Source organism: Lytechinus variegatus, chromosome 12, assembly GCF_018143015.1.
Source record: "Lytechinus variegatus isolate NC3 chromosome 12, Lvar_3.0, whole genome shotgun sequence".
Classification (NCBI taxonomy): domain Eukaryota; kingdom Metazoa; phylum Echinodermata; class Echinoidea; order Temnopleuroida; family Toxopneustidae; genus Lytechinus; species Lytechinus variegatus.
The window spans coordinates 25,376,974-25,521,152 of NC_054751.1; the positions used below are offsets into that span (position 1 = coordinate 25,376,974).

General features: G+C 36.6%; 6 protein-coding genes and 1 long non-coding RNA gene across 8 annotated transcripts in view; 4 read left to right on the forward strand and 3 right to left on the reverse strand.

Annotated features, from left to right (window-relative positions):
• The first annotated feature begins 1,956 nt into the window (after positions 1–1,956).
• Positions 1,957–12,165, forward strand: LOC121424696 (4-hydroxyphenylpyruvate dioxygenase-like protein). The gene is made up of 5 exons (XM_041620444.1): positions 1,957–2,882; positions 3,435–3,622; positions 4,158–4,309; positions 6,559–6,704; positions 7,643–12,165. The coding sequence occupies exons 1-5, from the start codon at positions 2,056–2,058 to the stop codon at positions 7,863–7,865; spliced, it is 1,536 nt and encodes a 511-aa protein (XP_041476378.1). The 5' UTR covers positions 1,957–2,055; the 3' UTR covers positions 7,866–12,165.
• A 5,904-nt stretch (positions 12,166–18,069) lies between these two features.
• On the reverse strand, positions 18,070–29,231 carry LOC121424697 (mucin-2-like). Of its 2 annotated transcripts, none has more exons than XM_041620446.1 (7): positions 28,821–29,231; positions 26,117–26,254; positions 21,959–22,592; positions 21,009–21,111; positions 20,523–20,686; positions 19,168–19,386; positions 18,070–18,353 (listed from the first exon to the last, which is right to left on the reverse strand). In XM_041620446.1, exons 2-7 carry the CDS (start codon positions 26,206–26,208, stop codon positions 18,156–18,158), a joined length of 1,410 nt encoding a protein of 469 aa, XP_041476380.1. In that variant the 5' UTR covers positions 26,209–26,254; positions 28,821–29,231; the 3' UTR covers positions 18,070–18,155. The 2 variants fall into 2 exon arrangements, with proteins under 2 accessions (XP_041476380.1, XP_041476379.1); XM_041620445.1 differs by having other exon boundaries at positions 19,168–19,491; positions 28,821–29,229.
• A 5,519-nt stretch (positions 29,232–34,750) lies between these two features.
• On the forward strand, positions 34,751–90,027 carry LOC121425343 (RRP12-like protein). Its single transcript, XM_041621371.1, has 28 exons — positions 34,751–34,839; positions 44,327–44,509; positions 45,198–45,403; positions 46,879–46,962; positions 47,369–47,445; positions 47,709–47,937; positions 48,299–48,437; positions 48,909–49,036; positions 51,798–51,988; positions 52,420–52,531; positions 53,046–53,210; positions 54,016–54,194; positions 54,662–54,783; positions 55,932–56,159; positions 56,657–56,805; positions 63,254–63,409; positions 64,278–64,436; positions 65,560–65,749; positions 68,318–68,425; positions 69,064–69,221; positions 70,238–70,329; positions 71,155–71,346; positions 72,393–72,589; positions 86,380–86,588; positions 87,186–87,264; positions 87,820–87,905; positions 89,214–89,296; positions 89,906–90,027. Exons 2-28 carry the CDS (start codon positions 44,350–44,352, stop codon positions 89,997–89,999), a joined length of 3,972 nt encoding a protein of 1,323 aa, XP_041477305.1. The 5' UTR covers positions 34,751–34,839; positions 44,327–44,349; the 3' UTR covers positions 90,000–90,027.
• On the forward strand, positions 74,419–79,158 carry LOC121425344. The gene is made up of 4 exons (XR_005971488.1): positions 74,419–74,633; positions 77,036–77,288; positions 77,786–78,088; positions 78,817–79,158. It is a non-coding gene; the product is annotated as an uncharacterized LOC121425344 (long non-coding RNA).
• Positions 90,028–94,959: 4,932 nt separating the features above from the next.
• On the reverse strand, positions 94,960–107,515 carry LOC121425683 (1-aminocyclopropane-1-carboxylate synthase-like protein 1). The gene is made up of 12 exons (XM_041621843.1): positions 107,252–107,515; positions 107,067–107,126; positions 105,004–105,147; positions 103,000–103,066; positions 101,966–102,063; positions 100,055–100,132; positions 99,606–99,706; positions 98,358–98,499; positions 97,319–97,460; positions 96,833–96,972; positions 96,103–96,256; positions 94,960–95,092 (listed from the first exon to the last, which is right to left on the reverse strand). The coding sequence occupies exons 1-12, from the start codon at positions 107,381–107,383 to the stop codon at positions 95,049–95,051; spliced, it is 1,302 nt and encodes a 433-aa protein (XP_041477777.1). The 5' UTR covers positions 107,384–107,515; the 3' UTR covers positions 94,960–95,048.
• A 4,999-nt stretch (positions 107,516–112,514) lies between these two features.
• LOC121424676 (BCL2/adenovirus E1B 19 kDa protein-interacting protein 3-like) lies at positions 112,515–128,334 on the forward strand. The gene is made up of 6 exons (XM_041620418.1): positions 112,515–112,749; positions 114,838–115,063; positions 123,129–123,213; positions 123,880–123,980; positions 126,144–126,287; positions 127,900–128,334. Exons 1-6 carry the CDS (start codon positions 112,707–112,709, stop codon positions 127,940–127,942), a joined length of 642 nt encoding a protein of 213 aa, XP_041476352.1. The 5' UTR covers positions 112,515–112,706; the 3' UTR covers positions 127,943–128,334.
• A 9,070-nt stretch (positions 128,335–137,404) lies between these two features.
• Positions 137,405–144,179, reverse strand: part of LOC121425488 (sideroflexin-2-like) — a 14,101-nt gene continuing 7,326 nt past the window's right edge. The window contains exons 6-10 of the mRNA XM_041621557.1: positions 143,776–143,922; positions 143,355–143,421; positions 142,481–142,580; positions 141,851–141,898; positions 137,405–138,397 (exon numbers count right to left, since the gene is read on the reverse strand). Of these exons, the coding sequence (XP_041477491.1) occupies positions 138,298–138,397; positions 141,851–141,898; positions 142,481–142,580; positions 143,355–143,421; positions 143,776–143,922 (462 nt within the window). The 3' untranslated portion in view covers positions 137,405–138,297. The remainder of the gene's footprint in view (positions 138,398–141,850; positions 141,899–142,480; positions 142,581–143,354; positions 143,422–143,775; positions 143,923–144,179) is intronic.

Here is a 144,179-nt window from a genome sequence, read left to right on the forward strand (position 1 = left end):
AATGTAGGCCTACGTGAAAATTGTCACTTTCTATAATAAGAAAAACACATTTGATGCAGGCAAATAAAAAATAGGAGGCGAGAATGGGGTTTGAAGTTATTGACATATTTGTTTTTAATGTTGTAGGTTATTCGTACCAAAACAATGTTTCACTTGTCTTGATTGCCAAGAACCGGATTAATTTTCTTAAAGCTTGTTCGTATAAAATACTGGCGTACAGATGGGGTAGCTTGAGGTCATTCCCCTTAAAAAAGTAAAGTTCCACGACAAAGCCCCCCCCCCCCAAAAAAAAATGGTGAAAATGAAAGAAACGGAAAACAAATGGAGTAATTACGTTATTTTCTGATCAGAATAAGTGCCGAATTTTTCACAAAATTTGATTTTCGTTTTGAAAAGGTCTATTTTTTTTATTTTTTTAGGGGGGTTCATATGTCGCAACTGAAAGAAACGATAAATCGTAATTGTAAGGGTTAAAGTTCATTGGCGGTCAGAAATTCAGACTGATGGCTATAGGAACGTTATAGAAATAACCGTACGCCATGTAGTCACATTTGTTGATACCAAGCGATTAGGAATTCAATATATATATATATATATATATATATATATATATATATATATATATATATATATATATATATATATATATATTAGGTGTGCATTCATTGTCCAATGTTGATGCGCTTTGTCTATGAGCGAGGAATGAGGTTGACGAGAATGTCCCCATGCGTGACTGAAACACCCTTTTATATCATAAAAGGGTAAGTTCACCATGAAGAAAAGTTAGTTGCAAAAACAGCCAAAAAATAATAATATTGGTGATTTAGTTTGATGAAAATCCATTAAAGATTATGGAAGTTATTAGAATTTTAATTTTTAGATTTGTGACGTCATAAACGAGCAGCTGCCCCTATTATGTTATGTAATATAAAATGCATAAATTTCCATTTTAATGGTTCGTGATTGCTTATTTTTGTTTTCTTGTAAGGAACGGGTGTGAAATGATATGTCTCTTGATATACTGAAGTAAAAACCGTTTTCAATTTCCTGAGAAAAGGACATTTTAAAGATTTTGTACCATACGATATAAAGGAAAGCTGCTCGCATATAAAATGACGTCATATAGCTCAGTCATATAGCTCAGTCGGCAGAGCGGTGGTTCGGATTCCGGTGACCCGTTTGGGTTCGATTCCCAAGTGGTGCGCTAGTGCCCTTTGGTAAGGCATTTATCCTCATTACCAGGTCCCTCGGAGAGGACCTTAAGCCGTTGTTCCCCTGGTTGCTTGCTCACAGGCATTCGTTCTTTCTTAGCAGTCAGGTAAAAGCCTCGGTATAACATGGCAATGGTATATGACTTGAATCAAATTTCAAATAACTTTTTTTTAATTCTTTGTTGGATTTTTTAACAAAGCTTTGTCAATATTATATTTGTTATTTTTCAGCTATTTCTATATTAAACTAATTGTGAGGGTGTACTTCCCTTTAAAGTCATATGCAAGGGAGCTCATTGCAACTGATCACATTTCAACATTTTCACACGATCTATAGGCTACTCTGCCGATAAACCCATGGAAGCTTTAACATCCATAACAATAAGCGTATGTTTTGTTGACACCTCCCCTTTTTTTCTTTTTACTTAGAACATGTACGTTACTTTGAAATTAAAAAATATCCATCTCATTAACTTGCCCGCTTCTCTTACTTTCCGGCCACATCGGATTGTCTGTTAATTTTGGAACATTACATGTAGCACGTCATGTATCATACTTTTTAAATTTGATTTAAAAATAACTTGAAATTTGATAGAGAACATCGTTACATTTCCTTTTCAATAGATTATTTTTTCCTTTACATTCCCCTTCTGTTTTTTTTGTTTATTTTGCTTTTGCTTTTCCTATTTATTTATTTATTTATTATTTTTTTTTGGGGGGGGAATGGGGGATTTCAAAACATAATTGGATGTTATCTAATTGAGATACTTGAGGGAGTTTGTCGGTGAAGAGGCGTAGATGGCGCTAATGATTTACGGTATTACGAAATCTCAGAAATTATTTCATGAAGATGGCAGCCTCCTGTGTCCATCATGTGCAATTAGCTGTGAGAAACGGGTCCCGATATGTGCATAAATTGATATCAAATGTCAATTTTAAGCTATTTGCAGAGAGGAGAGATGTGGACAGCACTGACTGGGTGCTCAGAAGTGGGTCATCTATATTTGTAGTGAGTGAACATCGAGCTGAAGTCTTACGGAACCCGGCATCGCAAGTTCCCCGGAACTCCGGGCGAGATGATTGCTCCGCCAACCCGCTGACGTCACCCACCATGACACCTGCATTTTCTACACGGCTTTCAGAAGTTCATCATCTAGGATACGTATCACCACCTATTTCAACTCATAATCTGCGTTTAGAATTGCCATCTAGTGCTCTTGGAAATATAGATACAGTTTGCAATGTCGCTTTTGAAGTGTGTAATGTTTCTGCAACAGTAGAACTTGCGCAGAAAGGAGGCGCTAAAGTTTTGCTAGAACCAACGTTAATCAAAGACTCAAGTGGATATGTGACTGTTGCTGCAATCAAATCTTGTGTTGGGAATGTGGTACATACAATTCTAAATACAGAACATTATGATGGTGTATTTTTACCTGGATTTAGTAAAGTATCGGATTTGGATTTGTGCAATAATTCCATTTCATCACACAACATTTGCGATGACTCTCCACAAAGTTGTCAGTCAGACATTGATGATCATGTAAAGCCTGAATCAAAGGAAACCGTAACACATTTTGATCATGTTACATTTGCCATTCCAACGGGATCTTCAAATAAAGTTCTAGATTGGTATGAAAAATGTTTTGGGATGAGGAGATTTTGGTTGGATAGGTAAGATCAAGATTTAATGAAAGTTTTGTACAATGTTAGTTTAGCAATCCTTATAAAAGTCAAATGAAGATGACAACAGAGTTTGTTATGAATCGCGATATCATGATTTCAATTGAATTTGTTTTATACTTCACTGATCTGCAAAACATGGCCATCAGCATAGCTAGATGAATGAATAACCGAGAATGTATTTTGAGGAGTAATATATAGGCCTATGAAGTAGAACAGAATTACTAAAAATTTTCAGAGTATTCTCATATGTCCCGAATATTCATCCACAAAAGAAAAATGACTAAGGTACATGTAGAGCTAATGCTGAATTAAAAATGCCGAGCCAATTTTAACTCAAAAATTGAAATTTCCTGCATAAAGTATAGTAAATCAAGGTATCGTAGGGCCCTGTGTAATGTATCAAGGCTGTTTTGTTTACTGTTTTTGTTTACACTTTAATATTTTTAATGTAGTGACATAATAGAGCTACTAGTACTTAGAGATCAAAGTTACAGATGAGTCATTTCAGAGGAACAACTAACATTTTCTTTTCTTCTGTAGAAACGAAGACAAGTTAGAAGGATTCCTGGTTCGAGGGAGCAATGTAGGTCTGCGGATGAAGGCCATGGAATACTGGAGGTGTGCAGAAACTGGTTTGGTTTTCTCTGAGAAGTCTAGCAATGAGAGAAGGAATCACAGACAAGGAACAAACATGATGTTTGTTGTAGCTGAGGCTCTACCAGAACAAGGTATTGCTATGTTATGATTAACAGACAGGATGGTGCTAGATGGGGCATGGCATCAATCCCTCTGATATTTTGAATGAAAGGGAGAGGGAAAATATGAAAAGGGAAGAATGAAAGAATAATGATAATATGGGCATATTTAACCAGGGTAGCCACTTCATTTTGGAAAACTGTTCTACCAGTGGGCCCTTGCTATTATTAGAAGAAAGAAAGAGTTTGGATATTGAATCCATTCCCCATTCTACAACAGACCCATCTAATCCAGACGGAAAGTTGTTTCCAATCAAGAAAAATAATCCAGTTTATGTTACTGTGGAAACTCTAATTATGTAACTTTTATTTGACATTTAGGAATCAAGTGAACTGAATTAAAGTTCAAATATCAGAGTGTTTGGATATTAGAACTATGAAAAAAAGCAATGTCAGTACTTACAGTCTTACTTTCATTGTATAGCTTGGGAATTCTGCTAGTCGAGAGGTTATGCAATATTTGACAATGAAATCAGCAAGTCTTTAAATATTCTTTCCTTGCTTCTAGGACCTAATCAAGTTGAGACGTTCATACAGCAGCATGGTGGGCCTGGCGTTCAACACATTGGTCTCTATGCACCTGATATCGAGTACACAGTGGCCTTACTGAAGGAGCGAGGTTTGGACTTCATGGTTCCTCCAAGCACTTACTACACTGAGGTTAGTATATGACACTGGGGAATGTTTAAGTTAGGTGTTCAAATCTGTTGTTGATTTTTTTTTTTTTTGGGGGGGGGGATATCTACACCAGCCATAGCACCAGACTTGAAATGAGGTGTTGATTTCAGGGTGCCTCCAAGCACTTGCATCACTGAGATGAGCAAATGACACTTCAATTTTGATGTTAAAGGAGAATGAAACCTTTGGAACAATTAGGCTTGTGTCAAAACAGAAAAATCTAAGAATAAGAACAAAGAAAGTTTGAGAAAAATCGGACAAATAATGATAAAGTTATAAGCATTTGAATACGGTATTGCAATCACTAATGCTAAGGAGATCCTCCTATTGGCAATGCGACAAGGATGTTTGATGTCACATGTGAACAACTTTCTGGTGATGGACTATAAAATGCCCCCAAAATGATTCTTTTTGCTTTTTCTTATGGTGATACAAACTCTTCATCCATGATGTATTCTTTAAAAATCTGTATTACATGCCCTCCTATAGAAAGAAAACATGATCTACTGATGGATGTGATAAGAGAGGCAGTTTAAGTGAAAAATATGCTAAAGTAATGGGGAGAGTTGTTCACAAGTGACATCACACATCTTTGTCGCATTGCCAATGTGAGGATCTCCATAGCTTTAGTGATCGCAATATTCAAATGCTGATCACTTTTTCATTATTTGTCTGATTTTTCTCAAACTTTCATTGATCTGTTTCTTTGATTTTTCTGTTTTCAAACAAGCTATCTTGTTCAAAAGGTTTCATTCTCCTTTAACATCTGGTGTTGAGTGATACTTACACCAGTCATAACACCAAACTTGAAAGTAGGCTGGTGTTTAGATTGATGTCACTAGGTGCTGAACAACTGCCAGAAGAGGCATCCATATGAAATACTTCAAGAATAAGAAGGTATCATTAAGCCAATAGATTTAACTAATTTTTTCTATTCCAAATAATTTTGTTATCCTGGAACCTGGCCTTGGCCTTGATGATAATGTGGCCTTGTCCTTGGCCTCGGTTGTCTAGGCCTTTTTCTTATAGTTCCAAAGTCCTTTGGATTGGCCTCAAACAGTCTTTCCTTGGTGTTGGCCTGAACTTTCAGGCCTGGTGCACAACACTGACCATAGCAGGAATAGTAGTAGGCTTAGCCTACTGAATCACGCTCTCAGCATCAACACAATCTTTGCCCAGTTTTAAAGTCAACTCTTTGAACTTCCAAGGACTTGCACATTTTTGTCTCACCTGCATAGCAGAGTGAGACTATAGGCGCCGCTTTCAACATTCAACGGCGGCGGCGGCGGCGTCAACATCAAATCTTAACCTGAGGTTAAGTTTTTGAAATGACACCATAACTTTGAAAGTATATAGACCTAATTCATGAAACTTGGCCATAAGGTTAATCAAGTATTACTGAACATCCTATTAGAGTTTCATGTCACATGACCAAGGTCAAAGGTCATTTAGGGTCAATGAACTTAGACCATGTTGGAGGAATCAACATCAAAATCTTAACCTGAGGTTAAGTTTTTGAAATGACGTCATAACTTATAAAGTATATGGACCTAGTTCATGAAACTTAGACAGACATAAGGTTAATCAAGTATCACTGAATATCCTGCATGAGTTTTATGTCACATGACCAAGGTCAAAGGTCATTTAGGGTCAATGAACTTTGGCCAAATTGGGGGTATCTGTTGAATTCCCATCATAACTTTGAAAGTTTATGGATCTGATTCATGAAACTTGGACATGATAGTAATCAAGCATCACTGAACATTTTGTGCAAGTTTCAGGTCTCATGATTAAGGTCAAAGGTCATTTAGGGTCAATGAACTTTGGCCATGTTGGGTTTTTTTGTTGGATACCATATCTCTGTAAGTTTATTGGTCTAGTTCATAAAAAGTGGACATACAAGAGTAACCATGTATCACTGAACATCTTGTGTGAGTTAGAGTAGTTATCAAAGTCAGCACAGCTGCTATATTGAACTGCATGATGCAGGTGAGACGGCCAGAGGCATTCCACTTGTTCTATAAACATACTTGTATGTATTTCTATTCTTTATGACAAACTGAATTTGTATGAATTAATGTTTACAAAAATGACTAAATCGCTGAAATGGAAGAAAATAAATGTATATAGAGAAGAGGTACATGTATTATTCCAAATGATGAGAGGGTGATTCAATCTACACAGGACATTAAAAGTTTAAACAACACCTTTGAATGAAAATGTGTCTATAGGTTGGAAAGCTGGAGGAGATGAAAGTGGTAGGGAAGGATCCATCCGCCCTCAAGGAACTTGGCATCTTACTTGATGCAGAAGATTTCCAAGACTACATAGATGATGATGCCCAGGATAGATTGGATTTGGAGGACCCTAAAATCAGGTAAACACAGAATTTTTTCGAAAACAATGTAAAGCTGAAGTTCCTCTTGGGATGGATGGAAACTCCAAGGTTCAGTCCACCCCAACAACAATCTAATTTGAATAAAAAGAGCAAACTTTCCATTACTCTGACAATGTTACCAAAATCGGATGTTAAACAGGAAACAATGTCAATTTTAGAGTTTTACCTGTTCACCCCCCCCCCTAAAAAAAACCTGCAGCAAAGTTGAGAGATGATGTTGTCTCACACTCACTATTTTGTAAGTACATGTATTGTATAATATTTATATTTGTGTAGATTTGACAAGGAGGAAGAAGCACAACAAAATGAATCCAACAATGATTCACATACAAGTAATGAGTGAAGAACTTAATATTTCATATATAATGCAAGTATTCACACAACTTTTCTTGTATATCACTTTCAAACATAACCCTTTACAATAAATTCTTCTGAACAATGCATGCAAGTGCTCACACAGCACTTTATTGACATCATTTTCAAGTGTAAATATGTAATCTACTTATCTGAACAATCCCACAGGCATCTTGTGCAAGTGTTCACACAGCTGTTCTTCATTGATATCAATTTCAAGATTAAACCTATGCTAATTTTCTAATCTGAACAACCGAATAGGTATCTTATGGAAGTGTTCACACAGCCCTTCTTCATCAATGTCACTTTAAACTTTGAAACATAAACCTCTATTATTCGTCTAATCTGAACAACCCCACAGGTGTCTTAGGCAAGTGTTCACACAGCCCTTCTATATTGATATAAATTTCAACTTTCAAGCAGAAACCTTTAATAATCTAATATGAACAACCCCACAGGCATCCTATGCAAGTGTTCACACAGCCCTTCTTCATTGATATAAATTTTAACTTTTATTTGAATCACAAATGTTTAATAATCTTCTATTCTGAACAACCCCACAGGTATCTAATGCAAGTGTTCACACGGCCCTTCTTTGATCGAGATACATTCTTCCTGGAGGTGATCCAGAGGCAGGGAGCTTGTGGGTTCGGCGCAGGCAATATAAAAGCTCTCTGGAGATCCGTTGAGGCTTACATGGTGCAGAAAGAGGCTTCGGAGAAGGAGGCCCAGGAGGAGCCTTCCGAGAAGGAGCCAGAAAAATCAAACGAGTACTTACATTACTAGGCTTCAAGGCTCTTTGATCAGATATTATTTTTGGATGATAATATACAATGCATGTGCGAATGAGGATTGATTGGAAATAAATTCCATTTTGATTTTCGGTACTGTTGTTGTGTTTGATCAACAACCTTGCCACTAATGTTAACCGAGACTAGAGCTTGCAATTTTCAAGATTTTATGATGTAGAATTCCTTCAGAGTTTGCTTTACTAAATTATGTAGGTGGTCAAAAATCAATGTGAATTACTGAGCTCATGCTTGTTTGTCATATGATAATTTTCTATGTGATTATTTATTTCCCTTCTGATTGATATGACTGATCAATAATTAATAAAAAAAATTCTTTGGCAGTTGCCTTCATTCGCAATTTTTTAAACCTCTTCCCCATATAAAGGGTATTTGCAATTTTCTCTAATGTTTGCAAGATTTTATGATCACTCATTTTTCAAATACAATTTACTGGAATGAATTAGATGTCATTGATGCAGCTCAGTGTCATATGTATGAAATTGTTTTATTCATAATAAAAAAGTATTTAGTTTAACTCTTTTTACTTAGATCACATCATTAGTTTCAACTCTGATAAAAAAATAATTTATTTGTTGTATATTTCCTGGCTCTTTGGTAGGTTCAGATTTGTCTTCCCACTAAATATGCAAGGTTTATGTAATCTAAATTAAATGAAATGTAATGATTTTTTATTTCACTTGGTCATATTTCCTGAAGATGTTTTTACTATTGATGGATTGAGATTACATTTCATTATGTTGCAAATGGTGCTGTTATGTCTTCACATTTGAAGGAAAAATTCTATCTCCAGTGTTTGCTACGTATTCGATTTTCCCATGAAAATTTGGCATGGTGAAAATTCAACTGAATCAGCTGTGCTCTGAATATGTCCATGTCTAATCTTGGACTTGTATCAAAAGTTTTGATATGGAAACAGAAATAAAATATTTTCTTCTCTCCCTATTTTGAGCCAAGCAAAAGTGGTATTTTTCTGAAATGTCTCTTTCTTGAAAGTTTTGCTGCATCCATAGTCTATATTTATTTCATCATTCATGAATATCCAGTTTCATTTTGCAATATTCAGTCCTCATATGTTACTCTGTAAACTTTACCTTGAATTATTTAACTTATGAAACATATTATGGTAATATTGTAGAAGTGCAATCCGGATGATGGGTGGACAACTTCTCTTAACATATCTTGAGGGTGGCAGTGCCCCACGAGGATTCCACCCTGCTAGCTGCCACTCAGAGGTTTTTTCTCACAACATAGTATTAATCATACTTTCGCTAACCCCGTACTATCCTAACCCCTGTCCCCTTGCTATAATTTTTCCTTATCTCGCAAGCCAAGTTTTCTGCCTAACCCCAGCTATAAAGGAAATGCTTGCTTTTCCCACCAAAAAATCAGTAATCCCTGAACTTTTATGACTTCTGAGTGCAAGGTTCTTTTTTAATCCGATCTTGGATTTCTTAGGAAAAATTGAATAATGCCTTTCCGATCTGTCACAGTGGCACTTCTATGGACAAAGATTCTTAATATTGAAATAGAAATTGAATTGCATCTTCCCATGTTCATATTTTGTACATGTAAATGTAGACCTAGGGCATTTCATAGATTTATATGGTTGAGTTCATTGTCATTCTTTTGTTCCCCACGAGAAATGTTGTGTGTGAATATTGACCAAAGGGGCGTAAAAAACAAAACTTATAAACTGTACAAGTATGTGATTTGTCTTACGAACTGTTCCCCATCTATCAGGTGAGGAGAGAAAAAATGTTATGCAATGTACTTTGAAATATTATGCAGAAATAGCCTGTTTCTTGGAAAACATGGGAGGGCTATCACATTTTGCTTGATACTTCATGAAAGAATATAGTTATTTATGCAGAATATGTTATTTTGCCAACCTTAGTAAGGATGGCCTGAAACAAATTAAAAAAGAAATTGAACTAAAAAAAAAAATTGAATTTTATTGTATATTCAGTTGGTGCAGATGTGTTTGTATGATATTTAAGTAGTTGTGAAGTCCTGATGAAGTTATGGTAGAGATATTTGAATGAGTTGATATGTAAGGAAAGCTAGGAGGAACGAGAGATGGGTTAATGCCACCGCGCACCTTACGATAGGTCTGCGACCCAATTTTAGAATACAATGCCTTAACATATGATGGGAATATCAAGACATGGAATGTCGTGCTGTGCAAGTTCTAAACCCATGTTCTAACCTTTGTTTGAATCCGTTGTGATGTTACCTTCCGTATTAGAATAAAAGCAAATTCAATATCTAATCATGACTATGCCAAAGCATGCACAATCGGCTAGTATTTGAAACCAATTTGGCCTTTACTTCAAAATAAAGGCTTGCAGGTCACCAAAGTCATTATGTTGATGTTCTTACAGTTATTTTTAACCATGAATAAAAAGATTATATTCATTATTTTTTTCTTAGACAAGCAAAATGTGATTTGTTCCAATATCCGATTGTAAACCAGGCGTATGGTGAGTGGAGAAAGAAAAAGAAGGGGTGGAAAAGCAAGTGAGAGGCAGCTACTGTCAACTTTGCATATAATATACAAGTTGACTGCATTGACTTCATAATTGTTAATGGTAGTGATTTTTTTTTATCTTATTGTTAAGAAAGCATGAATGCTTGTAAGCAAGCAGCCAGAGGACTGACGGCTTCAGGTCCTCTCTGTTGGACATTGTAATGAGGATAAATGCCTTGCCAAAAGGGCACTAGCGCACCAAGTGGGAATCGAACCCGGGTCACCGGAATCCAAACCCTCCGCTCTACCGATTGAGCTATAGAACTTGAAATCAGGCATACAATTATTCATTAACTTTTGCGTTAGGGGACCCTGTGCTCGCTGTTGAATATTATTTGATTTCAGCAAAATACACATCTTCCTTCCATGCTTACACAAGTACATTAATAACAGCCTAGTTATTGGAGTGTTCTAGCATTCTTAATGGGGGGGGGGGCATGGGAACAGATTTATTGCCCCCCCCCCCCATATAATTTTGCTTACCTTTTTTGGTTACCATTTTTTATAGTGACAGCTTTTTTAGAAAATGGTGCTGACCTTTCAATTCTTTGTTCCCCTTTTTTAATTTGTCCGATAAACTGTGCCCTCTTCACAAAGTTTTACTCGAGTATGCCACTGATTGAGCGGAATGGGTTAAAAGGTGAGGAAATTAAAAAAAGAAGAAAAAAATCTGTCATGTTCCGTCATCAACAAAGATAAATCAAATACATTTCCATGACTTTACATTGCAGAGCCATAGATAAAAGTGAAAGGAAGAGGTACAGTGGCTTGTTATTAAAGAAACATGTAAATTCCAGTGGATGTTTAATTAAAGGAACAAGAATGGTGACAACAAACTGCTTTGCAGTTGATATTGTTTTGAGGGAAAATGGTCTGAATTTGCAGCTTAAAGGCTGTGACTGAGTCTTAAATTGTGCAGCATTCTATTACCAGCTCATACAACAAGTTGTAAATGTGCTAGACTTCTCTCAAGACCCATTTGTTGATTTGAGTTTCAACCGGGTCTGTACCTGGAGACTATCAAAAAAACTTACAGGGACTTAGGATAATTTGTCTCTTCAATGCAGAAAATGTCTTGATTTATATTTTGATTAATAAAGACTGAAAGAAAAATAAAGTGCAATGGGTGATGTGACTTTGCCATCACATTCATATCATTCTAAATATTAGAATACCACCTTTAAACCATAACAATCACATAAACAACCAACAAACACACTCATTGAAAAGGTATTATTATGTGAGTTGTGCAGCTGCTTTTAATATATTTAAAAAATTGACAATGTCAAAGAAGAAAAATAAAATCAGTTATAAAAATCACATTATATCGTATCCAGAGGCTACATGTATATAAAGGTATACAGATACATGTATTGTATGCCAAATTATGACCGATACAATTAATGTTACACTCAAAGGAGGGAATAGTCACATGAATTGGTCATGACATCAGTTAATCATATACAATTTCTACGATTGATCGAAGAGTGCATAGTTTGCAATTGTTTAGCAAATGGTGCATCATTTATGATCACTTTGACAATAAAAATAAAGATACTTTTTGTAAGATTAAGCAATGTTTAAAATACTGGACTAAATAAATGTTTGGACCAACCAAATATATACAATGTTTACTTACATGTACACTAGATGAATTTCAGCATAGAATTCTATGATTATCTGGCAATCAGACCAAAAAAGGCTCTAAACATTATCTTTCTTCTTTTTCAAGAAAAACAAAATTCCCCCCTCCCCCCCAAAAAGAGAACAATTTGCATTGACGTATTGCATTTTGTTCAGTCACTGCACAATTTGGTACTTAAATGTACTAAATGTAACAATTTATGATGTGTTACATGTTTCTTTATTACATTTCAATTCTTATAACTGTATTTTTTTCATGGATTTTGTCTACTGTTTTGTTGGAAATGAGAAAAAAATAAAACTGAAATGATTTCTGATGCATTTGTATACATGCACGCTTTGAATCACAATTTTGTTTTATATTATCAAGAAACTTGTTACTGTTCCTTTTCTCTCAAGTATAAACAAACAAAGAGCCATGCTTCTGGGAAAAAACAATTTTTTGAGAGAAACTTAAAAAGACAGAAGGGTGAAAATTTCAATTATTTTCCAAAGGTTTTTTTTTAAAGAGTAAATAAAGATCAACATCCATGCGATACTTGATATACATGTAATATGGGTGATCATCAAAGATATACAAATTTTTGTCCAAATCATATACAATACATGCAAATACAACATTTTACTGGTTCGTCGTGCCATGTAATATGCCAAAATAAAAAATCTTTGATAAATTTCGGGTGGAGCTAGTTTAATGTACTATATAATCATCATGCATGAGGAATCAATCCTGTGCCCTAGTCTCATAAGAGTTGTGATTGACCCAATCAATTTTCAACAACGAAAATCAATCATCCAGCATGCAAAGATGCCATTTCATAGGCCCAGATTCTGAAGTCACGGTTTAGTTTAGACCAGGGTCTCATTCTGTGCTAAAAGCCCAAAAATCCAAAATTTTGTTCATGTTGTATAAATCTCTTATGCTTACTATAATTCTGTTTCCTGTTGCTTTCATAATGAAGAAAAATACTTCAGTTATCATTCCCAGACAATTATGAACAATTTTAGAGTGTCAGATGAGTTAAAAAATTGGACTGTTAGGGATCTGTACCCTAATTGGCTCTCCATAGTTAAACTGCAACTTTAAACCAGGGTTTAATTTAAACTTGAGTTCAGTTTTAAATGCTCCTCTTTTTTAAATACAAAGGGACCATGTACAGATGGCTTTCTAATTGAGAGCTTTTGAGGACCGATTGGATCAATCGCAGTTCTTTGACCGATCAGGATGGACTTTTCTGTTAAATACGAAGAGTGCAAACACCTCCAAAATCAAGACCTGGGGCCCATAACACAAAGCTTAGCAATGATCATAGAACATTTTTCTACGATTGATTGCATTGACTACATTGTACAATCAATCGTAAAAATCATCAAGCATACGATCGATTGCTAGCCTTTGTGTTACGGGACCCTGGGGCCCATATTTGTGAATGAGCGATCAATCAGAACTATAAAAGCCAGCAACACAAAACAGCTAGAATTCATAATGGCCGGATAAGTGTTTGTAGATAATGTATCATCATGCATGCATCGCATCACTTTTACTCTTCTTTGTTTCAAAAGAGAAATTAAAGGCACTTAATATAAAGAATTATGACATGGATGGCCTTCCACTAATGAGATTGATAGGAACGATCACCTCTTTGTAAGATATACAAGTCATGTACTTCGAATAACATGCATAAAGCAAGTCCTAGAGTAATAACTACACAGAAAATGTTTTATCAAAGAAAAGTGTACACATTAATACCATGTATACATGTAGACATTCAAATAACCATTTTTCACCCTAAAATCGATGAAACAAGCAAACAATAAGTTTCCTTCTGTGTAACATTCAGATATTAAAGAATACAAGTGGATAGGAGTAACATGTTTGACCAAGAAGTTATATCAATATGGTTCTCTGAAAGAGAATCATTGTTTCAAAACAGTTTCAGTAACACATATGAAAAGTCAGTGTAGGAGAAATAACTGAACAGAAAATGTTTACCTAGACTTGTGAATAAATATAGTTAATTGCTCTTAATTCCAATGAAGCACAAAGCAAAAGTGGCTGCATAATATCCTTAACTACTCTCTGCATTAAAATAAATAAAATGAGAAAAAATATCAGCTATCAGCCATTGAATATAGAAGGTTGATTTAATATAGGGAGAATATTTATGATTGCATTACATAGCAGTGATAGCACAAAGAAATGAGTTGCTTTTTACATTTTGCAGTATACAAAATCTGCTATTTTATTTTGCCATGTGAGGACGGATAAAAAAATGAAACAAGTCTTATCAGAAAAAATTACCTGAGCTACTACAAAGCAATTTACAAAAAAAAATCCCCTCCCTTTTTCAATTTCATTGGGCCTTATTACTATGAAAAAGAAGTTCTTGATAAAGGTTAGTAATAATCCCTGTGTGACCTAAACTGAAAAAGGGTGGGATGAAAATCACATTCAGCTATTTATGTACAGGAAACTATTAAATCAAACATGAACATCTGTCATGTGAAAGTTTTACAGGGGGATCTCAACGAGTGTCGATTGCTTCCAAAATTGCTGCTGTGACCAATGCTGACCTAACACTATCAAATCAAGTTTGTCAAATACTAATATAGACCAATATTAACCCCATAAAAAGTGAAAGCCGTCATCAGAAAACTAGAAGTACATGTATCTCCGAATGTCTTCACTAACAAACACTCTCCAATGAGAGATATCCCTTGATCTGGAATCCGTTTCACAAAGAGTTGCAACTGTTGTAACTTCGCCACTATGGCAACTACCATGGCAACCTTGATTATGATTGGCTGCTGAGCCCTGTTGCCATGGTAGTTGCCATAATGGCAAAGATACAACAGTTGCAACTCTTTGTAAAACAGGGCCCTGGTTTACTAACACTCTCTTCTGTGAATAATTGTGCCACTTGGAAATATATATTTGATAATGCATTGTCAAAATATGAAACGGACATGCAACATACTAAAAACTAGAACTCTTCAAGTATACAGACAGAAACAGAAAAACACATTAAAAGGAACAAGAAGAAAACAATATGACACACTAATTGATTAATATGGCATAAACAAGGATTGATAAAGATTAAATCTTGTCTTTATAAAAAAGCTTTTTTAAGAAGAAAATCTACATATATATTGTATCAGTATATCTAAAACAAAATAAACATTGAACATAGCGAAAGTAAAACAAAATGCAACAAGTGATCAATGAAAATATACATGAATTCGTAACCATTTCCACAATAGAAAACTGTTCCCAGTAAATAATAAATGAAAGACACTAATATTCTATACTTTGCAAGTACAGAAAAAAGGGTGTATAATTATTACCGTTACGTGAAAACAAGACAAATCTAAAAAATAGTACTGCATGTATATACTACAAAAGTGAAAGACTATATGTTGTGAATAGTTTTATACTACTGATTATAGGTTATTTATCCAAAAACATTAAAGCACAGTTAGTGACTATTTTCAAAGGCCATAGATACATGTATTTTGCACACATGGATAAAACTGTTTCACAGATTTTTCATTGATTATTTGCACAAGAAAATGGCACTACCATTAATAACTCACACTTTAACAAAAGTTATTGGAAAGCCCCTAATATTAGGCATTTCATCTCCAAAACTAGAAAGGAACAAAATGAAGCAAACCCCATATTTAAGGGCCTTTTTAAATATATGACATACTCCTCTGCTATTAAATAATGCAATCTTTCTTGCATTCTTAATTTCTGCTTTCTGAACATGTGACCAATATCAGAGGAAAGCTATTTTGTAGCAAATTACGCACAAATTTACAAACAACCTAAAATACAGCAGTGAAAATAAGCTTCTTAAATCATCATTATCTTAACTGCAATGGTCAATAGCTTAACAATACAATTGAGCAGATTATTAACTTTTAACTAGTAACTTTTCAACTAGAACCCTAAAAGTCATCCAAAATACATCAGCAGAAACACAAAAATATTCAGCCCATTTTTTTTTATAAATTTTATTGCATCATTCATTTAATGGCTAAAATAAATGAATGAAAATGGTAACTAATTTCCTCAAATTGGCAACATAATTGACACCTCAGAATTCACAAACTTTAACTTGTCAATTATACACACCAACTGGCAAAAACTACAACAAACTGACAAAAGCTAATCGTTATTACCAATGACGGACCATCTTTCGAATTGGAGTCTGTTTCATTGGTCAGTTTCCTCAAATTGGCAATGCGATTGTCAACTCGGAATTGTGTGCTTCACATACCAAGTCACAAGCCGTAATTTGTCCATGATACAGACACACTAGCAAAAACTACTACAAACTGACAAAAGCTATAATGATGAACCCTCTGTCAGTTTGAATCCAATTTTGAAGGGGTGACTGAAGCATTAGGCATCAATCATTCCAAATTTACTTTGAATAATACACCAAATCTAAAAAAAAATATGAATATTACCGATTAAAGGGGAAAAAAGCTGATAAAATAAGGCTACAAATAATTCACTCTGAGAAAGTGGATATCCCACACTACACCTATGGCCACTTAAAACTTGCATTTAAAATGAAGCACATTAGTATGTTTTACAGTGTAGCCAATGCATCCAGCCTTTGAAGACAGCACACAAAATATATTGGCATCCTCCTTACATAAAAATACACCTAAATCTCATTCACATAAAGGAATGATAAAGAATTAATGTAAAATTTACATTATCAGAAAAAGGAAAAACAGGGAAATTATTGTAATTATTCATTTGTTACAAAAAGAAAAGATTTCTCTTCATTTAGGCAGACCAACATTACATGATTTATAGTTTTTAAAGCCTGACAAAATTCTAGGGTATATCCTGATACTTTTGAGTCATTTGTCATGGTCAAAAGTCTTAATTTCTAAGAAAATCTTCCTGTCGGTGTCTACAAGAAAAATTGACATTTCTTAAGTGCTCACAGAGATGCCAAGTTCAAAGACCAGCTATGCGTGAGATTTTCTGTGAATCTGAGTGAGATCACAGACATTGTGTACAATGTATATGGGGACAGGCTGTGATAGTTGCGTGAGACAGAGATTTGAGGGGATGAACAAGAGTCCAAAATGCTTGAGTTTCACGCATAATGCGTGAGACTTGGTAGCTATGTGCTCATACCTGTAGTTTCTTAACACCTTCCAGCAATTTTGTCACTTCTTACTTACATGAGGACACATAAAGATAAATGATTGGCAGCACAGCCTTTCTGAATGTTGTTGGGTTTGTTACCATGACAACAGATCCCTATCAACAGTTTTTGTACTCAAGAAGTGAATAAGTATACACATCTTATACCATTACCAGTATTGATTTTAAAGTGATTGTTTAACATTGGTTTGACTTTTAAGAAATCTGAGCTAGGAGGTCACACTTGTCACCTGTGTCTGTGATATGTTACAAAAATGAAGCCCAGAAAAAATTTTGTGTTCGAAAATCATTATTTAGTGCTTCAAAAATTGAAATATAAAGTGACCGGAAACACCATCTTAATTTCATCCCATACACTTATGTGTACTATTTAGGTGTCTATAAGACACCTATTTACAAAATCGTTGTTTTCCTTGTAGTTTTAGCTTTTTATTCTCAATAATGGTTGTTTGCAGGGTTTATTAGTTCTAATACATGCACTTGTACACATGTTTCATCTTGGTTTGAGAATTTTTTAAATCGGCTGCTCACAAAGTTAAACAATACCTTTAAATCTCTTTGTGCTGGGCTTTAGGGACTTTTCACTAGGGATGATTGTTACCGGTAAAAATTGATTTTAGAGAGATGAAACCAATTATGCATGTTCTGATTGGTCTAAAGCTTTCAAATTGAAATATCAATTTCAGATTTTTTTTAAAAGCCACCTCTTTGTGAGGAAACAGAAGAAACCTTGTTTCTGGAATTTCCTGAACAGAGGAAATATAAAGCTATGGATAACTCCCCCCCTCCGATAACTCCCCCCCTCCCCCCCCCCCCACCTGCAGCATGGAATTCTACAGTTATCACCCCCCTACCTCCCACAAGTTATTTGCACAAATTCCAACTGGTCGAGTCCTGTCCTATGTCATGAACACTTCTTCGTTACTGACCTCGTCAGCTCCCATGCGTTTGTAATGGAAGCTGTCAAAGGCCAGAAGCTCTCCAGGTCGGGCTGCGGCACTACTTCTCCGTCTGCAAATGATGACCGTGACGATAATACCCCCGATGAGACCGACTGCGAAGGCTGATACGATGCCTATGATGAGTATCTTGTTACTCTGCATGGGACGAAGGGGAAATCATCAAAATGTTCAACCATTACTAAATTTCTATTCAATGAAATTATGGCTGCTATGTAAATTGACATGTTCACACTCTATCGCCGTGTTCACAATATCCCTCGAGTTCCATGTGTGGTCATTACCAAGATCCCATCCTTTTGTACAATTGAGGATCCAAGCTTGTATCAATTGTTCCCTTTCCGGAGGCCAACTGAATCTCAGAGAGGAGATGCATACATGTAGAATGTGCTGATCACCGGTCACTGTTCATGTATGCATACATTCTATGAAAATATCTGGGCCAAGGCAATGGCACCCATGATTGCCATTCCTCCAATTTTGTCAAGCAACCCTTCAACCGATAACCCTTTCAACACATACTTCGCACCAATGAACGCTCCGTGCCACACGAACTTCGCATTTCACATTCCAGCAAACAATTACTTAGTAGTTGTTTCCCTCCCTGGAAATAATCAAGCACAGAGGGGTTCATGGCCCAGTGCACAAAGAGTTAAGAGGACAGATGGAAATCTCTATGTCAACATTTCTATTTGATGATTGAAGGGGAATGCAATTTGCAGGATTGAGACCGGTGGAATATATTTATTCATTTCATTTATCCCTTCATGTGTAAAAATAATAAAACTGTAATGTGTATAATAAAATTAGGCATTATAACATAAGGTGTGGTCCCCTAAGGGATCCAAGTGGATATGAAATGTATGTGATCACAATAATATGGAAGAAAACCCACCTTGAAAATACAAACTGTAATTACAGAAGTTATTACTGCCAAAGAACTGCAACTTACATGTTTGGCTGGTTGGGAAGTGTCACCAGTAGTTCTTAAAGCACCAGTGGAAGGGGAACCGGTACTTCCTGACGTTCCAGAAGAGGATGCTGGGATACTCGAAGTCGGTGTTGATGAAGCTGTGTTTGGACTGGTTGCTACAGACGAAGATGAACCGGTAGCCACTGATGGATTCAAAGTCGTGGATGTCGGAGCAGCTGTGGATGAACTGGTATAAACCTGGGAGGAAATTGGAGTGATTGTTGAAGGGGCTGGCGTTGTGGTCGATGGGGTCGGAGTGTTGCAGTTTGTGGAAGCACAACATAGCACAGTTAAATTTGTATCCTGAGTGAGCAAACAACACGAACAAGTTTAAAATCCTAACAAATTTATCATACGAGTTGATACAACAAAATGAACAGAGATACTTGAGACAATTAAAACAGATTAAATTGGCATAATTGCATCTAATATAATCCTTTTTTCATGCCTTGAAGTTTTTGTTGGCAAAGTGCCAAAAGGATTGAGCATAGATTTATTGTAAAGTAATTCATACATTAAAGTCCTGACTTCTAATCATGGGCTTTCGAGTGGGGAGATGGAACAATAAATTATCCCCCCCCCCCGAACAATAAGTGTGACACAAGAATTTACACCACTGGTACTAATGGAATTCTTTTCTGAATAATAACAGTAGTGCACCTCGGACAAGATTATTTCAAGATAGATGGTGCTACACAGATGCCTATAATAATAATGATAACAATAAAAATAACAGGCATTTATAGTGTCATCTATCTAGAAATAATCTATTCCAAGGCGCATTGTTACCCCAGCTTTAGCTCGAGCTGCCTCTCTGCACTCAGCGCATTAAAGGAATTAATCCTGCCAGATAACCATTCACCTCACCTGGGTTGAGTGCAGCACAATGAGGGTAAACTTCTTGCTGAAGGAAAACACGCCACGGCTGGGATTCGAACCCACGTCCCTTTATAAAGACGAGAGTTGCAACCACTAGACTACAGCGCCCCCACAAATACTATTATTGTCATCATTAAATGGTGTTCTGATTTCTTTTTTCCTCACTCATGAGTTCTTTTTTTTCTTGAGATGCAGTGAACTAAAGATTAGCTCTTTGGACTAATGATATTGGCAATCATCCACAATTCAATATAAACAAATATAACATATACAAAATAATAATAAAAAGGCCTTTGTTAACTACCTATCTACATCATGTTATGGAGAAGAAGCCTTTTCACCTCTAATAAAAGTCTGAAAATTGTACGAAGTTTGTAATCTTCAAAAACTTCATTTAACCCGAGACCTTGATCTGTCTTTATTCCCTTCCTCTTCTTTATTTCTATTTCACATACCTTTTGCAGGAAAGAACCCTCTCGCAATGCACCATCCTTTTCACAGTATTTCTGAAGAGTCTCATTGCCACAGTAGTACGCTGTGACATTATCACCTTGCAGGGCATCCTTAATGGTCAAACACACGTTGGATGATTCTCCACACTGTGTCTCATTAACTGCATCTGTAATGGTATTGTAAGAGCAATTTTGTGAATGTCTTTGGACTCCTAAAACTGAGGAGCGAAACAAACACAGGATGAAAAGTGAAGAAGGAAGAATAAGGACTATCGACAAGAGAGGTAGGGGATGCGACCAACTCTTCAATACCCCTTCAATCAATTCAGAGAGGAAAAAATAGCACCTTTGGGAAATCCCAGCATTGTGATTGATTTGGGGACCTAGACTTGACTTGCAATTGAATGCAAGTTACTGGCAATGCTCTAATGGTCTTTGTGAAACCACCCCGAGGATTTTTCTGACATGAAGGGTGCTGATCATCCATACCTGCAGTGCCAACAAAACAACTGTCCACTGTCGAGTAACCCACATTCTCTCTGTTGATAAATGCATCTATGGTGTTGGAAGAAGAACCCACGAAGCAGTGTGTCTGCAAAAGTAAAATCAGAAAGGAAAAACATAAACATAATCAGTTGTTTGCTCTCAACTCTAAAGGATGTTACAAGGTTATGTTTGAAGGATTAAATTTTTTATGATCAAATTAGCAGCCAAACAGCCAAATCTTGCTCAGACATGGAATTGGAGGGGCATGCCATTTTTACAAGAGAATTCTGACCCAGCAAGAATTTAATCTGAATTTTAAAAAAACCCATAAAACTACCATAAATCTGGAAATTTCATCAAAATAGGATGTAAAATTTTAAGTTCTGATTCTGTTAGCTTACATGTAGTGCTTAATTTCACTAAACATTTACAAGCACATCCTAGTCAGTATGCAATTGAGGGAACCAATTACTGTAGCCCCACTCATATTTCATTACATGAACTGAAACTGAAATATAATATATCTTGTATTTTTCTCATTAAACAGTTTGAAACAAGGTTTGATTACTCTCAGAACATGTAAAGTTGCCATTGTTGATGCTTCATAAATATGCTTCCTTAATGTCAAATCTGGAAAATGAAATATCCTTTATTTTATAAAATGAAATAAAAAAAGGAATAGTGAGTGACATCATCAAATCTCTCAGTTGCAAGTCACTTGCAAATCACTATGTTGTGCATAAAACTGTTTGGTGATTTTTTTAATTTAAATCAAATCTTATCTTGATGAAATTATGAGCATTATGCCTGTAACGTTCTCCTATTTTCTCCTATTTTTTTTTATTCAAATCCACTTTCAGTTGGGGGGCGAGACTTGACCCTTAACACAAAATTACTTGCCTATACAATACTTTGTGTTATCGGACCATTTCCCAAACCATTACATGACATACCTGATTGTCTGATCCAGCACTGCCATTGAAACCAATATCTTTACAAGCTGAATCGGGGGTGGGGCACAAGAAGGAAGCAGTTTCTATGGAACCATTGGTCTTTGTTACAACAACACAACCCATTAGGCTGTCATTTCCATTGGAATTTGTGGTTACTGGAAGTGTAGCTGCTGGATGCACAGTTGTTGATTCGTTTGTCACCCCATCTGTTGCAACAGGACTTCCTCCAGGATTTGCCGAGGCTGTTGTTTGATTCGGGTTTGCTGATCCTGGAGATGCGCCTGTTGCTGGTTGAGTAGGACTTGGCTCAGTTACTGATGGTGGAACAGAACTTGTCAAGTTTGATCCCTTAGATGGTGAAGTTGTGGTCACGTTGTTGGATGTTTGGTTACCAGAAGAAGTTGTTTGGCCACCAGGCACAGAGGGAGCATTACCATTGGTAGTTGTGTTCAGTGGTGGCGATGTTACTTGCTTCATAGTTGAAGGTGTTGCTGTGCTATTTGTTGTTGGTGGTGGTTGAGGTGTTAGAGATGAACATTGCTGTAAGGTCACATACTTGGTACTAGCCACACTCAGTTCTCCATTCACTATATCTAAGCTACCCGCATAGCAAGAGTATTCACCTTCCACTAACCTGTTTAAATTTCACCAAGAAAAATGAATATACATAAATAAAAAACATGAAATTAAATTGTTGGTCCAACAGATTAGGACAATTACAGGTTGCTTTATTTACACCCCCCCCCCCACTCTCCATTACTGATCTTCAAAATTAAGAGTAATGAAGATGTAACAATAGAATATTGAATGAAAGTACATGTAGAAATATTGATACCGGTACATGTATACATTATGTGGAATGAAAATATCAGGCGCCCAACACAGTCTACAGTTTAAATATGATTGTAACTTGTTTTCATTTTTGTATTGTTTCTTGATCTCAAGCGTGTCTTCATAAATGTAGAAATCAAATAAAATCAATTATAGAATCATAAAAAACTGTTGATGCACTGTCACTGACTACCTGTAATTTCATTGCGCAGATTTAAGGACTAAAAAATATAATGGCCCTGATTATAATACGCAATCACAACTCAAAATAATTGTCTTTTCCTAAATACTATACAAGTACAAGTGTGTGAGAGGTAAACAATAGAAAGACATTGTATATTTAAAGTATATCCAATTTCAAAAATAAATACTAACAATGATAATAATACCAGTAATACAAAATAATTCATTTCTTTTACATTATCAATGTCTTGAACTTGAATACAGCCATGATGAAACAACAATACAAATGAAAATAAAAAAAGAAATAAGCAACCAAATCATGCAACATTATTATTGTAAATGACAAAGATTTACTTTGCTGTGAAAAAAATTGAACACTTGGCCTGCTCAAATGACACGTACAGAGAGAGCGAAACCAGAGAAGTGCCCTTGTTTTGAAAGTTTTCAAATGCTGTGATAATTAATCCACCACTTAAAGGAAACCAAAACCCAAGAAGAGAAGTAATCTTATTGGAAAGAGTAAAATGAGAGGAACAATTAAAAAAAAAGTTCATCAAAATCAGTTAAGAAATAAGCAAGTTATGGGAATTTGAAAACTCTTGTTGTACTTTCTATGGGCATCCTCAAATTGGCAAACGTGCTTCAAAAAGGCTGATTTTGTGGACAAATCTCCATTTGTTATGTACACAAATTTTCAGATTTTCCTCATTATCTTTCAAATTGCATCTTGCCTCCTGAGCACAACATATGTCATGGGAAAATATAATCCACACCATATATGTCAAGGTCAGGAGGAGATAATGTGAAATATGTAAAATAAAGGGGGAAATCTGAAAATATGTGTACAAAACAAATGGAGAGTTGTCCACAAAATCAGCCATTTTGAAGCACGTTTGCCAATTTCAGGATCCACATAGTAAGTACAACATGACTTTTTAATCGTCCATAATTTGCTTATTTCATAACCGATTTTGATGAAACTTTTTTTTAATTGTTCCTCTCATTTACTCTTTCCAATAAGATTGCTTCTCTTCTTGGGTTTTGGTTTCCTTTAACATACTGCATAGTCCATCACTCCATTTTCCAAGCACGTTTTACCCCCGGGGGGGCCACTTCCATTCACGAGTGGATACCATGCGCGACCATGGGGTCTCGAAAAGCACCCTTAACACGTAATATCCATATTCTGAAAATGCACCCCTTAACAAGTATTGGCGTGTGAAACCCTACCCTTAAAGTAGACAACCGAAGAATCAAAAGTATTTTATAATGACTTTTTTGGTCATCATTGTAAAGGGGAAGTATTACTAATCAGATATATAACTTCACCTTTTAAAATAGTGATTAGAGTTTGCAGAAATCAGCTCTCAAAAATTACTTATTTTCATGGCATATTTCTGCCTTCGTCCGTCCTCTGGCGAGCTCCAGCTGAGTGACGTCACACCACGAGCAGTGAGCAGCTGAGCTGACAGCAGCCCATTGAAGACGATCTTTCCAATCAGCGTTTTTTGCTCTTAGAATAGTTTATTCCTCTCAAGATTGGTCTTATTACATAGATAAAAGTTTGAATTTTCTGAACAGTAAAATGAAATGCACATTTAACATATTTTGGTAACCGATATTTAGCTTAGAAAAAATTATTTGTTTTCAAGAAATATACGTGAATAAACAAAGCATATTTTCACTTAGAAATCATGCTTGCACCACATTGATATTATTATCAATATAAAGCATAGACATTCGTCTTCACAACTGAATAAAAATTATGAAATTTAATTACTTAGCAAGTTCAGGAACCACAAAAAAACACGGCAATATATGATCGCGAAATGATTGGAATTGCACTTGGATTGCCGAAGCATTGCGAGGCAACTGCAGCGAACGCACTTTGTTCATATATCGTTATGAACACAGTCCATATAATAGCATGGTCTGTGGACAAATCTGTACGCACGCGGTTTTTTTTATGAGTGCGGGGATCCTGGTTCGAAACTCTTTGATTTTTTTTGGTTCTGGATTTTTTTTTTTTAATTATGTTCCTTCCCCATTCCTATCAGCTCTTTTTTCTCTTTTTATTTTCATGTGAGATTCTATTCAGTCCTGTATTTATTAAATCTTACTTCTTAATTGCTGCTTTTGATTTTCAAGTTCTTGATTAGATTCTCTACTTATATTATTTGGGCAGCGACTCACTCACTCACTGACTGGAGTGGAGCAACACAATGACGACTGCAGTGGACAAAATTGGTCTTTACAGTCCACAATTCAATAAAAACGGGCAAAGGAACACAGTTCTGAATCACGTTTGGTCTGAAGTTGTCTAAAACAGAAATTGAATATCACATTACATGAAGAAAACGGTAAATTCGGAAGATATTGAACAGGTCAGTAAGGTGATTCAGTGCATGATGCACAGAGAGATGATGAGCACGTCGATTGTGTGACGTCATAATTCTCGACCGTTTTCGGCTGCGTGATTGTCGGTCTGGGGGGCTGAGAAGGGTGTCTAATAATTTCATTTCTTGCATTTCCACGACATCTATAAGACTTTTTAGTGACATATTTGTGTATAAAAAGACAATACCTTTCCATCCATATATAATTTGTCTATAATCATCACTTTCGTGAAATTTTCTTCGTGTGTCTCCTTTAACAAGTTTTGGAAACAAGACGATACTCTTGGCAAATATTCCCTGAAATGAACCCCTAAACAAGTACAAGAATGTTTTATTGTTACGGGTCCTTCGGTCGTCGGCTTTACCTTATTTGGTTTAGTACGACCCCACCTTCTACACCTCCCGCAAATCGGACTCTAAACACGAAGTGTTGGGGCAAAAAGGACATCCTTTATAAAACATTTTAATTTTGTTTTATCATCCCCGCAAATTCGACCCTAAACACGTAATTTTCCTAGCGAAAAGGATACCCTTTTTTCATTATTTTTGTGTTTTTGACACCCTTATCACGTTACGTACGTAACGTGCCCTATCGTGAAAAAGACATCCTTTTTACATGTTTTTTTGGTCGCGCATGGTATCCACTCGTCAATGTAAGTGGCCCCCCCCGGGTTTCACCAATACATGGTGGTGTAACAGCTAGAGCAGGGTAATACATTGGATGGGTGCCTAGTTTATGCATACTCACCAAGGCCCATTCATTATACAGCAAACATGGAGAACAATGGAACACAGAGTCATCGTGACTCGGCATTGTTGAGCTGACATCATCAACAGCATGTTGAAATATTTGTCTATCACCTCTGAATGCAGCTCAGTACTACTTCTGAAAAGTTATAAACATAAAGAATTAATAACAGATCTAGATTTCAGAGTTTGAAGTCCTAGTAGTAACAGCACTATACCAGAACACACTTGAAAAAAAAATCTACTTGGCTTTAGACCAAGTTCCATGATACCCATCCCAGAGATCTAGGTCTAGTCCATACTCATCAATCACTCAATTGTTAATACAATTTGAGAAAGAGAGAGAAAAAGAAAAGGAAAAACAATCTTATTGAACCACATGTAAATACATTATATACAGTGCATATTAAAAAAAACGGGACAGTTTTGAAGTCTTATCAAAATTTTGTTTCAAATTATGATATCTATATTTTTTTGTTAATAGATGCTCTGAAATCTTATCTTTCAAATACCATTAAAATGGATAAGTTTTGTTCATGCTTGAGCAAACACAGATAATTTTTTTCAGTGGTTCAAAGAAAGGCTTGCACCAGAGAATGAGAAACATCATCAGATTTCTTGCTACATGTAATCAGCACACTTTCTTTTGACCTTTTCAGTATCTATGCCATAATTTTCTAATTATGCTGTCAAAAGCCATGTACAAAGCTATTCATTCACTTGAATTGTTTTGATGTTATTTTATTAATACGTTATTTTTCGCATTTAAAATTTCTTTGTAAGTAAAAACTAAAAAAATGTCAACTCAAAAAAGGGGATTCACATTATCAATGGTAATGGGACAGTTTGTAATTTACATGTAATCAAATCCTATTATTGCATACTGCAAAGTCTATGATGCCTTTGAAAGACATTAATCCTTCCGTTAGAATTAATATTGTCCTGTCAAGCACACAATTTAACTTGTTCAAGGAATCAATGTCCCTTTTACAGTAAAATTCATGTCATTCAAAGGCACCATAACCGCCGTTGCACATAATAAAAGGATATGACTTAATAATACAAGCTTTCCCGATTTATTATCGAAATCTCCTTGCTTGAGTAGACAATTTTTTCTTACCTCCTTATATCAAATGGTAATTAAAGAAAACATATTAAATTAAAAAACTTGTGAGTCTTGCCTGATTTCACGGTCAATAAAATGTGCAATATAATCTTTTGACCCCTAGATGACCTTTGACCCTCATCATTCACAGAGATACACATGCAATATTACCCAAGTATCATATGTACCAAATATGAATACAATTGGTGCAAAAGTAAAGAAATGAGAGCAAGTTGAAAAAAAACTTCAAAAAAGAATAGACATGACCATATATCATTTGACCTTTTGACCCCTAGATGAACATTGGCCTAATCATCCTCATGGACCAATATGTGGTATCACCCAAGAATCACATTTACCAAGTATAAAACATAATTGATACAAAAATAACAAAATGTGAGCAAGTTGAACAAAAACTAGCTTCAAGCCTGATGATCAATATTTTCTTATTTTCTGCCACTTGGCGCAAGCCTTTTTTTTAACCTGTGACAAAAAACGTTCCAAGTTCGCTCAAGCATGAACAAAACTCATTTTATATGGCATTTGAAAGAAAGACCTCAGAGAATCTATTAACATCAAAATATATATTTCATGATTTGAAACAAAATCTTGATACACTTTTCAAGACTGTCCCGTTTTTTTTATATGCACTGTATAACCTAAATATGTATGTATTTGGGAGTTGAGACTGAATAGTCTTTTGGAACTATAGACTAAAGCATCAATATTAGGAAAATTTGAATTTATCTTCGGAAAAGGGAACTTACGGTAGACAAAATAGATCAAGAAAAGTACATTCTTGAATATTATCAGGAAGTTTATTCCATTGTTGAAGGACTAAATATATTGAAATTCATTTTTCCCATATGACATTGTAATGATTTACACTAAGGGGGATGCAAACATCTTTCTATTACAGTGAACGTATTGGGTAACACTCATTGAGAAGCTGCTGAAAGTCTGAAACTATTTTATAAACCCTCACTTTATGCTGACATTTAAAACAATCGCAAGGATTTTGAAGATCAATATATTTATCACCGGTGGAACCCAATGACAATGTAAGTTGCGAAGTATAGGAAAAACTAATTTTAGGCAAGTTTGTTTCAAGAGCTTTAGTTTATAAAGCATTGTGTAATTCTAAAATTTAGTACCCTGTAGCTTAGTTTCTTATTCATTCTTGTACCGTTTGTCTTGTAAAAGATTCAGCAATTCAAGCTCTGTGACATGCTGTGAATGGATTCTTTAATAAACTTTTGTCATTACCAGTACCATAATTACATGAATTAGGTTATAATTTTTTTAACTTATTTTCTTAATATTAAGCTGGATCTGATCTAACGTAAGGCCTAGACCCAATTCAGTAATGATCACAATACAACTGCAAAACAGATGATCTACACATGCCAGGTCCCAACACTAATACCTTGGTCACATTTGATCTACGGCGCGGCCGTACGGCGAGTCGACAACAGCCGTTTTATTAATTTCAATAGCAAATGTGACAATGGACGTTCCACTCCACTCTCCGTATTAAATTTCGATTTTAAATAATTTCCATTGTTTTTTGTTACTCAATTTCCGACCGGGGATGACTTACCATAAATCCAACCTCAGCTCACACAAGGCACAGTCTACAGTACAATAAATGTACAAAATTAATTATCCACTGCCACTGCACCCCACTGCACTGATCGGTGAGACAGAGTGAGCGGTCCAGATGATCTCTTCTTCTGAACTGAAGTCTTCTGTACTCGTTGACGTTAGGCTAGCTTTTTTGGCTGCAATCACTGCCTCCTTTAATCGTGGAGATTATTGCTGTATAAAAAACCAAAGTACTTCGACACAGAAAATTCAACTCAAGAAATGAGTCTGCAAACACAGAACGTTTGTCGGGATCCGCTTGACTTGAGTTTCCACTAAAAGGCACTATTCAGTACTACAGCTACGTACAAAATACAACATACTACTGGATGGACGTGACGATCGAGGTCGGGGGCCGGGGATTCCCCCATGTAGCACCGTGTGCGAGAACCATAGGCAAGAACGCGCCAGCGCCACGGATGGTGGATGCATTATATCCGGGGTCATCATCATGTTACGAGGAGAGGTAATCCTGTTGACCTCGATCTCTTAAACAGATAGATAGATAGATAGATATATAGATAGAGGCCCGAATTCACAAAGGTGGACTAAAGTTATACCGGGGTTAAATTTAGTCGGGGGTTAGCTAATACCGGGGTATAAAGTTAGTCCACCGCGCTATTCACAAACGGTGGACTTACTAATCCATGGACTAACTTTATACCCGGATGCTAAAGTTAGTCCACGGCTGAGTTATACCCGGGGTATAACTTTAGTCCATGGATTAAAATGACGTCAAATGACGCGTTTTATACCCCGGGTATAACTTTAGTCCACCTTTGTGAATTCGGGCCAGAGGGTTTATTAATAAATCATCATTTTGCGGCATATAGCCGAATTGCGATGACACAGAGGCATATGGTTATTTTATAATACAAAAAAGAATAAGTCCAAAGGAAAATACTCACATATCACAAATCATAAAAAGGTACAATGTAGATCATAAAAAGAAGGAAGGAAAGAGAGAGAGAGAGAGTGAGAAAGAAAGAAAGAAAATAAGGAAGAAAGAATTAAAGAAAGAAAAAAGAAAGCTTAGAACGATCCTCGGAAAGATGCGGGAGAACGATGATTCAAAAGAAAGAAAGAAGAAATAAAATTGAAAGAAGAAAACAATTGAAAGAAAATCCAATCAATTTGGCTTTAGCCAATTCACCGGTTTGGTAAGAAGTTATTTTACAGATATATAGGCCACGTATTTGGAAAATCAGGGCGTTGTGGCGTGCGCCTGTAATCCAAGCTGTGGGGAAGTTACAAATTGATGCAGAGGGTCGAGGTTCGAGCCCTGGTCACGTCTTTCGGATGGTGACGTTAAAGGTCGGTCCCAGACGTAAATAATCATATCTGATTGATACACGTCTGACAAAACTCAAATACACACACACACACACACAGGGTGAGAGGGCGACCGGAGGCAAACTGCTTACTTTTAGGTATCACAGGCCTAATTCATATAGTCGTGTGTTAAATTGGCACTTTAAACAAAATCATAAAAAATAAGGAGGAAATTCGGGGGTCGAATGTTTACTACAAGTGGATAGGATATATATCTGGCAATCCATATCTGACCAGAAAAGGGTCCCTCGACCGGCTCATTTTAAAAATAAATTGGCATGTTTGAAGACATCTTCGGGGGGAGCAGATTCATCACCTTATAGGTGTCACCGCGTAAAACATTCCCCATAGACTTGTGTGTTAAAATGGCACTTTTGAAAAATTCATAAAAAATAAATGTGAAATTAGAGGGTGGAATGTTTACTACCATTGGATAGGATATATATCTGACATTCCATATCTGACCAGGAAAGGGTACCGTAGCCAACTCATTTTAAAAATAAATCGCCATTTATGAAGATATATATGAATGGATCAAATTCATCAACTGAAACAGTAAAATAGCCCTAATTAGTCCGCCAGTCAAAAAATAGTTCCAAGTCACTTATTTATCGTCCCAATTTGGGCGCAGGAAGTTCAGTAGTTACCATTTCTAGAATCAGTGTTAGATTTTTAATCATTGTCATATATTTTTGTCAATCATCAACATCCCAGGACCAAAATCCAGTTGAAACCAATTAGAGCAAAACCAAGTGAAACCAGTTGGCCAACTGGTTTCAATAGGGAAATTGGAACAACTGGTTCCAATTGAAAACCAGTTGCCAACTGGTTCCAGTTAAAACCAATTGGGCAACTGGAACCAGTTGGCTATTGGTTACAATTGGTTTTCAATTGGTTCCAGTTGTTCCAATTTCCCTATTAAAACCAGTTGAATCCAATTGGAGGGAACTGGTTTTCAACTGGAACCAATTGGTTTCCAACTGGATCCAATTGGAACTTCCAGTTGGAATGAACTTAATCAGTTACAAATTAATTAGCATTTGCACTAACTATTGCTCATGCCAACACAGAAGCAGTGTTATTTGTCTATTAATACCAATGTAAAGGGCATTAATAAAATACAGACTTTCATATGTATATATTCATATTGGAGTTCTTCAAATATATGTATTTTTATTTGATGTAATTTGGTAACAGTTAGTGGTGTACTAATTATCTTTGAATCTGTTTTAATTAAAATCTATAACATTTATAAACATGGTTTTCACTGCTAAGTATTGGAAACACTTATCTGAAAAAAGTGTGGAACTTCAAATTGAAAAAAATTGAATAGATACATTGTAAATTATGATGAATCTCATAAAATATCAATCTGTGCACACTGGCAGAAAATATGCAAATTAACTGGTTTCAATTGGATCCAGTTGGGTAACTGGAAAATTTCCAATTGGAAACCAATTGGAAATCATTTCCAGTTACCCACTACTGGATCGATCCAGTTAGGATTTCCAGTTACCCAACTGGTTCCATTTTTATTTCCAGTTACCCAACTGGTTCCAATTAGAATTCAGTTACCTATCTTTCCAGTTAGAATTCATCTCCAGTTAACCAATTGGTTCCATTTAGGATTTCCAGTTACCCAACTGGTTCAATTTTTAGAAATCATATGCAGTTGGAAGTCATTTCCAGTTACCCAACTGGTTCCAGTTAGAAATCATTTCCAGTTGGAAGTCATATCCATTTACCCAACTGGTTCCAGTTAGGATTTCCAGTTGCCCAACTGGTTCCAGTTAGGATTTCCAATTTCCCAACTGGTTTCAACACTGGTTTCAACACTCGCGCTACGCGCACATATGGGACATCAAAATCCAGTGTTCAAGTCAATAGAGTTTTCATTGGTCGTTTTAAGCGAGATATGTATATACACATCCTGCAATTTTCATGAATAAAACTCACTTCACTCGAAAGCTCGTGAACTTGTAAGCTAGTGAACAGTTTTTGCGAGAGTGATCACGAATTTCCTTGTTGACCAGAGTAGATTGCGAGACAAATGAATACCCTCTAGCGATGGTTTCAATTGGTTTCAACTGGAAATTGTTAAATTCCAGTTAAAACCAATTGAAACCAGTTGAAACCAATTGAAACCAGTTGGAAATCCAACTGGTTTCAATTGGATTTTGGTCCTGGGATCAAATTTAAAAAAATTCGAATGGGTTGGGTCGAACGAATATCTTTAGCCCTACTGATGTAATTAGGCTCATGGCACCCTCAAACAGCAAAATAGCCCTAATCCTTTCGCCAGTCAAAATATAGTCCAAAATTGGTGATATTTCTTCCCAATTTGGGAAAAGGAAGTTCATTAATTACCAAAAATAGAATCAGTGTTAGATGGACATTCATATGCATACACTTTGTCAATCAGCAATCAAAATTTAAAAAAAAATAGCAATGTGTTAATTGGCTCGAATGAATATCTCTGCTTTCCCAATGTTAATAGGCCCGTGCAGCCTGTAAATCATTCTCTTTGCAAGGTATGTTTGAATAAGTATTACACCGTGATAAGAGGCTATATACACTCGGCAAAAAAGTTCTTGGACACTTATAAAAGTTAAAATATTCCATATAGATATTTGATTGAAGTCAAATTATTGTATGACATTATGACCAGACAATATTCCTCTTCCAGTATGACATGACATTTTTATGCGAACATGCTTTAAACAATAGCAATATGTCAGTAAAAGAAAGTTGCAAGGAAACGATCAGTCATTCTTTCAGTTGTGAAGTTGAACACTTTTGGGATCAGGAAAATCGGTCAATCAAAGAATTAAACCAGGAGACACTCTTCAAGATGTCCGGCATTATCTCCTGGAAAAATGGGACAAAATCACCCCAGAGCAAATTCGCTTGTGACTTGTGACTTGTGACAAGCATTCGACGTCGGCATGGTCGGTGTGCTGCACTAATTCAGAGCCAGGGTGTACAAACGACATATTGAATTTTCTTTTGCTTATGCCAAGATACTGAAATTTGACATTTTTTTTCATCGAATAGCTTTGACTTAAATTCCAGTGGAAATGTGGAATAGTGATGCATCCAAGGTGGATAACATTCTCTTCGCTTGACTTTAAAGGACAAGTCCACCCCAACAAAAACTTGATTTGAATAAAAAGAGAAAAATTCAACAGGCATAACACTGAAAATTTCATCAAAATCGGATGTAAAATAAGAAAGTTATGGCATTTTAAAGTTTCGCTTATTTTCAACAAAATTATACTGCACATCTCAGTCGGTATGCCAATGAGGAAACTGATGACATCACTCACTCACTATTTCTTTTGTATTTTATTATATGAAATATGAAATATTATTATTTTCTCGTCATTGTCATGTGAAATGAAGTTTCATTCCTCCCTGAACACATGGAATTCCATTATTTTAACATTTTGTGATTCAGGCAAGGAGGTCCTAATTATCAAATTCGTAAAAATTGAAATATTGTATAATTCAAACAATAAAAAATAAAAGAAATAGTGAGTGAGTGACGTCATCGACTCTCTCATTTGGATGTAACTGGCTCGTTCATATAACTATTTTGTTGAAAATAAGCGAAACTTTGAAATGTCATAACTTTGTTATTTTACATCCGATTTTGATGAAATTTTCAGCATTGTGCTTGTCTGATTTTTCTCTCTTTATTTAAATCAACATTTTTCTGAGGTGGACTTGACCTTTAAGTTTGCTTAATATCGTTTAATGAATATTTATGCCATATAAACTTTAACAACTGAAAGAATGTTGATCGTTTTCTTGCAATTTTCTTTTACTGACATTGTTATCGTTTAGTGCCTGTAACCAGCCATGCACTGCACTGATCCATTTCTTGCAATTTACTTTTAAATATACGGACATTGCTATTGTTTAAAGCATTTAATCACCCACGTATGACTGTTCACATGAAAATGTCATGTCATACTGGAAGGGGAATATTGTCTGGTCGTGTTGACATACAATGCCTTTAATCAAATATCTATATGGAATATTTCAACTTTTATTAGTGTCCAAGAACTTTTTTGCCGAGTGTATTATTTTTAAAAGATTTCATGATATTTTCCTGCAATTGGTCCATCACTCATTCATCCTCCTTGAGCTAGAACCCTCCATCTGAAATATTATTTTTATTATCATTATTATTATCACTATTACTGTTATCATATTGTTATTTTTATTATTAATACTATTATTATTATTATTGTTGTTGTTGTTGCTGTTATTGTAATAATTATTATTATTATCATCATCACCATCATCATCATCATCATTATGATTATCATCATTATCATATATTTTTCGTCACCATCGTCATCATTAATTTAGTGTTATTGGTAATTTTATTAGTTTTAATTTTCCCGAATTTTAATCTTGTTCAAATGTTAAATATCTTGATAATATACGAATTATAATTATAGTTGTGCCCCTCCCAATCTACCCCCCCCCCCCCCTCCATGAAAAAAATGCAATTCGAAAAAAAATAAACTTAGCGACACCATAGTTTTAAAGAGCCGCCGGAAAACACGTGTGCATATATTACACGGCTGCGACGACGATACAGGAAAGCTGTTATTTAGGAGATTTATTTAAAGGTAATAAGCAATTTTTCTCTTGATATTGCATTAACATGTTTTAGGAAACCATTCTCTGTAAAACTTGTGAAAATCTTATGAGAAAAACGTCTATAAATTTGAAATCTTAACGCTCTTTTTTAGTGTTCCACACATGCGCTCGTCTTCTCGAGCAAGCTTGTACAATGTTGCCGCGCTCAGCTCATGCTCGCGCCCGTACCTCGGGCGAAGTTCGTGCAGGCTCCACCTGACTACCGCTACACTAGTCACTACGCTGGGGGGGGGGGGGGCGGGGGCACTTCCATTGACGAGTGGATACCATGCGCGACCATGGGGTCTCGAAAAGCCTGGGGGGGGGCACTCGACCAAAAAAAAGTGGTGGGGGTGTGTTGCGGGCGAGACAAATAATGGGGGCCTGGCTTGGAGTTCGAGCGGGCTTTTAATTGTAAACAAATTTTTACTAAAATTTTTTTCATATCATTTGGGTGTGGAAAGTGGAAACACTGTTCCAAGGACCCCCATTTTCACAAACATTTGTAGTTCCGAAGCCCGGTCCTTGGAACGGGCTTCGGAACTACAATGTTTGTGAAAATGGGGGTCCTTGCCCGGGGGGGCACTCGACCCAAAAAGTGGTGGGGGTGTGCCGTGGGCGAGACAAAAAACGGGGGCCTTGGAGCGGGCTTATTGTAAAAAGGAGGGTCCTCGGAACGGGCTTCGGAACGACAAATGTTTGTGAAAACGGGGGTCCTTGGAACGGATCGCCAGCCTGTGAGTGCGTATGCATCCCTATCATTGTTGTTGTTCGTTGTGGGTCGTTTCCACACCCAAATGATGATATGATCTCCTCTGTATTCTCTCACTCTCAGTGTGTTTGTCACAACACAAGGTTGATGAGCTGCAGCTGCTAGGTACCAGGGTAGGAATTATTTTTTTTTAGGGGCTACTTTTTTTTTACATTTGGTAGGGTTACCAAAAGGTCGGCCGATCCAATGAGCAAAAAGCCTATGGGCAAATGAAAAGCCAATTGCAAGTGCGTAAATCGTGCGCATTGCCACCCATCGTCTGTTCTCGATGGCAAAAATGAGCATTGAAATGCTTTTCCTCAGCAAATTAGTTCATCTTAGTTACAAATTTTAGGCTCGTTGTTGTCTATATTAAATTTGACTAATGTGGGATGAAGTGTCTTACCTTCATGTGGTATCGAAAGTGACGTTTGGTGGTTAAATCCACGAGAAATCCACGATTATCGTCGCGTGTATTCGCTATGGAGAAAAATGCGTGCGATCGCATGCATTATTGCAAGCTCGAGATGGCGCTGTTGAACATGGTCTAGAAATTCATAAAAAATAAACGAAAATCCTTTGAGTAGGCTCACAATAAAATCATAAAAAATATGGTTTATGACTAAAATGGTAGTTCTCTTGCCCACACATATCATACTTGTTGTTGCGTAAGAAATCCTTTTTTCATTACAAAAATATAGCAATAAATGTTTTAAAAATTATATTTTACACATGGAATATTTTGGAAACATCTATATTAGAAGAAAAATGCTTTTTTTGAATGAATTCAAATTAAAATGAAGTTTATACATGCCTGCACTTTTTCCTACTACTCAAAAAACTAAATGGGCCGTCAATCAACGTTGGTTACCTCGGCAAGTAGGCGTGGTCTATCGTGAAGTTCGTTGGTGACTTGTAGACTTCACTCAGCCGCCGAATTTAATTCATTCTCCGCGCACGTCCAACTGCAACTTGTGCACTTATCATCACTGCTAGTGTTTGCCGCACTGAGGACAGATGAAACAATTCAGATAGAGTTGCGCGTGTACAATGAGTGAAACAGCGCGATCGTTTCATGATCGAATGAATTAGTGTGCCTGTCGAGATAAAATTCATCTGCCATGTTATTTTCTTCCATGTTTTATACAACTGCAATTGATTTGTTATATTATTTTCTTTGATATTTTCCTGTATATGTATGTATGAATGTTATTTGAAGTGAATTTATTATGCTGGTGTCCTTGCCATTGAGGACATATGAAGATGAAACAATACTGATAGAGTTGTGGGTATACAAAGAGTGGAACAGCGCGATTGTTTTATGGTCGAATGAACAGTGTGCCTGTCGAGATAGAATTTAGCTGTCATGTTATTTTCTCTGATGTTTTATACAACTGCAATTCATTTTTTATATTATTTTCTGTGCTGTTTTCCTGTTTATGTTTGAATTTTATTTTAAGTGAATTAATGATATAAAGATTAATCGAAAACAAAGCAAATAATTATCGGTTTCATTGTATTCGTGATGAACAAGTTAAGGTATAAAAAATGATGCTTGTTTTTTTTATTTAAAGGACTTTAAGTTAATTGGAATTGAAAAGGACGTTTAGTGTTTCCTATTAAGTGCACTTTTTTTTCTTTTTTTTTCATTTCACATTCTCGGGATGCGAACCTCCACTATTAATAAACAAAAATATTTAAAAAATAAAGACTCGCAAAAATTTTAGTACTATAGTGCAACGGTGATTTGTTGATTTTTTTGTTTCATTTACTCAGAGGTACGACAGACAAATACCCAGTGTAGATCAAAATTTTGCTAATGGGGGGTGGCTACAATTTTTCTCCCCGATCGGCGCCGTTAAAAAACCGATTTTTTTTTCTTTAACAAAACAGCATGATATACCTTTCTTTTTATTTTTCGCACCGCCAGTAGGAGGGGTGCCGCCGCCCATAATTGGGTCCGGCACCTGGATCTGCCTATGGAATGGATGAGGAATAAGGAAAGGGGAGAAAAATAAAGGTGCCCCCTCCCGTAATATATCAAATATTTGTTAGTGGATTTTGTCGTTCATTCTCAAGTGAGGACTTATTTTTCAACTTTTGATGATTTTTTTCCTAGCAAATTTCACCTATTAAAGGGTCTAGTATACTAGGTCTTGTTTATTTTTTGTATTGAATGCCTCAACTTTTGAAAATCCTGGATCAGCCCCTGTCAAGGTGTATATAGATGAAAATAAACTTGAATAGGGCTCCATCACATTAATGATTTTCAAAATTAGCCATTTCCTATTTTCCCCGTTTAACATGCACTGTGAGGTGAATAATTCAAATGCTTTCACAATCGCTACCAAAGAAGGGATCAGGGGGCCGGTCACCCCCCACCCCGTTGGCCAAAAAATTAAGAAAGGAAGAAGAAACAGAAGGAAAAGAGAGGGGAAAAGGAAGAGGGGAATGGGAGGGAGAAAAGTGAATAAAATTAGGGAGGGGATAGACTTTGATGATTTAAAAAAAAAAACATGCAAAATTGACATTTTCGCTCGCGCTTCGCACTCGCATTGCTCATTTTCGATGAGTACATATTGCTCAATAGCTGATATATATCAGATGCCCCCGGCCCACCGTTGCTACGCCAATGGCCCCAGACTGAATATATTTTTACATCAACTTACTCTAAAAACAAGTGTTTATGTTTTATTTTGTATCATTCATTTTTTAAGTATAAGGTAAAATTATAAGTCTCGGAGTGTCAGTTAATGCTGCAAAAGAAGTATAAAGCCTACTCTTTTGCAGCACTATCCAGCTACCGCGGCGAGGACGCCCTCCGAGAAGGTAGCCATATCAAAACTATTAAAAAATTCCCCTTAGATTACTGGTGGATCCAAGGGGCATAATTATCGAGAGCCAAAATTGTAATTTGTTAATAGGCCCTATTTTTTGCTTGTCAATTTTTAGGGACGAAAGGACTTTCCATTTTTGGTAAAAACATTTTTTAAGGCATATCAAATTTGTATCGGGAAAATGTGCCCTCCATAGGCCTTATCCCCCTAAATTTCAAGTGGGGACCATTGGCAGCGGAAAGCAAAATTTTGGGAGGGGGGGGGCACCAAACTTTAGTGACAAGCCCTATCCCCCCAAAAAAAGTTTATCAGCACAAATTTTAGGGGAAACCACATGATTTTTTTAGGGGGGTCCACTGGAATTTAGGGGGCACGCACGAAAAAAAAATTGACAAGCAAAAAAGAAAAGGTTATCAACAAAAAAATTAGGGGGGCGATCGTCCCCCACCTCAAAATTAGAGGGGGGGGCACGACCCCCCCCCCCCCCGCTGCCTATGGGGGGACGTTACTTTTTTTGGGCAAATTTTTTTTTCGCCCCCCCCCCCTTTGATAACCTTTTTTTGTCAAAAATTTTGGTGCCCCCCCTAAATTTTTTTGACTGCCGTAGATAATAATGCTCCCCCCTTTGGAAAATCCTGGACCCTCCCTTGTCTAGATATAGATGTTTAAAGAATTAATAATTTTGAAAGTCAGAGTGCCCTCGCCCCCCATGCTTTAGTTATCATAGCATAAAACTTATGCCATGTCTAATCCTTATATCAGCGAGATGTCAGAGCATACTATCCGTCACCAAACGACTGCATTTGAGCCGTTTATTTCTTCTTTTCTCTTCTTTTTATTTTTGGGTTGTTTTTTAATCATTGTTTATTTGGATAAGCTCGGATCCGAGACTAACTGGGACGATGAACGTACTTTCGTTATTTGGGTAACAATAGGCCGAGGCGAGAAAGGACACGCCCACAATCCCTCGTTCAGTGCCGAGCTTTGTGCATGCGTGTCGACGAAATTTCAACTACAAATTTGTACACAAAAACTGTCACAATTCGGACCTAATTTAGCCTCAGATTAACAGATAATTAGATCTCTTTGATATACCAAAAGTCATTCACTTGGGGTTTTTGAGTATGCTGATTCAGGTGAGGTACTTTTCAATGCTTTTTAACATAGATTTAAAAACTTAGATTTTCCTTTTGGTAACCCTACATTTGGGCTACCACTGAATATCTTGGGGCTATTTTCAAATTCATGGGGCTACTTTTTTTATTGCATATCAGCAATTACCTTTTGACATTACGAGACTCACTGTGACGCCTAACAGGTCAGAACATTTTTTTAGCTCCCGGTGGTGGGGGGAATGCCCTACAGGCCTTATGATAATCAACAGTGACCCCACCAGTCGCCTTCAGCTTCACACACTTTAGATTTGAGCCAATCAAGGCCCCAAGACTTTATTGGCTTATTCAAACATTTAAGAAATCAGATTTAAATGTTTAAAGGACAAGTCCACCCCAACAAAAACTTGATTTGAATAAAAAGAGAAAAATTCAACAAGCATAACACTGAAAATTTCATCAAAATCGGAAGTAAAATAAGAAAGTTATGGCATTTTAAAGTTTCGCTTATTTTCAACAAAATAGTTATATGAACGGGCCAGTTACATCCAAATGAGAGAGTTGATGACATCTCTCACTATTTCTTTTGTATTTTATTATATGAAATATTTTTATTTTCTCGTCATTGTCATGTGAAATGAAGTTTCATTCCTCCCCGAACACGTGGAATTCCATTATTTTAACATTTTGTGCTTCAGGCAAGGAGGTCCTAATCATCAAATTCGTAAAAATTGAAATATTGTATAATTCAAACAATAAAAAACAAAAGAAATAGTGAGTGAGTGACATCATCGACTCTCTCATTTGGATTTAACTGTTTCGTTCATAACTATTTTGTTGAAAATAAGCGAAACTTTGAAATGTCATAACTTTCTTATTTTACATCAGATTTTGATGAAATTTTCAGCATTGTGCTTGTCTGATTTTTCTCTATTGATTCAAATCAACATTTTTCTGAGGTGGACTTGACCTTTAAGTGTGTTTTGACACCCTCACTCCACATCCCCTTTACAACCACACACACATGGTCTTATTTATTTTTCATCTTTAATGAACAATGAACCCCCCCAAAAAAACAAACAATATCTAAATAAAATTAATGAATAAAACAAACATAAAGGAGAGATGGAAAAAGAGAGAATTCAGATCAAATAATAAATTTAGAAAAAAAATAAAGTTTTTTTTTTCATGGTTAGAATCACGGGTGTGGGTGAGTGTTTGTGTGGGATTGTGACTATGAGGTGCTCTTAGATTGCATATAAATTATGTTAAAGAAATGAAATCAATATCTTACTCTGTCTATTCAAATTCCAACACATAGCCACAGGCTATGTACATATATTGTAGGTTCATGTACCTTAAGTTTTTCGCAAGTGATTTTGAAAATGCAGATCTCCACAAATAATGCCTTTCATTCTTGGAGAGTCTAAATTTGGTGAAAATGTATTCATAAATAACTTGAATATTAATCACAATGAAGAAATCATAAAGTGTTTTGACAGTTTTCAAAAATTAACATGAAATCTAAACTCTATCTGAAACAGAAAATCGCCATCACTTAGGCCATTACTGATAGAATTCTCACCCAGAGCTCTGGCAGAGAACATGAGCTCTAACTGGCTACCTAACAGCATGCAAGTACCACACTCAAGCGCACGGCGTCCTATTTTTTTTTTTAGATTGAGCCTTGTTTGATGATTTATTGTCTGATATTTACCCCTCTTCAAGATAGAAATTAAAAAAGTTATAATTCACAACTATAAGCGAAGTGATTTTGGATTATTAAGGCTCTGTTTTGACAAGCAAAGACAGCGACTGTGAGGGAAAAAGACTCGCACATCGCATGTACTGTGAACACTTTCCTGAGCAATTAGAATAACTATATCACAGAATCGTGATATCCCAAATGGGAAATGTGTGCATTAGATATTGCACATGGTGAAGTATGGAAAAACCATGGTATTGAAAAAGAGACGCACTTGGCAATTTGAAACTGTGCTTATTGTAAATTGAAAGTTACTTGATTTTAGCTTTCCAGATATTTAAATTTATACATGTACGATATGGCTTCGCTGCTTATCCGTCTCACACTCCGACTCGACGATGTCGATAAGCAGAGCTGTCACAATCACCAGCTGATCGCTTACACCGCCTAGTACACATACCGTACGATGCATGTGGTCTCGTTACCAGCTGTGCAGTCTAATCGTGCATGCGTACAAGCCATGCGGCAAGTGCGTCAACAATTCTAAAAAGCCTGTGCTAAAGACTATGCGTACTCCGCATCCCACATTGCATTGCGTGTTTATTTACAATCGCGAAGCTTCCGGTGTTGCGGAAGGCTCGGATATTGCATGGACCGTTCAACTTGAAGCTGACAAGGGCGATATAAAAGATGCGCTTGCTCCTCCGCCGGAGAACGTAATTGTGTGAAGTATTTTTTACATTGTCGATGGTATTTTATTGGGGCTATTCTAAAATAAATAGTCGCCCCAAAGCATTGGGTTTTGAGAATTTTTAGGGGCGATTTGGGCTGTCATGGGGGCGAAATCGCCCGTCGCCCCCGTGTAATTCCGACGCTGCTAGGTACTATTTGCTTAGAAGTTAGATACTGGTGCTAGAAGTTGGCATTGGTGCTTTTGATGAAGCGAGCCAAAGAAGATGCTTATTATAGCATCCCTATGGAACGGGCATGCGTGTATATGATGCAGCTAGCCCGGTGGGACAGTGCGCTCGCGCAGAGGCGATGGTCGGACAGTGCTCTGCGGGCTTGCAGCTGCTTTTCACCAAAATTGCAGCTCATCTAGCAGATCAATGTGACTGGAACGGCGGAATGAAAAATATGTGAAGCTTCAGAACGGATTTCTTCTTTTTTCTCGATAAGAGGAAAATGCTATGCTTTGGAGCGGCTTTCTTTGTTCTTTTTCTCAATAAGACAAAAATGTTATGCCTTGCTACGGAAATTCAAGTGTTAAAATGGGGGTCCCCTCCGCGGCACATACCCACTATGCATTATATACTGAGTCCCCCCCCCCCCCCCCCCCCCCCGGGGGAAAAGCACCCTAAACACGTATTTTCCATATTCTGAAAATGCACCCCTTAACAAGTATTGGCGGATAAAACCCTACCCTTAACAATATTGGAAACAAAACGATACTCTTGGCAAGTAGTCTTTGAAATGAACCCCTAAACAAGTAGGCCCTACAGCGATATTTTATTGTTATGTCACGGGTCTGTCGGTCGTCGGTAATTCAGTTTTATATTTACACATTATTTAGTTTGGTTCGACCTGACACCTCGCGCAAATTGGACTCTAAACACGTAATGTTTGGGGCAAAAGGGATATCCTTCATAAAACAATTTTATTTTGTTGAGTATCATCCCCGCAAATTTGACCCTAACACGTAGCTTTCTTAGCGAAATAGATACCCTTTTCTAATCATTTTTGTGTCTTTGACACCCTTATCACATTACGTACGTAACGTACCCTATCTTGAAAAATACATCCTTTTTACGTGTTTTTTGGGTCGCGCATGGTATCTACTCGTCATTTCATTCTTCAGTTTTTCGGTTGTTTCCAACTAAATCAAAACAATTTTGAGGTAATATGGAAAATAGATTGCCATTTCATGTATTTAAAGATTAAAAATGTGAAATTTTAGCCACTTTTTCCTTTTTTGGGGGGGTTACATCGGCAAATTGCGCAAGATAGTAGCGCATGCACACATAGAATGTAAGATGAGACGGCATGGTACTTCAAACGAGGTACCTGGCGATAAATTATCTGTATTTGGCACTGATTTTGCATCAGTTTCCCTTTTTTTTTACTGCTTTGACATTGAGAGATAGTTGTGATTATTTGATATTTTATTATATTATTTCCAAAACAACCACTTGCCTGATCGGGCAATTGACTTTGAGAAATGCTTGCCCGCACGTCATTTTCACTTGCCCTGGGCAAGCGAGTTTGTCGCGCCCTGCATCTGTGTCAACAAGTCTCGCTTAGGCATGATGTATGGCAACCATTTCAAGGCTCTGTGATGTAAAAGTAGATCTATATAAATTTGTAAAAATATGTAAAAACATCACATAGTCCTCAAGGCTAGATGTGACCAACTTTCTTGATGATCTCGAATGACTCATGTCAGCTGTTAATTTCTCTGGTTAAATATGTCTGTGTGAAACTTGGAATGTAGCAAAGAAAAAAACCTGCTCAGTCTGTTCTTAGAACTTTTTGAGTGCGAGTTGAGGCAAGAAATGAATCTGTGACTGATGCCCCAGCATAAACACTCTCCTCCTTGCTCACAGATTATCACCTTTCTGTATTCTATGCTCATCATGGTATATCGATAAAGATAACATTCTGATACTCTTAGTCTGATACCACTTGTTGCAGTTTGAATCAGGTTGCACTTCTCTAATCTTTCCTTGGGTTAATCAAAGCTGCCAACTAATATGTTTTAACGATATAAGTACATGTATGTTTTTTTCATAATGAAAAGTGACAAAATGTGATTTTTTATTGCAAAACATGTTTTTGTTAAATTTGATTGGCATGCTCCATATGTGTAATTTATCAAATTTTGTACCAAAATGTTTTTTTTTCCTTCAAAACATGATTTTTTATTATGGATCAGTATGTTTTGGGGTCAACAGAGGTTGGCAGCTCCGGTTCATGCATGTGAGGCAGATTGCAAAAGACGGGTACCCCGAATCAAAATTGAGCTTAAAATGAGCCTCCCTCTCTCTCTACTTTTTGCTTTTGTTTGTTTGACAGTGTTTTGATAAGGAGATGTCAAGATGAAAGGACCTGGAAGAATCAAGAACAAGGGAGCAAAGGGAAAGAGATGGAAAAAGGGCCAGAGCTGCGTGACTAACCCACAGAAGAAAGGACACAGAGAGGCAGCAAAACAGAACAGGTTTCTGCCTTCTAATTTCAGGAAAGCTCCCAGACATTCAGGTAAGTACATGTACGTGTAGCAGTTGATGTGAAAGAGACATGCTTCTTTTCGTTAAAACAATTATGGTAGAGAAAATTTGGCCATCTCTTAATGAAAGGTTCTGAATGCTCATTGGTCAGAAACCATAGGAGGAAATTTTCGAGAATTTTTTTTTTTGTGAAAGCCATCCTACATGTAAGTATAAAGCAGATAAGAATATAGAGTGCGTGTATGTTATTGAGTTTTTTTCAGACGTGTTTCAATCAGATATATTGTATTTACGTCTGGGACCGACCTTTAACATTGCCTGAAAGACGTGACCAGGGCTTGAACCTCTGCATCAATTTGTAACTTTCCCTTGAAGCTTGGATTACAGAGGCATGCCACAGCCCCAAGATACTACGTCAATGATACTTAGTTCCTAATGCCTTTTTCTGTCACTGAATTAAAAAAAAGAATTCCATGAAATCTTTGTTTTGAATAAGAAATGCCTTTATTATGGCTAGGGTGATATGTACAGGGAATGATGCCTTGCCTCATTTATGACTTGTGTAGGTTTGCTATGGTATTGTACAGTTAACCAGGGTCGGTGTTTTGTTCGTTATATTCTGTCTCCATGCAAGTTTATAGGTTTTTAATAAGTTCTAAGTTACATTGTGATTTGTTCCTTTCATTTAGCTCTCTTTGATTGGTGTTTATTTTATACAGAAAGTGGATTGACACAGAAAGCCCTCGCTGAGCACAATGTGGTGCAAGGGGACAGTGATGTCATGATGGGGGGCGTGGCCTCGGACAGTGTCTCCGTCGGTGGGGAGACGTATGGTACTTTCTTGAGCGGGGTGACCGACTGTTCTCAACCGGCATTTAATCGGGTTAAGAGGTATTGGGAGTCAAGTTCCGCGAGTCATAAAGAGGTTTGTAAATACAGTTTCGCTTGATTACTATTTACCATTAAATTTAGTTTTTGTTCATACAGTTTCTTATAGTGGGTGTCTAATTATAAGCTGACAGCTTAATGGAATTCAGTTAATCTATCATATTGAATATTTGCTTCCTTTTTCCACTCACTCTACATCTGTTTTCAAAATTTTTCAGGATGCTAATTAAAAGGCTGATATAACTTTTGACAGAATGAGAGGTCTACTGTACAATTTCTCTTCCTACTAGTGTGTTGTAAAAAATACCTTTACCTTGTAGTCAAACTTGAAGCCATTAAGTATCTAAAATTTTAGAGCTAAAAAATACAGAACTTTTCATTCATTATTTAGGTGCACCAGGTTCTGATTGGAAAAAAGCTGCCAGGACCTAGCATGTTTCACAGACTTAAGTGTGACTTTAAAGTCCTGCTTAAATGCTGACGTGCATGTGGTATGTAACGCCCAGTCTGACTGCTTGATAGGCGGTAGTGCGAGTCCCGCGTGCTTGATCTGACCAATACAACTGGGAATGTATGTGCGATTTGAAGTCACACTTGACTCTTTGTGAAACACCATCCTGGTTTGTAAACATAGCATCAATGACCCATCACTATCTGTTTTCACTTGTTAAAGGACAAGTTCACCCCAATAAGAAGTTGATTTGAATAAAAAGAGAAAAATCCAACAAGCATAACACTGAAAATTTCATCAAAATCGGATGTAAAATAAGAAAGTTATGTCATTTTAAAGTTTTGCTTAATTTCACAAAACAGTTATATGCACATCCTGGCTGGTATACAATCCATATTAAACTCTTAGTGCTCTGTGTTATATCATTCATGTACATTACATGTTGTATTTACTCTGTATTCTATATAGGCTGAATATTTTTATATACTATTATGTTCACATCTATTATGCTTGTATATCTTTTGTAAATATGTTTTTATGTTTGTACTCTCATACCCCGAGAGGGGGTCGATAGAGTCAATAAATCTTATCTTATCTTATGCAAATGATGAGACTATGACGTCATCCATTCCCTATTTCTTTTGGATTTTTATATATGTAATATTCTAATATTCTCCTCATTGTCAAGTGATACAGCGATTATTTCCTCCCTGAACATGTGTAATTAGCATTGTTTAATACTATATTGTTCAGTCAGGTTGGTCCTTATTGTCAAATCTATAAAAAAATGAAATATTGTATAATTCAAACAATAAAAAACAAAAGAAATAGTGAGTGATGGACATCATCAACTGACTCACCTAGTTGTGCATATCACTGTTTTGTGAAAAATAAGCGAAAATTTGAAAGGTCATAACTCTCTTATTTTACATCTGATTTTGATGAAATTTTCAGCACTATGTTAATTTGATTTTTCTCTATTTATTCGAGTCAGCATTTTTCTGGGGTGGACTTGACCTTTTAGAATAACAATATACTGTCCACTAACCTTCCTATTTCAGATTTGTGCCGTTTTGGCTGCCGTGACTGAAGTGATACGGGAAAAAGGTGGCAAGGAAACAGAGACAGAATATTTTGCTGCTTTGGTAAGTTTTGTGAATGTATGTATTAGAATCATTGCAATTGTTACTTAACTGGGTCTGGAGTAAAGACTTCACACAATACCCATGCTTTATTACAGAGTTTAGTTTTCAACAAATTCGGCGAAATATTCCTTCACATTCATTAAATTTGGGGGTAAAGTCGTTACATTTGTGTATAATTCAAGATTATGCATTATGCATTTATTGCATTTGCAGGTATACATGTAGTATTATTTCATTTGTGGATGTTCTTACATGTACAGATGTGGAAAGTGTTTTACAGTTGTTGGCGTTATTATATTTGTTGGTGCTTTGTTATTTGCGGGTGTAAAATGGTCCAACTTGCTTTTATTTTGCTTGCAATATTGTACGGTGAAGTAAAAAATTTATTTTGTTAATTTTTTTTAAGATGACCACACTGGATACAGTAGATGATGATGAAGCTGTATCTGCTGTGCTTTTCCTGTTGTCTCTTATCATCAAAAGGTAGGAAGTATGGCCCGACTTATTTATGTTGTGCATTCCTATACATATTCTATATTCACCTTTACATGTTATATATACCTGTATTTGATTGTTTAATTTCTTGATACCAATTCCGAACTAGTTTTGTGCTGATAATGTATTTCTTTGGTCAGTGGAGTTTATTGCTGAAGAACCCAACAAGTGTACTTTCTTTGCAAGAATGTCTTACCCGTTTGATGAAATTAAAATTTATTGAAATGATCTACTCCTTTCCTTTATCTCAGAGTACCATCGTCGATACTAAAGCTGAAGTTTTCTGTTTGCTGTCAGACACTGCTTAAGATCCTAGCCCAGCAATCATCGTCTCCTGTCGCGGCCACATCGGTCGTTCGGTCCACCCTCTCCTGTCTCAGCACCATCCTGCGAGTCCAGGACCCGATTGTTTGGTCGGACTCCTCTACGCTTCAAGTATATCATGGCATTCTGAACTATGCCATCCATTCAAAGCCAAAGGTGAGGGAGGTGAAATGTGTAACATCTTACCCTTTTTGACGATTTGAATAACTACAATAAACAAAAATGATAGGTCTTCTATACTGCATATCACTATATCTATAATCTCTTTGTCTTTCCAAAGGGACTTTGAATATTGCTACCTTGGCTGTAGCCCAACAAGCCTTTTACAGCAAACTAGCATTTCAAGGAATCAATCTGTGCAAACTGACATTTCAATCTTGACTACTTTCCATGGAGATTGCAGGCCCTAGAAAGTAACTATTGCTCAAAACAGTGTGAGGAATTCTCATGATGGCCTCAACTTGTTTAGAAGTCGTCATGCCAAGAGCCACGGTTCTAATCTTTATTTCCCACTCAGGTACGCAAAGCTGCTCACCATGCCGTGTGCTCTATTCTGAAAGGAAGTAAATTCATGACCTTGCCCGACCCTCCTTCCCATCATCCTGCAGCTGTGACAACATCAAAGTTCTGTGTGCAGCAGATAGAGCAACATGGAGGTGAGTTTACTCAAGTTACTTTTGAAACTTGCAGAATCAGGGGGGTGTTTTACAAGGATTTAAGTATGACTTAGAGTCGCACTTGAATACTGAAATGCGTACGGTATTAAAGGCTTAACCGCATGGGTCAGATCGTTTCATGAGGATGCACACTACTGCGTATCTATCAATAAGATGGCGCGTTGGATATCATGTACGCGTCGGCATTTAAGTGCGACTTAAGTCATACTTAGATATTTGTGATCTTCTTGAAAATACAATTCAAAAGAATGCATAAATAATGAAGACATCAAAGTTGGTGCTTATCTCATTAAATGTTAACCCACCATGTCACTTTAGTTCAAATGCCCCTCTTCTGATCATGCGCAGAATGGAACTACAAAGTGGCCTCTTCAAACACCACTTGCAAACTTTTGATCGTTCAAATGTCCACTGTTCAAATTTGTTCTTGTTTTACTCGTCCTGACCCAGGTACTGGAGAGGCAGGAACAACGTGTCATGTGCTGACCCTTCTCAAAGACATTCTTGTGACCTTTCCAAGGAATCAACTCAAGACGACATGTGAAACCATATTAAAGGTCATGACCCTGAGCAATGTGGTGAGTTAAGAAATGAGTTTTATATCTGCGGCCCATTGCAGATAGAGTTGCGATGAAACGCAACTCAAAAATCTTCCGCAACTTCATTTTCAGCCAATGAAGGGCCCATATTCGGGACTTGCGATTGATAGTTTGACTTACGTTTAAATGCAACTCTTTCTGCAACAGGCCCCTGGACAGTTAATTATAATCAATTGTTAACTCTTAACATGCCACGCACACTACTAACCCAATGCCACAGTGCTAATCCGATGCTAATCCCCTGTGCCAGCCACAAAACCCCCCTGTGCCACATTGATTTTGGGATCACGAGTCGTATTCACTCCTTTCAATAGTCATGATTACAATTGCTTGTAACTCTCTAACGATTAGTTTATCCACAAAATATTGTGTAGTAAAGTTGTAGGAAATTTCATACCCCTTATAATGGTGTCCTCATTATACGGATTGGTTATTATCTTTACCGCTAAAATATGAGTTGTATCAAGTAGTTCCATTTTGTGGAGTGTTTTGTATGAATTAAAAAAACTAGGTCTCTTCCCTCTCAGAGGCGGAGCCATATCTTGTAAAAAATGAAGAAATACTCGAAAAAGTCGAATGTAAACCGCGTGATTAAGTTGATCTGTCAGAAAGCAGAGTTCGCACTGCACACAATAGTGCTAATTACGGCGTGCATGCGATGCGCAATGCAATGAAAAACGGCGTAACAATGATTGTAATTCCAAATGTGCGCAGTCATGCACGAAGCAGGCGAGGGTAGGAAACAATGCAAGCACAAAGCAATCAATAGTAGGCGTGTGAGCACGAGTGTGGCATGTTATAGTAGGATACGTAGCGTGCACGAAGCACTCAATGAGTTAATATTGCAGGTAATTTCCATTACTCATTTGCATTACTATTACAGTGTCTTTGTATTGGTTTTTAATGAGTTTGAAGTGTCACTGAAGAACCTTTTATTGCATGATGTGGATTTGTTGTGGTTTGGGAGTGGAGTTGGTAGATAGGAGTAGTTTTCTTTTATTGTAATCCACGGTGTGATGCGTTTGTTTGCTGAATTAATGGGGATAGGTATTTTGCAAGTAATTTCCCCTTCTTTCTTCCAGTTTTCATTGTGAGCACACATTTTGTTTTGTGATACCAGTCCCCTTGATTGGGGAAGTTTTGCTATTATAACAATATAATTGATATAAGCTTTCTATTACATATAGTGATAGAGATTAATGCAAGATTCATTCTAATAAACACTTTATAAATTCTTCAATTGGATTAGAAAAAAAAAAATATTTTCAATGACATACTCACTATGTAGCCAAACCCTGCTAGTCTTTCTTCAGTCCTAAATGCTCATTTAAATTCATGCTCCATCGAGCTAAAATCTGTGTCAGATGATATATTTTTTCTCTCTTTATATTCAATGCACATCAGTGGCGGACCATGACCCGGAGGAGACAAAGCATTGTAGGGGCAATGTATTGTTTGTGAACAATGCTGTGCCCCTTTGTCACCACTAGTCTCGGAAAATGCAAACACATATTAAATAAGTCTGTAGATTTGTTAAATGATTATGAACCAGGTAAAATCATTTACCATCTTTATTACTCTTTGGAGAAACAATAGATTATGCCTGGTGAATTTGATCAAAACAAACAAATCTCGATAATTCAGAATGGTTCCATACAAAATTTAAGGTTCACCTTTAAACAAGGTTTTCCATTCACAACGATTACAATGATTCAAACATATGACCTGTGGAGTTTGTTGCAATTTCTTTGTATAGCAAGGAAAATATGAAATACAATTTTTGAAGTATGATCCAATCCTCGATAATAAAAAAGAATTAAAGAGTCACATTCGCGATAAATACATACAGGTTAGCAGTCTGTAGATGATTCAATACTGTAAAAAAAAATCAACAATACTGTAATTATCTTTGAGCTGTCAGCATGACGTCGATCTTGTCAAGCAAATAGTGGGCTAAGACGTCTTCACGCATGTCAAGGGGTGGTCGAATTATCTCACTCGCAGATCCGAGGAAGATTTCCTCCAGTCATTCATCATGCAGATGGAACTGGTTCCACAAATGGCGGCCTAGTATCACAGGCTTACCAAGGAATGAGAGTTTATCTCGTCGAAATTAAAGTATAAAATCCCTGCAGAACAGCGTTGGCGTGGTCCTTAAAGTGACTTGAAGCTGACGGCTAGTAAGTGGGAAGACATTAGATTCTGACCAGAAATCTCCATAGCCTTTTTACCTTACTTCCCACTACACCACGCCCAGGTCTCACTTGCCCTGCACACACACGTACGGCCTTTCCTGTACACGGCTTTTTAGCATTCTGCATACGTGGCGCGATAAACGCTCACCCTGACGTAGCGACACCGAATAATTGTACGCTTGGACGCATCGCATTCCAATACTAGTGTAGGACACTAGTACTGGAATGCGATTTAACGCGTGCAGTGGCGAACTTTGACACCCTCCACTGCTTTGTCTTCTCCAGGTCACAGTCCGCCACTGATGCACATTGTCTCACTTTTTTCACTCCAACCTTTTTAATCTAGCTTGTGACATCATTATCGATGAAAGCACTGCATGGCATGTTAACCATGCAGCTGGGCCCTGCTAGTCTCCCTCCAGTCCTAAATGCTCATTTAAATTCATGCTCCATTGAGCTAAAATCTGTGTCAGATGATATATTTTTTTCTCTTTATAGTCGATGTATATTCTCTCACTTTTTTCACTCCATCCATTTTCATCAAGCTTGTGACATCAGTATCGATGAAGGCGCTGCACGGAATGTTCACCATGCAGCCGAGCCCTGCTAGTCTCCCTTCAGACCTGAATGCTCAGCTGATCAATGCCCTGTATGATTACCAGCCGGGTGAGAGCGATTCCCAAGCCATGCAGGCGTGGCTGGCCGTCATGCAACAGGCTCATCTAAATCTATTCAGGTAGGTAACCTATCTAGGGCATGTCCACCCCAAACAAGTTATGATTTTGAAATTCTGCCCATATTCCACATTTATATGCATATCACTGCGATATGAAAATCAGAGAGTCAATGTCACGTGCTGTTTTGTATTTTATGGTAAGAATTTTAACACTTTCAACCTTTACAGATTTGTCATTAAAGAAGCATATATGTATAGCCTGGGGTAGTTAGTGTTAAGTATGCCCTTACAACAATCATGTATACATGGCTTTAAAAATTCAATTTTCTTGAAAAGATGTTTCAATAAACCTCTTATTTGTGACCATGTTCCAGATTCAGGATCAGAGGTTGTGTGAGATGAAACTCATGAATGTCCACAACGAAGGAATTATTTTAAGCATTCCAACCTCAACAATTTTCACATTTTCTTTCTATTTGATTTGTTGACAGACTGGATGAAAAGCTTTGCGTCAGTCATTTACCCCGTCTCTTTTCATCAGCCATGGTGTGTTTCCTGTCGGACAGGGCTGATGTTGAAGTGTCTGCTACAGGGGTACTCAAGGTTTGTCTTTTGTTATTATACCGTAATCAACATGCTTCACAACTTCAATTTAAATTCGTTATTTTAGTAGTATTTCCAGAAATGGATTGAATTGTAATATTTTACTCTTCCTTTTCCTCATCATCTTCTTTACCTCTGCTCCTTATCTTCTCTTTCTGTTCCTATTCTTTTTCCCCTACCCCTACTTTCTCCTTTTCATCTTCTCCTTCCTTTCCCTTTCGTCTTTATCTTCCTCTTCTTTCCTTTCCTTTTTTCCCATCTTCTTTCTCCTCTTCCTTTTCATCTTTCCCCCCCTTCCTCTCCCTCTTCCTCCTCTTCCTTTTCCTCTCCCCCTTCCTCTCCTCTCTCTCTTTGTCCTCCTCTTTTTCCCTTCTTTTTCCCCTTTCCCCTCCACCTCTTTTTCCTCCTCTTTTTCTTTCTTATATTTTCATCTTCCCCTCTATCTGTTCCCATTCCTGTCCCTCCTGTTCCCACCATGTTCGCTATCTTTCATCTCACCTCTTGACTCCACCAGACACTGCTCATAGAATGTGTGAAGCCAGCCAGGGACAACATCACCAAGAACCAGGGTGCCAGTGCTTCTATCAGGAAGATGTTTCAAGCAGTGGAGGCAGGACTCTCCTACAAGTTCCACTCGTCGTGGGGCCTGGTCATGAAAATTTTGGCAGCCTTCTTCGAGGTGAGCTGATGTGATCAGATCATTCACTTACAGAGAGTGCACAATGCCGCTGCCCGAATTCTCAGTAAAGCTTCTAAATATACACAAATAACACCTGTTCTAAAAGAATTTCACTGTTGCCATTGGTGGAGCAAATAATTCACAATTTGGTTGCTTACATAAAAAATTTTGATGATCTTATCTTGGAATATGTACCTACTAGAAATCTAACAACATCTTTGGGAACCAGGTTGTTGACAACTCGTAGAGTCCAATGCTTATGTGGTGAAAAGCTTTGGCTAATAGCGCTCCCACTTAGTGTGATGCACATTCTTCAACAATACACAATGCCAAGTCTAATGAGTCATTCCAAACCAACCTTATTTATTTTCATCACATTTCAAATTAGCCTCCCCCTTCTCTCTATAAAGGCAGGTTTAGTATAGCAGTTTTCCTGCGAAGAGATAAAAAGCACACCTGGTACGTGTATTATAAAGCTGTTCATAAGTTTACGAACGACTGGTGATCCTTGTTGTTAATGATGTACACCAAATTTTCATTGATGTTGATTTAGCACGTAAGAAAGGATGGCCAGTCGTCCGTAAAGATGCTAGTAATCTATGAACAGCTTTAGGAAACACCTACTTAGTACAGTACATGATATAGGACTTTATGAATAGACAGTCTGTTGTTTTTGTACTGGCACAGGTGTAGCTCGAGATTTAGAATTAAGTTCTTATTCTTGAAAAGCTTGACTGTACTTATTGATAATAAACCATATTTTTCATAAATCTGAATTAAATTATTTTTTTGTATGAATTTTCAGGCATTTGGTGGGGAGGGTCACAGTTTCATGTCCAAGTGTCTCCAGACCATGTGTGACCTCCGTGGGTCACAGCATTTTGCCTACAAGCAGGAGCTGGACAAGGCAATGGGAGCAGCCATCTTGGCTATGGGGCCTAGGCTTGTGCTCCAGGCTGTCCCACTACAAATCACAGGAGATGAGTAAGTCATGTGTTTAAAATCAAACTTTCTTGAAAGTGCCTCATTATAATTGTGTTTATTAGATAATAAATTCCCAAAGAATGCTAAAAAAATATCTAGGGAGAATTTCATGAAAGGATCTGTTAAATGGTTTTATCTGACAAAATCTGTTTTATCGGACAGTTACAATAGGAACTGTGCTTGTCAACCAATCAAAATAAAGGAAAGTTGTCGTATCCGACAACTTTTGTTCAGACAACAAAAGTTTATGAAACGGTCGTCATGTCGCAAATGTTGTCAGTGCTGACAAGATGACATTATCTGACAATGTTAAATGCCAGTTTTTAAATGATTTCAAAATTAGTTTGTACGGAATCATATAATCTGACCTCCCTAGTATCATTATGTATGAATAAAAAGTATGTGTCAAAGGATTCAGGAAGAAATTGTGTAATCTACTTTTATTTTCTGCTTGTGTTTCACAACAGAGACAACTATGAATTTCCAAGGAGCTGGTTGATTCCTGTGATACGAGACAACGTAGCGAACACCCAGCTAAGTTTCTTTACCAAGTATTTCCTCCCACTAGCAGCAAAACTCAGAACAAGATGTAAGAACTCCTTGATATATCAAGCTTGTAAGACCCGATCAACCAAACTAATACTTGGTTGCAATAAGACATAGTCCTTTGAATTTTGCAGTGATATAGATATACATAGTACACATTCAACACCAAAGCTAGGATATTAATTTTTGCACAAAATATATATTTTATATTTGTAGTAAACATAAATGCCAGTTATGAAAACAAAATCTCATTGTTCAAACAAAATCCAATAAAATGACCACCCAAGTGTTTGTATCGATCGTACATGTATGTGCCTTATGATTTTATAGAAAATGTGTTATTTCTAAGAAGTTGGCAAAGATGGCATTGCATTCCAGTCAGTTGTAGGGCCTTTTTCAAGCAATGTGCTTGACTGTGAAAGCAATCTTCAGTGTAATAGATTTTCAACAAAGATTTCATGATTCACTGGAAGTAGAACTACGCTGATATGATGACAGTGCACCTTGATTGCAAAGAATTGTGAAATCATTATTTGCTGCTACTACTTTTTGTTTAGCTTTAAACCATCAAGGGATAGATTGTGAGGTGTTCTCTTCAAAGTGTTCGATGAAACCAGTCATGTTGGTGTTGGAAGCACAATTTCGATTGCATTTCCTAGATCCAAAACCTATTCTGAGTTTACAGAAATAATCCAGATAACTATATCGGTAGCACAATACCTAGAGAGTGAACAAACTTCATTTTATGTCTGGTGCTGTGCTCATGTAAAAGTTGACAAGACACCAACACCAAACTTCAACACTGAACTTGGAATTATCCATTGTGTGTGCTCTAGGATAATTGGTTTCGATTTGAGTACAAAAACAAGGATTCACTATAATATGTTTCAGATCATATGTTAAGTTTTTCATCTCCATATCATCTCAATATCAAGTTGATTTTTTGATGAATTATCAACTTTCCAAAGTAATATTTCCTGCACACAGATAATGAATGTATGGGATTATACTGTAATAGTTGGCCAAACTGTTTCAGCTGTTATTTATTATACATTGATTTAAGGGCTTTTTAAGAACCAACCTTTGCAGATGACCATTTTCATTAAATGTTTCCTTTATGGTATTGGAAAGAAATTGATTGCTCACAATGCTAATTTCCATCTTTCCAACTACTTTCATTTATCATTAAAGCTCTTGAATTGACGGACCAAGGTAAGAAGGTTGAAGGGAAAACCTATGATGTCCTCCAGTCTCAGATCTGGTCCTTGCTGCCTGGATTCTGCAAGAACCCAACAGATCTAGCAGTAGCCTTCAAAGGCATCGCCAAGATCTTGGGAACTGCCCTCAATGAAAGACCAGACCTACGACTGGACGTGTGTTCGGCCATCAGGAATCTGATAACGAAGAACTTAGATCATGGTGAGACACTATGTAGATGGTTGGGATAATAATCCGCCTCTTGCTAATGTGGGCTTTGTACAATGTTCATATCTTTGTTGCTAATATTGATCTAATGTTCACATTCTCATTGTTTTGTAGTTTATGTAGGTGTGGGACAATTAATAAATGTTCCTGTAGTTCTATTCAGGTAAAATGTTATGCAAACATTGTAACATCATCATCACTATGAGCTCTTCTCACAGCAGCCGTTTATTAATAATATGTGAGACTGACTTGGGTAACAATAATCTGGAGGTGCTTGTAGACTACGTATCCTTCACCTTATATATAACCAGAATATTGATAACCTGACGTTCTCTAGGAGAGAGGATAAGCACAAAGGTAACCAGAAAACAGGAGAGACTACATTTGTTGATGAGATCATACGGTTCAGTAAAGCCATAAATTCTTATTTAGAAATCAGATATATTACTAATTCCTGAAATAAATCTTGAAAACTTCTGAATTTTCTGCAGAGTTGAATCGAGCGGAGTTGGCTCGCTTTGATAAGAACTACCTACCTATCCTCTTCAACCTGTACACCAGTGGAAACGCAAGACAGGATACATCTCTCTTTGCAGTCTTAGAGACGGTCAAGGTCTATCTCCAGATTGCAGATGCTAAGGTGGGTTTAATATTCCTCTTGTCAAAGCAGAATGTAATTACATGATAGCATCAAACCCCTTTATGTAGGAACTGCCCAACTTTATCTGTCTCTGATTTCTGGTACTAACCAGTCTGTAATGCTATCAAGAGATTATGATCAGAATGCTCAGTAGTGAGCATATTATTTACTAACAAGCTATACTTACCTATACCATCTCATCAAATTGCTATTCGTTACCCTAACTCGAATAGCCACCGGTAAAAAACTCCCCGAAAGAGGCTAACTGCATTCAGGTAGCCTGGGAAACCCGTCACGGAACGAGACCCATAAAACCCGGTCTCCGCATATAAGCCTCCTCTTTCGTAGCCAAGGAGGGGCGAAGTCTGCAGGGGAGGACGGGTGGGGAGTTATAGGTAAGTATAGCTTGTTAGTAAATAATATGCTCACTACTGAGCATTCTGATTTACTACACTGCGCTATACTTACCTATACCATCTCATCAAATTGCTAGAATAGCACGGAAAAAACTGGAGGAGGGGCAGAAATGAGACCCTTTCCAGACATGATAGCATAACAATAAAGAAACTGATAGACTATAAAATGGAGTAGTCTCCCAACTGGAGAAGCTACCCTAGGAATAATGGGTAAAAATAACATCAACTTCATTCATGAAATATATCAACTGGAAATAGTTTAGGAACGATTAGGACAGGACAGAACCGCCGAGGCAAAACCTGTGTCTCGGCTTATAACATCGGATAAGTAATAAGAAACAAAGGTATTGGAATTGGTCCAATAGGCTGCCTGGAGGATCTCCTCTATAGAGGTACCCTGAAAAAGCGCCCAAGATGTTGCTATGCCCCTTGTATCGTGGGCTCTAATGGACCCTGATAATATGGCGTCCCCTCCACCTGACTTGATCCCCTGAACTAACCATCGGGAAATTGTAATTGGACTAACAGGGCCGTGAGGTTCTATTGAACTAATGAACAGTTGGTGGGAAGTGCGAATACATTTAGTCCTATCAATGTACCACTTCAAAGCACGTACAGGACACCATAACCTATCTTCGGAAACTGACGAGAGATTGTTAATGGCTGGAAGAACAATTTCACAAGGTTTAGAGCTTTTTTTTTATTCTTAGCTAGGAAACCTGGTCTAGGGATCAGGCGGACTCTGCCCTTCTCCCAACGGATATGACCCGGCCTTACCGTGAGTGCATGAAGCAAACTACGTCTTTGACCTGAAGCTATAGCCAACAAGAAGGCTGTTTTAATGGACAGATCAAGGAGGGAGCATTTATGCATGGGTTCAAAGGGGGATTTCGCCAGGGCCCGAAGGACCCGCGGAAGGTCCCATTTGGGGGAGAGTCTTCGGCGAGGAGGATTCTGTAAGAAAAAGGATCTTGTTAACCTGGCAAGGACAACTGAATTTGAGATAGTTTCCCCATTAGAGAAGCCTGAATGAATGGCTGCTATGGCTGACCTGTAACCCCTTATGGAGGAGACAGATAAACCTTCGTCAAATAATAGAAGTAAGAAATCTGCTATCTTACCTAAAGAGGCAGAGGTTGGATCAATCTGTAAACTGTCACACCACCGGAAGTATCTCTGGAGTCTAGAATCATAAGTGTTCCTGGTGGAGGATCGCAGGAATCTAGAGGCCATGTCTGCAGCTCTCTCCGAAAGGCCCGCTTTAGTTGCTGATTTCCTGAGATGGGCCAGAGTGTTAGGCAAAGTCTTTCCGGGTTCGGGTAATAAGTGTCCGTCCCGGGTTGTTTTAGGAGGTCCACCAGTGGGGGTAGTCTTTTGGGAGTCCCCACTAGGAGATCTGTAAGTGTTGTGAACCATGGTCTCCTCGGCCACCAAGGTGCGATGAGGAGAACGTAAGCTTCTTCCTTCCTCACTTTCTCCAGTACTTGAGGTATTATGGGAAAGGGCGGAAAGGCGTAACCCAGGATCCCCTTCCAAGGGATTGTTAGGGAGTCTGTCGCAAAGGCTAAGGGATCTTGATGTTTCGTGCAATAAGTCGGGAGCTGCTTGTTCAGGGCTGATGCAAATAAGTCTATCTGAGGCTGGTCGCCCTGACTGAAGATTCTCTCCACTATGGTGAGATTGAGTTGCCATTCTGATGGGAGATAACTTCCCCGAGAGAGGAAGTCTGCAATGTAATTTTCTTTCCCTGGGATGTGGCAAGCCTTTAGGGTTATGTGATTGTTCTGGCACCATGCTAGAATTTCCAATGTTAGGAAGCAGAGAGTAGATGACCTTGTCCCTCCTTCCCTGTTTATGTAGGAGACCACTGTGCTGTTGTCTGATTTCACCAGAATGCACTGGTTGGCAACTTGGGGGAGGAAGGCAAGTAGAGCCAGTTGAACCGCCTTCATTTCTAGAACATTGATATGCTGTGCTGAATCTCTTTCTTGCCATTGGCCGGAGGCTTTGAATTTCCCCATGTGTGCTCCCCAACCCAGCTTTGAAGCATCGGTCGTTAGGGTGAGGGTTGGTTTTGGGTTCTGAGTTTGCTTCCCTTGGTTCAGAAATCGACATGCTGACCACAGATGAATTGCATGCATCATCGCATCTGTCATGGGAACAAGATGGTCCCTGGGGTGAATTCTGGGCCTGAAGTGTCTCAGGAAGTGCAGTTGGAGTGGCCTCATATGTCGTCTGCACTGCGGGATTAGATCCACTAGGCTTGCTAATAGACCGAGGAAAATTTGCCAAGTTCTGGCTGGCGAGCATGAGTTTGAGTAGAGCTCTGCACCTACTGACTGGATCTTCTTTATTCTGTGAGGGGAAGGGCGAACTATTAAGTTTGGGATGGATATTATCGCCCCTAGAAACTCTGGTGATCTTGTTGGTGTGAACCTCGATTTTTCTTTGTTGATCAGAAAACCTAGATCCGAAGCCAGCTTTCGGACAACGCTTACGTTGTAGGCAAGAGTGGTCCTGGAAGGGCCGAGGAGGAGCCAGTCGTCCAGGTAACAGAAGATAGTAATGCCTCGCCTTCTTAACTCTGCGGCGAGGACTCTCACCAGTCGGGAAAATATCCTTGGGGCAGGCTTTAGGCCGAACGGAAGGGCTATGAACTGATAACAAACGTCTCCTACTTTGAAGCCCAGAAACTTGCAGGCCTCTGGGGCTATAGGAACATGATAATAAGCGTCTTTGAGGTCTATGGTGACTGCCCATTGATTGGGTTTTATCAGAGGTAGGATGGTTGTAAGGGACTCCATTCTGAATGTTTGATCTGGGAGGAGTTTGTTTATCTTCTTTAGGTTGATTATCATGCGAAAACCCCCGGAGCGTTTCTTTACCAGGAAAACGGGGAGAGGATGAGGGACTTGTGGTCTGGGACTTTTATGATAGCTCCTTTGTGGAGTAGAGACTGTATTTCTGATTGGAGAGCCTCTCGGCGTGAAGGATCCCTTGGTATGGGGGTCTGTTGACGAAAATGGGAAGGAAGAATTACTCTTGGGAAATTTGGATTGTATCCCGATCTTAGTATCTCTAGAACAAATTTGTCTTTGGTTATCTTTTCCCAGTTCTGTAAGCAAAGAAAAAGTCTTCCCCTACTGGGACTTGCTGAAGGTGGGGAATGACTAGTGTTTGATTGTCAAAAGTCCTGGTTTTGAGTGGGGACCCTGAATTCGGTGCGCTGAAAGTGGGCCTGGCGGCCCCGTCCTCCACCCCGAGGTTTCCTATGACTTTCCCCGCGGCCCCTTTCAATCCTGGCGTCACCACCAGAGCGAGGGAAGAAGGAGAGGGATGACCCCTTATGTTCATTGTAGGCCTGGGGCTGGGGTCTGGAGCTAGAGCTAGCAAAGGGGGGTCTCTGGGCCTGGCCCTGGGCCGGTCTAGCATTAGCGGTGCCTGGCGGGCTAGGTCTACTAGAAGAGAGCCTATAAAAAGTCTTGTCAGCTGTGGTGCTGGCTGAAATAGACTCATCCAAAACATCTTGAAAATGTCCATGAAACAAGTCCTTACCTTCACAAGGGAGCTTATTGAGTAGTTTTGCTGCCCCTTTCTCAATCTTGAGGGCATCTAAAACTTTGGCTCTTCTTGCCCTCGAGCAAAGTAGAGTTGATCTTGCTGCTTGCTCATACTGGAGATCAGCAATCTTTGTGAGTGATTCTAACAATAAGTTTTTGTCACCGGTAGAGACTCCAAGCCGCTCAGCCTCACTAAGAGCGGTTAACAGGCAGCCCTGGGACATCGCGAGTCTCATACTGCTCCGGGCGGCCGCGTCCAACGATGCTAGCTGATAGTCCGCTGAGCGGTAGCCTGAGCCGCGGAGAGGGTTACGGCCCGATCTAGACTTCCTCGCTCCCGCATCCCCGACACGGAAAGCAACGTCCGGGACCGAAGGTGTGCACAAAAAATCCTCAAAGTCTTGAGTGTCAAATCGATAATCCCTCGACACTTCTTTACTGATCGGTTTAAGCCGAGAGTGTTGCTTATCCAGGCCCCGAAAGCAGGATTTATACGGGGCATCCATCTTGATCGCCGGACTGACTTCGTCCGAACGACTAAGGGACGAGTTTAGGCGGAAGATTGATTTCTCTCGCTCAGTTTCGCTACTAGTACTGTCTTCGGCCCGAAGTTGAGGGCAGTATTTAGTCAAGATCAGGGCTGACTGATGCCTGTTCTCACTAGCCGGAGTATCGCGTTCGTGTATGTCAGAACTCTCTTGTACCCGCAATGGTGATTGTCCTCGTTCGAATACCATATGCTGGGCAGCTTGGAGGGAATGCGCGAGGCTGCTATTAGAATTAGATGGTGAGAAATCGCCCCAATCTCTTCTGCGAGATGTAACAGGTCGGTGGTAATCAAATTCCGAATCAGATTCTCCCACAATGGAAAATCTTTTTCTCAACGGCTAATACGAGGCGAGTTATCATTAGCCCCCACTCTGCGACCGTTACGAGGCGATCTAGACCTCTCTCTACGTCTAGAATGAGTCGAGTCTTCATTAGCCCGTTGTCTCGGGCGGCTTTGTCTATTACTTGCCGGGCTGGCGGTAAGCAAATCCAGAGGGTCGGGGTCTGGAAGGGTCGATGGCGGCGCCCGCTGGGGGAGGGCCGCCTGCAAGGCTTGCAAGATCCAACTACCCGCCTCGGCGGGGTCTGGCAATGAATGGACTGACCTGTCACAATCCCGGGCCAGTCGGCTCTTTTTCTGAATTACAGGGGGTTGTAGTGGGTCAATACTTTGAGTCTGATTGTCATGAGAACACGAGTGGTCATCGCGAGGCCTCTTCTTGCCCGCCCTACTCTTAGATGAGGAGCTACCCCGATCGGAAGAAGTGAAAACAGTCTCTTCCGATTTATCCGTACCCTTGTCTACCTCCCGCCTATGGGACTGGGTGTCTGATTGTGTAGTGGTATTAGCCGGCGTTGTCTTGGCCGGGTTATTAGTGTTAGGGTTCTTGTTCTTCGGCTTTGTCTTGGCCGCCTTATCATTATTTTTCGGCTTTGTCTTTGCCGAAAAATTGACCCTCGGCTTTGTCTTGACCGAGTTATTCTCCCCTTGATTGAGATTTGGGGAGGCTTGGGAATTAATGTTCATGTCAGTTATTTCTTCAGACATCGTGATTCAAAGAAAAGCACTGAAGCGCGGTGGCTAAACGTTTACTCAGCGACGTCGCGGTAACGAAAGAGGAAGCTTATATGCGGAGACCGGGTTTTATGGGTCTCGTGCCGTGACGGGTTTCCCAGGCTACCTGAATGCAGTTAGCCTCTTTCGGGGAGTTTTTTACCGGTGGCTATTCGAGTTAGGGTAACGAATAGCAATTTGATGAGATGGTATAGGTAAGTATAGCGCAGTGTAGTAAATTTAAGCAGTTTGTGAAGTGATGTTAGAATTGAGAAACCATCCGAAAAAGGTTGCTTGGTTTATGGCATTACTGAGCTTCTTTTGTCTGTGTTTTGGTTCTTGTTGCCATACGTGGAATAAAATCGTCAGAAAATGTTATGTGTACTCTGTTTCATACGCTCTTTATACATCGAGCATCTGTCCACTGTGATTTCATTGTTTGCCCATTTTGTCCATTGTCTGGAGCAGATGAAAAACGGATGGAGCCACCCTCAAATTTTATTTTGTAGTCTATACCACTTTGCTTTTGTTTGATTGGTTTAATGGAGTGCATGGGCACATGTGATTTTTAGAAAGTAAAGGCAGTGCTGAACTGGACTTCATCTTGTTCACATCTTAGTTATTATGCATTCACCCTTCTTCAGTTAGGTTTAGATTATTGTTTTGTTTATAAGAGAGCAGTGGAGATTTGATTTGAGCAGGAGTGCATAGAAGACTGGAGAGAGTTATGTTATATTTTGAGTCTGTTATACCTGTTTTGAAAATATGTGTAAAATGCATGGTGTCCACCTTGTTATGTCTAAATTTCATTTAGTATTTATAACATTTCTAAAAATGGAGTTGGTCACACGTTTTTTTCTCTCTATCAGCTGATTGCTTCTATGTCGGACAAGGCTTGTCAGAAGCTGGAACAGGAAACGACTGAACGCCAGCATGCAGTTATGGATCTTGTCGTTGCCATGGCAGCCCACCTGGATGCAGATCACATGACCAAGCTCTACAAGATGATCACTCCCATGCTAGAGGTAGGCAAATGCAAAGTTCCTTTCTTCCAGAAGTGTTAGGTCAGAATTATAGCTTCCATTGTGATTTTGGAAGAAACATACAAACAAAATGAGCAGCACGTACGTTTCTAGTGTAGTAAGATAATATGAAGAAGGAATATGGAAAGACACACCGAAGGTACTCGCTGGAAAACTATTAAACATTTTGATTAATGAATCATTACACAAACTTTCAATATGCATCGACAAATGGAGGCATGTCAAAGAGAATATTACATAAAGCATGGCATTTTCTACAAGGTGATAACAAAGGCAATAGTTCTCTCTTTCTTGTAACATGCAATTCATTAGATTTTTTTATTACCAGGTTTTAGGTGTTTTTTCTTTTCATTTCCAGCATGGTCTATGTTCTTTTACAGTGTTTATGTAATGACTGTAGACTCTTTACATGAAATATGCTTCCTTCTATAGCAAGTATGGGAGAGAGTCTCTATCTTTACTGTACAGAATGGGCCCATTGTGGTTGTCACCCCGGGCCCTAAACCCTCAATCGATTATATCTGGATAAGAGACCCAATACTGATAGTGATTCTTTGCTTTTCCCCTCCCAAGCCCAGCTGATGCTTAACTTCTCTCTGGCCCCCTCCCCATTAAAAAAAATGATAATCAAAGATAAAGTTAAGAAACCAATCTGAATGATAATAATAATAGTTCAAGAGAAAAATGAAAATGATAATAATGATATAGAATGTGTTGAAACAATAAAAAAGTATAGGCTGTTTGATTCTTTATTGTCATATAGCTTCAAAAAAGGGAATAATTCCTGTCCTTTTCAAGACATTGAATCGGATAACCATCATCATTTTATGACTACTTTTCCCAACTACAGAGCACAGATCGTACGATGCAGAAGAAAGCTTACAGAGTGCTGGAAGAGCTGTGTGAAGCCGAATCCACCGCTTCTCGGGGTTTCCTGCAAGCTAACCTCGACAACCTTCAGACTGTTCTCTTGAAATCACTCTCTAGCTCATCTCCATCATCTAAAGCTGTAAGTACTTGCTTGAAACATCCTCTCCAAATGAATTTTTTTTATAAAGAGAGAAATACTCTATTTGTGCATTTTGTAAAACTTGCGCTACCAATGTTCATTGTCTTGAACTGTCAACCGAGTGGAACAGCTTTTTCCTAAGACATTCAGGATAGCACAGGCCACAAGTAAGAATTGAAAAATATGGGCATTTTTAAACAGAACTGTGAATGACAAGCATATGGAATAATGAGGTTAAAATCAGTAGTAAGAGTTATAAGTGAGATTCCAGGAAAACTAGTGTTTTTTAGGTGTGTAATAACTTTGAAATAGAGACATTAAATCAATGCATGGTGTTTGAGCTCGTCTTGTCGACCATTTTCTTAGGATTAACGCAATGGAGCGATGTCCCAATAAGGGTTCACCTTGTGAACATATATTTTGAAACACACATTCAAACGGGGTTGTTTCACCAAGAGTTGAGTTTGACTTAATGTCATGCTTGAATGCCGAAGTGCACATGATATGCAACGCGCAATCTTATTGATTAATACAATTTAAGTGCGACTCAGAGTAACTCAAATCTAAGTGAAACACGCCCAGGTCACAAGTTTAGATTGATTCTTGGCTCATTAGAGATAGAAGTACATGTATAGTCAGTGTGGTACACTGTAGGTTGCCACTTGGTCTACATTAATTTTGTTGAAGTTCCAATTGGTCTTGTCCCACATGGTCTAATCCGAGATCATTTACAACCAGTTCTACCCTCTGGGATGTGAGCGTTCAGATTTTTATCTGATTTCAGATTTTTTTTGTTTTGATTTTCAGCTTAATATCAGCTTTTTGGGGACTTTCCTCTGTACAAGAAGTATGTGAGCTCTTTCTACATGTATTTCAGACTTTTTTAACACTCTAGCTTTTTTTCAGATCTTTTTATTTGTGACCACTCACACCCCTATACCCTGTATACCATTTTGTCTAAATTGCTGTTGAGCCAACATGTCGATTTTTGTTACATTTCCTGTTATGCAATTTATTTCTTTTGGCCATTCCGTATTTGCATCCTGCTATAGTCTGACAGTTAATTAGCAACATACAAATCCATCTGCCATGCTCTACATTTTCATTCCACCTTTAATTATAGCCAAGACTAAGGTGCCTACATCACATCGTCAAGAGCATTCCAGAAGAGAATGAAGCTTTTATCGTCGCCATACTACCCGAGATCATACTCTGTACGAAGGAAATCAATCAGAAAGCCAGAGCATCGGCCTTTGGGCTCCTTGTAGAGATTGGAAAGACATTGCTCAAGCACTCTGATCAGCCAAGAGAATGTAAGTATTGTAGTGATATCTAGGGCACTTGACACAATTGCAATTGATTTTCATTATTGATTGTGCCTTGTAGTCAATGTAATCAATTTTTTCAAATGTTTTATTATGATTGATTGCTATGCTTAGTGTAACAGAACGCAGGTGTATATGAAAGCAGTGTTTAGCAATTCCCTAGAGGTTAATATAATGATTTATGTGAGTAGAAGAGACAACTATATTCTTCACAAGAAAAGGAAGGGAGTTGATATCTGAATGGATGTAACTGTAGGTTCTTTCCATCACGATTTATTTCAGTCCACATTTTTCCCTTTTATGAAATACCACTGACTCTGTTGCCATGATGACGCTCCCTCCCACTTTCTGCCTTGAGCATCCTCTGTGTTCAGACAAACCATTTTTGTCTCACCTGCGAAGCAAAGTGAGACTATAGGCTCCGCTTTTCCGACGGCGGCGGCGGCATCAAAATCAAATCTTAACCTGAGGTTAAATTTTTGAAATGATGTTATAACTTAGGAAGTATATGGACCTAGTTAATAAAACTTGGCCATAAGGTTAATCAAGTATTACTGAACATCCTATTAGAGTTTCATGTCACATGACCAAGGTCAAAGGTCATTTAGGGTCAATGAACTTAGACCATGTTGGAGGAATCAACATCGAAATCTTAACCTGAGGTTAAGTATTTGAAATGTCATCATAACTTAGAAAACATATGGACCTAGTTCATGAAACTTGGACATAAGGTTAATCAAGTATCACTGAACATCCTGCATGAGTTTCATGTCACATGACCAAGGTCAAAGGTCATTTAGGGTCAATGAACTTTGGCCGAATTGGGGATATCTGTTGAATTCCCATCATAACTTTGAAAGTTTATGGATCTGATTCATGAAACTTGGACATGATAGAAATCAAGCATCACTGAAAATTTTGTGCAAGTTTCAGGTCTCATGATTAAGGTCAAAGGTCATTTAGGGTCAATGAACTTTGGCTGAATCGGGGGTATCTGTTGAATTACCATCATAACTTTGAAAGTTTATTGGTCTAGTTCATTAAACTTGGACATTAGAGTAATCAAGTATCACTGAACATCCTGTGCACGTTTCAGGTCACATGACCAAGGTCAAAGGTCAATGAACTTTGGCGGAATTGGGTGTATCTGTTGAATTACCATCATAACTTTGAAAGTTTATGGATCTGATTCATGAAACTTGTACATAAGAGTAATCAAGTATCACTGAACATCCTGTTCGAGTTTCAGGTCACATGATCAAGGTCAAAGGTCATGTAAGGTCAATGAACTTTGGCCATGTTGGGGGTTTTTGTTGAATAACCATCATATCTCTGTAAGTTTATTGGTCTAGTTCATAAAAAGTGGACATAAGAGTAACCATGTATCACTGAACATCTTGTGCGAGTTAGAGTAGTATTCAAAGTCAACACTGCTGCTATATTGAACCGCGTGATGCAGGTGAGACGGCCAGAGGCATTCCACTTGTTATTTATTTTATTTATTTGTTTCTGCATGTAATGGCAATGTACATAGTGTTATCACAAAATTGAATACATTAAATTTTACATAATAATAATGTATAATTATGATAATTTACATAACTGATTTTAACAAGGTTGCAGACATGCAGTGGTATGACAAAATAAGCAGATGCTTGAGCTGTTGTCAAACCTGTGGATATATGAAATACATGCATAAATATAAAAACAATACTTAGAAGTCAAAACTAATGATTACACAACGAAGGGAAGGAAAAAAAACACAAATTATTATGTGCCACAACTATTTACAAATATTTACAAGGAGTGTGTGAGGCGTAACAATAATTAAAATTATATCAATCTTTAAGTTTGAAATGTACAGTACAACAAATTGTGTTTTGCTAAAAGATACTGCAATACCATACTGCAATATATATTCTTTCCTTCCTCACCATGTTTTTCCTCTTCCGGCAGCCACTTCCAGACCCCATGTTCTTTTCACAGTTTCATCTTCATCCCTCCTCGACTCTTGGCCCATCCAGCTCAAACCTCTTCTCTATAACTTCCACAACAGTTCCTGTCAAGTCGATCCTGTCCATCGGCTCAAGCTCACTTGTGTTCTTTTTGTCAGATATTTCAACATCATGCATTTTCGTATGGCTCTTTTTGATCGAAAGGAAACTTTCTTCTGTCTGCACATTCCATGTTTCTATTTTGTCTGGAGGTTTACGCTTAGTTTTTTTTTGAGAAGGGGTAACATGACAGTTACACCTGCGACAATTGCTCATTAGTTTATTTTAGGGTTAGGGTTAGAATCAGATGTAGAAGGCTGATACCTCCAAGAGGAGGAGGGTCCGATGATTGGGGTAATATTGATTTCAAGTGTATTAATGAAGCGCTATATAAAGTGACTGTTATCAGTAGGAGCAGCAGTAGTAGTGTAGTATTAGTACATATAGTAGTAGCAGCAGCAGTAGTAGTGTGTTATTAGTAGTATTAGTGTTGTTATCGTCGTCATCATCATCATACTTGTAACAAAATGAATCCATCTCCTGATTTCTTTTTTTTTTTCAGTGTGTGTCAGCAAGTACTTGGAGATGTTGGCTGCTGGCTTAGCGGGGTCACCTCATATGGTCAGTGCAACCGTCCTAGCTCTTACAAGGATTCTATTTGAGTTCAAAGGTCAGTGTGCCCCATACCATTTCATGCCTGTTGGGCCCTGTTACATGAAAATATCCAATCGTATTTGATTATGATTGATAGTGTACGCAGATTACCATAGACTGATAATTACAATTCTATGCTTGAACGTCTCCTTTATTTTCACAATCCTTTGGTACATGTATTTGAATGTGCAAAAATTATATTCTTATTACCCTCCAAATTTTGCCATATTTCATATTCATTTTGCAAACCTTTTACTCAAAGTCATTGAAAAAGTTGGAGGTTACGTTGTCTGGAACAAGGATTTCTACAAATTGTTATTGCTCAATGCTGGTAAATGAACTGAAAATTCATGAAAATTGTATAAAAAAAAATAATGAAATAATTTTCTTTTTTTTTAAATAAGAAATGGGGTTCCCAATGTCTTATATGGTATTAGCTGTGTATGTTTGTAGTAGTCATTTACTGCCATGGCTGACGAGTTCTCCAGCTGTGCTAATCTTTGAGCCTACTCAAGATCTGTTTCAGTATAGTGCTGATTTCTTATAAGGTTTCTAATGTTCACAACTGAATCAACTAGTAAAATGAAACGGGGTGGAAGACTTTCAAAGAATCACACATTTGTAACAGAAGTTCACTTTTGTTTCTCCGACTAGACATTATGCGAGGCCCTCTATTGGAGCAGTTAGTAGATGCTGTGGATACCCTGATGCAAGCAAAGGGACGAGAGATACTCAAATCAGCACTGGGACTTATTAAGGTCTTATGCACTGTCATTCCTGATGTTGTCCTAGCCCCACATGTAGAAAAACTTGTAAGTTGTTTGTCTTCTTTATTGTTTGCATCAGTGCACGTAAATAATGGTCATTTGTGTTGTTGGTAAAAAGCAATTCTTGATGTCCAGAAATGGGGATATGAAAACAGATTGCCATAACCTACACACGTTAGCATATACAAGCTAAACTGTTCTGTTGTAACAGGCCATTTGATATGCCTAAATGTGTAGACAATGCCTAATCCTAACTTCTGGCTAGGCTTGGGATAAATACCCTTTTTGTCATTTATTTGATTGCCAGGATAAGAAATCAAATATTTCGAACATAGAGATTCCTGGATTATCAAAAAATCACAAAGTTTACCTATGTAGATGACCTACAATGTACCAGTGATTATACATAATTAGCAAGCTGACTCGATGGAGTGTCCCATTACAGCACTTATGCCATGCACATCAACACAGCTGAATGATGCGCGGTTGTTGATGCGACCGCCATTGTCATGTCTTGAGATACAATATTTGACATTCATCAAATTTTAGCATAAATTTCATTTATCATCTTGCACTTTGCTGTCTAATATTTAAGATTATAACCATGTATTTTTCATAATTAAATGTCTCAAATCAGAAGTCAACATCGGGCAAACAATTTAATGGTGTAAGAAGTAATATTTGGTTGCCGATTGTTGGTAAACTGATCGAAAGCATGGGATTTTTTTTTTTAGTTTTACTCCCAGGCCTACTTATGACCAGTTGCAATTCAAATTGTATTTGGCTTTTGGAGATTTGATTCCAACACGTTTTTCATTAAACTTGCTTCATTTATATGACATTATTCATGCAACCTGTATTGGTGATTTTTTTTTAGACTGAGCAATTTTCAGATTCTCGTTCATAATAAAAAAAATTCAAGTCTGTTTGTTTATGATTACATCTATTATCTTATTTTCTGCCATTGCTCTTTCTACAACTGTATGCTAATTACTGTACTTGCCATACTTCTATTATTGTATGCTAATTTCTGCCAAAAAACATTTTGATGCTCTTTGTAGATTCTTAGTATAGCCGGTCTGAAAGAAGCTAACAGAAGAAACTTGAGAGTCCCGATCAAAGGGATTTATGCTCGTCTAGTCCGCAAGTTTGGGTGAGTAATTCTTTTTTATTTAGAATTCACCTTGACGTGCATGTAGTCCTGTATTGACTTTTTTTTCTCTGAAAGAATGAAAGATACTGAAAAAAATCTCTGAATTTAGCACAAGCTTTATTTCAGATCCTGAATTTTCCGCCTTTCTCCTAAATATATGATGATGATCCATAAGATGGTCCCAGACTTCCACCAGATAATGATGCATTAGATTGAAACGTCCCTTGTGACGTTAGCACAAACAGTATTTTAGATCCTGATGGTCCTAGACTATCTTCAGAAGATACTGCACAAGACTGACACCCACCTTGTGAATGAACACAAACTGTTTTCATGAAAGGTGTTGGCGCCGACTAAATTTTCAGCGCTGACTTTGTTTCAGTGAAATCCTCGGTTTTGATTGGCTCAGAGGCACTGGCCTCTGACTGTCATTATGGTATCCTTTCAGAGAAAAATGATTTGACATTGCTGTCAACTTTCATGGAACAGTCTCCTGATCCTGAATCTAACTCCTAGGTATGAAATGATCCAGAAGATATCCCTCCCTACCTAAGTTGCTAATTGAATCAACCCTTAAACCCAATCTTGAATTTTTTATTTTTTTTTTTGGTTGCAAGATGATCAGAAAGATGATCCCAGACCACCATTAGAAGATGGTGACTAGATTGAAATGCCCTGTGTGAATTTACAAACTGTATTTCAGATCTTGAATCTTTCTCCTTGGAAAAAGATTGCCCGGAAAACATACCTCCCTAACTTAAGAAGCATTTTACTGATTGAAACCACCTTTAAACCCCATCTTGAATTTTCCATCTTTCATTCTAGATACGAGATGATCAGGAAGATGATCCCAGAACACCATCAGAAGATGGTGCACAACATTAAGAAGACCCAGGAACGAACCAAGAGGCACAAGGCTCTCAAGGCTGCATCCAAACAGGGTGATCAAGAGGGGGGCGAGGACGAGGATGGAGAGGATTTCGATGCCCTCGTACCACAGAAACCTAAACCTGAAAGGTATGAATATTTAAAAAGGGCCAGTATATTTGAAATTTATGTTATCTGAGAAAAGATACTGAAGTAAAGCATTTAGAGGTTTCAGTTCAGAGAGGCAAAGGAAAGAGAATAATGATATTGCAAGTTGTTTACAATCTAAAATAAGATAAAGGACATATTAAGTAGAAAGAATATGGTGATAATAACATCAATTGATCTTAGACTAATTTAGCATTGTGAAGGTGAAGGGATAGGTGTTCATGTTTGATTGCAATTGAGTAGATTACAAATTGCTGCAATGAAAGTGAAGTTTGATGAATATTTATCTTGTATTTGTTTGGGTTTTGTTTTTGTTTTTTAGATTTTGAGTTAATACTTTGGCTTTTCTAAACTCAGAGATCAACAATTTTGAATACGTGTAGCCAGGTTCAAAATTTCTGTGAAGGAAAAATGTCTTTAATTTGTGAGTTACATGTAATATGAGACAGATTTAAAAGCCAATGAATCTAGAGCATTGGGGCCCAGTTGATTAGTCTCCAGACTTTGAAACAGAAGGTTGTGGGTTTGAATCTCAGCCATGGCGTGATTTCCTTCAGCAAGAAATTGATCTTCAATGTGCTGCACTCAACCCAGATGAGGTACATGTAAATGGTTACCGGCGGGAAGTAATACCTCAAAAAGCTGTGAGCACCGGAATCGGTAGACAAGTTTTGCCGGCATAATATAGGAGCTGTTTAGCACCCACATGCAAAGGCCTGGTCCCACTGCACTTACAGATGCAGAGAGGATGTAAAACAGAAAAGAATCTTAGGTATCCGTTGTGTACTCTTTGCATACATGTTTCTTACGGTCTATATCAACAGAGCATCCGTCCACTGTGATTTAATTGTTCGCAGATTGTCTGGAGTGGATAAAAGCAGATAGAGCCACGCCAAGATATATCCGTATCTGTTATTTATCTGTATCCATTTTGAATACGTTTTGTGTCCATCGGCCAGTAGGACCAGGCCTTAAAAGGGTGAATATGTGCACAATACAAGTTCCCATTATTATTTTTATTATTACAGCATCGAGGAGATTCTTCAAGAAACAGACTCAGAGAGTGATGTGGAGGATGAGGACGCCAAAGATGCCAAGTCAAAGGTCAAAGTTCGAAAGACAAAGAAGGTGGCCGCTCAGCGAGGCAAGGCATGGTTGAAGGAAGGAGAGAAAGAAGATGCACCCCTTGACTTCCTAGATCCTAGTGTATCAAGAAGAGTCCTTGGTAAGTTTAATGATTCGGTTGAATGTATTTTGAAGTGACCATCATTCTTATGTTTCGTAATATATTTGTGAGAAGTTTTGTCTTCCAGTATATTTCAGCTTCATCAGCAAAAAATTAGGAAGTTACAGGATGTATTATCTGCTATGTCTTTCATGTAAAGCAGAAATAGGAGACCAAAACAGTTACTTGTGGCACTTCTGTTTTCAAGTGATGTTCTTAAAGGACAAGTCCACCCCAACAAAATCTTGATTTGAATAAAAAGAGAAAAATTCAACAAGCATAACACTGAAAATTTCATCAAAATCGGATGTAAAATAAGAAAGTTATGACATTTTAAAGTTTCGCTTCATTTCACAAAACAGTGATATGCACATGTCGGTCGGTATGCAAATGAGGGAACTGATGACATCACTCACTCACTTTTTTTTTTATTTTATTTTATGAAATATGAAATATTTTGATTTTCTTGTCATTGTCATGTGAAATGAAGTTTCATTCCTCCCTGAACACGTGGAATTCCATTATTTTAACATTTTGTGCTTCAGGCAAAGAGGTCCTAATCATCAAATTCGTAAAAATTGAAATATTGTATAATTCAAACAATAAAAAACAAAGGAAATAGTGAGTGAGTGACGTCATCAACTCTCTCATTCGGATGTAACTGGCTTGTTCATTTAATTATTTTGTTAAAAGTAAGCAAAACTCTGAAATGTCATAACTAACTTATTTTACATCCGATTTTGATGAAATTTTCAGCATTGTTCTTGTCTGATTTTTTTAATTGATCCAAATCAACATTTTTCTGGGGTGGACTTGACCTTTAAATTAGACAATGTACCCCATAGCGGTCAACTTGTGTAGAAGTCTCTAATAAGGAATTCAACATTTTTTTTTAATTCTCTTATGAAACTATCAGTCTGCTCAACCAAGTTCCCTTGCTAAGTCTTCAATAGTTATTACAAGCTGACTTTCACAACTCTTTTTTTACCTGAAACCAAACAAATTTGATACTGAATGCTCAAAATAAAAATCTGTTGAAAGATTTTTTTTTCAGCAATATGTATCGTTACATAGCAATGAGCAAATAAAGATTAACAAATTGGACTAAAAATGTCATACCTATAATACACGGCACTTCCACATGATGCAGTACTTAGTCTGTCAGGTCCTCAGACAAAGTCATATACTTCAATGACAACTCTACAACATCACCACATATTCTCAAACTATTTTTTGACGGAGAACCCATAGCCTCTGCTACACTTAACTCGCAGGGCAAATGAAAGATTCAACCACTTTTTCATTGATCTTAATCAATATTATTTCCTATGTCAGTTCCTCAGACAAAATCACTTCGCTTTACCTCTACAACTTTTCCACGCACACTCATACATGTGCTCCTTTTCGATGGAGGACCCTTAGTCTCTGCTGCGCTCACTATGACAGGGCGACTGTAAGATTCAGCCACTTTGCATTGATCTTGATCGATTGTATTTCTTATTTAAGGTTCTCAGACATAATTATGCAGTATAATGACAACTTTTACCTCTACAACATCCCTGCATACACTCAATCTTCTTTTAGTTACAGATCCCTTTGCCTTTGCTATATTTAATTACGGGGCAAATGAAAGTGTCCACCATTTCATCATCAATTGGAAATAATAAGTAAAATAGAATTTTACTTTGGCAATTGGTCAGATGAACGAAGTAGTTCTGTGTGCTCTGTTGCAGAGTTATTCATGTAGAGTTAATATGTAACATTTAGTCGTCTTTGGTTGCTTCTGCAGTTTAATGAAGTAATTCTTCATGCTCTGTTCACGGCTGTTTCAGAGTGAAAATAAGCTTAGCGCCCCCTCGCGGCCCAAGTGCGCATATGCATTTAACGTTGTTGTGCTGCAATCTCTACAGGGGCGATGAAAAAATCTTTGGCGAATGTTGTGGCATCTGGCGCTGACACGACCAACTCTCTCTGTCTGTCCCCAACAGTTTATTTATTTCGCAAGAATTCCGTGGAGGAAACATTTTTTTCCATGTTTGAAGTCGTAAGTATGGCAATGGGATTATACGTTTTCTGTTTTTTTTTCCATTTTGTGATGTTGTTTGCGTTTGCATAATCCAATGTTAACTCGCAAATCTGGACCTAATTATGGAACTTTATAAGGTCCAAATGTAAAAAGTCCGGTTTGTCAGCATTTCGTATTTATTTTAGTTTTGTTTTCATTGCACTTAAGATTCATCTGGCGCATTTTTTCGTGGGACCCAACATTAGAATTTACTTTAGGTTCATTTTTCGATACAGCACATTCTGTTTGTACAGGATGTGGGCGCCGCTACCTCGGGTGAAGCCGGGCAGGGCCGGGTCGCGGGCCGCCTGGCTGTGTGGTCAGACACCGCTCATGTACACAGCAGCTCAGCTGCGTTTCGTGAGCTGAGGCAGAGCTAACCCAGGGAACTCCCGTCCGCGTAGCGGGCGGGAGCCCAGGAGCTTACCGTGTAATTGACCATACTCAATGGTCTACAAGGGTAGATTATGGTCAAAATATCTAGCAAGATAAATTATGAAAACAGAAATTATGCACTTACCACGATTAGGCCTATATGGATGATGGTCTAACGAGTGGCAGTTTTTCAGACATCTGGGCACAGACTGGAACCTCAAAAAAACGAAAAGTTTTCTCCTACCCCCGTCTCGATCGGCCATTTTTGTTATGAATTGCCACGCGTTAGACCTTCATCCATATACCGTAATCGTGGTAAGTGCATAATTTCTGTTTTCATAATTTATCTTGCTAGATATTTTGACCATAATCTACCCTTGTCCCGTGAGTATGGGTCAATACATGAGCTCCTGGGCGCCGGACCGCTCTGCGGGCCGGCGCTCCCTGGGTTAAGGCAGAGCTAGCTGAGCCAGACTGCCTGAGTGAGACTGAGAGTGCATTTGCTGTACATGTAATTTGGCTGCGCCTAATGCTGCTGAGTGCTAACTTTGACTCGTAAAAAAGGGTATTTCACAGTCTTGGTCTAGACTCTTATTTTCACAATCATGACAACACTTGCAATATTTTTGGCCATTTGTTTTTTTTTGCATACAAATTTACAGTCAGTGTTACCCATATCTGTGATACTGCGGCTATATTGACTACATCGCACTAGTGACTAGATTCAAGGCCAGCAGTGCTACTGCTAGTTAGCCTGGAGGACTCGGTGATCATATTTTTTATGATTTTGATATTGCCATTTGATCAAATGACAATATTATCAAAATCATAAAAAATATCACTGAGTCCTCTCGGCTAAGTGGTAGTACTAGTAGGCCCTATAGATTCTAGATATTTTAATTGATTTTTTTAGGGTGGGTTAGATTCTGCTTGAGGTTTGAGGTTTTTCCAGATACATGGGGGGGGGGGGGGTATTGCATTAAAAATATGCTGTACTGCATAGAGTCTATACGGCGGGTCTGGGGATTGGGTTTGAAATGAAGGATTTTGTGTTTTTTTATTTCTTTAGATTTTTTAATTGATTTTTTTAGGGTTAGATTCTGCTTGAGGTTTTTTCAGATACATGGGGGGGGGGGGGTATTGCGTTAAAAATATGCTGTACTTCATAGAGTCTATACGGTGGGTCCGGGGAATTGGGTCTGAAATGAAGGATTTTGTGTTTTTTATTTCTTTGTTTTCTCAATTTTTTAGTTTCAATGAATCAATCAATAACACACATTGCTACATTTATTCACAAGAAACTATACACACATAGGTCAGGTAGGCCCTAAATTTTAATTTTCTATTGTATCAGACCAAAATATACATTTATTATTATAGTTCATACATGATAGTTTATCTCTGCACGCGCTTCTTTTGTGGCATTTCTTGTTTACTAAATTTCATCATAAGATGACTTTCATTTTTCAAAGATCCTTTTATCTTTAATATAACATGTCTTCTGTGTGCACGTTTTGTACAGGGAAGATTAGCATAAATTCTGTTCGTCTTTTTTATCATCATGATAGTTGTTCTCTGGTGAAACATGTATTCAAAGAATTTCTTCTTTTGTTGATTTGAGTGTTGATACGTCATATTTAACTAATGTCACCAACATAATCTGAAAAATCTAATTTCACACATGAAAATGACATTATTACCAATATATTTATAGGTCTTTTTATTTTATGTATCCTTTCAACTAGTTCCCCTAGTCTCAAAAATTGAAGGAAAAAATATGTATGTTACATCAGAGGTTAAATCTAAATCATACCTATATTACATCAGATAAAATAAACATCTAAAACAACTGCCAGCTATATTACTTTTTATATAAAAAAATTAAAAAATTATATCACACAATTTTCAGTAATAATCTACACATCTGTGACGTTACAAAATAGAATAATTTGAAATTTATGTCTCCAATATCCTGACTTCTACATCTAATCTTCTTCATTTGTCAGTTGCTTGGTGATGGAATGAGTCATTTTCTGAAGCAATGAGATGGAAGGAACCTTCATAGCATCCAACAAACAAGGATTTCTATGAGGCATTGTGTTTTCCACATTGCAGACCTCTGTATCACCAACTTAAATGAGCCTCCACCTGTCCACCATGATCTCCCCCAAACTTAATCCACACCTCTTCAGGAATTGCCCCATCGTGAGTTGTGAGAAATCCATTCCTGTGGAAAGATGATGGAACATGAACATATGGGTAGGTTTTGATGATTTCTACCAATTAATAGCTTTAGCTATGAAAAAAAAGGCTGGCCTCCCTCAACATTTTTAAAGATATTTCTATTACTCTTTTTCGTTTGAGTCTTCTGGTAATGCAAAATTTGAGGCCACACTGGTGACAATCGGCACAGTTTAAAAAAAATAATACAATTATGCAAGTGCATATCAGATCAAAATTTGCTCAAAAACTTGTTTTAGTACAAATCCAATGCTTTATTCTGTCTCCAGGAAAGATTTATGATTGTATATATTATTCTCACTTTTGATGAATTTAATCATGAATCTGGTGGCAGATTATAATATCTATTGTCATTTAAAGGTGCAAATGAAATGATCATGAATAATCCTTTGTGGCAATGTCCTTGAGATGAATTTATTGATTTCACATTCTTTATGATCATTAAAACTATTAAAAATAAAGCAATATTCTGGTGCTAACTTTTCTTTCTGTTTCTGTTGTCTAACCACCTCCAGTCTGTGACTCTGCTATGGACCTAGTGAATCACTGTTGACTGTCCATAGTTCAAGTGAGGATTGGCAAACCTGGTCATTTCTTGATTACCTACAGGATGCAATTGCAACATATGCAAAATCTTATGCAGGAATGGGGCTATAGCAGTGATGGGACACTACATTTGACTGTGAAGATCAGACGATGCAATTCCCGTTGGTCAGCCCCCCCCCCACCCCAAGGAGCCATGCACTGCCAGAGATCTTGAGCCAGGTCTTCAGTGGTTATCCATTGATAAGAAGAACGGAGATAATAAAGACAGTGAGGTCAGTATGACATTAATTCTCAGTGAAAATTACCTATTCATCTGTCTGTACTGTGGACCAATTAAGGTGCCCATCATTCATCATGGCCAATGTCTTTGCTGCATCTTGTTATGTAAATCTCTTTGAATGACTATTAAACAAGAAGAAGCTTTCTTCACATGTATAAGCTCTAAAGCATATTATATACATAACAATTTTGATTTAATATTTTGATGGCCATTCATTAGAAGACACCCCCCCCCCCCCCCCGCAATTCAAATTTGGTGCTTTTAAATTCATCTGCCACTATACAGGTTGAAAGAAAATGCCCCCACTCACTTGCATGTACACACTGGTTCATGGCTCCCAAAATTTTCACCACAAAGAAAAGGGGATAAGAAAAGGAAAGTAAAAAGGTGAAACATATTACTTTCTGAATATTGTGTCAATTTCTATCACAGTTACTATTATTTAAATGTAAAAATTAGTCAATATGGAAGAAAATGCTTGAAGATGAGAAATCAAAGTGATTTGGATATCATAAGGAAGGGGATATATACTTTTTTTCCAACTATAAGTAGATCAACATCTATACTTGTAAACCATTCTTTAAAAAAATTATGTTTTATCTATATTTCAAAGAAATAAACAAGTAGTATGTTGCATTTGTACAGGTGATGAGCTTTGAATTGAGATAATTCTCTCATGTAATTCACAGTGCTAAGAATTTGCGTTACTTACTGTTCCAGGTATCTTGTTGATTTCGACGTGACCATCTTCCTAACGCTTCTTCCAAACAATGAACTGGAGGCTCTTTCCACGAATGAATGTTTAGCTGCTTCAAGTGTGATTCCAGCTTTTTCAAGAGCTTCTTGTTGTTCTACTTCTACTGGCCTTTATTGTAGTTAACATGTCCTGTGAATGTTTTTAGGAGCCCAGTTTTGCTACAAACACAGTAAACCTCAAGTTCACATATAGTTAAAAAACGGTCTACTTGTAACATTATCTAGGAAAAAGTTCTACAAATTGGACATGGTGAAACTTTTCATTCATTATGTTTTCAGTATTTACTGAGGTACTCACTACAAAAGGAAGTTGGGGTCAAAAGGTCAAGTTTTTGTTCAACTTGGTCACATTCCTTTATTTCTGCATCAATTATGTTCACACTACATCTGATCCTTGGGTAATACATGTACTTTCATTAGGATAATGGGTCAAAGGCCTAATGTTAATAATCAACTGCCTGATGTTAATAATCAACTGAAAATTACTTAGTCAGAAAAGGTGGTTTATTGGATTCCCTATCTTTTGCTTATAATTATTTTTTTTCAAATTTAGTATTTCTCCATCAAATCTGACAAATTCATTATTTTTTTATCAATAATTATTAAACGATGTCAGTAATAAGAGTTTTGAGAAACATGTGCAAGTATATGTACCAATATCCATGTGCAGAATATTTGCTGCAAGGTTAAATGCTACAGTGAAATTTTAAAGTCCGCAACCATAGGATACGGGAAAAGAGTTCTTGCAGCCTTTGATGTACTTATAAAGATCAAGATAGAATTCACCCAAAACATCTATTAGGTGTTAGTAGCTGAAAATATCCTAGATTAGTTCAGAACTATTCATCTGGAAGAAGAGACAAGTCAAAGCATTTTAAACAATTTCAAAACTTACCTGCGCTATATTTGTTTTTAATTGATATGCAGTTAGAATTGATCAAATTCTGATTGCAAGCTGACAAATTTATTTAAAAGGAGGGTATTAACATGAATGTATTTCAATACAAATAAGACATCTCTGGCAGTCTTGCCTGCATTATTATGCAATTCAATATGGTCAGAAGTTCGGTATGGAAATGGGTGGATAATGGAAAAAGTATTTGTCGAGTTAAATGCCAATAATTGAATAATATTAAATTCAATTATCAATAAAAAAAAAGACTTCTGGAATGTCTCTCTACAGTTATTATTCATGACATGTCTAATTATACTACACTAGTAGGAAAATGTCATAATAATCTAATATTCAAATTGAAAAAAAAAATTTAGTTCCAATAATTTAGATATATTTCACTTCAAACTTTAATTCAAAGACTACAGGCATCACTTTTTATACGCCCGTCTTGAATGAATGAGGAAATCAACTCTTTTTAATATCCATATATTTTTATTGATCTTTTACAAACGTTTACGTATTTTATTTTTTATTATTTTTAATTTACTATTTCCTCATTATCTTATGTACATGTATATAAATTTTCTTTGCCAAAGTATTCTTGCCTATACACATATTTCTCATGTCAGTTTTTACAAAGGTTACTGTTTTTTAATGTTTAAAATATGTAATGAGTCTTTTTATTGTTTTTTCTTTGTATACATGAACAATTCAGCCATTTGGCTGCGACTCATGTTTCTAATAAACCTTGAATTGAATTGAATTGTATGTTAAATAGTAGGTTAAAAACAACTGAAAATATGTATTATAATAGCAATGTATTATATTGTATCATATGAATTATGACTATGGTTTACATTTCTAGTCACTTAAAATGCAGAGAACAACGAGATTCAGATTATTTTTACAAATTCAATAATTTTGAGAATATAAAGGAATGAGCTACATGTGCATGTCATATCCAATCTAATCAATTACCAGTAGTCACTTATCTGATTTGTAATTTATATTTACTGTATTTTTAAGTCTTGTATCATTGCATAAAAAAATTTATCCACGGGGTACTGAATTTGCCAGGCATGTGAAGGTGAAAGTATTTTTTCAGTGTTTTTTTTTAATTGTTATGTACACTGTAATTGATATGCATACAACAATGATAGATAACCAATTTTTATGGCTGTGTGAGTGGTAGATCACATGAAATTTGCAAATATATTGTTTTAAAATGACTGATTTTTTCATATTCATATTAATTCTTTTTTTGGGAGGGGGTAGATAATGCAGACCTGACAAGTGACCATTGTTTTCATTTAGGAGTTCAATCCCTTCTCCTTTCATCCATATTTCATAGCTTTTATAAAGTTACGAGGGTTTCATTAACCCAACAGACATGTAGAGATTGAACTTTACCTCCTACCTCAGTTGTTATACATGCTTATTAAAATATTATTTTATTGGAAGGTTTCTTTCAAGTAAAATTATTGTCTTGATGTTTATTTATATATATATCTGTGCATGTAATGTCACTGGAGGGCAAATTTTCAAATGTGGTTCAATAAATAGTTGAATGTGAATGAAACTCTATCCGTATCTAAACTTCCTAAAATATGTAGTAATTCACTGCAATTTTATTGTAAATTTTGAATGAAATTCGTTTATATAATCTTACTCTTTTTATAAGCAAGGGATGACCTGCCATGACTACTTGAGACATCTAACATTCTGCTGTATAATCAAGGATAAAGGCACAAGGGTGAGGCACATGTACTTGTATGCTGCCTGGCATGCTATATTTTGAGAATGACTCCTTGATTAGGCAGCCTTATCCAAATGAAAGGCCATTGTCATTAATACGCCACCCCTTCCTCAATTTTGCCTTCTCCAGTGCCCCAATTGCATAAAAGTTAGTATTATGGTAACCTTGTTATCAAATGGTAACTACCATGTTAACACTAATCAAAGCCAATCAAGATCAAGGACTCCATACAAGTTGTATTTGCATGGTAAATCATAATTGTAACTTTTTTATGCAATGGGGCCGATGTATATTAAATCCTTGATCACTGACAACAAACAATTAATGAAACGGGACAAAGGCAGTATTGATGAACTGAAAAACCAGAGTCAAAGGCAGGGTTGGAAGGGATGTCCCCCCCCCCCTCCTCATTTTGAAAAAAAATCTCAATTGAACATACTGCTAATATAACTATAGGCCTATAGCTAGTTTTAGGAAATTGCATAGAAAATTGTCATCTGCACCCACTCAATTTTCAGTTTTGCTCTTTGCACCCTCTTGATTTTAAAAATACTGGACCTTCCTCTGAGGTATTGTGGGGTTGGATTGGCTTGGGTATTTATGACGGTGGGGGGGGGGGGGGTAATATTTCACCTCCACAATAAGAAAAAACATAGTTTCCATTTAAAAAATTTAACAAGTAAAGTTATTTTTAAAAAAATCAGTGACAATGATACTAGTCAACACCAGGGGCTGTGAGGGGGGGGGGGCTGTGAGGGCTTTCTAAAACCATGTACAAAAACATAAAAATTACCATATAAATATGATTATTGCATGGTCAGCCCCCATTTTCAAAACTTCCACGGCACCTAACACCACTTTCCAGAAGGGGCGGGGGGGGGGGACTGCCTTATCCTCAAAAGTAAGATGGCCCCGGGGCCGGCCCCTGTCTCTGGATCTGGTTCGGTATTATCAAGTCAGTGGCATACACAGGGGTGGGGGTTACAGGGGTTAAACCCCCTTCAATTTTTTTAACCCTCCCACCCCCACCACAATTAAAAAAAACACTATTTTTTATATTCAAGTTTTTATTGAAGTAAATCATAACAATCACAATATTTACAAATGATTAGCATGATGGAAAAGCATAAAATCATGAAACATTACAAATAAAAAAGGCAGATTTAAGATTAAAATGATCTATAAGTTTTCAAGAGGGAAGCGCCGAGATAGAAAAAAAAGACCGCCCTTACTAAATTTTTTGAAAGACCCTTTTTTATTCAATTATTTATTTATTCATTTATTTCTTTTTTATTTTTTTTTGGGGGGGGTTAGGGACGACCAAAAATTGAAGGCTAAGACTCTGTTTTTTTTTTTTTTTTGGGGGGGGGTCATCAACATTTCATTCAGCTTGACCCATCCCTCTTAAATATTCCTACTTAGGCTACTATAACAAGTTATTTTTTTCATTTTTTTAATGAGAAAGAGTTTGCCTATTTTTTTAGAGGACCGCCAACTTAAGCAATTCATGCCATTGAAAAAATAGGCCAATGTACTCTCATGGCTTATATGATGACAGCTAGTTAGAAGAAATAATTTTTTTCCATGATCAATCATGATCCGTGGTACATGTACTTGGTATCGTCGACTCGATCTCCCATTCTAAAATAGGCTCTCCCCAGGATCAAGTCTAAAAAGGATCACAAAATGCTGTCAGACGAACGTGAATCGTTTTAGTTGCAACATTTCTCTCAAATTTTAATTATGAGAAGAGTAATGGAATAATTCAAGTAGAATTTTCCTCTAAAACAAATACATTTGTTCAAGTGGTCTCGCTGTGTTTGGTCCGGTCTTGGACCTAACGTTAGATCTAGACCCATTTCCGCATTCAAAGTGTGATCGATGACGTCCAGATAGTTTTGTTTACAAATAAATCGTAAATCGTTAGCGGTGAAGGATCGATTGCCAATTGGTATTTATAAATTTCAATGATTCAAATCTATATAAAGTAAATTCAACATATCGTCATAATTTTTCTGACAAAACTTAACAAAAAATATCTAAAACTTCTAACAAACTTATTTTTATTTGAATTTGTTACTTTATTCATGAAATATACACCTTCCAAATCTTATAATGAAACAATGATCGTGTTATAAGTTCCCAGAAGAAACTTGGCAACGTCAAAGACCGTATATGGTATTTGACGTGCATTAGTCGTACTGGGTAGCAAAAGTAGAAGTAAAAGACAACTAATGATGGGTTATTGATGCCGATCGGATATATTATTAAGCAAGACATTATATCTTTTGAGACGTTGAGAACACCAAATCGGAGTAGTGTTTTTCAAGATATTATGCCTGAAATGGTCGCTCTCTGCGAGTCCCAGGGGCCAGGCTCATTCGCGATTGCACTGAAAATGTCACTAATAAGAGTGGAACTTTCAGGATTTATGTGAATATCATCAAAATGATAAGGATTTTAGAAATTTGGAATGTGATTTCTCGTGAAATTTTGGAGATACCATATGACGATGGAAAGGAATAACCTTAAAAGGTAAGGCAAACCTCCAAAAATGTAGCTTTTTAACACATGTTGAATTGAAATCTTACAGTTGATCGTCGAGTAGTGTAAAAGTTGAAATAGCATATCAGCTGGCTGGGCAGCGCGCGAGGATTTCGTGCGCGCGTACTTGAAAGGGCTTATTTTGTACATAGCCTATGGGAGTGAAACAGCCGTGTGTTGTAGAGTTAGTCATATAGAGTGAATATGTGACATTTCTCAGTCCTTTGCGTTTGCTTCTGGAGTTGGACAGATGAACAAAGCAATTCTGCACGCTCTGTTTAGAGCTAGTCATATAGAATGAATATGTGACATGAATATGTTTCTCTCAGACCTTCTTTGTTATGTCTACAGTTTGTCAGGTGAACAATGTAAGTCTGCAAGCTATCCTTGTAGAGTAAGTCATGTAGAAGGATATGTGACATTCCTCGAACCCTTTCTGTTGCTTCTGCAATTTGTCAGATGAATGAAGTAACTCTGTAAGCTCTGTCGCAGAGTTAGTCATATTGCGTGAATATGTGAAATTTCTTTGTCCTTTTCAGTTGCTTCTGCAGTTTGTCAAATGAATGAAGTAATTCTGTAAGTTCTGTTGCAGAGTTCGTCATACACAGTGAATATATGACATTTCTCAGTCCTTTGCGGTTGCTACGGCAGTTCTTTAGATGAACAAGCAATTCTGCACACTCTGTTGCAGAGTTCGTCATATAGAGTGAATATGTAACATTTCTCTCAGTCCTTTTTTTCTGATTTCTACAGTTTGTCAAGTGAAAAAAGTAAGTCTGCTGACTATCCTTGTGGAGTTAGTCTTATAGAGTGAATATGTGACAGTTCTCAACCCTTTTCTGTTCCTTCTGCAGTTTGTCAGATTTACGAAGTATTTCTGTGCGCTGTCTCAGAGTTGGTCATATAGAGTGAATATGTGCCATTTCTCAGTCCTTTGTGTTTGCTTTGGCAGTTGGTCAAGTGAACGAAATAATTCTGTGCGCTCTGTTACAGAGATCTTTTTAGGAAGAATAGTAGAGAGAAGAAGGGAATGCGAAGACTACTAAACATTTGGTGTGATGCTTACAACAAATGGACTGGTTTAATTAAAGAGTGGTTAGAAGAAACGTTCATGACAGAATCGAACAGAGGTACATTAATGCCAATAGATTGAAACTAGTAGAAGCATTGTAAACAGTTTGGGAGGATATATTCCCATTCCTTTAGTAAATTGCACTGTACAGTCCATTCCTATCCTCATGTTCAAGATTGAACACCTTATGTGATTTGGAACATCAGTGTGAGCTCCAAATGCTGGTGACCATGCTGCAATGTTTTTAATGCAGATTGTATATTTTTGGCATTGCTTGGCAGAGTCAAACCATGCAAAATCTTCTTCTTTTTCCTCTCTGAGTACAGACCACATTCTGTTGTATTATTGTACCCCTACTGAGGTCTTGCCAGGGACTGTGTGCAATACTGCAGTACTTTGGCATAAGGAAGCAAGTTACAAAAGTACCATTTGTTGTAAATGAGCAATGTGTATTTGTCATTTACTTTAATAGCCGTTAATGCAACTTAACAGCATATTTTCTTCGATATCTTCCAAAGAACTATCATTTCTTCCCAAAATTTTGCCACAATGTGCAACATTCAAATGGTGTTTCAGAAACAACATTAACTCAAATTTAATTGATGTGTCACTTGCTTACTTTTGCTAAAGTTGGGCAGAATACACCAGGTGAACACCCTATGCTTTGACTTCTCTTTGACTAATAGTGTATTGTTTTTAACATGCACTTGTTCAGACTCTATTTTCCGATGGAGTTTTTTCCAAATGCATTCACATGTGCACTGAATACAGCAGTTGTGCACGCTAACACACAACGCTAGCATGAGATTGTAGTTTGCCACGTTTCGATAAGCGGGACTCGAAGCCCTCACGTTGAGATCATGCAATATCATCCGAAACAGGCACTCTAAACCAAGTGAGCTTTGCTGCTTCTTCTCTCCTGCAACATGGAGCGATGTGTTTCATTCATGCTCTGGTTGTCTACGCACCTCATGGATGTGACCGAATTGGCCATGTACAATACCATATAAATGGTCTCTTTGAGGTGTACAAGATCAACATATCTCCTATTTGGTTGCCCTGTGCACCTGGATGTCACTTTTCATACTTGTATCTAATATTTTATTTAAAGATCCATTCATCATTGAATATAATGTACTCTATTGTACTTGTATATTCTCTCTTATGATTGCGTTTTTCCAAACCTGTGAGCACAAACACCTTTGATGTTCGTTGACAATGAATCCATTCATTCCAATTCTTTTTACCCCCTGCAACTAGCCACCAAACCAGAATCGAAGGAGACCCAATCAGCGGGTCACATCAAGCATAACTTCAAGACCCTCCCAGATGGTAGGCTCCTCATTGCAGAGATGGAAGAAGAAGGAGGAGAGAAGGTGAAGGGGAAGAAGAAACAAGGAGGGAAGGCCAAAGAAGGAGGAGCAGTGATTGAGGATTTGGAGGATATGATGGATGATGAATTTTCAAAGGTGAGGAGAAGTTTCTTATAGGAAAATGGCAGAGGGGGGGGCACAAAGATTCAACAAAGAAATATTGCAATTATTTACAGTCAGCGCATTGCTGTTTTGGTCAGGATATGCTACATGGTGCATGCCATACTATGTATATGTAAAATCAATAAGATTACTCGTAAAACATGCATGCATGCATTGGTACGTAAGCATGAATTTTAATCATACTTGACTGTCTGTGAAACACCCCAAGAACTGAAAGATTTTTGTAAGAAGAGAAGAAGAGCTTTTGTGCAGAAAGCATCATCTACATATAGTGGTTTAATGAAATACTGTAGAATTTCTTGATTAGCAAGATGATTCTACGTGCATTCTATTAATATGGAATCAAATTCCAGCCAATTTCTGCTTTATTGAGGATATTAGTATTTCAGAAAATAGTATCTTACTGGAACTGTGTATTCTCTTTGAGTTATTCCTGACAACATTGTAATACTGTATTTATTGTGATTTGGCAAATATTATGGTGGTGGCGGTAGGTGTGAGATTTAAACATTGTTCATTCATGTTCTTACTGTTTAAATCGTTTTGCTTTTGTTCTATATTTTTCATTAGTTTCAAAAGACAACAAAACGGAAGCTTGAGGATCTCAGTATATCAGATGATGAAGACGAGACGCCTACCAAGTACAAAGGTCAGCAGCATCATAAGTCTAATGAGTCTTTTTTTTTAGTACACACTTAAAATTTTATGTATGAAATTTTGGTAATGAAGTCAAATAAATCACATGGGTAATTATATAAAATATATATTCCCAACTCCAGTATTTTGGGCCTTTCGAAATGTTTTTTTTTCTACTCTATATGAACTGTAAATATTAAAGTGAAGTGTTAAAAAAAATTGAGAAAATTTGGTTTGGATGTACATAATGATTTATTCCTTGATGGAATTGACCATATTTCAAAATTTATGAGGTATTGAGCTAAAGAATTTAGAGGTGAATATTGTTTTACCCTGATTTTTTTGTACATTTAAAATGAAAAACTATACATCTTGAGATTTTTGTTTCTTATTTAGAGTGTATATGTAGCAAGATATTAAGTATTAAGGTGGTTGCATATACACATAGGTGTGCAGTGATTTTTTTACACTTTTGAACCAACAAACATCCTTCTAATTACGGATATCCTATATTTGTCCCCGATTTCTTTTTCTCACATGAAACTCTGTTCATATCATCCCCAAACAGCTGGAGGGAGCGGTATCCATCGTCCTATCGGGGTCCCTAAGAAAGAGAAACCCGTCATGAAACCTGGTCAAGAATATGCTGCTAAGGTAGGATCAAGTCTTTTATAAAGCTTTATGATTTAGTGCCATGGTTTTGTCTATAAGTAGTCATTAAACTTTTTTGGTTAGGTGTTGCAGCCTTCTTTTTTGAATTACCAAGACAATATAAGTGCGATAATCAAATTAGTAAGTGGTATTGGCATGTATGGAAAGCTTATTCAAAACATAGTTTGTGGGGGCCCCGTCTTACAAAGAGTTAGGATTGATCCAATCAACCTCAACTGTGGACCGCCAGCATCTAAAATGCAAATCTGTTCAAAACATTTTCAAGATATATATATTCATGCATTCATCATTCTTTTGAAGATTTAGCTTTATAATCTTTGCTTACCAAGGAGATGGATTGATTTCCATAAAGTTGCGATTGATTGGATCAGTAATTCTTTGTAAGACAGGGCCCAGAATGTGCTCCTATAAATATCTAATTGGCTCATGATTGCATTGTGTATTTGCTACATCCTGATGACTTAAATTCAAGAAAGAAATTGTGTTTTTATTATCAAATTATGTTGAATGAATTGAATTAAGAATTACACTGAATCTTTGACCACCAAAGGATAACAGAAAATGTGACCTTTATAGACAGGTGACTTCTACAGACAAATACTTACCCACATAACATGCGTCGGTGGGAATCGGGTTTTAATTGTCACTGCAGGCAGGTGGCTGATATAGAGCGGGGGTCATTTAGGCCCCATTTACACCTACATATGTGAACGAATGTGTAAAGACAGAAGTGGACTGACGCCGCCCCGATTTTGGCCCACCTCTGGAGGTGGTTTGAGGTCGACTTTGAGATGGCGTTAAGCCACCTTCTCGTATGTGTAAACACGAAGCGGACTGAGGTCGGCTTTCAAGAGTCCCGTGATCCTTGGCTTGCTCAATATTTGGGATACATCATTCATAATCCAGCTCTATTGCATTTACCTTGGTATCGCAGCTTTCAAGTCGTATTGTATGGGTCGCCGTACAGGATGTGTAAACAGGGGGTTGTCAAGCCACCTTCAAGGCGGCATTAAGCTGACCTTTCTGCTATGTGTAAACACGTTTGCGTAATTTTTTAAGTCGGCTTGAGGCCGGCGTGAAGCCAACTCAATGAAACCGTCCTATGTGTAAATGGGGTCTAATATCAATCTGATTGTATATCTAATGTGTCAATTGATTTCAGTGGCTTTGTAGACAGTAATAGTAATTTCTGAATGACTTCTGTGAGTTTTTTTGCAATATCTTAATCCTGCTTGTTATTCCAAGAATTTAACCAAATCTGTGAAAATTGTTTTTAATTTAAATTTACAGAAAGCTGGCGGTGACATGAAGAAGAAAGGGAAGCAGGATCCATTTGCGTATCTTCCACTCAACAGGCAGCAGCTGAATAGAAGGTAGGAATTATAGCAAAGAACAAATCATGACTGCCTTGAATGCCATCTCTTCCAGTGCAGGCACAAAATTCTTCATTTTTCGGGTGCAACTTTCACAGCCTACTGCCTGAATCTGTGGTTACACGACACATGCTCCTGCGACATTTTCTCCTGCGACATTTGCTCTAGTCCTAATACTTTAGAGGCATAGGGTTAGAGTTAGGATTGTAAGAGAGTGTTTGCTTCAGAAATTAGAGAAAAGATTAGGAATAGGGTTTGTTTAGATTTGGTTTAACATGTAGATTTTCCATCGGAGCAATTGTCGCCAGAACAAATGTCATGGAACAAAATATGCAGCATTGAATAGGCATTAATATTGCAATGAATGTAGATTTTCTACGGCTCTTTATTTATCTTCAGGAGTCTTTTGAACATTTCAGGGGCAAAATCGCCCTAGGCCCTCGTGTAATTTTGTTCGGGTTTCATTGATAATTTTACGGAGCCATTTAACCTGTATGTCTCTTTATGGGCTTCTTTCATTACTATGAAATTGTTTTAAATTCAGTACTGTGATCATACTGCATGTATGAGTTTCATAAAAATATTTGTCATATTTTCATCTTTCAACAGAATGAAGAAAAAGGCGGCCGGTCAGTGGAGCTCACTAAGTAAAGGAGGAAGCAAGATGGCAATGAAGAAAAACAAGTCAAAGAAGAAACGATGATGGCATCTGAAGGAACCCCTCTAGCAGAGAAAAAAACTGAAATCAAAACTAGAATTTGATTGCTGTTTGCATTTAGTTTTCATTTCTGCACATACTTCCATATTATATCACTGGTGTTAACATGCGATCACACCACATACAGCACAGGGAACTCCTCGAGCAAAGAACTTAAAATGTCTCCTCGAGTTGATAGTTGTTTGCTTCGAGACTGTCTCTGCATGTGCTTCCATATATCCCTGTTGTTTACCATACGATGTCACCACATAAATGTGGGGCTGAGTCAATCGCATCAAATGATGTGTAGGAAAATAGGTGTTGAAGTGCTGAAAACTGCCATGATGGGTATGTGGCCGCTGTTGTTCTGGGATAGCCTGGACACAGATTTCATATAACACCATCAAAACAAACATAATTTGATGGAAAATATTTTCCCTTGGTCTGTCAGTTTACATGATTTGGGGGAGCTTTAAATTTTACTTTGAATCAGATCGCACTATGATCTGACAGCAACAAAGTTGCCAATTTATCTTAGTGCTATCGCATCACACACATTGTAACAGCACAGCAACCCGCTGCATCTCCAAGGCACCTCTTTTACGCATATGCTGTCTCTGCTGCAGCAACACGGTAAATTTGCCACGACATCATCTAGGACAAATCTGATCGACTCAAATTATCAAAATCGCAGAAGAATTTGGGCATTTGGGTATCAACCTCAACAAATTCTGAGTTAGATTGAAGCAGTATAGAGCAGTATTTGTGGTCAACAAATAGTGATGAACTTTTCATAATCGACAATATTTTGCTGTTGTCTCGTTACCGCGATATATTAACATAATCACATAACCATTATCGAATATTCGATACCACATAATTTCAATATCGATAGATCGCCCAGCACTATTTGTGTAATTCTTGCTCTTTAGCTTATGAAACATTAATTTGCTTTATTACATGATTTTCATTTAAATTATTCATATCTGTATTTGTATAAACAATACATTAAGTGCATGTAGAGTTTTATGTAAATATACATGTATTATCATGACTAAATGACTTTGCCTTCAATTGACTCTTATTTTATGTAATTTCTACCAAAGAATGATTAATTTATTGGAATTGAGTGTTTACAAGTGTCGATGAATTCTGATGATGCAATTCCCATTGTAAATTACACTAAGCGAGATAAGAGACGGAAAGAGTGAGAGGGGGCCGGGATAATGAATTTCAGAGCTACCAAGTCTCACACATTATGCGTGAGACTCAAGCATTTTGGACTCTTGTTCATCCCCTCAAATCTCTGTCTCACGCAACTATCACAGCCTATCCCCATATACATTGTTCACAATGTCTGTGATCTCACTCAGATTCACAGAAATCTCACCCATAGCTGGTCTTTGAACTTGGCATCTCTGGAATTTCAGTAAAACATTCAATTTGCAATCGGACTTTATTCATTTCAAATCTTTTTAAACCAAAATATAATCTAATATTAGATTTTATTTTTATTTTCAATCATAAAAATAGAATATACATGTAGTAATACTATACAGAACAAGGAAATGGTTATGCAACCCTTAACCCTTTGAACCCGATAGGCCGGAATACCGGCCTGCCAGAAAACATGCAAATACCCGATATGCCAGAATATTCCGGCTACAGCCACGTGATTTCAAAAGCATGGATTCTAAATGTCAGGTGATCTTCTAAAATGACGTCATCTTTCTAGTACGTGTAGGAATATTTAGTCGATAATTTCAGTCAATGTCGGCAATGATTTCGGAAGGATTTAGCTTCAAAAATGGCCAAAATATGCCACTTTTTTGTGATTGCTCGTGTCGTAGGTGCGGTAATACGTGGTGAGTCACGTGCTTACTATGGGGAAGCAATTGGTATATCTCACTTTGGTGAAAACAGTGATTTTGAGCCCAAAACAGACACTAAATTTGATATTTCTGATCGTAGACTAGGTCTACGAGAAGCCAAACAACTTCAGCCAGCTCGGGCCGGGTACTAGCGGGGGGAAGGTGCCGTTGGGTCTCGAATCATGGGGGATTGTATGAATGTGGTCGAGAAGTCATTTATGTGCAAATAATTCAGGGTGTATGTCACGACCGCCCCAAATAATTCAGGGTTCAAAGGGTTAAGAGACATGGCTTGTGAAAAGGGGCAAGAACTTAGTATAAAGAAATTCAAATTATCTATATTTAATGAGAGTAAATACAAGTACATGCATCATATGCATTCAGAATTATACATGTACAATACATAGAGAATCAAAAGATTTCTGATTAACATAACAATTTTACATAACTATACAAATATAAAATATAGGCATGATTTTTCTCCACAGATTAGCAGATATGAATGGATCTTGAAATCTAATCAAGATACTGATATAAACCAAACAATATTGAAAACATGAAAATTGAACATGTTTTAATACATTGACTATTTCAATGATGCTTGCACTAACAAACTACCACCTGTGATAGGGATGGTATTGAAATATCCAAAAAAATTCTGAATAAATCCTGAGAAAAGATGGTTATTCATGTCTACTAAAATGTTATTCTAAAATGCATAACAACATAAATTTCCAATACCGAACATAACAAAATATATACTAAAGTTGATATGACAAAGCAGCCTTTTTAAAAGGCTTTTGACATATGGCTACTCCCTGTATTAGTACATAAATTAATACAGTCAATCAATTCTATAATCAACAATCTCGTTGATAGGGAAATGGCAAGATTTTTTTTCTACATTTTCCTAAATTTAGTGCTATATAAAATATTTTTTATTATTAAAATAGATTTCTCATAATTTCTGTAATTTTTTTTCATGCTTCATTGAATACAATAAACATGAAATATTGGTAAAATAGTATCCAAGAATTATAAATGTACCTGAATTGTACATGACATTCCTGTTGCCACATCAGTAGGCATATTACTGTTTGCATGAATGTGATACACATGCAGCTTAGGCATGTATTTCTGTTTATAAATATGAAGGCATAACATAATTAGACTCTTGAATTGAATCATTTTGTTTCTCTTTGAATGAACAAGACGGATTTCAATAGAACATCGGTTACATTGATATAAATGTATCATTTCAGTCTTGAAATTTGTACATGCATATGAGTAAACCAAAGTCCTACACCTTGTTGCTTACATTTGCACAACACATTTTTTTCCTCCTCCATTAAAGCTTGTGTATAGTTTTGGTAAATCCACCAAAATGCACCTATCACTATTCCAATTCATTGCTAGCTAATATGAATCGATATGCCCTATAACAGTTATGATGTGGAGGATATGAAATGAAAATGTGTTTTACAGGATAAATTTTGCGATTTTACATGGAAATTTAACTTGATCGGGTCACCCGATCAAATTAAAATATCTGTGTGTTTTTGTCTTTCAATTAAATCCTATTCCAAATCATGGAATGGGCTGAAACTTTCAAGATATGATCTTTGTCTGTACCTTTTGGATATCTAATCACTAAATTTATAAGATAAGTGCTTGAATGCCCATTTTTTTAATTTAAAACAAGCATCGCGGAGAGAGGGCGCTATATATCCAAGATTTGAATATTTGAAATTTTCTCAGAGAAGTGCAGTTGGAAAAACATCTAACGGTATCTACGCTTCAGTAAGACTGTCATATTGATATTCGATTATCAATCACATTATTGACCCTTTACCAAAGCTATACACAGGCTTTAACACTGAACAAGGTACAAGTATATTACAATAGGACATGTATTGCATCTATATGAATCTATTAGTCTTTCATATACTGTATATCATGTATCAGAGTCAATCAAAATCCAACACTTACTATCACACACACACGATTGACATCATGTATAGCATTCAAGGAGGATATGATATGCCATTTATTCTGCAACATAAAATGGTGCAATTAAATTAAATTAATTGCTTGTATTGATTGTTGCATAAAACCATTCACATAAATTTACCAGACTTGAAGGGAAATTAATGATATTACCCTCACAAAATGTTTTGAATGGGATATACAAAGCAGTTCCTGTTCTCTGTACTCACATCTCATTGTACGTTACTTGTCACAATTCAAACATTTATATGCTTTATTTCAACCCCTGGTGATAAGCTCTCTAATAATATTAATAATGTAGAGTATTTCTAAAGCACCAAATCCACATGGATTCTGTGCTCAAGGCACTGAGAAAAGGAAAGATTACATGGAAAAGACAAAGAATAAAAAAAAACACAATCATGACAATGAGAGGAAACTACTAGGAGGCAATTTTAAACAAATGGATCTATATTTGAAATATTACGGATAGAATATTTCAACTGGCAACTGATTCCACAAGAAAGGTCCAGCATATGCAAATGTGTAATACCCCCCCTCCCCCGATTTCTTGGATTTGGGAACTGCAAGCAATTTGGAATCAAAAGATCTGAAGCTTTCTGTATTTTAATGGGCATCCACCTTATATATCAACACCCAATTTAATTGTACACATGGTAAATATATATTTTTACTTCTATACATGAAGGTGGATTAAATGAAATGAATGGTAACAAAATGAAATCACTAAATAAAGTATTTAGTTCATACTAAAGGGAACAGGCATATCCATTTTGTAATCAAATTGTCATATTTACCCTGTATTGCCTAGATAGATATTATTCTGTATGGCATTGTGGTTGTAAACATGATCTCTACAGCTACCTATGTACATGTATCAGTGGTGGATGAGGTAAGGAAACACCCGGCCTGACCCCCCCCCCCCCCCCCTTCAAGTGAAGACATTTTTTGGTGACCTCCATTGAGTAGTGAATACCTTTTTATTTTGCTTGTTGAATTATTCCTGACATAAATCATCTTTTTTGTTGGGGGGCATTATTCATTTTTTTCTGTACAAAAATGCCCCCCCCCCCCCGTTGGAAAATCCTGAATCAGCATTTTGCATTATTGTGTATTATATTACATCATTCATAATAAGGCAGTGGAATGGAAAGCGCCCTTTCTCGCTAAGTGCTGGTTAACCTTGGAATGATCTACACGATGCTTTGAGTCTCTTCATGGCTGAAAATAAAACAGAAAACGTTTGTTCAATGAATTCAGCTACACTTATTAAAACAGAACAGAGTAACAACTCATAATCACTTCAAGAATCACATGAAGACTTCTATTTCTCATGAGGGTTCCATGACATTTGCTCCGGCGACAATTGCTCCGATGGAGAATTGGCACATTAAGCGAAACATAAAACAACCTCGAAAACTAAATAAACCCTAATCACAATATTTACATTGTTCTGAACCAAAAACTCTATTGCAATCCTTACTCTAATCCTAAGCCTTCAAAGATATTAAGACCGGAGCAATTGTCACAGGAGCAAATGTTGTGTCACCCTCATGAGTACCAACAAATTACAAATAGAACTACATTCATAAAATGTGATATTGCATCTGTGGTTTGAAGCCGTGGTTTGAAGCCATGGTTTATGCTTGCTTTCATGCACTGATTACACTTATCAGCATGTGCATGTACATAAAGACAGTGTCCCAAAATGAGTGCATGATTCTATCACAGGGCTAGTTATTAAGGTTACTGTTATTAATGACCCACTTTTCAAAATCAACACAATGAGAGGACCCATTAATTCAAAACAGTGGGCTCAATAATGCCATGACCTCACATGCTCCAATTTAACATGCCGAGATTAAAGTGCACAATCAGCATTGGATGCTTATGAATCTACATGAATGCGCTGATTAAGTGTAATCACTGCATGAAATTTGCATTGAACCATGGCTTCAAACCATAGATTCAAAACAACTTTGGTGAATTCAGGTCTGAACGTCTCAGTAGGAGCCTTGGGGGAAAAAGGTTTTCGATGTCATCATGTCATTTAACGATCCCCTAATATTTTGTGTTTTGTCTAGATGTAGCAATATGAGGATTGGAAGGGCATGCAAACATTGGACCAGAATTCCTCTTACAAAAGTTTGGACAAATGTACATGTAGCTCAAACTTTTTGTTCAGTAGCTTAGTAGAAAAGCTGCCATAAAAAAAAATGGATTTTAATCACCTTTGATGAGGATCTCCTTTGGTAAAGTATGGATGATCCTCGCCCAGCCATACTCGTTGTAATAGAATGACGAGGCTGGTGCAATGGCGATCCCATTGTCAAGGCAGTGCATGGAGAACGCCATCTCAGATTCCTTGGTTGCATTGGGGATGAACTGCAGAAATATGAGAAATAAATCTTTGAACCTACAACTACAGATGAATGGTGTTTCACAGGTTAATGATTTCAATTAATGCGCTGGTGTGATGTTAAACTCACTGTCACAGCAAAACATTGATCATGTCAAAAGGCACTTTATAAAGCTCTATTTTCTGTTCATATGGATATTTAGGGAGCGCAATAGTGATTTCATGTTTTTAAAAATATAGGTGTACAGCAAATATGCATGCATAAATCACTTGAAGATTCCTTTTCTTTTTAAGTTACAACTGTAATATAACAACTTGAACTTGATCATAATAAAAATGGTTTCATTACATTTGCTCCAGCAACAATTGCTCCGATGGAAAATCTGCACTAATAAGCAAAACATCAAATCTAACTTCCAAAGCTAAATAAAACCCTTATCATTATCTTTAAAATATTCTGAACCAAAAAGTCTAATACAATCCTCTACCCTCTGAAATGTTAAAACCCAAGCAAATATCATGTCTCCGATTAAAATACATTGAAAATATCATGTTAATGTGGTTAGAGTAGCTGTTATAAACAAGTAAATTAGAGTATATACCTTTCTAAAGTCTGCCCATAAGAATAAGCCAGCAGCTGGTTTCACATACTGTACCCCAAGCTCATCTAATGTTTCCTGCACGATGTTGGAAGATTCGAGTAACATGCTTTTCTGGGTTGACAGGTACCATTTTAACCATTCTGAATTTTAAAAAGAAATGTAAATATTCGATAAATCCAACATAGACTTTTAAAGAAAAAAACACAATTTGAAGGGGACAGTGATCTCACATTGTCACGCTATTATTTGCGCTATTATTTGTGTCTTTATACCCATTAGAACCCTAATAGGCATTTTTGTTGGTGTTAGATGCCGCCGCAGTCAGAAAAGCAGTGGCTATAGTCTCACTCTGCTATGCAGGCGAGACAAAAAGGAACCATCTAAAGATTTGCATTGAAAGTAGAGGGGCCTGTAGAAAAGCATACGGTTCAATCTTAAACGATTTCATTTATTTATACATTTTTTAATATAATTTGTTTTCTATACCTTTGTCTTTTAGAACTTTTGTCACAGCAATCTGGAGAAACAGAGGTACTTGATAAAAATCCACCAAAGCAATCAGGGCAGCCAAGACACTGGGATTCCATGTATATGCTACTCCTACCGGACTACCTGGCATTCCAAAATCCTGAAAGAAAAATACGAGGGAGTAAAAAGTTTGAAATCCTACTCTATGAGTTGGTGAATCCCCAAATCGTTGCAAATCACTTTTCCAATTTAAGTACAGGTTATATGAATGAGTATGCCCCAAAGCAGTTATGATACAGAGGATATACATTTTAATGGTATTTTATTTGACAAATTTTGTGATTTTACATGAAAATTTATTTTTTATCAGGTGTTCAATCAATATCAATTTTTCTTTTTGTTATTAAATCCTCTTCCTTTGCATGAAACAAGCTATAAATTTCAAGATCTTTGTCCTTAGATTTCTGATTAACCAATCACTGATTTTTTTTAAAGGCAAGAGCTCAAAATGGCCTTACCTTAAGAAAAGTATAAACATTGAAGAAAGAAGGCACTATAGATCTTCAATTTTCAAATAAAAAAAATTAATGGCCTGTAAACTTTTGTATGATTGGAACGTTAAATGATACTGGAGAAGAATTCACATTAGTAATCTGTTTATGTTAAAGCTTTAGGCAGGAATTAATTTATGTACAATTTATAAAAAGAAGAAAGCCAGACATGTGGGTGATGAGATAGAGGGGCAGTAGACAGACTGTTTCACAGGAAGCTCCAAAGACAACATAGTGGAAATGTTACACGATAAACAGAAAAAGAAAATCCTGTCCAACTTCATATCTGCTCTCTTTGAAGGTTATCTCCACATGTATATGCATGTTGCCATTATATGTGCAATCATGATTCCTTGCACTGGTAGGATTTCAACTTAGAAAAAAACAAATATGAATGATAAATAAATATAGTGTTGTATTTTATTTTCAATGTAAAAAGACCATCATTTAAATTTAATTATCCTTTAGGAGACTAACTCTAATGAATTTAATGAATGAAGAAAAACCTTAGCCATTCCCCATAAGACATGTGTCCTATCCTTATCGGGTAGATCATCTGGGTTAAAGGTGAATATACTCGAACTCTGGACAGAATTATCATAGATACTGCAATTGTAAATCTCATCTATAACACAATGTAGACTGTGCCTGGAAATAAAGTAAAAAAAATAAATAAAAGGAACATTTTACATTGTCATTATAATTGGTAATATGATTGTCAAGATAATAATCAATATAATATTCAATATGATTTAACAAAGGTCAATATAATTCAGCAATTAACAAAACTAGTTTTGTCCTTCATTTAGAAAGTATATAAAAAATCAAACTTTTTATCTTATTCTTTAATTTTTCTGTTTTCATTCAAGATAACTTGATCCAAGATTATCAATCTCATTTGATTTAGTCAGACTTAGACATAATGAAGCATACAATCATAATCAATGACTATCCTAGATGTCACAGTATATTCATATATAATCTATCACATACCATTTATTAGACAAACAATCCTTCATAAAAGATATAAAATTGATTAAAAAATTACCAACAGATTATGAAATCTAAACAAAAAATTAAGAACAGCAAATATATATATTTCAATAGATAGATTTTGACACCACTGAGCATAAATATACTACATGTACATCTGTTAAGAGAATTACAACTTTTAATTTTCATTCCCTCTTTCATTCTTTTGCTTTTCTTCATTAAAATTTACTTTGTGTTTTTACATGGTAGATATTTAGATGCCTATGAGATTTGTAGAACCCTGTGATAATATTTCTGGAAATATTTTTGTTCAGTATTAATTCTGGAAGCAACTTTTGGGAAATAAATAGGCTTTAATTAAGACCACTGAGGGCTATGATTTCTTTTGCTGCCCATCTGTTGACTAGCCTGGATGCCCCACTCATTGGCCTCAAATTTGTTGTCAAGATTTGTGCCTTATTCATCTTTCCAACTTGTGCTGTTATGTGCCTGGTTGAAAATTGGCCTTGACCTAAAACTATTGAAATTTAATGCATGAAATAGTATTGATATTTCAAATATTGTACACTGTTCTTTGTAAAGAGTCTAGCTAGAATGTGCCCCAGGAAGCGGAGGATGTGTGAGCGATCCAGAATCCGATGGCTGGGGTGATAACATTGTCAAATATGATAAGCTATACATAAAAGAACTCCCTGAGTGTTTAAAAAAACAATCCTTATTTAATTTCTTTGTGTTACAGTTGTAAAACTATGAGAGCTTACTTGTGGCAAAATTTGAGGTACTCCATGATCTGTTGTCTGGTGTAAACAGTCCCACAAGGATTGAATGGGTTGACAAGAATAAGGGCTTTCACTTTGTGACCCTATCAAATAAAAATGAAACATTAAAATCATCATTATTATCAAATTGGCAACACATTAGTATCAGCAAATCAACAATTTATTCACACAATTAATTTAAATTTAAAATTGAATGGTTTCATTAAGGAAGATGTTCAAAGGGAAGTTCACCCTGGCCTGAATACAATATGTAGGAAAGCTGCTCACATATGACATCACAAATCAAACAATCAAAATGTTAATAACTTTGTTATTCTTTGATTGATTTTCATCAAACTTTCAGCAGTATTTTCTATTATTTTTTCTGCTATTTTTTACAAGAAACTTTTTATCAGGGTGAGCTTTCCCTTTAATAAGATTTCTTTACATACCTCTTGCTTGGCTTTCTCCAAGGCTTCTTCTAGTAGTTGAACAGTCAGCTCGTATGGTTCTCTTCCATCCGGTTCTGCCTTCAAACAGAATTAAACACATGATAATATACTTGTACACCAAGATAGACATCTTGGATATACAGGTGCTGATCAGGGAAGCATTTCATGAAGGACTTGTCAGATGTTTTAATGTATATACAGTGTACTTCTCTTATTTCTGCTTATTTGCTTTGAAGCACCTTCAGCATTTAATTACAGAGATGGAAAGTGTGATATCAATCACATGTATAATTATAATAATTATTATTATTATCATTGACAGGTCAATGGCCTTTCTGACTTCCTACATCTGCTACATTTTATTTTCATTTCTTTTATATTTCTACCAATTTTTTTTTATTGCTTATACTGTGATCCAAATTCTTTTATTACTCTGTTGTTGTTGTATACTTGTACATATGTTTGTAAGTTTTTAAAGGATGTCAAATAAATGAATTGAATTATTAATTCATTATTATTATTATTCCATTTCACATCAATAAAGTATGTTCGTAAACATCTGTGAGGTCAAGGATACAAGATACTGTAACTTGGATTCATGTATGTTGTTAGAGAGCGTAATAAACTGAACTTCAGTGTCAAAGGCAAAGAATGGGGTCAGATCTACAAAGCAATTGTGCATGCACAAACCAAAAATATTAATGAAGTTCAAAGGTCAATTTTACATAAGAACTTAAATAGATGGTAACACTGCTATCATGATAACTACTATAAAAACAGGGCTCAGCAAAGCCATTCAAGGTAGTTGGCAAATAATGTCAAAGCTATCATGACACAGTTTGAGTAACAATAACATTCAGGAATTTGTAATCTAACATCTCAGTGTGGGAAATACACAAGGGTAACAGGTGATTTTGCCCTCATGATGATCCAAATCACTCCTAAATCTGCCCAAATAGCATGCTTTGGGGCGTCCTTCTTTTCTAGAATCGCCTTTATAGATTGGCCACAAACAGTATTCAAGAATATCTTGAAAATCAAATCTATACATAGGGGAAAATGATGATTTTTTATTACCCACACAATTGCTGGTTGTGCAAAAATAGCCCTTAAGATGAAAGAAATAGCCCCCCCCCCATCAGTAAACACCATAACTTAAAAAAGTAGCCCTGACACTATATGAATTATTTCCCAATCTGATTTATCCATTATACTCTACTTCACTAAATTATGACAGAGCAGGCTTCTGAGAATTTGAATAGATGAATCAGAATAGGTGTACGGAAGTAGAATGTATTATCGAGGGCATAATGAATAAAGGAACCTTGGGAAGAAGAGTTCAGGCCCAAGGAGTAGCAGAGGGCATTTGAACTGTTTCAAGTGTATGTAATAATTCTAATGCCTGTGTATTATGTGTTATATGAATATTGATGAGGCCAAACAAAATGTAATATATTGTAAGTCTCACACTCGGACAAGTATACAAGCATCAGAGTCAGATGTAAGCGCTGTGGGTACTTCCCATCATGGCCTCTTGAGTGCCGGAAGCACATTAAACATGATAGGGCCTATGACCGTTTACATCTTTATTGTACTTGAGTGATGATTAATACATTCATAACACAATCTCATCTCGAAACCTTGACCAGGCATTATATGGCAGGGGCCGCAGAATGGTTTTTAAAGTGGGGGGAGGGCTGACCATGCTAAAAATCACAATCATATGGTCATTTTTATGTTTTTGTACACGGTTTTGGAAAAAAAAGTGGGGGCTGAAGCCCCCACCCCCCTCGGTTCCGCGGCCCCTGTATGGTACTATATTGACCAATTATCACTGATCATTGGTAGATCTACGGGTAAGGCGATATATATGAACTGTCACCGGAGGGCATAATTTATACCAATTCATACCTTACTGCTTAGATAGACTGGATATGTATTAACTTCAGCCTGGTACTTGATGTCCCGTGGTATACCCCCATACATTGGAGAAGGGGTCAACACAGTATCTGAAACATATTTCAAAGACAAGAATTATAGTAACTTACATCATCATCATCATAATTAAAAATTATAATAATAATTTATTATAATGATAAAAAACAATTCTCTGTACAGCTCATATGATATTATATCTCTATGCGCTCCTTGTGGCCTTGCATAACCCCTTGTCTGATTTCTTTCAAACTTACACCGCTGTCTTTCTCTTTTTTTCTCACTTAACACATTCATTTCATCACCAAGGATGGATTTCCCCTTTAAAGCCTATCTTTAATTTTCTTTAATTTTGATAAATCCCTAAATCACTATTCCAATTCATAATTTGACTGAGTGTGCTCTAAAACATTTATGATATGAAATCAAAATGTGATGATTGGATACAATTACAGGTTTTATACCGGAATTGTTTTGACTGGGTACCTGGTTGAAATAAAATCCTCAACATATTTTTGTTATCTAATACCCCTTCTAAGGCATGGATGGCCTGAAAATTTGTTCAGGATATAATCTTTTCCTGAGGTATCCTTACTACCCCCAATAAGAACATTACCAAGAGAGGGCACTAGGTTCCAAATTTAAATTCTAATGGCTTTAAAAATCCCAATTTTAATTCCAATGGCTGAACAAAACCTTGAATAACAATATTTTTTGTAATATATGTATTGGAATATATATGAAACTTGAGTATATTTCACATTATTGACCATCAGAGGGGTGTTTCACAAAGATTTAAGTATGACTGAGAGTCGCACACCAACGCGTACATGATATGCAACACACAATCTTATTGATTGATACGCAGTTAGTGTGCGTCCTAATGGCACGATCTAACCAATGCGGTCAAGCCTTTTACACCGCACGCAACTAGGCATTTAGGTAAAACTTTGATCTAAGTCACACTTAAATCTTTGTGAAACATCCCCCTGTTTAACTGATAGACTCACCCCCAGGATTGCAGAGTATAAATGCCATCACATTTATTACAGGAGTTACTCCAGCCATGATCACCATCTAAAGTATGAAATACAACATTAAGAATTGCATTTACAGTGCTGCAATATGTAGTGGAAGGCGGGGTAAGTTGTGACAGTTTTTGCTTTTTGCATGTTAGAATTGATATGATTAATAATCTTGTCGAAATAAGTACCTTGCCTTGAAATTTAATTCTTCTGAAATATTTTCCACCTATATATAACTTTCTATCCCCACACTGAAAGTCATCGTGACCTTTGAAAAAAACGATGTCAAATGGCTCAACTTGCCCCATATATGGGGTAAGTTTGAGCCACCTTCTGGGGTAAGTTGAGCCACAAAAACTATGTACAAAATGTATGAGGGGAGAACCAGCATGTCAATTTTTTGTTTAAAGTCTTCACTTGCCAATTCTCTATAAATACTAACATCCTTTAAAAGGAAAAGAGCAGTCATGTAAATTTGCTCCTTTCAGCCAGCATTTCAATCGATTTTATGGTTTGTTTGTTTTTTAAGATACATTACCATAGGAATTACCATGGCTCAACTTGCCCCATGCTGTTTGGCTCAACTTACCCCAGTCCGATCTTAGTGCGATAATTTTGTATCCACACATTTATTATGCATCCATCATATAAAAGACTATGACAAGAATGAAGATCCATACCTGGACAAATAATGTTGTTATCATGTCTTTATTATATTTAAAGACGTGTGTGTTTATAAAGCACTTATCTATTTCACACTCTTTTTTACTTTTTTGACTGAAATTCACATTTTTCCCTCTAAAAAACTACTTTTTGTTTCAAAGTTGAAAACAATGTGGTGGGGTTAGGGGTTATGCTATGGGTCATCAATACATGACACCACCACAATGTCTGACTCATTCATTATTGGCCTGGGGCTGGTGGCTCAACTTGCCCCTATGCTCAACTTACCCCGCCTTCCCCTACTTGATAATTATCTAATCTAAACCGTGTGCTTTGGTTTGGATGATTTTGCCTAGCTGTGTTGAACAAAAGCATATATCACAAAGCAGCAAATTCTGACAAACACCCCCTTGGTCCATGTACAAATACTCTAATCAATAACATTTCTTGAAAAGTGGAAAAACATTCACACTATCACAATGATTTTTTCAGGATCTTTTTTTTTCCTGAATTGAGCCTATATAATATGGAACATACAGAGGTACAAATGACCATCTGAAAGGGGCGGGGGGGGGGGGGGGGCTGGGAATTGGATCATCCTCAACAATATAGACATAGAAAACAAAATTTAAACTGTTTAAGTGTCAAATAATCATTTTCCCAATTAACTAACACCAGCTGGTGTCCCGAGAGAATCAAACCCTAAGCCGTTATTAACATTATACCTAAAGTTTGAACAACACTACAGAGTGTTCTAAGTAACAACAAGAGGTGTTACACCCATGGGAGTTCAAATGGTAAATTGCCAATCCGTCTACTGCCAACTCATCCACTCACCACATGGTCTACTTTCATTTAGTCTAATATGCCATTGCATCCATCAACATTTCATCTAACAACCAGTTTGTCCAATAACCATTTGGTTCAATCATCACTTCATTTAAACACCGTTTCGTCTATGACCATTTTGTCTCATAACCAGTTGGTCTAATATCCACTTCATTTTGCACAATTAGCACTTAGTCTAATTACACAAAACGGTTTATGGACTGAATGGCTATTGGACCAACTGGTTATTAGACGAAATGGTGGGTGAACGAATTGACAATGAGGCCATGTGGATAGTGGACAAACTGATGGTAGACCAAATGATAGTAGACGAGTTGGTAATTGGACAAATTGGAATGAGATGACTTGGAAATAAACGGTTTAAATAACACTGCAAATTTAAAACTGGAGTTAAATGACTTGTGTGGTCACCTACGACTACACCAGTTAACAACATATGTTTGCAGAGTATAATAAACAAATATGAGTACGACCTACCTTCTCAGGATCAAGACCTTGCGCAGCATTGGTCTCAGCTGACAAAAATTCTGCAATGACTTTGCGCATGCAGGCAGCCCCTTGACAGTGACTGGGATAGGGCAGCATCGAGGAGTCCCATTTCTTTAGTTCCTGCTGGTTAAACTAGATGATGAAATTCAAGATAATTAAAATATTGGTTTGATCATGATACCCTACTGCACAGCAGAGATGTCAGATATTTCCTCTACCTAATCTTAACCCCCCCCCCCCCCTCTCTCTCTCTCTCATGATAGGGTAATGGGGCCTATTTTGAGACAAAAAAATATTTATAATTATTTGATTACGGTCTTTTTTCAAAGTTGATGTTCCTGTAACCATGGACATGCAGGGGCCATGGAAGTGGGGTGGGGGGAGCTTCAGCCACCCCCATCCACTTTTTTTCAAAAAATGTAAAAATGACCATAGGATTGTGATTTTTTGCATGGTCAGCCCTCCCCCCCACTTTTGGCTCAGCCCCCCACTTTGAAAACCGTTCCACGCCGGGGGGGGGGGTCCACCCGACCAAAAAAGTGTTGGGATGTGCCGTGGGCGAGACAAAAAACGGGTGCCTTGAAGCGGGCTTATCGTAAAAAGGAGGGTCCTCGGAACATGCTTTGGAACTACAAATGTTTGTGAAAACGGGGGTCCTTGGAACGGATCGCCAGCATGTGAGTGCGTATGCATCCCTATGGAACAGGCATGTGTGTATGATGGAGCTAGCCGCCTGGTGCGCTAGCACAAAGGCGATGGTCGGACAGTGCTCTGCGGCCGCTTTTCACCAAAATTGCAGCTCTTTGTATCAGATCAATGCGACCGGAACCGCGTAACGAAAAATATGCGAAGCTTTGGAGCGGATTTCTTTTTTTTTTCCTCGATAAGAAGAAAATGCTATGCTTTGGAGAGGCTTTCTTTGTTCTTTTTCTCAATAAGACAAAAATGCTATGCCTTGGAACGGAAATTTGAGTGTAAAAATGGGGGCACCCTCCGCGGCACATACCCGCTATGCATTATATACTGATTGCCCCCCCCCCAGAGTTCCGTCACTTTCGTGGCCCCTGACATGTATGATCATGTTCTATTCTCTCTAGCTGTCACTGCTCTAATTGTTGTGATATCATTTTATGAGTAGTAGTATACAGTGTTAGTAGCATTAGTAGAATTAGAAGTAGAGTGGTTGTAGTAGTAGTAGTAGTATTAGAGTAGTAGTAGTAGAGTAGTAGTAGTAGTAGTAGTATGGTATATATTAGACCAAAAGCTTCGGTCTCTGTTTTGTTGGTTGTTCAGCTGAACTTCGTTGGCTTCACTCACCAAATACAGAGACCGAAGTTCTAGCGCGATCTGTACAGGGGACTCAATGGCCATATGTTTATGTACTTAAGATCGGATAAAACGGGGAAGTGAATTTGCGCGACAGCTGAGGTAAGTCACTGTTTTTGTTCCTTTTAACTTCATTTTTCTCTGTTTTTTGGCAATAGATGCCAAGAGGGAATATAAATTTGCACTCTGGTCACTATAATTTTCGAAATTTTTATTCATTAAAGACAAAAATTGAAAAGCCCCGACGGGGGATTTTGCATTGCAAGTCCCCTAATGGTGGCTGTACGATAGCGAGCCGTCTGTGTACGAGGAGAAATTTAAAAAAAATGTTAAAAAACTCCTCGAAACAGACGGCTGCCAGCTGTCTAGGTATATATAGGCCTCGTAGTATAGTTGCTGTAGTAGCAGTACTATAAGTACATCAATGATTTTATTTATCATCATCATTATAATCATCATTTATGAGTCATCATCATCATCACCACCATGACCATGCACCATCATCATCGTCATTTTTATGCCCTTTGCAGGATAATTGGACTTGCAGCCTTGGGCATACAATACATTCTGACAGAGAGAACAATTTTGAGGGAATTTTCATGTCAACCAAGGTGCAAATTTGATGATGGCAATTTTTCATCTTATAGATAAGACTTAATTCCATAATTCTAGTCTATTGTAATCTGTTATGCCAGCCCAGTAGTCAGTACACCCAACTATATTACCTTTTCAGTAATAACATCTTTCACCGCTTCATTGTAGGCTGTAGACAGGTTAATGATGCCCTAAAATAAAAACAACAGAGAGAAAAAAAAATACATCATAATAAATTTCAATCCCTCGATCTCGAATGGCCATAGCAGTGCAACGATGTTAAGAAATACTAGAAATAGATGAAGCCAAAACTCACATCCTTGTTATCTTCGTGATACGGATTTTCCGTCATTTTCTCAAACAGAATTTTCAGTGGAAAATCGAAGGCAAACATATTCCTGGCTCTCTGAGAAATAGCATCGGTGGATACAAAATTGGAACTCGCCATGTTCTCTGATTGTGACTGTCTATGATCAACTCAACCAACAGAAAGAAATATCTCATCAATTTTTCGTTTTAGTCACGTAAATGTAGCGTCTTTCGGCTCGGCTGATTACTCCAGCGATACGAGGACCACCACTGACCCATATAACTCTATGCACTGACCCCAGTGCTGCTCCTGATCGATCCAGCCAGTTTGTACTTTTCCAATGTCGCGGCCACGTCGGCGGCCGCCGCGCCAGGCACAGCAGTTAGCTGACAGAACTCGACTTTTTGTTTAGAGTCGCAAGATTTGGGGCGTGGTCAGCGTTGGATGGGAGGGGCTTATTACGTTTGGTCATTAAATTTTGAGAATAAAAAAATTGAGATCAAGGGAAGGAAGGGGGACTGAAATAAAAGGGAATGGAAAAGAGAAAAAAAAGGAAAAAGAAAAGAAGAAAAATAGATAGGAAAACAAGAAAAATAGAAAGGAGAAGGAAGAATTAGAGGAAAATGAAGCAACAAAAAGGTTACAAAATGGAAGAGGGAAGGGAAATAAATAAATTATTAGGTCCCGAGCAGGGTAACGAGTCCGAGAGCTAAAACTAGGGAAACGGAAAATAATATGAAGAAAACGTGGGATTGGGGGATTGGGCCCCGGGGACAGTCGAAAATATTGATGTACACACATTACACACGCGTGACCAAAAAAAAAACGCGTTTAAAGGAACGGTTTTTAAAGTGGGGGGGGCTGACCATGCAAGAAATCACAATCACATGGTCATTTTCACGTTTTTGTACACGGTTTTGAAAAAAAAGTGGGCTGGCTGCCCGGGGGGCCACTTACATTGACGAGTGGATACCATGCGCGACCAAAAAACACGTAAAAAGGATGTCTTTTTCACGATAGGCACGTACATACGTAACGTGATAAGGTGTCAAAAACACAAAAATAATGAAAAAAAGGGTATCTATTTCGCAAGGAAAATTACGTGTTTAGGGTCGAATTTGCGGGGATGATAAAACAAAGATAGAATGTTTTATAAAGGATGTCTTTTTTACCCCAACATTTCGTGTTTAGGGTCCGATTTGCGCGAGGTGTAGAAGGTGGGGTCGATCTAAACCAAATAGCCGACGACCGAAGGACCCGTAACAATAAAACATTCCTTTACTTATTTAGGGGTTCATTTCAGGGAACATTTGCCAAGATTATCATTTTCTTTGCAATACTCGTTAAGGGTAGGGTTTCAAACGCCAATACTTGTTCAGAAAATGGAAATTACGTGTTTAGGGTGCTTTTCGAGACCCCATGCATGGTCGCGCATGGTATCCACTCGTGAATGGAAGTGGCCCCCCCCCCCCTTCCCGCTTCCGCGGTCCCTGAAAGGGATGGGGTTTTTTCAGTTTTGGACGCGGGATGCGCGTGCACTCGTAAAGTGTATCAAAAACACCGATTTTTGTCTCACCTGCGAAGCGAAGTGAGACTATAGGCGCCGCTTTTCCGACGGCGGCGGCGGCGTCAACATCAACTCTTAACCTGAGGTTAAGTTTTTGAAATGATGTCATAACTTAGAAAGTATATGGACCTAGTTAATAAAACTTGGCCATAAGGTTAATCAAGTATTACTGAACATCCTATTAGAGTTTCATGTCACATGACCAAGGTCAAAGGTCATTTAGGGTCAATGAACTTAGACCATGTTGGAGGAATCAACATCGAAATCTTAACCTGAGGTTAAGTTTTTGAAATGTCATCATAACCTATAGGCCTATATGGAGCTAGTTCATGAAACTTGGACATAAGGTTAATCAAGTATCACTGAACATCCTGCATGAGTTTCATGTCACATGACCAAGGTCAAAGGTCATTTAAGGTCAATGAACTTTGGCCGAATTGGGGATATCTGTTGAATTCCCATCATAACTTTGACAGTTTATGGATCTGATTCATGAAACTTGGACATAATAGTAATCAAGCATCACTGAAAATTTTGTGCAAGTTTCAGGTCTCATGATTAAGGTCAAAGGTCATTTAGGGTCAATGAACTTTGGCCGAATCGGGGGTATCTGTTGAATTGCCATCATAACTTTAAAAGTTTATTGGTCTAGTTCATTAACTCTTGGACATTAGAGTAATCAAGTATCACTAAACATCCTGTGCGCGTTTCAGGTCACATGACCAAGGTCAAAGGTCAATGAACTTTGGCCGAATTGGGTGTATCTGTTGAATTACCATCATAACTTTGAAAGTTTATGGATCTGCTTCATGAAACTTGTACATAAGAGTAATCAAGTATCACTGAACATCCTGTTCGAGTTTCAGGTCACATGATCAAGGTCAAAGGTCATGTAAGGTCAATGAACTTTGGCCATGTTGGGTTTTTTTGTTGAATAACCATCATATCTCTGTAAGTTTATTGGTCTAGTTCATAAAAAGTGGACATAAGAGTAACCATGTATCACTGAACATCTTGTGCGAGTTAGAGTAGTATTCAAAGTCAGCCGACTGCTGCTATATTGAACCGCGTGATGCAGCTAGTGAGACGGCCAGAGGCATTCCACTTGTTAAAAATAAGGGTGGTTTGAAAGACTAGCTGGTCAGTGGTCAAACGTATTTAGGGTATGTTTTTCCCCAAAAACTTTTTTTTAATTCTCTTTTCTTCCACATCGGTATATGGGTGTTGATCCCCAAATATTTCAGATATAGGGTCGATGGCCTGTGTTATCATCCCCCTCAATAATTCAAGGTCGAAAAATTATAATATTTTAACATGATGAATCACATGACAAGTTATATAAATTATATTGTTTGATTTGATTTGATTTGATTTTATTGATTTCCGTTTCACAACATAAGAATGATAAATATAACATGACAAGGTCGAAAATACTGCAAAACATAATAAAATATATATAACATAATCTTAGACTTAAACTTAGACTTGTTGTTGTTATTATTGTTATCATTATTATCATCATAATCAATAATTATGATGATAACCATGATGATGTTAGCGATGGTTATCTAATTCATGCATAACAAATATAGGCCTAATATTGTTTTGCCTATAATTTTCTTATGAGCAAAACGATATTATATTTGTTTTGTTTATTGATGTTGAATGACACAATTCCTTTTAGAAACTGTTACAAACAGATGGATGGAGAAAGAAAAAAAAACAGTGTAGGATGAAATAGGAATAACATGTTTTGGCCTATATGGTCATATTTTTATACATGACAAAATCTTCTTTGAATTGCCCCTTCCCGCAACCAAGCGCATGGGGTCTGGTTCCTTTGTTTTACCACCATTTGGAATGTCACTTCATTTTTGTTAGCCTTTTTTTTCTTTATTCAACTTCATTGAGTAAAATAAAGCGATCGAAGAAAATACAAAAGAAATGATGAGCATTGAAATTTTAATGTATAAAATATATATAACCTAGTGAAAACCTAGTGTCAATTTTTCTCATTTTCAGGTCATCATGAACTTTCAAAAACTCTTCAGCTCGCGCTTTGCGCTCGCCATTATTGGTATAATCCGTATACTATACACTGTAAAAAAAATATATATATGAATTAGTAGTTAACACTTATATGTATGTAAGTAGAATTTATTATTTTTTATTATTTCTCGATTTTTTTCAGTCCGTGAGATTACAATTGTCTTTTAATTTAATTTATTTGATTTACTTGAGTTATTTGGGTTCAATATACAGTTGCAAAAATTCGATTAAGTAAATCTCACTCCAATTAGGCAAAGATAATTATTACTTATATTCATGTTGAATGTGCTTCGGAGTTCGGAATGGAATTTAGGGAAATGGAATAAAAAGGCCGCGCCGAAACACTAGATTCCCTAGCACACGCTGTGATGAAAAAAAACAACAACAGCAAAGTGGGAGTCAGGTGCAGTGATGTCCCCCTCAACTTGGCTGCACGTCCAAAATAATAAATAAAAAAGGTGTAGATAAGAGAATAAGAGGTAGGAAGGGATAGAGGAAAGTAGATGAAGGAAAATCAAAAGAGGAAAAGAAGTGAACAAAATTAAAGAGGCATTCACATTATGGAATCGTTTTCAAGTCAATATGAAAAAAACAACAGTTTGTTCAGCTGTATGAGCATTTGCGACCATTTCCTTTTATTCAAAATCGCAGCAGTCGTCGCAAATAGTTTCGAGATCAGTGAAGGTCCGTCCAAAATTAGCAAAGTTATATGTTTGGTCCCTCGGAGAGGACTTAAGTTGTTGGTCCAATGATTGCTCACTAAAAAATACCCTCATTCTTTTTACTCTGAGCGGTCTTAATACCGTCACCATCTTTTTTTATCATTGTTTTTATCATTGGTAAGTATGCCTAAAATCAATCTTAATCACAAAATTGTAAACAATCATAAAACGGACATATACGTCTTGATCAATTCGTTAATTTTTTGTTATTGATTAATACTTTTTACATCAATGAATTTTTCTTATCATTGCCTTATTTTCCCCCATAATTTCTTCATAATGATTTTTACACATTTTTACTCATTCATTAAGAAAAGGATGCTGAGTTTTAATTTGTTTTTTACCACGAAAACCATTATACGGAGTTGCATTTTCAGGGGTGCCCTATTTATAGGGGCGTGCAGTGGGGCGGCTGATCCCTGCGATTATCCAAGGGATATTGGAAAGGGGAATATGAAAATAAATTGTTAGAAAAAAAGAGGACGACAAAATTGATGAAGAGTGAAGGAGATACATTTGGTACGTTCATCTGCCCCCTCCCCCTGCATCATTTTCGCGCCGTATTGACATGGTCTCCACGAAAAATAAATAAATAATTTTCATTTCTGAAGAAGTTTTATATCATGCTGATCTTATTTGAAGACCCATTTAATTTTTTTAAATCAAATTTTAAATCAGGGTCTGTGCTTGCAGACTAGCGGGCAGTTTGCAGGGACGGACCCGCGACCCCAGTTCGGCACTGCACGTGCGTCATACATGACAATCGTGTATAAAGGACGAGGGGTACCACATAACTGTATAGTACGGCCCCTTATTTCTATACATCACAACGTGATTATCAGATATATTTGAGTATTATAGCTTTAAATAATTTTCCAAGAATAAGTAATTCTATTAATTGAATTCACAAATCCTTCAATACATGCTCCATCACCAGAGGTCCACTGTATTGAAATAAATGTTTTGATGTCCATCTTCAATAGGTCATGCAACCCCGGTCGCAATAATACGGAAGCAAAACACAAAACGTCACACGTAAACAATAATCGTATGAGTTTTGCAGCTGTGATCAGAAACGGATCAAAACAAAGCACATATTTTAGAAGAAAGGAGGGTTTTCAAGATGACTTCTACTCCTAGGAGTGAGCACGATGATTCTCTTAATGGTAAGGACATTCAAAAATTATTGATCAGTCACAATTCTTCGTGAATTCCTTAACATCTGACCGTATTTTGTACGAGTTGATTGAGCTCCGCGCCGTTTCTTGTTGTTGTATTTGCCCGTCTACCCGCCCGCTGCACCGGGAGCGACTGTGCCTTGTGTGATGGCACACACAGCTCAGCTCAGAACAGTGTGGCAGACTGGCAGAAAGTTGAATGACAATAAATGAACAAAAAAGAAGCCATAGTTTCTTTGTTCATCTAATTTTGGTCAGAACATTACAGGAGGTTTTAGATAACTATTTCAAGTAAATATATTTGTAGGTTTTCCGATCTTTACTTCTGGTAATTGACAATTATCTAGACCATAGACAGTTTAAACTTCTTGTGAGACTTTACGTGCGTTGAGAAATGGAGGTTTTAAATCTTTCCCCCCACCATGCCCACCAAAATTTATCCAACAGATGTTAAAACCATTTCCATTGATTTTTCTTCCACTACTTCTGTAGGCAGTTTGTTCCAGTGCAGATCTTCGATTTAAACTACTACTGGGCCCCATTGCATGAAACTTCAAAGTTACTATTTTGGTAAATTTGCCATCTAATGGTGATTACCAGCGAAAAAAATACACGAGAGCGCTGAGCGATTTCGCTCCCGTAAGCTTTGGAATCGCGCTCGCAAACCCTATAGAGAGAGCGATCGGGAAAAAAGAAATCGCTCCCATGATCTTGTGAAGTTGTGTACGTGTACAGTAGATCTAGTGTCTTTGGTACAGATACTAGCTCGTCCATACGTCCGACTCTGCCGTCTTCCCTTCGTGCGTGGGCCATAACGTGCACGTAATGTACCATTCACCCTAAAAAGCTCAACGCAATGAGCGCTAGTATGCGATCAGTATGCGATAGATTGCTTGGGATTGTTTGCTAGTGGAATCGTTTTCCAGGCCGAATCGACTGAGCTGAGGCTAGGCAAGGCCGAGATGACACGGAGATCGAGAAAACATGGAGCGCTTCCTAATAAAAAAACACCGGCTCCGGCCTCGTCGACGCTGCCAGATCACGTCGTACTCGCAGACAAATCTTCATCTAAAAAAATACTCGCAAGATGTAAAAGAAAGCCGGTCCAAAAGGAATCAACAATAAAATCATGGAAATTGGACTGGCTTAGCATCGAACGCAGTTCAGGATCCATAGTTGTCTTCTGTCAGGCCTGTCGTCGGTCGTATGCTGCTACCTCCGCCTCCGGTCCCCGTTGGAAAGGGGTAGTTGTAGGGGATCAGTTTGTTTCAGGCTCCTCTCATGTGAAGCAATTAGCATTTGTTCCTAAGGAAACTGCACACCAAATTATGCTTATTTATTAATCAAAATCCATGAGAAGTGTTCTCTTTTCTATTGGATACTGTACAAAAAAAATTGAATACCAGCCTTTAATGTATTATTTTACATTTGTCTAGACATCTCTCATCTCTTCTTTCAAAGTTTCAGGATCGCTCGCACAGCCACATTAAAACTTGATGATCAGATTTTTCACAATAGCATTGAATAAAGACAAATGGCAATATATATCTATAAAGTATGTGATTCATTACTTTTATTAGTAAAAGAAATAGTACAGATGGCCCATTAAAACAAATGGCATTATTGCAATCATTACTTTTGTTGGTAAAAGAAATAGTACGGATGGCACATTACAACAGAACAAACAATACTTTAAATTCAACATGTGTAAAATGATAATTACAAATGGTATATCTTTCGTTTTTTTTTTAATTTAAAAATTGGCTCTTGCAAATTCAAAAATGGCTCTTGGAAATTGAAAAATGGCTCCCATAAATTTGTGACCAGTTCGAAAAATGGCTCCTTAAAAAAAAAAGTATTTTTTCCCTGGTAATTACCATGGTTATGCTGATCAATACTACCAATAGCCAAAACAAGGATTCCATGCAAGTTACCAATTGATGGCAAAGTTACCATAATGCCTGGAAACTTTTATGCAACGGGCCCGGCAGGTGTATGAATATTGCAGGCAAGTTCATTCAGAGGAATGTCATTAACTCTGCTCTTAATTTTGCTATATTTCCCTTATAACTTCAGAATCATGGGTGGAGCTACAGTATTCCCAACATGGGGGCGTGAATGACCCCCTCCTTAGCCTAGAATCCGGAGGGGGTAACAACGGAGGATCCAGCACCCCCTACAGCACTGGATCGGGGAACGGCAGGCATGGGGGCATCCATTTTGGTACCAACATGGAGAAACTGTTGATGGAGGCACAGAGAGAAAGCAGGTCAACATCCAGGGAGGGCTCTCAAGGAGGAAGGTTTGTATAAATTTTTGCCATCAGTTTAGCCTGGAAGGTGCCTTAACAAAATACATCGCTCTTTTCCATGCATGTTTCATAGTGGGCTGGCACAGATTAGGGAAAGGGGGGCAAAACGAGCACATGATCCCTTTTTACTCCAGTTTTCACTAATAATTTTCAATAATAAATTAATTAATATGCTAGTATGTATCCCCAGGGGAAAAATTACACAGGGGCTCGGAGTGATCTTGCCTCCAAAATGCTTAAAGAGCCCTGGAAATTGTGAAAATTTAAAAAAAGTCCCAGAAAATACCCATTCACTGCAATATTTATGTTTCCAATGTTTGTAGGAGATTTAGGCAGTAAGTTGTGATAAGAATAAAAATAAATAATATATTCTAGAAAAAAAATATGTACATGTAGGCCTATATTTCATGCCTGACATCCCCTCTTCATAAAGGTCCATTTTACATTTGTATATTTAAAAAAAAAAAGTGAAGATGGTGGTGGTCGTGGTGCATTGTCAAGCTTGTGCCCTGTGCACCACCAGTTGCCAAAGAGATCTAACATGTACATACTGTGCAATAATTGAATCTAGTCTAAGTGAATTGAGAAAATATCTGTAATTTAATGGTTCTTGAAAATAAATTCGCAAAATTGCTTGGCTTCCACACAAAAAATGTATACATCTTAAAGTATGTCCCTTTTTAAGTCTATTTTTGGGGGGGGCATCATTTTTTTATTGATGGGGAAAACGTTAGATTTTTGATGTGATAAATAATTCAAAAGTTTGTTAATTGTATACTAAGCACTGACTTATTGGCCAAACCCCCACTTAGGAGCTTTTACACAGCAAAGTTCACAGACACACCCACATCCGGCACAGTTGATGATACTTTGCTTTTCAAAATCCCCGCCTGTAAAAAAAAGATACTCAAGGGGATCAAGCTTTCTCTGCACAACACCCCCCCCCTTATTTTTTTACATTAGCACTTAATAGACATAATTCGTAATATTTATAGATTTTCAAGCCTTTTAAAATAAATATAGACTGTCCGCATTGTGTCAATCAAGCAATGCTATTTTACCCTGTGATAATTGGCACAATATCAAATGTCACTTGCCAAGTTTGAGGCCTGATTGATTATATGTTACAACCTGAACATAGTATTCTGCCATTCATCTGTTCCTCAAAATTTATTTTTGTGCTCGGGTGAAAGTTGGTACATTTTGTTTCTCTGTTGAAGTTTATTGTGTATGTAGAGCTTATGAGCATGAAAAAAAATAAAACAGGGAGGGATGTGTAGAGACGTCTCAGCTTTTAATTCAAAGGTCAAGTCCACCTCAGAAAAATGTTGATTTAAATAAACTTCTAGAGAAAAATAATACTAGCATAATGCTGAAAATTTCATCAAAATCTGATTTAAAATTAGAAAGTTATGACATTTTAATTTCGCTTATATTTCATATTTCATTTAATAAAATACAAATGAAATAGTGAGTAGATGACGTCATCAGTCTCCTCATTTGCATTCCGACCAAGATGTTCAGACAACTGTTTTGTGAAATTAGCAAAACTTTAAAATGTCATAAATTTCTTATTTTACATCTGACTTTACTGAAATTTTCAGCATTATGCTTGTTGGATTTTTCTCAGTTTACTCAAATCAACTTTTTGTTGGAGTGGACTTGTCCTTTGATGGATGAAATATGTTAGGGAGGGATTATTTGTCTTCGAATAAGTTTAAGAAAAAAAAAATTATGATAGAAGTACATCTTTTTTCACAAACCAATTTAGCCCCCTCTCTTTTCATCTGATCTAATATGATTAAATTTGATGAGAATTTAAGAAGCACATACATGTATGAACTCTCCCCTTGGGATAATTTTGGGATTACATTCTACATGTACATGTACATCCAGTGGGGTGTAATATAGGGTATTTATATTGCGCACATATCCACCGTGTTAGGTGCTCAAGGCATTCATAGCGCACACAGCTTTTTAAGGAATTACTTCTTACTGGTACCCATTTACCTCACCTGGGTTGAGTGCAGCATATTGTGGATCAGTTTCTTGCTGAAGGAAATTACGCCATGGCTGGGATTCGAATTCACGACCCTCTGTTTCAAAGTCCGAAGACGAATCCACTGGGCCACAACGCTCCACATGTAGTATAGCCAACAAACTTCATGTAGATCTGCATACTGTACATGTACATGTAGGCTTACCAATTATGAAATTTTACTCTTAATTCATACAGTTTTAAAGGCAAGGTAGTTATCTTAAGACCAAAAAGTGTACTTTTTTCAGCAAATCTACATTTAGGTATATTTTTTGTGAGAAATACAGGAAAAGATCATGTCATGTCATACAAAAAACATGTACATGTACAGTACTGTATATACTGATAACCATATTCTAGATGATGTTTCAAAATTGATTTGAAGTTCTAGTTTTCTATTATGTATTTCAAACAAATATTGGTATTCTGAAGTTTTATTAGAACAATCTTAGGCCTTCATGCTTTGTATTGTATATTTTTACTAACCAAACTTGATTTAGAAAAAAATGGGTTCAAAGTTTACAAATTCATGCGTCATGTAATAGATACCCTCAAGGTCCTACAAGTTATCAGTGACTAATCTCAAGTGTAAGAGGGGTTCAGTGATATTATAGATTGCATTGTGATTCAATGATATTGGATAACTTCCAAATTTTTGATGTCTTCATGTAATAAAGGGAGGGGCACAGACTTAAGATAATGTACAGTATAATGTAACAAGTGCATGTTTAAATACGTGTGTATTTCATGCAAGGTGCTGAAACTGGCCCCTTTCTAAATAGGTTGTTAATCTGTTTTGTAAACAAAGGCTGTGTGTGTAAATTCTTAATTGAATTGTTATTTTCTTATCCTTTCCTTGAGCTCCTATGTTGGCCTCTCTCCCTTTCTTAAATTTCCTTTTTTTTGGGGGGAGGGGTATGTACATTGAGGAGAGACATCTACATGTAGAAACCCATAAAAAAATAATGGTCAATGATGGGCAGTGGGATAATGTGCTTGGGAATATTATGTAACCTCTCAAATTTCATTAATATTTATAGTTAAAGGGAAAATACTTGTAACAAGGTTGTGTATATAGTCTTTTACCCTAAAAGATAAAATTCTTGCCCCACACACAAAAACAAATGTGGAGCAGTCAAACAAAAATGCATTTCAATTATTCAGCAATAAAAGCTTTTTCCTATCAGATTACATATTTTCAAGAATGCACATTTGCATTCTGTAAATGAAAACAAATAAAGCAGAAAATAACTTTATTTTTGCCGATGATTTGTGGCCATGGCAGATTTTGTTTTTCTTTCATGTTCATCTTTATCTGTAGCTGCTCACCCCCACTCCCCCCCCCAAAAAAAAACTTACAGAAAAACTCTGTCATTGCCATAGGGACAAAGTTTGAGGTCAGTCCACCTTGGAAGTTGGACTTTGCTTCTTGAATTAAAGGACAAATCCTCCAAATGTTATAGTGAAATAAAAGAAGAAAGTTTTGAATAAATGTTTGACTTAATCCTTAAGAGATTTCGTGATACTCGGGCCTATGATAATTAAGGGAGGCATCCCATCTTGTGATCAGAAATACGTGAGGAGGACGGGCGAATTCACCTCTCATGACAGCCAAAATCCCTCTTAAAACTTTGCAAATGGAATGCTTTGAGATCTTTTAGAAAGTTGCCCCAATCATTATTCAGGAACATGTTAGAAAATCAGTATTCTACCTCCATGTACGTCAGAGTAATGAGAGCTTTTACAACATAATTTCTCATTCAGTAAAAAAAAGGAGTCCTTGGTATGAAAGAAATACATAAAGCCCCAAACTTCAACAATCACCTATTATTGTGACCAAAATAGTCCCTAAGAATAAAAACTGTTTCCTACTCTGTTGCAAATTTATCATTGTTTTTTCAATGAATGTTCTTTTAAATGAAAACAATTTGCTTTATTGATGATCAAAGCCTTATAATAATCATATAATCCTCCCGTATTACTAGACTGAAACCTTAACCTTTCCTCTGTAGCTCAATTGCACCCCAACCCAATTGAACTTGGTAATCCCTGAGCATGCCTACGTGCTGATATGCCAGACATTCCACAGTTTTCGTCTGACTCAATTCATGTCCCCAGTATGATGCCCTTGATCGAGGACATACGATGTAGTTAATTTAATGAGACAGAAGAGAGTTGAAGAGCAGGTCGCGAGGATGAAGTTCTTGAGATAACCTCAATTAACCCAGTTCCCTTCTTGTATCCCATCAAGGAGCAGCCATTTCTCCACTGTTAATTAAATTATGAGACAATTGTTTTGAACTACATGTACATCAAGTATTACTAACCCAATGGCTCTCAAACTTGGTATCCTCTGTTTACTTTATGAACGTTTTTTCAATTAAAAGCAGATTTATAAAAAAAAATAAATATGCTAGGATACATGCATGTAAAATCATCAGTAAATTGTTTTGAACATTCATCCACCAGGCCCAAAACTTTGATATACATGTACATGTAAGCAGAAAAACGAAGGTCATTGCTCATTCTGTGGGATGCACAACTAATGCTTTCCATTTTAAACATGTGCATTTTCAAATTTTACGGGGTGCGCCTGCACCTTCAGCCACCCAACCCCCCCCCCCCTCCTGGATCCGTGCCTGCTAACATGTATACCCAGTTGTTGTGTATCTGGACGGGTTATGTGTCCGGACGATCAATTTTAGAATGTCATATGGAAAAATTTACCAGCGAAGTATCATCAATTTTTAGTACAGAATGTTAGGAAATATTATAAAGAACAAAATAGAAAATGATTACAAGTAATGAATTCATATTTTTAGTGTAATCCACAGACAAAAAAGAAGGCTTCAAAAAGATAAAGTGTCCGGACTCCCGACCCCCCCCCCATCCCACATGCGTACCTAATTCCATTCTCAATTGTCCTGCTTTGTGGTCCTTTATTCTTCAAATGCCCATCTACAATGTAGTATTCTAAATGTACTCCCAGTAGGTATTAGAGATTAGAAGGGCAAGATTTATAATTTTGATATTTCTTTATAAACTAAGATTTGAGCTCTTCAAACATCATTGATACCTTCTCTTCCTGCTTTATTATTTCCCTTTCCTGAACCTATTTCCTGCTGACCGAGCCAGTAGCCAGGGGGTTCCGGGGGGGGGGGGGATTCAATCAATTCCCCTAAAATTTCCAAAATTAGGGAAAATGTGTGGAAAAGTAGGAGAGTAGGAAAGAGAGAAGAAGAATCGAACCCCTTAATTGAAATCCCTTGCTGCACCCCTGCAGATGATCTTGTTGGTCTAACTCTGACCAGCTTAAGTCTTCTTAAAGGGGAAGTTCACCCTGAAGAAAACTTTGTTGTAAAAATAGCAGAAAAAATAGTAAAAAATATTGGTGAAGGTTTGAGGAAAATCCATTAAAGAGTAAGAAAGTTATTAGAGTTCAAAGTTTTGGATTTGTGACGTCATAAACGAGCAGCTGCCCCATGTGTTATGTAATATAAAATGCATGAATTTCAAATTTTGTATGGTTCCTGATGACTTAATTTTGTTTTCTTTTCATGATCGGGTGTGAAACGATTTGTCTATTGATATACAAAGGTTACAGTGAAAACCATTTTCAATTTTTTAAGAAAATGACATTTCATTGATTTTTTACCATTCGCTATGTAGGAATGCTGCTCGCATATGACGTCACAAATCAAATAATTGAAATTCTAATAACTTTTTAATTACTCGATGAATTTTTCTCAAACCTTCGGCAATATTTTTTATTATTTTTTATGCTATTTTTACAATAAACTTTTTGTCAGGGTAAACTTCCCCTTTAATAGGTACAGTGTATTTGTTTTTTCTTTAAAGAAAAAAAAATCATCCTTTGTCATGTGCTTCAACCACTACATGTATGCCCTTATGGAAATATGCCAGTATACTGTATAATATGAAATACATGTAGGAATCTCTGCACTATAAATGTAGGTCTGCAATGTCTCTGTTTTCAGCCTCTGTCGTTTCATCTACCCTATTTTTCTTGGGATATTTCAGGGTTGGCAAGTACATGTACAATGTATGTGTATATATGTGTAACATGGCTATACATGTAGATTAACATTATAATCAGTTTTTACTTGAGGCAGGAGAAAGGAGACAGTAGTCAAACTTCCATATAGACTGGGACAAGGGAGTTGGGAGAGATAATATCAATCCATACCATAAAGCCGTTTTCAGACAGAGGCAGGAGTTTATTAAAGACCCTGACTGGTGTAAAAACAATCATATATCAAAATAAAGGTAATGATTCATACAATACAAATATTACAAAAATATTACATATCTCCTTCCAATAATTAAAAATATTAAATAAAATCAAAGAAACTGCTCCTCCAAAGTACGCTTCGATTGAGCACCCCCACGTCGCCTGGAAATGATGACGTCACGTTGTGTCTGGAGGGTTGTGATTCCATAGGTTTGTGTACAAAAGCATTGGGTATTTTCTTCCATTTCCATGTTATGAATCCATTTTTTTTACGTTTAAAGGTGAAAATGGCACTCAAAATTATTCACTGTTCAAATTGTTGTAAACCTACAACTATTCAGTACCTTTTTTGTGATTTCTCTGTTTGGCTCTTATTGGGCCTAAATTGCTATGTCAGGAAAAGTTGTTATACATAATCTAAATGCAGATAGAATTGAAATCTGCGCCAAATAAGCAGGAAATAAAATAAGGCAAAAACTAGTTCAAAACTGTAGATTTCATAAATTCAAGCTTGTGGGAAAAAATATATGTGATATCCCTCTGTGATAGGAGTGAAGAGAATGAAATGCTTCATCTGGAAAGCAAAAAAATCACCCAGTTTTTCTGTGTACAAACCTATGGAATCACGACGCTTCTTACACAACGTGACGTCACGGTCTCCAGGCAAGTGAAAAGCACAATAAAGCCTATTTTCTAAGCGGGGTTCGAAGCCCGCTAATTGGAATATTCTTAATCAAAATACTCAGCTGGGAAGTGGTGAAAATGAATAAAGCATACCTTGCTGTATTTAGTAGCTTATAAGCTTTCGATTGGTATATAATTTTTCAATTTCATTTTCGGGTCCGGTCTGGATCTTTAATGAGCGGCTCACAGACAGCATCCAAAGATATTCAAAACTTGTAGATAATTCACTGTATTTTTCCCATGGGACATACTTCATGGTTTGGTAGTATTAATAGCAGGGAGAAAAGATAGAGAGTTAGAAGCAGGGAGGGGCAAGGGGCATGCACCTAGAGTCTGCTGTGCAAACCCTTCACTCAAGTTTTGAGGGTCTGAATCTGCAGCCTACTCATGCCTGAACAGCAAGTTTTGTATGTGCTAGTCTTTGCATGGAGCCACACTTGTTGATCAAAGTTTCAATCAGGGTCTGTGCCTGCAGACTAGCATGCACTGCATACACCATATTCATTGGGTGAGGGGCTGCAGAAAATAAAGGCTGCGGAAAGTAAAGGATTTATTTAAAAAAAAAACTTTCAAAAAGATGGGGTTTTAGTCAGAAGTCAGATGTCAGTATAAAAGAAAGAAAGTGAGAGAGTATGGAAAGGAGGAGAGATGAAAGTAGAGAAAAGAGGCGGGAAATAAAAAGGACAATAGCGATGGAGATAAACAGAGTATTTGTTGGGGGAGATGCAGAGAGGGGGGTGTTGGGAGTGAGGGAGGTATAGACCAATATACATGAAAAGTGGAGAGGTATAGAGAAAGAGTGGGGAGAGCAAGGGATACGGATACATTTATTGTATTTGTATATCTGCAATAATGATTAATGAATGAGATACTTTTGGTGAGATCCAACTTTGACCACCACCTGCTTCCAGACAAAGTGCACAAAATATAATATCAAATGGGTATCGATCACCACATGTAGGTGTACATGTATATATGTAATACATGTATATACCACAGAAATGACTCCTGGCAGTAGAAGTGATAATACTTCAATTCATTATTTTTTTTTTGTATTTATTTTTTTTCTTCCATTTTTCCAGCCCTAAAGGTCCACCCAGCCCAGTTCTAAGTTCCAACCCAAGTGCACCTGGATCTATATACAGTAATGGGTCAGGAGAAAAACAGGTGAGTGAAAATAATGTAACTAGGGTGTCCGCATTATCATCATCTTTATCAACATTGTTACCGTCATCTTCATTCCCATCATCATCACCATCATCACAATCACCATCATCATTACCATCATCACCACCACCATCATCACCGTCTCCACCATCATCTTACCTCATCATTATCTTTATCATCATTATCTTCATCATCATCATCACCACCACCGTCATCATCACTTCTACCACCACCACCACCAAAATCATTACCTACAGGTTTATAATTACTGATATCATCATCATCAAAATCATCACCATCATCATCATCACCACCACTTCCATCATCATCACTACTACCACCACCACCAAAATCATTACCTACAGGGTTATAATTACTGATATCATCATCATCACTTCTACCACCACCACCAAAATCATTACCTACAGGGTTATAATTACTGATATTATCATCATCATCATCATCACCACCACCATCATCATCACTTCTACCACCACCACCAAATCAATACCAACATCATTATCATCATCATCAACTCCACCACCATCCAGTCTGATCATCATCTTTCATCACCACCAGTATATCTCCAACCAGTGTTCACAGAGAATAAGATTACCAGTTATTTGTGTTCATTGATATTTTTTCTCTTTACACATCATTATCCAGCATGGAGTACCGGTCCTGATGGGACAAGGTGAAGCAGCCAAAGGGAGGGAGGAGAACTGGATCTGGGACTGGTCAAGCAGGCCGGAACCACTCCCACCAAAGTAAGTCCAGGGGACCCTCTCACAAAAGTTGTCGGCACTGACAAGTTTTCATTATCCGAGAGCTACCAAAGTAACAGTCAAATACCTATGCTTCTCAGCCGATCGAAATCAAGACTAGTGGTCAGATCTGATGACAAATTCTGATGAAATGACCCCTTTAGTCTTAAAAACCATTACATGAAAGTTGTCAGCACTGACTAGCTGTCTGTGATTCTCAGCCGTTCAAAACCAAGGCTACATGTAGTCATCGGATCTGGGTCCCGTGACACAGACTAGCAATTAATTGTACACTTTATTTTTATGATTGATTGTACCTTATACTTGATGTATCAATCATTTAAAAAAAACATTCTAAGATCATTGCTAGGCATTTTGTTACCTGCCCCTTATTACTTGTCAGACAACAAATATTGATGAAACGCCCCCTTGAGTCCAGGACCCTCTGGCATTCTGATCACTTGCGTAGGAGAGGGAGGAAGGGGCAAAGTGCCCCCCCCCCCCTCCCTCTGACTCTGACAGAATTCTGATGAATACTTGTCAGAAAACTCCAGCAAATGCTCTAAACCTTTGACATCTCTTTTTTTTTTGCCCCTCCTGACAAGACTTTCCAGGTATGCTGCCACTGATATTGATGGTGTCTTTCATATACATGTAAAACATTAATTGACTGTTTAGTGATACCTGGACATTTTACCAACATTCATTAATTGTTTCTGTTTTATGGGACAGGGTGAATACACTTTAGGCTTAAAGGGGAAGTTCACCCTGACAAAAAGTTGATTTTGAATACCAGAAAAAATATTGCAGAAGATTTGAGAAATATCCATGAAAGAATGACAAAGTTATTAGAATTTAAATTATTTGATTTGTGACATCATACATGTACATGTATGCAAGCAGCTTTCCTATATATCATATTGTAATAAAAAAATTAGTGAAATGTCATTTTCTCTGAAAATTATATATGGTTATTACTCTAACTTTAGTATAAACAAATCATTACCCACTTGTTCCTAAAAAGAAAACAAATAAGTCATGAACCATTAAAAAAAAATTAATTTATGCATTTTATATTACATAACAAATATGTATAGGGTAGCTGCTTGTTGACGTCACAAATCCAAAATTTAAAATTCTAATAACTTTCTTAATCTTTAATGGATTTTCCTCAAACCTTCACCAATAGACCTATTTTTTTTTTTCAAACAAACTTTTCTCAGGGTGAACTTCTCCTTTAATATCTATAGTTTAATAGGAAAGATGATGGTGCATGTTTTCTGAGCAACACAAAACATGCACAATGAAGATTACTTTGTACATTTGGAAAATGTTTGCTATCACCAACAGCTCTTTGATTACAAAGGGAGGCATTATTTTCTCTTCCCTTCAGTTTCATGACATGATGTGCACATGTACAGAATGGATAGTGTGACTTTTTACATTGTCAGGTGACCATGACATTTAGAGTCACTCACTCCTTGCTTACAACCTCTCTGAGATAAATTGTAGCAGTCTTTATATTCACTTTTTTTTACACTTTATAGAAGTCCCTTCCCCTTTCCCATTATCTTTCTCTCTACATCATGTATATGTCAAGGATGGACAGTGCCAATATAGAATATAAAACATTCAGTGACATTTCCAGTTTTGATTTTCCAAGGCTGATAACTATCAGCTAATGGGTACAATGTAATTTGCCTTTTCATGCTCATACAGGTAGCTTTTTGTTTATTTCAACGAGATTTTTTGACATTGGTGATATGGCATTTATGCAAGCGCAAAACATAGTACATGTACTTAAAGATATGAACAACAGAATTTAATCATAAAATGTGTTATGAAAGTAAGAAAACCTATATTTTAATGGCCTGTTGCATATTAAGATTACTTTTCTGTTTGAAAGAAACTTTACAGTTCATTGCAAAAGCAAATTTGCACAGTATATTTATTTTTTCTACATGTATACAGTACATGTTTTTTATGTTTTATATTATGTTTTTTTTAATGTATATAAAATATTCTTGTGGAGTCTGGATATATACTATGTCTCTTTTCCTTTGTGCAACAGTAGAAACCCATTCAAGTTTTTATGTTTTTGTATTTTACTTGATATGTTAAAGATATATGTTAAAAAATATCTATCTGCATTTTTTCTTTCTCAAGGGAGTTTCGTTTCAAACATCCAGACAAGACGAGGCTGAGCATTCGTAAGAGCAAGGCCATGCGTAGTAACTTCTTCTCAGCTGAAATATTATCTGTCTTCATTCCATCCTTAGTTCTGACAAATCTCTTGGCTCTGGGTATGGGGTAGGTACACCTCTTCTGATCATCATTATAAATAGAGCTGCCAACTGGTACTAATTTTCAGTAATTAGCACTGAAATATGAGCAGAATACTGATGGTTTCATGCAAAACATACTGATTTATGAGGTTTCAGTTCTATGTGTTGTCTTAAAGGTATTTTTGATTTCCTCTCCAAATCAATTCAAATTTATTTCAATCGGTCATAAAAATCAATAAATATAATGATCTTGATAAAACATGGGATTAGGAGCACTTTGAAGTTTAACGAAAAACTTGACATAATACAAATGAATTTAAAAAGTGGCATTGAAGAATGTCTACAGGTACATTTGGACAGCATTAGCTGCATGTGCTCCAGAAATGTTACCATACTTACCGTAAAATACTGTATTTCGGCTTTTGAAATACTAAATTGTTCCTGATCAGGTTGGCGGCTGGACCGCATTAAAAGCTTACTATTGTTGATTGTCATGGGTAATGGATTATAGTTTGCTGATACCACCCTGTTAAGTGAAAAGTCCTGGATATATCTGCTATAAAGTAATATTTCAGGAGCATATCTAATGTTGTCCAAAAGTACCTCTAGCAATTCTTCGATCCAACTTTCAGGCATTGTTGGTCAAGGGAAAGTGGGATAATGATGCAATCCATTACATAACTTCTGTTTATCAGTCATAAGATAATGTGGCATTTGCTCCTTCATGTAGGATAATTGCTTCAATTGCTTCTCCGTCAATTTACTATAAGTGTTGAGGGTTAGAAGTGGTGATAGGCTTTTTTGGTTCAGGATGATTTAAGGATTAGGATTAAGGTTAGGGGTCGAGTATGAAGGTCAGGGTTGCGTTTAGCTTACTGTGTGGATTTTCAGTGGGGGCAATGATCACAGGAACAAATGTCATAGAACCAATGATAAAACACACTCCAGCCTTAGTGCTTCTTGCAGATGAGATGGTGTAAAAATCCCATGAAAGTTGATGACAGTATGCAATAAATGCACTTACAAATTGTAATTATTGACACCAAACAATATATCTTGGGATAAATCATCATAATAATAATGGTATTAAACAAAATAATAATTCAAGAAATTGTGATAGTATTATTAAAATGAATTGTTTCACATAATTTACCCCGGTAATTACTTGCAACTTAATGTAAGACCCAATATTACAGCCCTCAACTTAAAATCCCTTTGAAATGTTCCCTATAATTATGTATTATGTTATATTATGATAATGGTATATTTACCAAGAGTAGCTACTTCAGTTCCCAAAACTGTTCTCCCATTAGGCCCGCTATTATTATTACCTATAGGTGCTCCAGCATTCGAGGAATTTCTTCCTACCGGGTACCCATTCACCTTACCTGGGTTCATTTTAGCACAAAGTGGGTAAATTTCTCACAGAAGAAGAACACACCGTGGCTAGGTATAAGCACACTGCAAAATAATTTTCCTGGGTAGGGGTTTAAGTCTCTTGATGTCTGCTTGCACGAATGGGGACTTAGATGAAGATTATGCCCTCAGATCTGTCACTGACATGGATTTACATGATGCAAGTTTTCTAGTGCCAAATCTGATTTCCTCTTTTCATCCTGTTTATCTTTCCCTCACAGGGTCTTCATTGGTTTCAAAATTGCAGCTCCAAGGTTGAGTTGAGATAGGACAGTAGAGGGCTCCCTACACTTATAAACTTGGCAATGAGGATGGTGGAACGTTACAGTCACATGACCAAGCCGATGCCATGTCAACAGCAAATTATTGATTTGTTCTACATGATATATATATTTTTTTCATTTTGCATATCTAATCGTATCTCTGCCCATCTATCCTAGCGAGGTATGAATTTATGTACATCATAAGATTTTTGGTCCTATTTTGGTGGAGATGACTGTTGACCATATTTTCTTAAAAAAAAGGATATTGAAGTGCCATACATGTATTTAATCTATCGTGTGAAATTTGAATACCTAGGCTCAATCTTATCTTAATCGGGTCTTTGCAGACCTGCCGACAGCGACACAAGGACATAATTAAGCCCCCGTTCCACTCAATTTTTTTTTTCCTGTGAAGTATTTTTCACTGACTTCAGGTTAAACAGGTTCATTTTCCCCCGAAAGCAGGTTTAATTTGCCAAATCGTAGGAAGATCGGCATAGTGGAATACCTCCCTTAGTGGTTGTGGATAATTCTAGTCGGTTGTTTTCTGACATTTTCACTTGAGATAAAAATGAACTGAAATGAAATAAACCATAACTAACCTTTACTCCTTTATTTGTAGATCTATAGAGGTATTTTTTTCTGGAAATATTGCAGAAAAATAGATTTGTCACGATAAATGAAAGCAAGATAAACTAGGTCGGACTGTACATGCAAACCTTCATATTGCCCCCCCCCCCCCGTCACCAATCAACCATTTCCGATGATATTATTCTATGGAGATATCTTATTTTCATTCCTATCAAAATAATTGTAAACATTAAAACCAAAAGATAATTCCCATTAGATTAACACAGGGATGATGATAACCTTGTTACTTAATGGGCTCTTAGACATAAATTGCCACTTGAAACTACGTTCATTCATTCTCCAAAATAAAAGTGCTTTCAATTTCTTCTCCAAAGTTTTGCTGTTCTTGCTTTAATAGCACTTGACTGAAATTACATATACTTTTGTTGGTATCGAAACAGTTTTAAACCCTTTCTTTACATGTAGGTTCATCACAAGTGGTACAATGTAATTCCCCTTCAATGAATCTCCACAAAACGTAACAGAGTGCCTCATTTCTATGCTATCATGTACATGTATAACAAATATATATTCAAAATTTATTGGCATTATTGCAGATTTAAGAACTAAGGATTTGCCTTCATTTATAATACCATCTCAAAAGTTTTTTTTTCTGTTTTCCTTCCCCCTGATACATATATTCTTGTTATACATTTGCATGTAGGCCTACTGTGTCTATTTCATCGGACTGTTTATGAATACACCTATCATCATTTTTGCAATACTGCCTCCCTTGCTGTTTGTACATGTATAATGATGGAATATTGATGTAATGGCATACTAATGATTATTGTATTGGATTATATATCTTTATCTTTGCTTACATTTGATTCATTAAATGTAATGTACATGCATGTATATGAATAGAACTTCATAGGGAAAGTAGAATCTGATTTCACATTGACATTTATTTATCCTCTGGAAAATGATATATAAATTCAGCTATTGCTAATAAGTAACAGAATAAGAGCATGGTAACAAGAAAGGCTAACACATCATCATTAAATAACATATGAATAAGGAAGTCACTTTCTGAAAAAAAAACATTCATTATTCTGCAATGTCTTTGGGATGTGATTGAAATACCAAGGAAAAAATAAAAGCAGATTAATAATGCAACCTTATTTTTCTATGATTGAAATGACATGAATGCAAGTATTTAAGTAGTGAATAGCATTCAGTTCCTGGCAATAAACTTATCCACCTCATATGAATAAGGTTTATTGTTATATGCCTAAATTTCTAATAGGCAATTCTTAAGCCAAATACAGATTATTCTTACTCGCATCCCGAACAATTTAAAATAACTACGAAACAAAACCCTTAACTTTTTTGACATCAGTTAATTTTACAGCACAAATTATATACTATTTAATAAGTAAATAATATAATATTAAAATGGATATGCTGCATAGTGTTCCACAAGGAACCTAAGTTTGTAATTGATTACAAAGATATCAATTGAAAAGTTGGAATTATGCTTTTGTGTTGACGGAAACAAAGCAACAATCAATGGCATATTTTCAATCATTCGCTCAACATTCGATTGTTTTTATATAAAGTGGTGCTTAAAAGTCAGTGAACACCACCAGAAAATAAACATATTTAAAGATTTCAAGTTCTGCCTTGTTTTACATGTAAATATTCAATTGTGAAGTTAGGTGATACATTCAATAGTTTGTTACTCCGGCCTTACCTAACATTGTAGTGTTGTTGTCTACATTCAACACTCGGCATGAAGGAGCGCATTTTGTGGTGGGGTTCAATACCTTTTGAGTACAACTATATTATCTACATTTGACTTGAATTAATTGCAAGTGAATTGCTATGCCCCTTCATACAGTATGTACAAAGATATGATTAACATTTCTCAAGAATAATACATGTATGATTCATTTTTTCTTCTTCTGCAATTGCTATATTTATATCAAATGTGTATATTATCAAATTATTGTACATACAATCAGCAGCATTGTACTTGCATGTTATCCTTAATGACATTATGACAAAATTGTCAAAATTTTCTTTTTCTGGCATAAATGTAGAATGATAATATGCTTTTAGTGCATAGGGCTTTCACAATATTACCTTTATAGATGTAATGTGCTCCTAGCAAATATAGGATTAATTTCTCTAGTAAAAAAATGTCAGGTTATGCGCAATTTATTTTGAGCTAGTGCAATTTTCTTCAGGCATTTCCATTTTATTCGAAGCAATTTTATTGTTACCTTTAAAGCTCAAGTTTTTATGCAAGTAATGATTCCAAGTGCATGTACATGATTTGTGGTGCTGATTTTGTTTTTAATGGAGTGTTTAGAAAATAGAATTAATGAACCATCAAATGTAGACTTTAATACTGTGGAACATGATTTCAAATATTGCTCCACACGAAGCCATCACATCGTGATGTAACCAACTCAAATTGGCTCAAATTTTTTTCAGTACATGCACATCAAAGTTCACCTTCTTTCAGGGATACATACTCTTTTTATTGATATTCTCACTTTTGTTTTGCATTTTGTCTTTTTTAGTTCAGGTATCTCAAATCGTCTTTTTGCCATGGCATTTAATTCTATACCAAAGGGGAATTACTCCCAGGTTTGAATTGGTTTTAATGGAGGCAGTAAAATGGAAGTAACATATTAACAAATGTTTGACGAAAATTGATTGAAGAGTAGCAGATTAATAATTTTGTTTTGAATTTCATGACGTCACAAGCGAGCAGTTGTCCCACATTTCACGTCGTATAAAAGCTATAGTTCTTTTTTTTTGTTATTATTTTTCCAGATAATTTAAAGTGCTTTTCTCACATCATTGTTGAGAAAATAATGTTTCTAATGATACTTATGAATGCACGAATTAAAAAAGAAATCTTCAATTTGAAAAAATTGGCGTTTTATGGAATTTATATCACATGGCAAAATGCGTTAGCTGCTTGCATGTGATAAAGCTCGCAAAATAGAAATAAAATAGGAAAAATTGTATCTGCTATTTTTTATTTTTATTGCAAAACATTTTTTCTGATATGTTTCCATCATATTTCTGCGTGTACTTACTGGCCGTCAGAGTGTACATCCCCTTTAGTAGGCTTACACTATCTTGGATGAAATTGTAAATAGGTTCAGCCATCTGTAAACTATTATTAATATAGTACACGTTATCAAAGTTACTAATCTAGGATAGAAGTAGAAAAGTGCATATATATGTATTGTGGTAAATGTGAGTGTCATCAATGTCTTTTTCTTGTAATATAGTTCTTTTGTATTAATATTTTCATGTATTTATCATGTAGAGAATAAAAATCTTAAAAGGGTATTGAGAGGATTGTAAGAGCATGTAACTTTAATAGGGGCTAATTTATTGAAAAGATTTGGAGTTATAAATTCAGGAGTTTAAAAATAGAATTTAGATGCTAATGGTTTTGCAATGGGGTCACATTGTTATAACAAAGGATAAAAAGAAAAATTAAAGAAATATGTATCAAATTATTTCAAGGGTTTGATACAAATTGAGAGCTTATGAAATGTGTTTTTATCATTGGGGAACATTTACCAGTATATGTATATGGTCATTTTTTCGTGGTTGATGAATTGCCTGTCATATACCATTCAATACTTATTTATTCATATAGGCATTATATTCAGTATTAAAATCATCTATTTTTTGACATTCTTTTTCATTCTATTATTTTTGAAAATATTGTCACTCTGTCATTTCAGTGGAATGCTTGCTCATTTCAGTGGAATGCGTGTTGGAGAATTATGAACTTCTATTTTCTTTACTCTCTAAAAGGTACATGTAAGGTCCCTTGTTACAAAATGTGCCTGAAAGTTTGATAATCAAAGTGCTGCAGTTGCCCTTTTTGGATGTGGCTATTATACCCATGTTTCGTATTTCAAGTAAACCCATGGTGATTGATGATTAATTTTGGAACTAGTATATGACATTGGTACATATATAAAGCTACATGTACATGTACATTCACATGTCTGCATGTAGAGTTGGATGTAAGAATGCAGCTCGTTGACAAATCAATTTTCTTTTCATTAAGGTAATCATTTCTTTGCTTTCTTACGAAGAGATTGGTTTGAAGTTAGAAGTAAAATCACATATATTTTTCAAGTGGATAATTGTACAAACACTGCTTTAACAGTCAGGTGATATTCCTTAGAAGACATTTTTGTCATGTTTTTGTTGGTTACTTGTAGATATATACAAGTAGTATGATTGAAGTATATGGATACTGTCATACCTTTTAATGCTCTTTGTGAAATTTTGACTTGGGTAAGCATGTACCAATAACACCAAAATAGGGATGGGATGATTTTACCTCTGTTTTTATGAAGTAATTGTAGATTCAATCTTCATATTTTAGAAGGATCGATAGCAGAGATTACAACATGAGCAAAGATATTTCTTTAAGTAGTTGCATAAATATTAATGATAATAATAATACATATGACTTATTAAGCATCATATCTGCTCTGTAGAGTGCTCAAGGCGCATATAGAAATTAAGAAGTAAAAAGAAAGGTTTTAAGAGCATAGAGTGGCTAACATATGAACAGCATAGAGTGGCTTTGGGTCATATTGAGTATTCATTTTCATTTACATGTACATGTAAGTAAAATTGTAGCTTTGACAAATTGTTCCATCCATGAGAAAAATCAAAACTTGCCAGTATGAATAATACCAACATCTAATTTACTTTTGTTAGCATAAGGAATCAGAGTTGTGTTCAATCTAACCTTGTTTCAATCTGAATATATTGAGTTGGCTTACTGAATTCTTATAGGCACCCTAAACGATCTTATGTGAAATTGGAATCGTTTTTTGTGAATCAGTAGACACAATGTATCAAGAGTAAATCATGTTATTGTGTTTCTCGTCATGTCGTAAGAAGTTGCTCTTCTGGACAAAATTGACAACGAAAAGAAAGAAACCTACAGCTAAATTAGTGTTCCCATTGTAATTTTAATCCATTTAGTTATGTTCTGGTGTAATTGCTCTTATTTGTAATTTACAATTGTCCCACTGACACAAGTGACTGTTATTTCTTTTTAGCAGATGTCATTTATTTAGTTTTAATATGTAATATCACCGGTCCTACATTGATTTGCATGTCATGTCAGGTTTTGTTATTATGTTATCAACACCCATATTGCTTGTAATTCAGAGTGACATAAATCATCATGCAGCTTACAATTGAAAAAGAATATGAGTGAAAAAAAACGTGTTTGCTTCGTGTGTGATTTTTTCCTGTGGACTACTGAAATGTGTAATTTTGTGCAAGGACCATCTGGTTTCAGTACACTGTAGGTAATAAGTTAAGGATTTAACTCCCCCCCCCCCCCCTTCTCTTGATCTCTTATTTACCTCTTTATCTCTCTCTCTCTCTACCATATAATTCTCAGTTTCCACTTTTCCCTCCTTTTCTCTCTCTCTTTATCCATATCACTCTCCATTTGTCTTTCCTTTCTTTTCTTTGTTTCTTTCTTAATCACTTGCCTTTTCCAACTTTACCCCCCCCCCCCCTCCCTCTCTCTACTCTCCCCCTACCACACCCTTCCTTATACTTCTTCACCTCTCTTGTTCTGTTCCTCTCGTTTCATCAAATTTTTGTCTGGCAGACTTTGAATTTGAAGCAATAATATGTACAAATTTTGCCATTTTTTATATAATACAATTGATTATATGCTTGAAGAGTAGTCTAATTCAAAGATAGACAGCTACATCACTGTCAGAAAGTTATTTTTCCAAATTGACAACATGGTGAAATTCACAATATAATTGACAGGTGGCCTGATGTAATTAACATCTTTGTTGATTGGGAATGTTGGTTCGCAGGAAGCATGATGTTCATTTCAGGAAGGTTGATTTCGGTAATTTACATCATTCCTTTCCCAGCCAGCCCACCATTTGAACTTCCTGTACATCAAATGTAGTTCACTTTGTTGAAGGTCAAACAAAAATTGTATTTGTTATGGTACTGATCATTTAAGGGTTATACAAAGGCTTGTTTAAAAATGGTAACCCAAACTTGAATAACATTAAACAAAGGCTTGTTTAAATAATGGCAAACCAAACTTGAATAACACTAAACAAAGTCAACTGGGTTGCAAGGTATTTCCACCTAAAAATAGCTATGAACCAGTCGAATTAGAAAAAAGTGCTCTTCCTCGAATTCCCCCTACCACACCATTTCCCAAGCAATTCCATGATGTAATATCTCTCCCTTCTACAAACACATACATGCACATATACACATACACACGAATCATGACACTTTCTTCCGGATCAAACTACAAATGCATTTAAAGAAAACAGTACCGGCACATGAATTTTACATTTTACATTTTAAAATGCATTCATATATATTTAGTAATTTTTTTTCCACACCCCACATTTACGAATATCATGAATGGAAATGAATTCCGAGGCCTTGTTCATACAAGTATGTGTCACATTAATAGATGTTCACACACTTTGCACATTCAACGATACACATATATATAACCATCAAATATGTACTGTAAGTAAAAAAAAGCCAAATCACTTGTGCAAGAATAGGTATATGTTCTCGACCGTGATCCTTATTCCAAGCTGCTGTCAAGAAATCACTTTTTTTTATTAAAAACGGACTAAAAGTTGCTGAAGATGATAAATGGATTATTCTGAACTTGGGGTTGAATTAAACCCTGGTTTAAAGTTGTGGTGTAACTATGGAGAGCCAATTGGGGCATGAATCCCTACAAGTGCACATCAAATGCATTAACTCATATGACACCCTAATTGTCTGGGAATGATAACTGAAGTATTTTGAAGTATTTTCCTTCATTATGAAAAGCAACAGGAAACTAAAAAGTAAACATAAGAAATACACAACATAAACAGAATTTCTGAATTTTTGGCTCCCCATAATTTTAGCACAGAGTTAGACTGTGGTCTAAATTAAACCTGACCTCAGAATACCGACCATTGTATCATTGGTAAAACAACCATAATCCTTTTTTGGATTTTAGAAGATTTTTGGCAGTGATCCTCAGTGAATAAATCATCTATGACATAATTAAATTTTTGATACTCTCCCAACTTAACATACAACTGACAAAGTAAAATAAAGCAATACCTAAAGCTATCATGGGTAACTTGATACCATCCAGGTGCTTACAAAATATTATGCAATGCACTGGTATGTTTCAAAATTGCCTTATACTGTCATAATATTGCTTTCCTTCACCAGAAGGGCTTGGAGAGGAATTTCTTTTGCTGGCTCCACTGAATCTAATACAACTTTATTGCTACTATTTCCACTCCTTTTCACAAATCTGGAGCAAGCAAATTGTAATCTACTTCCCATGGCATCTCAAGATTAACAATTGAACAAAAAAAAAGGAAATAATCATAGAAAAACAATGAGAAAACCATACAGCCTCAACCAGGATTTGAACCTGGTTTGTATGGCCAGTAACCACTGTAGAGACAGTGATTTTCCGTTTCTGAAAATCTGGAATTCCAGATCTAAAAAATAGAAATTCCGTTTTGTCACTAAAAATGTACACAGCAAAAACCTGAATTCCGTTTTGCAAAGGTGAATTCTGTGAATTTTTACATTAAGTATAAGAACCAAACAGAATTTCCCTTTTATTTACCTATAAAACAGAAAATCACTGTCCCTACCATTGCTTTACCAATTGAGATATTCAGGCTCAAATTGAGGCTGTGTAACATTCTCAAAACAGAAAATAAAACTTTATGCAGGAGTCGATTGCATATTGAATTTAAAAAGTGCACCTTTTTTCAATAATTCAAACTTTCCAATCTTCTTTTTTCAAAGGACAAGAACTGGACCTCTTCTGAAGAGAAACATACTTTAACAGAAAACATGCACACGACAATGATAATTATGCATTATCAAGAATTAAAAAAAAAACATTTAATGAGGATGATGTTATCAAGGAAAGAAAAATTCTTTGAATCCTTATAGCACACATGAGACTGGTTTCATGAAAATACTTTCCAACATGATTATCTAATACTAACTGAATACAAATTGTAATTCAAAGTTGTTTTTAAACACAAATAATAATTTCATCAATTCTCTTCAAAGAATTGTGGCATATCACATATAAAAGTGAATATTTGATACAAGAAGTATTCAGAAATAATTACCTTTGAAAATGCTCAGGACTTTTCATCCATATATTATGGCTAAATTATGGAAGACTTCAATCAGTTGATCTCTTCTCTACAATTCAATTATTAACTCTTTGAACAGCTACCACGATCTGGTTCATAATATCATAAAAATTGACATTCCCAATTACAATATTGACTGAATTTTTAATACAGTGCAGCCATTATTGCCATGTCTTGGAAGAGTTACAATGTTTGGAATTCTTTAAACTTTAGCATAAAGTTCATTACAGCCATGCACTTTTGATAATCAAAAAGCTCAAGTCAGTAATCAATATCTGGCAAACAATTGATTTGTGTAAAAAGCAATATTCAGTTGCGGATTGTTGGTAAACTGATAAAATGCATCAAAAGTTTGTGTTTTACTCCCAGGCCTACACAATATATGTAGTGTTGTGGCCCAGTGGATTAGTCTTTGGACTTTGAAACAGAGGGTCGTGGGTTCGAATCCCAGCCATGGCGTAATTTCCTTCAGCAAGAAACTGATCCACAATGTGCTGCACTCAACCCAGGTGAGGTAAATGGGTACCGGTAGGAAGTAATTCCTTAAAAAGCTGTGTGCGCTATGAACGCCTAGCTTAGCCGGGTAATATAGGAGCGCCTTGAGCACCTAACAAGGTGGATATGTGCGCAATATAAATACCCTATATCATTATTATATCTATTAGTTCTACAATAAATGCATAGACCCCTAAAATATGTTTTTGAGGTTGCAAATCATTCCCAGCATTCATGTACACTTTCCCTCATTTCTACACCTATTATAATAATAATCCCGACTATAATGAAATTATTTCATGATCCAAGGGACCTCTTTAAAGCAATAAAGCTATGAAAACTAGCATTTGTCCACAATCTCCCATTTATATATATTTGTAAATATGTGTACTCTCATCCTCGATACCTCAGTTGTATAATATATATCTCCATAATCTTTAAACACTAGACAAAAAAAAGACAGTTGTATTGCCATGTGTAATCAAGCAATATTGTTAACCTTTCCAAATTCTACACCAAAAATTTAATAATAAAAAAAACATGAAGATCATTATTATAACCATAATTGTGACACTGAGTATTGCACTAGGAAGTACTTAGGGTGACTTTGTGCTTCTTAACCATTAAAATTTGTATCTAAATTCATTTATATTCCACCTAAGAATACATTAAATATCTTTGACATACAGAAGTCTTTTGGTAGTACAATTAAAAAAAAAATAGTAATACATATATGTATCAAAAGATTCTGTATTTTGGGATCATAATGCAAAAACAAACAATACAAAGTTTCTTGGTACAGATGGCAAGTAAGTACCCATTTATGCATCATACAAATCGCTCTTACGAATCAATTGTAAAAATCATTTGGAATGAATGGCACTTGTACTCATAGGAAGAAATTATATTTTCCACAAGGTCATAATTAATACAAGGGAGAAGTAATTTTTTCCAAGAGGTCACAGTTGATACAAGCTTTTAAAAATATATAATTTGTTCATAATATCTAATCCTACCTACGATGGATGCTGAATCACAACCCCTTGTTGTAGAAGACGTATGGTAGTGAATCGCCATATTTGTCTTGAATAGCTTTCCTAGTGTCAGGTTCGAGTTTGGATACAGCGATAGTGCTGGATAGGGGGAAAGTGAAAGAAAACAAAATTTACAACATAAGGGCCATCTATACCATCCAGGGTGACCAGATTTCACAAAATGAAATACGGGACAATCGACAAAAAAAGATCAACAAACAAGGCTACACAGTGTTACACCCAGTGGCGTACCGTGAGTCACGGCATAGGGGGCACCAGCAAAAATTTTGATTCACCTAGTGAGTGCGCGAAGCGCGCTCAGTTGCTAGGTATACTGACTTATAGAGACATTTTAAGGACAGTGTCATTAAATAAATATGTATATTACTGATCACATAATGCGAGCGCGAAGCGCGAGCTGAAATTTTTGTATATATTGACCCCAAACGGACACTTCAAGGACTATATTGTAGGAATCTATTAAGAGTATACATATCTCACCATAGTAATCTAATGCGAGTACCAAGCGCTTGCTGATTTTTTTAGAATTATATGCATCCAAACACATAAAGCACCTGTAGTCATTGTAATCATGATTAACATGCACTTCTCACTAATCAAATATTGCGAGCGCGAAGCGCGAGTTAAAAATTAGTTCACATCTGAAGAGGGGCATTCTAAGGCTTGATTGTAGGAATTCACGTAGTCCATGCGTATTTCACTAACCAAATGATGCGAGCGCAAGCTGAATTTTTTTTATATTTGGATCAGAAAAAGGGACATTTTAGGGACTGGTTTTAGGAATTCATGAAGAGCGGACATATCTTACTAATCCACTAATGCGAACGTAAGCGCGGACGTGAAATGTTTGATATTAAGACCTTAAAATGATATGTCACTGCATAAAACAATAATAATTCGAAGTGCGAGGAAATATATTTGGTGTGTATTGACTTGAAAACGGGAGGTTTTAGTACAACAGGATTATATATCTCGTTAAACAGATAATGCGAGCATCAGGAACAATGAAGACATAGGCCCTGAGCAAATTATTTTTCATAAAGTTATCTTTTTTATTTTTATGTAATATAACCTAATTATAATATTATATAACATAATTAACAATAATTTTTCCTTCCCACTACGTTTCTCTCACTTTCTCCCTCTTTTTCTCTTTTTCCCCGTTTTTTTTTTTTTTTTTTTGGGGGGGGCAGCCGATTGGGGGCACGTGCTCCCCATGCCCCCCGTAGTTACGCCACTGGCTGCACCTGTGAAAAATTATAAAGAATTGGAAGGGTGGGTGAACGAAAGAATGAAGGAGAGAAAGAAGAGACGAAAGAAAAGAGATGAATTGAGAAGAAAGAAAGAAAAAATTAAGGGGAAATGAAGGAAAAATGAAAACAAGAATAAAAGAAAGTTAGAATAAAAGAAAGAATAAAAGAGCGAAAAATGTAACCGTCATTCTTTGAATTGAATACAGAAAGAAAGAAAAAGAAAGGAATGGAAGAAGAATACGATGTGTGAAAGACAACATAAAGGAGAGAAAGAAAAAAGTAAGAAAAATGAGGAGGAAAGAAAGAATGAAGGAAAGAAAAATGTTTCCTTCATTCTTTGAAAGAAAGAAGCAAACAGAGAAAGAAGGGAGGAGGGAAGGAAGGAATTAAGAGAGGGAGATAAAGAATAAGGGAAAGAATTAAAAGGAAAAGTAAAATGAAGAATGAAAGAAAGGAGGAAAGAGAGGGAGAAAGAATATAAGTGAGAAGGGAATGAAAACATAATGGAAGAAGAGAAAGAATTTAAAGAAAAAGGAGAGGAAAGGAGGGGGAGAAAAAAAAGTTTTAAGAAAGAAAGAATATAAAAAGGGAAATTTGATAAAGAAGACGGGTAAGAAAAAGGGGGAAAGAAAGAAAAATTAACACAGAGAGAAAGGATCAGGAAAGACAAATAGGAAATAAAGATAGATGGAACAAAAACGGGCAATCAGGAAGGATAGAAGGATGAAGAAAGAAGGATAGAAAAGAAAGAAAGAGGAAAAAAGTTCAAACTTCAAGCAAAAAAAAATCCAATCATCTAACAAAAATCATAATGATATTTGGTGTTTTTCAAATATAATTTTAGAATTAAAAATAATGTTTTAGAAATGAATAAAATTTCAAAGTGATTTTTTTTACTTAAAAATTAGATGAAACATCGCGGCATCATACACAACAAGACTCAAAACGAAAGCTGAAACAACTAGATCTAGTTATGAAAACTCAATAACTTAATTGTTCCTCCGAGATTACATCTCCAAATCAGTAATCTGAGAACCCATAATATAGTCATCCAAATTTCCCGCCGATTTTGTGATTATTTTGGCATGTTTGGTGGAGAGAATCTGCTCAGATCCTACATGCCTAGCTAGTAGCCTGTCACACAATGGCAGGAGGGCAGTTAGTTTACGATGTATTGGGTTAGCAAGAAAATCATTTGCAAATCGATTTTATTGTTGTCTCTGCTTCGTCATATGTTGGTTATTTTGATGAAAATTCGTCACTTTTAAATACATTTTGTTCAATATTCTAAAATATTGGAAAAATAGGCGTCCCGGGAAGGTTTTGTCGGGACGGCGGGATAAAGAAGCAAAATACAGGACAATCCCGGGAAATACGGGACGTCTGGTCACCCTGATACCATCCCGAGTTTTCAAATTAACGCAATATTTCTGATCCGGCAAATTATCCCGATCTGAACAATCTCGAGATTATTTGTAATGGAGACGCAATTATCAGGCTAGTTCGTAGGATTCATCTCAAGATTGCAATCCCAAGTCAATTTGGGATTATTTGCAAAATAGCGCGCTATTTTACGAATTATCACACTAATTTGCAGGTGCAGACGCACTCAGGATTACTTATTCATGGCGTCCTGCTCGAGCAGGATTAGCTCTTCTTGCGATGGTGGAGACAGGGATTTTTGAGTCTCGAGATTAATCGCAAAGAGGGCCGATCGGGCTAAAATCTTGAGATTAAGCAAACTCAGGATGGTGCAGCACCGCCTAATATTAAGTGGGATTATAAGAGTGAGGGTGAGAGATAAATATATCTAATACAAAAAATACAAAGCAGAGAGGCACAAAGAGAAGTACACAAGGAAATACGTGTTCCAGGAGGGTGGTAGATAGATAGATAGATAAACAGACAGACAGACAGACAGACAGACAGACAGACAGACAGACAGATAGATAGATAGATAGATAGATAGATAGACAGACAGAAGGACGGACAGACAAACCGGTCATGGAGGTACTACAGAATGAAGATATAAAACAGAGAAAGAAAGGTGGAAAAAAAATTAACAGTGAAGAAAAAGGTACAAAAGGCACATCAATACAATGCAAGTCTTAGGGATACCCGGGGAGAAAAAGAGAAAAAAGAAAAAGGGACAACAGGAATCAAATAGAAAATAATCTTATAGCACCTACAGTATAAAATTGATCAACCAAAATATACGTTTCAATTATATTACAGACTGCACAAACATTTTTTCAAGGACAATTAATGAAGAATTTACCTTCTTTGAGGAAACAATGCACATGCGCACGGTGTCATGAAGACGAGACTGCAAGGAGAGAAAAAAATTCTAAGTTTAACAATTGTTAACAAAACACAAACAAAAAATAAGTCCACTTTATCAATTTAATAGAACATCATAAATTAAAGCTTTGTCTCCAAATAGATTTTTGAAATGTTGGCTAGAATATGTGAATTTGCTCTTGATAGCCAAAAAATGACAAGCCAACACTGTATGTTGTTCCTGATTCACTGTGCTATAAAGGGATAGTCTTCAAATGTACATTTTCAGGTAACTATTTACTATAGAGGATAATTGGCAAATAATTTATGGCATACTTTTGTTTGCCAGAGTTTTTATTTATGGCAAAAGTTTCATGCAACGGGTAGCATTGCTTCATTTACCCGATTTCATGTGAAATTCTTCCCGACAAAACCGATTCCAGGCCAATTACGTTATATCCAATGAAATACTGTTGATCAGTTTGAAGTGGTTTTTTTGGGGGGGAGGGGGGTTCTTTTTTTTTGGTATGACTGCCATGTTAGAATACAAGCATGGACGAGTATATTTCGGAATATCACTTAAAATTCTGCAAAGGGAAGGGAAGCCTAAGTAGAGAAAATGACTTACAAGCATCCTACGCCTAAGACTTGAAATGGAGCATGCAAGGCCGGAACTCTGTTGAACCATGGGTATTTTATTAAACGTTCCATGATAACCGGCAGTACACCTGAATACAAAGGAAAGGATAATTGGGGTTATGAAAACTTTGTGAAGGATGAGATGAGGCTCAAGTAGAGCTAACAAAACGGGACCTTGAAATGGAAATTGCTGAAAAGAAAGTGAGTGTGCTCTTACATCTAAATTTTAAGAGAGGATCATAAAATTTGGAATACATTGCCAATTCTTTCTGACGTATACTTTCTGTATGCATTGTGCACCGTTACTCTTAGAACTTGCATTCAATTTTATTCATTTTTATATTCTCAATTGGAAAATAATTTGAAATACCCTGATGATTCTTCTTTTAATGTTTACCTCCTGTATAATACATATTAATGTTTCCTTATAGTAGCAAAAAAATGTTCACTTACAAGTATATGTTTTCCTAATATGTATAAACATGATATCATGTGTTGAACTGTAATTTTGTTGGTGAAAACCAAATAACATGAAAAAAGGGTTACCGTATGCAGTTTATAGATAAAGGGAGAAATGGAAGCCACCAAAAAATCTAATAGGGCAAGAGATGCAGTCTAAATGATGCAGTCATTAAAATTTGTTGTGTGCACCAATTAAGGCTTAACGTTAAGCATAGAACTAAATAAAATCAAGAGTTGCACAAGATTATACATGACATAGATTTTCAAAAGGAAGAAAAAAGAAGGAAACAAAATACTTTAAATTAGAGGCACTTCAATGAAACTATAGTACCAATCAAAAACAAAGTTTACAGGCCTAACTGATTGAAAGAATAAAAGGGAATGAAGTAAAGTGTTCTTACACATGCCAGGAGCTGCCATGAATATTCTTGAGAAGACTACCTGAGAAATTCCTTTTACCGCTGCTTTCTGTAGAGAACAAGACAAAAAAAATATGAAACGTTACATTTTATAAACAACCCAACAGGAAGACTTTGGATAAGGAATTATACAGACTATTTTCTAGATTTTATGAGAACAAGACACATGTATTTTAATTTTTTTGCAACAAAGACGCCAAGGCAATGTAAGTTTATCATTACATACATATACAGTTTGTTTTAAATGGTTGAAGCAAAATGAAATTAGGGAAATTACAAATGCTATTTACTATCATTGCAGCTGTTATCAAACAGAGCTTTCATAATCTTACAATGAAACTTGTGAAAGTCCTTCAAATCCTCAAATACTATGAAATGCATAAAATAATTTCTTTTAATTTACCCTTGATTTTCCGACCTCGTTGCCCTTGTCGTCGTAGATGACGATACCGTTGATGAGCTCCTGTTGTCTCATCATAGGAATGTTCACACAATTCGCTGCTGCTACAGCTGCAAAAGGGACATACCTGGCAACAAGTGGAGGGGCCGTCTGAACGCAACAGAGAAAGAACATTTGAATAAAGATTACTGAAAGGACTGACACCTACAATCATAGGAACGTTCAGAGTTTGCTGCTAGGGAAGGTGCAGTCTGAACTGAATAAAAAAAAAATTCTAAGAACATCCAATGCAAGGGTATTACCAAGAAATAATCAATTTGTAATCATACATTTTGTTTTGTGGCTGGCAGAAGGCATTCATTAGTTTTGTGAAATCGCAATTGCTCTCGAGTCAGTTAAACATAGAA

Bases quoted from the DNA above. Each gene is read 5' to 3' on its own strand.
- LOC121425683 (XM_041621843.1), bottom strand. From the start codon at position 107,383: ATGGCGAGTTCCAATTTTGTATCCACCGATGCTATTTCTCAGAGAGCC. The intron at 105,148-107,066 runs GTAATATAGTTG...TTCATCATCTAG, and splicing joins AAGATGTTATTACTGAAAAG to TTTAACCAGCAGGAACTAAA. The intron at 100,133-101,965 runs GTATGAATTGGT...TTCTGTTTGAAG, and splicing joins CAGTCTATCTAAGCAGTAAG to GCAGAACCGGATGGAAGAGA.
- LOC121424676 (XM_041620418.1), top strand. From the start codon at position 112,707: ATGACTTCTACTCCTAGGAGTGAGCACGATGATTCTCTTAATG. The intron at 112,750-114,837 runs GTAAGGACATTC...TTATAACTTCAG, and splicing joins GCACGATGATTCTCTTAATG to AATCATGGGTGGAGCTACAG. The intron at 123,981-126,143 runs GTAAGTCCAGGG...TTCTTTCTCAAG, and splicing joins CCGGAACCACTCCCACCAAA to GGAGTTTCGTTTCAAACATC.
- LOC121424696 (XM_041620444.1), top strand. From the start codon at position 2,056: ATGAAGATGGCAGCCTCCTGTGTCCATCATGTGCAATTAGCTGTGAGA. The intron at 2,883-3,434 runs GTAAGATCAAGA...TTTCTTCTGTAG, and splicing joins AGGAGATTTTGGTTGGATAG to AAACGAAGACAAGTTAGAAG. The intron at 3,623-4,157 runs GTATTGCTATGT...CCTTGCTTCTAG, and splicing joins TGAGGCTCTACCAGAACAAG to GACCTAATCAAGTTGAGACG.
- LOC121424697 (XM_041620445.1), bottom strand. From the start codon at position 26,208: ATGCTGTTGATGATGTCAGCTCAACAATGCCGAGTCACGATGACTCTG. The intron at 20,687-21,008 runs GTATGGATGATC...ATACCATTACAG, and splicing joins TTGTTTTGTTGGCACTGCAG to ATGCAGTTAATGAGACACAG. The intron at 18,354-19,167 runs GTAAGTTGCAGT...CGTCCCATGCAG, and splicing joins CTTCCCAACCAGCCAAACAT to AGTAACAAGATACTCATCAT.
- LOC121425343 (XM_041621371.1), top strand. From the start codon at position 44,350: ATGAAAGGACCTGGAAGAATCAAGAACAAGGGAGCAAAGGGAAAGAGA. The intron at 86,589-87,185 runs GTGAGGAGAAGT...ATTTTTCATTAG, and splicing joins TGGATGATGAATTTTCAAAG to TTTCAAAAGACAACAAAACG. The intron at 89,297-89,905 runs GTAGGAATTATA...ATCTTTCAACAG, and splicing joins AGGCAGCAGCTGAATAGAAG to AATGAAGAAAAAGGCGGCCG.